The sequence below is a fragment of the Papio anubis genome, chromosome X (assembly GCF_008728515.1).
Source record: "Papio anubis isolate 15944 chromosome X, Panubis1.0, whole genome shotgun sequence".
Lineage (NCBI taxonomy): Eukaryota > Metazoa > Chordata > Mammalia > Primates > Cercopithecidae > Papio > Papio anubis.
In genome coordinates this window covers 107,942,408-108,086,586 of record NC_044996.1, presented here as the reverse complement: position 1 = coordinate 108,086,586, position 144,179 = coordinate 107,942,408, and the positions used below count along the sequence as shown (strand labels likewise).

At 38.9% G+C, this 144,179-nt stretch overlaps 1 protein-coding gene and 1 pseudogene across 1 annotated transcript; both read left to right on the top strand.

Annotated features, from left to right (window-relative positions):
• Window positions 1-29,183: 29,183 nt before the first annotated feature.
• On the top strand, window positions 29,184-136,706 carry PRRG1 (proline rich and Gla domain 1). The gene is made up of 4 exons (XM_003917561.4): window positions 29,184-29,304; window positions 88,692-88,742; window positions 108,607-108,767; window positions 132,572-136,706. Exons 2-4 carry the CDS (start codon window positions 88,733-88,735, stop codon window positions 133,055-133,057), a joined length of 657 nt encoding a protein of 218 aa, XP_003917610.1. The 5' UTR covers window positions 29,184-29,304; window positions 88,692-88,732; the 3' UTR covers window positions 133,058-136,706.
• Window positions 122,063-123,467, top strand: LOC103880700 (annotated as a pseudogene).
• Window positions 136,707-144,179: the final 7,473 nt, after the last annotated feature.

Genomic DNA, 144,179 nt, shown 5'->3' with positions numbered 1-144,179 from the left:
AGTGTTTGTATATGCCAACAATGAACAATCTGAAAAAGAAATAAAAATGTAATCCCATTTACAACAACCACAAATAGAATTAAGCACCTAGGAATTAACCAAAGAAGTGAATTATCTCTATAATGAAACTTATAAAACACTGATTAAAGAAATTGAAGAGGACATACAAAAAATGAAAAGATACCCCACATTCATGGATTGGAAGAATCAATATTGTTAAAATGTCCACACTACCCAAAGCAACCTACAAATTTAATGCAATCCTTAACAAAATACCAATGACATTCTTCACAGAAATAGTAAAAGCAATCTTAAAATTTATCTAAAACCACAGAAGGCCCAGAATAACCAGTTATCCAAGCAAAAAGAACAAAACCGGAGGAATCATACTACCTGATGTCAAATTATTCTACACAGCTATAGTAACCAACACAGCATGGTGCTGGCATAAAAACAGATACATAGATCAATGGAACAGAATAGAGAATACAAAAACGAATTCACACACCTACAATACACTCATTTTAGACAAGGATGCCAAGAACATATATTGGGGAAAAGTTAGTCTCTTCAATAAATGGTGCAGGGAGAACTGTATATATCCATATATAGAAGAATGAAAATAGATTCCTATCTCTCACCATACACAAAAATCAAATCAAAATGGATTAAAAACTTAATTCTGGGAGGCTGAGGCAGGAGAATTGCTTGAACCCGGGAGGCAGAGGTTGCGATGAGCCAAGATTGCGGCAATGCACTCCAGCCTGGGCAACAAGAGCGAAACTGTCTCAAAAATTTTTTAAAAATTAAAAAAAAAAAAAAAAATTAATTCCAAGACCCAAACCATGAACCTACTACAATAAAACATTGGGGAAACTCTCCAGGACACTGGTATGGGCAAAAACTTCTTGAGTAATACCCCACAAGCACAGGCAACCAATGCAAAAAATGGACAAATGGGATCGCATCAAGTTTAAAAACTTCTACACACTAAAGGAAACCATCAACAGAGTAAATAGACAACCAACTGAATGAGATAATACATTTGCAACTATCCATCTGACAAGGGATTAATAACCAGAATATATAAGGAACTCAAACAACTCTGTAGGGGAAAAAAAAACCTAATAATCTGATTTTTTTTAATAGGCAAAAGTTTTGAATAGACATTTCTCAAAAGAAGACATACAAATGGCAAACAGGCATATGAAAAGGTGTTCGCCAGGCACAGTGGCTCATGCCTGTAATCCCAGCACTTTGGGAGGCCGAGTCGGGCGGATCACGAGGTCAGGAGATCGAGACCATCCTGGCTAACACGGTGAAACCCCGTCTTTACTAAAAAATACAAAAATTAGCCGGGCGTGGTGGCGGGCGCCTGTAGTCCCAGCTACAGGGAGGCTGAGGCAGGAGAATGACATGAACCCGGGAGGCGGAGTTTGCAGTGAGGCAAGATGGTGCCACTGCACTCCAGCCTGGGCGACAGAGCAAGACTCCGTCTCAAAAAAAAAAAAAAAGAAAAGAAAAGGTGTTCAACATCACTGATCATCAGAGAAATGCAAATCAAAACTACAATGAGATATCATCTCACCTCTGTTAAAATGGCTTTTATCCAAACGACAGGCAACAGCAAATGCTGGGAAGAATGTGGAGAAAAGGGTACCCTCGTACACTGTTGGTGGGAATGTAAATTAGTGTCACCACTATGGAGAACACTTTAGAACTTCTTCCAAAAACTAAAAGTAGAGCTGCCATATGATACAACAATCCCACTGCTGGGTATATACCCAGAAGAAAGGAAAACAGTATGTAGAAGAGACATCTGCACGTTCATGTTTGTTGCAGCACTATTTGCAATAGCCAAAATTTCGAAGTAACCTAAGTGTCTTCCAACAGTTGAACGGATAAAGAAAATGTGGTACTTACACACAATGGAGTAACACTTTGCCATAAACAATAATGAGAGCCTGTCATTTGCAACAACACAGATGGACCTGGAGGTCATTATGCTAAGTGAAAAAAGCCACGCACAGAAAGGCAAACTCTGCATGTTCTCACTTATTTGTGTCATCTGAAAACCAAAACAATTGAACTCAAGACAGACAATAGAAGGATGTTTATCAGGTTGGGAAGGGTAGTGAGGGGGTGAGGATGAGGTGGGGATGGTTAATCAGTGCAAAGAAATAGAAGAATGAATAAGACCTATTATTTGATAGTGTAACCAGGTGACTATATTCAATAATAATTAAATTGTACATTTAAAATGACTAAAAGAGTATAATTGGATTGTTTTTAACACAAGGAATAAATGCTTGAGGGGTTGGATACTCCATTTTGCATTACGTGATTATTACACATTGCAAGCCTGTATCAAAACATCTCATGTACCCCATAAATATATATATACCTCTATGTACTCGCAAAAATTAAAATTTCAAAAGGCTCAATAATTTAGATCCACTTTTTTTTTTTTTTAGAATGAACCTTTTTAATGTCTTGCTTGATTTTTGCTATCCAACCTTTACTCATGGTAATTTTATGAGAAACCATGGCAGTATTTACTTGAATAACAGTGACCCACATACTCAAAATGAATTACTTTAGAAATTGCTATTTTGAGAACAAAACTCTCTAGCCTTGTCTTCAGAAATCTAGAATTATGCTCACCAGAACATGTCTCTAACTTCATTTTTATCAAAGTCAGTCACTTGTATAACACAACATAAAACTGTCATTTTTGAAGTAAAAATTGCAGACAAAATAATTTTATTTATATATATAAATATATAGATATAGGTATCCATATACAGACAGTGCCTGTTTTCTATGTAATTATAGTATTCTGATCAGAGTTTGTTTTCATGTGAACACAAGTCCTTTCACTGACTCTGGGTCTAAGGATAGATCACATCATTTCCGTGTCTACACTCCTGGAATAGATAGAAGAAGATGTCACAGATTTAATATTTATTTAAAATAACATTTATCTAAAATAATTCTCTCAGGTACTTATCTCCCCTTACCCAGCTGTCTAACTACTTGCAGGTTTGGAGGTAAGTGAAAGGTAGCACAGGAGAAGCATAATTGTGATTTGCTTGAAGGCTTATATAGTGATCTTCTCTTCTTTTGCTGATAAATGCCACATCACAATTTCATCATTTCATTTCGAGTGGTGCTATGCACATGGTTGTATTGTAAAGTTGCTGCTAGTCCTGCTAGATTGTTTTACATTGAAGTGGAGAGGAGGGAAAAGAAGACAAGGAGATGAGGAGTACATTCTGAATCTTTTGTAGGATATTTATACACCTTAAATTCAGAAGGATGGTATTTCATCAAAATTTTCATGGCCCTTTTTCTATGTATAAACATCCCATAACTGGCCGGGCGCGGTGGCTCAAGCCTGTAATCCCAGCACTTTGGGAGGCCAAGATGGGCGGATCACGAGGTCAGGAGATCGAGACCATCCTGGCTAACCACGGTGACGATCCTCAACTAAAAATAAAAACTAGCCAAAGCGAGATGGTGAGCCTGTAGTCCCAGCTACTGGGGAGGCTGAGGCAGAGAATGGCGTAAGCCTGGGAGGTGGAGCTTGCAGTGAGCTGAGATCCGGCCACTGCACTCCAGCCTGGGCGACAGGCGAGACTCTGTCTCAAACAAACCAACAAAAAAAACCATCCCATAATGTTTGCTTACATATTGATTTAGTTAGCGAACTTTGTTTCATGCCATTAAACTGTTGCATGTTGAAATAATCTGGGTAAATAAACTATATCAATGCCATTTTCATTATTTGTCTAACTTGATTTTTTTTTTTTTTTTTTTTTTTTTGAGACGGAGTCTCGCTCTAGCCGGGCTGGAGTGCAGTGGCGGATCTCAGCTCACTGCAAGCTCCGCCTCCCAGGTTCACATCATTCTCCTGCCTCAGCCTCCCGAGTAGCTGGGACTACAGGCACCCGCCACCTGCAGCCCGGCTAGTTTTTGTATTTTTTAGTAGAGGCGGGGTTTCCGCGGTGTTGCATGGGATGGTCTCTCTGACCTTGTGATCCGCCCGTCTCGGCCTCCCAAAAGTGCTGGGATTACAGGCTTGAGCCACCGCGCCCGGCCATAAACCAATTTTTTTTGTAAATGGAATAGTATTTTCATTTACTACATTTGCGTTTTTAAAAATCCAATAAAAATATTTTGCTACGGCCGGGCGCGGTGGCTCAAGCCTGTAATCCCAGCACTTTGGGAGGCCAAGATGGGCGGATCACGAGGTCAGGAAATCGAGACCATCCTGGGTAACATGGTGAAACCCCGTCTCTACTAAAAAATACAAAAAACTAGCCGGGCGAGGTGGCGGGCGCCTGTAGTCCCAGCTACTCGGGAGGCTGAGGCAGGAGAATGGCGCCAACCCGGGAGGCGGAGCTTGCAGTGAGCCGAGATCGCACCACTGCACTCCAGCCTGAGCAACAGAGCGAGACTCCGTCTCAAAAATAATAATAATAATAATAATAATAATAATTTCTAAAATGTACTAAGCAAAGACTACCCTATGTGCTTCATATATTTTTAAAATTTAATCCTTTCAATGTTCAGAAGGAGGAGCTGTTATTTTTCCCCCCATTTTACACATTTGAAGATTGGGGATAGGTTAAAGGACTTACCCAGGGTCACACAGTTAGAAAGTGGCATAGAAAGCACTTAAATTCCCATCTCCCTGGCATCAGAATTGGTATTCATAAATCCCACCCTATTCTCAGGACCAAGTTCCCTTTGTGCGCACCAAGTCTCACAAAATGAAATAGGACAATTTTGATTATCCAGTTGAACTTACTCACCTGGGATTCCTTTTTTTTTTTTTTTTTGAGACAGAATCTCGCTCTGTCTCCCAGGCTGGAGTGCAATGGTGTGATCTCAGCTCACTGTAAGCTGCGCCTTCCGGGTTCACACCATTCTCCTGCCTCAGCCTCCCGAGTAGCTGGGACTATAGGCGCCCACCACCGCATCTGGCTAATTTTTTGGAGTTTTTAGTAGAGACAGGGTTTCACCGTGTTAGCCAGGGTGGTCTCGATCTCCTGACCTCGTGATCCACCTGCCTCGGCCTCCCAAAGTGCTGGGATTACAGGCGTGAGCCACTGCACCCGGCCGGGGATTCTTGCATAAATAAAATTTTTAAAGGAGTTACTTAGGGCCAGACAAAATACATCCAAGAAGTAACAGTAGGTATGACTGAGCCTGATATAAAGATCTGCATTTAAAGTATTTGAGTAGTAAGTAGAAGGCTTTCACAAGTTAAAAGAAAAACAAACAATTGTGGTTAATTGTAAGTAGGTGAATTCTTAATGTTAAAGGAGAAATAACAATTAAAAAATTAAGTTAAACTGATATGTATACTAAAAACTTGTTTACTAAAATTGAGATGAGCAGCAAAGAATGTGGAGTAGCTTCAACTTCCCTATCAAAAAGTGAACTTCACTATGCCATAAAATTTACAGTAGCCAAAGTGTCATAATCGGGTTTTAGTTTTAGTAGGGTCAGAGAGAAATTACATTTTAACTCTGATTAATTCCAACATCTTGTTAATTGCATACTTTGACAATCTAGTTAATGAGACCATTGACAGAAAAATGTAAGATCAATTGTTTTACTGAAGCTTTTCCAATTCTATTCCCTTCACAAAAATAAACTGATAAATTATATGGGAAAAATCTGTATTTGTAACTAGGAAACAAACTGCTAGGCCAATAACTTTGCTGAGGCAGGTAGCCTGCAGTATAAAGGGCATTTATTTTTAGGTAAACTGTAGGTGTTCAAGAATTTCCTATTGGCAAAGGCTACCTTGGTTAGCCACTGTGCAGAAAAGAGTTGAGATACCATGCCTTAGAATTCTATCCTAAGAAACGTCTGCTTGTAACTTTGGCCCTTGGCTGGCATCTGTTAACTTGGATTTCAAGAGAGTTCCTACCATTCCCAGAACTGATAACAGCGGCTCGTTGTGCCAAAACTGTACAACCAATGTGGTTTATGCTGAACCCCCGCTTTCCTTCTGCTTGTCTGGAAATTCGGTACATGATACCTACATGACCAGCCTCCAGTCAAAATCCTGGGTGCTGAGTCCCTAGTGGGCTTCCCTGTGCAGAAACATCACACACATGTTGTTGCATTTTTTTTTTTTTTCTGGGGAAGAGTTTGCTCTGAGTGACCCTCATGAGAGGAAGAGAGCATGAAGAGGCTAGCACATAGATTTGTCCACATTCTGCCTGAATCTTTTCCCTTTATGATCAGGCTGTGTAATTATACTATTTCTCTAGTAAATCTTCTACATATGTACCACTATTTGCTGAGTCCCACGAGTTTTTCTAATGAATCTCCAAATGTGGGTGTGGTCTTACAGACCTTTGACGCAGCCACTTTCCATAGACATCTTATTTCCACAGACTTTAATTTAAAAAGGAGTACAGGGTTAATATGTTCCATCAGAAATCTGTGGAGAGACTTGGCATTTGGCGACTGTGCTGATAATATAAATAAACTCCAAATGTATTTGCAATATGTGATTTCAATACATCACTCTGCAATGGGCATTTTACACAGTGAAACGGAAGGAAATCAGGAAGGCAGTGGATGCACACAGCAGAAACAATAGTGGACTTTTAAAGAAAAATAAGCACAAGTGTCATTGTTCTTTTATCCTTAGGGCACAATTATTCTTTGTTCTGAGAAATGTGAGAAAAAAAATCTAAGAAGCCATGTAAAGATCTCTTGTGGACTTCCAAAAATATCAGCTGAGGGAGAAAGTAGGCAGAGATAGAAAGGAATCATGTTATTAATTAATGCTATCTTTCAAAATTACAGAAACCACGTTTGCTACATTGTCAGTGTGTTCTGTCTGCTCTTTTTTTCAGATATAGGAGAGCTGTTATTCATTTGTGAACAAAGGAAGCAAAAATATTCCTACTCTATGTTTGGAAATTGAATTGAAAACAGAAAAGAAGAAAGCAGAGTGTTCATACAGATGATCACGTCAAAAGAAAATATTCCTGCCGGCCGGGCGCGGTGGCTCAAGCCTGTAATCCCAGCACTTTGGGAGGCCGAGACGGGCGGATCACGAGGTCAGGAGATCAAGACCATCCTGGCTAACACGGTGAAACCCCGTCTCTACTAAAAAAATACAAAAAACTAGCCGGGCGAAGTGGCGGGCGCCTGTGGTCCCAGCTACTCGGGAGGCTGAGGCAGGAGAATGGCGTGAACCCGGGAGGCGGAGCTTGCAGTGAGCTGAGATCCGGCCACCGCACTCCAGCCTGGGGGACAGAGCCAGACTCAGTCTCAACAAAAAAAAAAAAAAAAAAAAAGAAAATATTCCTGCCATCAAATTAAAATAAAATACCGATTCCATAATAAATATGTCACAAAGAGCTACCGTAACACAGTGTAACATGCTGGAGACAATAATTCCATGTACATCTTTTAAGCATCACTGTAATTCTTTTCTCATCCTTTAAACCAATGTGATTTTTTTTTTTTTAGAATGAGTAACGTATAGTGTTATTGTAGCAGGAGGAGCGGCAGACAAAACTCCTCAGACACCGAGTTACAGAAGGAAGGGGTTTATTCGGCCGGGGGCATGGGCAAGACTTCAGTCTCAAGCGCAGAGCTCCCCGAGTAACCAATTCCTGTTCGTTTTAAGGGCTCACAACTCTAAGGGGGTGCATGTGAGAGGGTCGTGATTGATTGAGCAAGCAGGGGGTACATGACTGGGGGCTGTGTGTACCGGTAATTAGAGTGGAACAAAACAAGATAGGGATTTTCACAGTGCATTTCTATACAATGTCTGTAATCTATAAGATAACAGAACCAATTAGGTCAGGGGTCAATCTTTAACTACCAGGCCCAGGGTGCGGTGCCGGGCTGTCTGTCTGCCTGTGGATTTCATTTCTGTCTTTTAGTTTTTACTTCTTTCTTTGGAGGCAGAAATTGGGCATAAGACAATATGAGGGGTGGTCTCCTCTCTTATTATGACAGTGTTGAACACATTTCATGTAGTTTCACAGAGCATTTCCAGAAAATGAGTAGCAATTTAAGACAGATTTAATCTATTGAGAGTATGACTCCAAATTATTTTCCTATTCTTTAAGATTCCTGTGACATTTATGCATCCTTGGCATCTACTCCCTTTGTTTTTCCCCTTTCCATCCACTTACTATGTTATGTCACCTTATTTTTTCCTACAAATTAATGACTTCTTAATAGAGAAGAAGTTATTAACACACTGGCCTTAAGGGGAAATGCAAGAGGATAGAATTCAAAAAAAGGTAATGAGAATGATAAACAGTTCGAGGATTGTAGATTTTTATCATTATGATACAATTACTCTAATTATAATGGCACGCCTATTAAAATGATCGGTCATTAAAATTGCAGTGTTGTGGCAAATAATTTTGTCTATCAGGTAATTTTAATATTGTCCTAAAATGATACTGATACTTTTTTTTTTTTTTTTTTTTTTGGCACGGAGTCTCGCTCTGTAGCCCGGCTGGAGTGCAGTGGCCGGATCTCGGCTCACTGCAAGCTCCGCCTCCCGGGTCTATGCCATTCTCCTGCCTCAGCCTCCCGAGTAGCTGGGACTACAGGCGCCTGCCACCTCACCCGGCTAGTTTTTTGTATTTTTTTAGTAGAGACGGGGTTTCACCGTGTTAGCCAGGATGGTCTCGATCTCCTGACCTCATGATCCGCCCGTCTCGGCCTCCCAAAGTGCTGGGATTACAGGCTTGAGCCACCGCGCCCGGCCAAATGATACTGTTTCAATGCTCTCAGTTCAGTTAGAATATATCAATTATTTATAACAATGATATTTTTGTTTCTGTTACACCCTTCTTAATAAAGTTGTATGGATTTGGCTTCACAAAATTTTGACTTTAAACTCCTTTAAGAAAGGGAAATTAATTCATCACTCTTTGCTGGTACTTTTATCTGAACATTCCCCAACTCTTCCCAATGCTTACTCCATAATAGGAATTTGAAAGGGAAAAATGTAGGGGGTTATAGGAATACTTTACTCCTTTTGGTGCTCTGTTATAAAAATTATTTTTCCTTTTTAATTCATAATTGGCAGGAGAACAGCAACTGTAATGATTTCAATTCTAGAATTTCCATTGAGTTCTTCTTTATAGTTCCATTTCTCTGCTGAGATTTCCTGTCCTTATATTTATTGTGAGAGTATTTTTATTTATTTTCCTGGGCATGGTTGAAATAGTTCCTTTAATATCCTTGCCTAACAGTTTAGATAATTGCATCATGTTAGGGTTCATCTCTGTTGATTGCCTTTTCTCCTAAAAATAAAATGGGCCACTTTTTTTTGTTTGTGTTATTGAGTAATTTTGGATTTTACCCAGGATATTGTGAATGTTATGTTGTGGAGACTCTAGGTTCTGTTATACCCTCCTGAAGAGTTGATTTTGGTTGATGTAGTTCTGTTGGCTTGTTTTTTAATCAGGCACAACATTTGGTTGGTCTCAAAGTGCATGATCCAAATTTTCTGAAGAGGCAACAGTTCAAATTTCAATTTAGATTTAGCTGTGTTAACTTGAGCCTACCTGGCACTATTTGTGGTTCAGTCACAGAAATGAAGAAAGTTTATAGAGAGAACTTGGCACACTCCCCCTGGCACACTCCCCCTCTGTCTCCTTTTCCGTGTCACTCCCTCACTTTCCCTTTCCTGTGGTTTCTCTGAACTCTGTTCTCTGAATCTTCAGGCCAGGAATACTACAGGTTTCCTTTTCCTTTTCCTTTTTTTTTTTTCATTATTATCCTTTAAGTTCTAGGGTACATATGCACAACGTGCAGGTTTGTTACATATGTATACATGTGCCATATTGGTGTGCTGCACCCATTAACTTGTCATTTACATTAGGTATATCTCCTAATGCTATCCCTCCCCCCTCCCCCCACCCCATGACAGGCCCTGGTGTGTGATATTCCCCACCCTGTGTCCAAGTGATCTCATTGTTCAATTCCCACCTATAAGTGAGAACATGTGGTGTTTGGTTTTCTGTCCTTGCAATAGTTTGCTGAGAATGATGGTTTCTAGCTTCATCCATGTCCCTACAAAGGACATGAAGTCATCCTTTTTTATGGCTGCATAGTATTCCATGGTGTATAAGTGCCACATTTTCTTAATTCAATCTGTCATTGATCAACATTTGGGTTGGTTCCAAGTCTTTGCTATGGTGAATAGTGCCGCAATAAATATACATGTGCATGTGTCTTTAAGCAGCATGATTTATAATCCTTTGGGTATATACCCAGTAATGGGATGGCTGGGTCAAATGGTATTTCTAGTTCTAGATCCTTGAGGAATCGCCACACTGTCTTCCACAATGGTTGAACTAGTTTACAGTCCCACCAACAGGCACTTCTCAAAAGAAGACATTTATGCAGCCAAGAGACACAAGAAAAAATGCTCATCATCACTGGCCATCAGAGAAATGCAAATAAAACCACAATGAGATACCATCTCACACCAGTTAGAATGGCGATCATTAAAAAGTCAGGAAACAGAAGGTGCTGGAGAGGATGTGGAGAAACAGGAATACTACAGGTTTTCTATCAGAGTTTTAACCACTCTGTGTAGAGCTACCTTTGTTTTGTCCTAACGCTAAAAGGTAAAAAGCTAACCCTATCCCCTGTTCTTTCTTTCAAGTTTCAAGCTTCCTTTTGGATATTTTCTTCCAGAATTTTGTTTTGTTTTGTTTTCTGTGGCAGGGTTGGATCTGGTAGAGCTACTCAGCTATACTATTCATAATAGCCAAACTCTATAGCTATATGTGATTTCAAACAGTACAACTGTAAAATAAACTTTGTAACTGTAAAAGTTTCTATGCTGTTTTTGCTAGTTGCTAGTCAGATGCTATAATAAAATAATTTAAATCGTTAATACAGCTAATAAAGCTAATAAAATTCAGCCTTTCTATAAGCTATTTAAAATTTTAAAACAGAATTTTTCAGAAGACGATAAAGTAACAATAGGAAGTAAATGGAAAAATAATTACCCGGTAATTCACATTATAAATTAAGAATGTTTGAGAGAAGAATAAGTGGCATTACAGAAGCCATAGGTGAGAAGTAAATAAAAAGACTGTGACCTTGATTCTAAGTCATTGGAGATAAAGACATTGTAACTCAGTGCACATTTTCTCCCTCAAAGTCTAATGTGGGTCGGCAGGGGCTTTCCTACATTTGGTGACTCAGGAATCCAGCTTCCTACCATCTTGTGATGGTGCCATGTAGACATGCTACCTCCTTAACCTTTGCTACAGGGAAAAAGAGTGCCAGAGAGTTGTACACAGTCATTTTACAGCTAGACCTGGAAATGTCATGCCACTTCTGCCTACCTCTCATTGGTTAGAACCCAGTGAAATGGCCCTAATGCAACTGCATCTGCAAAAGAGGCTAAAAATGATGTTCTTTTGTGTGTCTAGGAAAAGAAGGTAGTTTGGTAAACAAATAGCATGTCTATGCCACATTCTCCTTTCAATCAAGTCTAGCAGCAGAAGTAAAAAGACATGATTTTTACTCCACATTTCTCTTCTCAGTAAGGGTAGAGATAGTACTTTCTTTCCACAAAAAGAAACTTGCTACTTTTGGGGGCTACTTTTTGGGCAATATTACCAAGAACATTGAGAGAAACAAGATTCCTTCAGAAAAAAAGTATTTATGGAGTTTATTTAAAGGGAGCAAAGGAATAAAGAGTAATATCTTTATTTATAGACAGACAATATTTTGGAAGTTTCTGGTGTTTTAAATGTCATTGCTGCTCCCTCTTAGTAGCAGTCTTCTTAGCAACCTGCTCTATGTTACAACAGCAATACAGAATCTGTTGTTGTTGTATAATAAGAGACAAAGGGTTTATGATTTCTGCGTTTTTACAAAGGTAATCTATAGCCTATATGGAGGTTACGAGCACTGGAGACCTGTCACTGAGAGTTGGTGCAGCTGGGGCTATATTCATACTGATTGACCTTTATCCCCAAGGAGGCTGGTGGCCTGCTTTGATCTTTCTCTCTCTCTTGGCATGTAAGAGAGACCTACATGTAATCCATTCAGAAACCTCAAAGCGTCCAAAGTTCTCCATTGATTAGACTACCGGATCTCTCCTTAAAAACATTCCTTGCATTAGATTTTGGACTTATTATGCATCCATTGTTTTATTGTTACAGTTGACTTTATTATTATTTTATTTAGAAGATCTTAGCTAACTTCCATAGAGGTTTATCTGGTTGGTTTCTTTGTTTTAACTATCTAAACTCTTTTTTCAATTTTATTTAGTCAATACTTAACATATTTAGCTTTATTTATTTATTTATTGAGACGGAGTCTCCCTCTGTCGCCCAGGCTGGAGTGCAGTGGCCGGATCTCAGCTCACTGCAAGCTCCACCTCCCGGGTTCACGCCATTCTCCCGCCTCAGCCTCCCGAGTAGTTGGGACTACAGGCGCCCGCCACCTCGCCCGGCTAGTTTTTTGTATTTTTTAGTAGAGACGGGGTTTCACCGTGTTAGCCAGGATGTTCTCGATCTCCTGACCTCGTGATCCGCCCGTCTCGGCCTCCCAAAGTGCTGGGATTACAGGCTTGAGCCACCGCGCCCGGCCAGCTTTATTTTTTAAACTCCTTTCATACACACATACAGAGAGGGAGAGAAGTAGAGAGAGAAAGTAAAAGATATACACAATATGGTATTTTTGTAGAGAAAGTATCAAAAATGATTTTTCCAAAAAAAGTCATCGTCTCTTCTACAATAGATAATTTTAGCAAAAAAAAATTATATTATTTTAAGTATAGTCTACAGTATTTTCTACTATAGAATTTATGTAATATAAAGTACTTGAAAAATAATCCCCAAAAGTCAAAAGATAAACAAACATAACTCATAATCCATCATTCGATCACTATTTAATATTTAGAAAACTTTTGCAATGAAAATTTAATGATGTTTATAAATGGATAGACAGAAAATCCAGTATAAAATCAAGAACAGCTGGTTAGCTGAGTAGGTGGTCCATAGAAATCGAGTGGGAGATTTGAGACATTGACATTAGAAGAGCATAAAGCAGGCCGGGAGCGGTGGCTCAAGCCTGTAATCCCAGCACTTTGGGAGGCCGAGACGGGCGGATCACGAGGTCAGGAGATCGAGACCATCCTGGCTAACACAGTGAAACCCCGTCTCTACTAAAATACAAAAAAAATTAGCCGGGCGAGGTGGCGGGCGCCTGTAGTCCCAGCTACTCAGGAGGCTGAGGCAGGAGAATGGCGTGAACCCGGGAGGCGGAGCTTGCAGTGAGCTGAGATCCGGCCACTGCACTCCAGCCTGGGCGACAGCGAGACTCCGTCTCAAAAAAATAAATAAATAAAAAAAAAAAAAAAAGAAGAGCATAAAGCAACTAAATGATTGAAACAGAGTGAAAATGTTATAAAGATATGGGTTTAAAATATTTAAAAGGAAAAGTAAAGGAAGTAGTAAGCCACAAGCAAAATTCCTTAAATCAAGAAAAATCCCTCCTGCTAGTTCCTTGATGGAAAAAGTTAGAGATAACTTATTAGCTTTCAATATAGAAAAAAATGATGTCACCCCTAAACCAAGTAACATTACCCCTAAGAGCCCACTGGGACTTCAGCCTAGCCAAAGTGAGTCAGAGTTTCTTCCCAACTGAAATAAAGAGCATGAGGTAAAACTAATGAATCTGATTTTATGGTCCGAGTTGGAGAAAGAGCAATCTGACAATTCCCTCACTGGATGCAAGAAAAAGAAGTTATTCTGTTTATTTTTATCTTGGTATTTTATATGTATGTCTAGCGTCTTTTTTTCAAACGAGTACTTCCATTTAGGACTGACAACAGAGAAAAATGCACACTCAGGCTAGATTTTACTTATTTTTGAGTTCAAAATTGAATAAGAAATGGCTGTAAAAGCTCAAGAACTTACATAGAGTCATTAAATAATATGCAGGGGAGCATAACTGAGAGAAGGCAAGGAAGAAGATAGGGAAGAAGCTGAAAACAAAGGAGGGAAAGAGGGAAGGCATGTGAGAAGTAGGGAGGATTTGTCTTTACAATTCAAATAGATGTTGTTTTGAAAGGAAATGGGCCATGTATGCTACAAGTTCACAAATTCAATCTGAAAATCTCCATTACCAAAATGTCAGGCCTCTGAGCCCAAGCCAAGTCATCGCATCCCCTGTGACTTGCACGTATATGCCTGTGACTTGCACGTCCGCATCTCCTGTGACTTGCACGTCCGCCCGCCCAGATGGCCTGAAGTAACTGAATAATCACAAAAGAAGTGAAAAGGCCCTGCCCCGCCTTAACTGATGACATTCCACCACAAAAGAAGTGAAAATAGCTGGTCCTTGCCTTAAGCGATGACATTACCTTGTGAAATTCCTTTTCCTGGCTCATCCTGGCTCAAAAAGCTCCCCCACTGAGCACCTTGTGACCCCCACTCCTTCCCGCCAGAGAACAACCCCCCTTTGACTGTAATTTTCCTTTACCTACCCAAATCCTATAAAACGGCCCCACCTTTATCTCCCTTGGCTGACTCTCTTTTCGGACTCAGCCCGCCTGCACCCAGGTGATTAAAAAGCTTTATTGCTCACACAAAGCCTGTTTGGTGGTCTCTTCACAGGGACGCGCATGACACAAAGTTCTTAAATTGCTTTCAAAAGAGATTACTGCTTATTTTCTCACAGTTTAGGCATTCTAGGTATAATCCCTGCTTAAAATATAAATGTGATTAACTTTTTAGTTTACTTTTGGAAATTTGTCTCTAATTAAGCCAAGTGTAGCAGGCCAAATAATGCCCACTAAAGGTATACATGTCCTAGTCTTTGGAACTTGCAAATGTATTATCTAACATGGAAAAAGGAACTTCGCAAATGTGATTAAGTTATGGATTTTGAGATGTTAAGATTATACTGGATTTTTCAAATGGACCTTAAACATAATCAGAAAGATTCTTACAACAAGGAAAAAGAAGAGATTTGGTGACAGAAGAGGAAATGTGACAATGGAAGCAAGAAGTTGGAGTGATGTGAGGAAGAGGATAAAGGGAACCATTAGCCAAGAAATACTGGCAACTTCCAGAATTTGCAAACGGCATAGAAGCAAATCATCTGATGAAGCCTCTAGAAGAAATACATTCTGCCAACATCTTAATTTTAGACTTTTTTGGACTTTAAACAGTTCTGAACTCCAGAACTGTGAGATATTAAATATATGTTGTTTTAAGTCTCTAAGTTTGTGGTTATTTGTTACAGCAACAGTAGGAAACAGCAAGTCAATTTGAATAGATCTGAAAGCTTTAAAAAAGGCTATTACATACATATAATATGTATATTACAAGGCTATATATATGTGGAGATATAGATGGATAGATAGATGGAGGCATATCATTATCTATCTATCTTTAACCATCTGACATGTTGGATTTTTAATATAAAATGGAAAATAAATACAGTGCTGTAGCACATTCCCCTGGAATCATATGACGGTACTGTTACAATATGCAATATTGCTATACCACTTGTGATAGTGGTAAAACGCAAATGAAATATAAATACGGCAAAAACTCTCTTAACTGACCTTCTCTTAAAGTAGTTGTGGATTAACTGATGATCTCCGTTTCAACTGTAACACATAGAAACTTATGTTCACAGCACCTCGAATATTCTTGGACAATAATACTCCTGCTTACTTCTGATTCCTCCACTTAAGTGCTGTGTTCTAAAAACAGTTGTATTTTATCCCTAAACTATTTACTTTAATTGTACACCTGTAATTTGATCATAACTATTGTGATCCTTTATACACAGTTTTAATTACATAATTTGACTGAATGATAGTCAAATTAAGTAATTTGACTAAAATGATAGATATAAATTAAAAAGAAATTTCTTGTTTCCTTAAAAATGCTTTGGAAAGATTTAATGCTAATGAATAGCTAATAAAAATTGTTGCTAAAGTATGTATGGGGGAGACAACTTAAAAGTTTTGAAAGCGATCATAAAAAATCTGGAAGGGTTCCATAGTTAGGTTGCTTCCCAAATGTCTTTAGTTTCTTAAAGTTCCTCCTCTAAAGACATCCAAAAATGGAAGTCAGAGATGCTGTTGTCCTGATTAAGAGTACAACTTAAGAGCCAGACATCCTGTGCTTTAACTTTTTATCTACCATTTACTAATCATAAATTTTAGGCAAGTTTCTTACCCTCATATGTAAAATGAGGATAATAATAGTTGCTACCTCCAAGAGATACTGGGAGGATTAGTAATAGCTAGTGCATAGTAGTGCTCAATTATTAATATTAATATTATTACTGCTACCATTGATGTGGTTAATTCAAGAATGACTACCTGGAACATTTATTGGTGGAGCGATACTCAAAGAAGAGGCTTGGGCTTTATATCAAAAAAAAACACCTGATAAATAAATGCACATGTTATCTTTATGTTAAATTTTTCAATTCTCTTATTTGGCCAACTTTGCCAATTAACAAACCAGTTCCAATCCTAATCACTTCTGATGAAGGGTTTTCTTATAGATTGATTTAAATTTCTGTAAATTATTAGCTTAAAAACACATATATAAGACACAAATTTTATGAAAATTCAAAGCTCCTGTGACATATAAGCATCACTCCATCCAATCTTTTCTTCTCATCCTTGTTTTTTAAGATTAATAGTCTAAAACAATGAAACAATATGCCTGCAGCCCATAACACCCCATCTCACTTTGATTCTTCTCTTCTGTTGTAGCAGGACCAGCGGCAGACAAAACTCCTCAGACACCGAGTTACAGAAGGAAGGGGTTTATTCGGCCGGGGGCATCGGCAAGACTTCAGTCTCAAGAGCCAAGCTCCCCGAGTAAGCAATTCCTGTCCCTTTTAAGGGCTCACAACTCTAAGGGGGTGCACGTGAGAGGGTCGTGATTGATTGAGCAAGCAGGGGGTACGTGACTGGGGACTGTTTGCACCGATAATTAGATCGGAACAAAACAAGATAGGGATTTTCACAGTGCATTTCTATACAATGTCTGTAATCTATAGATAACAGAACCAATTAGGTCAGGGGTCGATCTTTAACTACCAGGCCCAGGGTGTGGCGCTGGGCTGTCTGCCTGTGGATTTCATTTCTGCCTTTTAGTTTTTACTTCTTCTTTCTTTGGAGGCAGAAATTGGGCACAAGACAATATGAGGGGTGGTCTCCTCCCTTACTGTCTCAATGTACCACTCATCTTATACAAGGCTCAAAGCCCTTTCAAGCTGAAATTGCCTTCTGCTGGACCAAAAGGATTCCCTTTGTATCTGCTTTCAAACATTTCAATGTTGTTGAATCTCTGTTGTTATCTTACCTTACAGAACCATACTGAAATAGATGCTTTTAGAGCTATCCTGAGACCTAGCTTGCTGTTTTGCCCGGGATGACTCGGAGAGGCCTATTGAACAGAAACAGGAAACAGGAAAGTTACAAAATAAACAATTTCTTTTTTCTTCTTTGGGATAATAATAACTACTTAGGGTTAGACAATAAAGGGCTGAAGTGAAAAGAGTAGTGGGATCCCAGGTTGCATCTGATAAAATCATCTCAATGTTTTAGCAATTAGGAATTGGGCTTTACTCAAATGTTTTATATTGGAAGTTTGTAATTATTTGGGAACAAATTGTTCCCTACTTTTTGGATTGAATTAGGGCAAAATACCCTAAAGTCTACAGCTGATTATCAAAAGGGAAGGAAGAAAGTATCATCCAAAAATATTTATTAAGGTCAGGCTTTGTTGGGGTTCTTCCCAAGGATTATATGAGACTTGGCTCCTTCTTCCAGCACTAATAGATTTAGGAAAATCAATTCAGATTGTGATGAAATTTAAGATACATTAGAGCTGAAGACGGAATGGCCAACAAACATTCAGACTAAGTAGAAAGAAAAGAGAAAATTACTAAATATTGCCACTTTTTATTTTTGTGTTCTGAAAGCTGGATATTTGTTTGACTAAAGGAATTCAGGATTCAAATGTCTTAGATGAAGAATCACAGCTTTTAGCATTAAAAGTGAAAGTAACGGTTTAGAGGTAATAGCACAAAGTGAGATGTCAGAAGACCTGGATTCTAGTTCCAGCTCCACTATGTATCAAGGTGAAACTTAAGAAATCTCTTACTCTTTCAGAGATGAGTTAACTGGGACCAAACATTTATTGGACTTTAATCTAGAACATTAGATGCAGTGCTTATCCTTTCCTAGTTTTGGATTCATTATTTGTAAAATGGGGATAATAATAGAACCAAACTATTATGGGTAGAAGTGATGATTAGAAGGAATAATGTATGTAAAGAGCATAGCACCGTGTCTGGCATCTAAACAAATATATTAGCTGTAATTTATTTATCCATTTGTTAAAGATGAGGTCAGAGAGACTGACAAAAAAAGAACACATGTCAGAATTGATGGCATTAGGTGATTAAAGGGGAGCAATTGTTAAGTCATTGTGTATAATTTTATCAACCTCTGAAGAAATGTTGGTACTCCAGAGCAAGTCCTCGAGTGACTACACCCTAGTCAATCAATCAAATTTCTGATCACAAATCTTACTTTTTTATGTGAAGATCCAGAGTCTGTGAATAGCTTTTTCATAGTACCCATTCTGTCTAATTTTAAACAATTAACCTTGGGAATACAAGAATGTGCAGAAACACAATTTATATGTGTGATTATTATTTTAGCTTTCATTCCAATATTAACTATACTGTATTAATACTAGTTACTATCCCACAACAATTCAGAACTGTTTACCCACCAAGAAGATGATCCAGATTAAATGAGGATTAGAAGAGGTTTCAGGGAATGCTGGAGAAATAACTTCTGTGAAAGGTAAATGGGTGAAGAAGCAGGATTGGGCAGAGAAAGCCTTAAGCCTGAGATGTTGATTTGATACCTTTGAAAGGCAAGTGGGGAGGAAGCAAGTCAAAGAAAACCTCAGACACAGGTGCAAATTTGATAAAGTCTCAGCCAACCCAAGAGAGAGCTCAGGAGCAAAGACTGATGTTAGAGAAGTGCTGCACTAGGCAGAAATGGCCAGGCATCAGTACCTCATGGTGCTCAGTCAGTTGGTGGAAATTGTCCAAAAAGTGTGCATTGGCTTTCAATGCATACTTTGAAGATGGTATCACTGGAGGCTGCCAGCTAATTCTACTCCTTGTAACTAAACAGCAGTTTTCTTTCTTGACGGAAGAGCTGAGTGGTGTACCTGAATGAGTGCCAAAGAGAGTTTCCTGTAATATATATACCTTCAATATATTTTATTAGAATAAGAGTTTTTTCTATTTTTCATACCTGACATAATTTCAAATTTTATAATTTAAAGCATTTATATATTTTCTTGTATATAGTTTACCAAAATCTTGAGTTGTTAATTTTAAATAACAAATTACAAATTAGAGTAGAGGAGTTTAAAATATGTATTTAAAGTTGATTTACTTTATTTTTAAGGCAACTAGGTAATATATTCTTTCCTGTATTCCCAAATATAACAATGGAGTTGGCATTTAAAATGCTGAGATACCTAACCATAACATTTCATCCATATTTTTCATTAAATTAAAATTCATGATTTTGAAATAATATTTTTGTTATTGCAAGCTCATTTTAGATGCAAAACCAACATGTTCTATTAGTTTTCCAGTTGTTTGAGAAGAGAAGTTGTATCTGTATATTCCAAGTATATTCTAAGAAGTTCTATGCTGCAATTGTAATGAACAAAGAATCACTGCACATTTTCAGAATGTGATAAAAGAGTATTTATAATATACCCTTCACATCTGTGTGTCATATAAATAATTCATTGAAAATGAAATATGTTTCATACATGTCCTTACATTTTACCAAATTCAGAATGATAGGCTATGGTTTTGTATTACTCGACAATATAATGAAAGCTGTAATCAAAATGTGCCAGGGACGTTAGAAATGAAAAGCCATACTCTGATTATTCATTGTAACAGCAAACCAGAGATATTCTCTCACAAATATTTTTACAGAGACATGTGTCAGATAGATTGATGATACAGATATATACTGGAATTTCAAATTCACTTTAAGACATTTTAAGATATGTGAATATTGGTTCCCTGGATATTCTAAAGATTTAAGAAATTTAATCATTATTTAAATGATGATCATCGTTATTATGTAACTAACTTCTGTATTTTGTAGCCAAAAGGAGTTCCCTGTATTCCGATGAGACTTAGTAAATACGGATAGCAAAAACAGTTCATTTATTTAACATTTCCTAAGTACACCACATTTTGCTCAGTATTTTTCCAACGTTTTACTATAAAATTTTTGAAACATACAGAAAAGTGGGAAGAATTGTATAGTGAACACTCACCACCTATATTCTACAAATAGCATTTAACTTCACTTGTTTTATCACATTTTTCCATCCATATGTCCATTTCTCTATTTCTACATCAGTTCAACTTATTTTTAATGCATCTGAAAGTAGGTTGATAAATCAGTATATTTCTCTTAAAATACCTAAGAATTAACTACAGTTTAATACAATCTGCCCTATGTATCCATGGGTTCTACATCTATGAATTCAATCAACCATGGATCAAAAATTCAGTAATTACTAGGCATGGAAAGGACAACCTTTTTGTATCTACAGGTTCCACAGGGTCAACAGAGGATCATATGGGTAGATTTCGATATCTGCAGGGATCCTGGAAACAATTTTTGCTGATACTTAGAGACAAAGGAACAACTATATTTATTTGTGTGTGTATGGTTGTGTGGTGGTGGTTTGTTTGTTTGTTTGGACAAGGTGCCACTTCGTCACCCAGGCTGGATTGCAGTGGTGCTATCTGGCTCACTGTAACCTCTGCCCCACCCCCAGGGTCAAGTGATCCTCCCACTTAGGCCTGGGACTACAGGTGCGCACCACCATGCCTGGCTAATTTTTGTATTGTTTGTAGAGACAGGGTTTCACCATGCTGCCGAGGCTGTTCTCAAACTCCTGGCCTCAAGCGATCTGCCCACCTCTTATTTGTGTGTGCGTGTGTGCGTGTGTGTGTGTGTGTGTTTCATTTGAGATAAAATTTTCACACAAAATAATGCATAATGCCTTGAGTGTATCATTCAATGAATTTCTACAAATGAACAAATCTGTATAACCAAAATATAGAATATTGATAATACCCCAGAAAGTTATCTCAAGCCTTTGTACTACTTCCCAGCCAATCTCCCAACACTCCACAGGAAAATATCCCTCTTTTTTTCCCCCTATAGATGATTTTTGCTTGCTCTAGAAATTCCTATTAATAGAACAACACATATTCTCTCATGTAAGGCTTTATTCACTCAATAGTTATTTTCAGATTCATCCACATTATTACTTATTTCAGCAGTTCATTCCTTTTTATTTCTGAGTAGTATTCCTTTGTGTAAAGATACCTGTTTTTTTAATCCATTGTTCTCCAGATTATGGCCTAATATAAATAAACCTGCCATGAACCTTCTTGTACTAGTAATTTTTTGTATGCATTTTTCTTGAGTAAATACTGATAAGGGGAATTCATGGATTTTAAAGTAAGTATATGTGTTGCTTTAGAAAAAAATTTCAGATCTTTCTTCAAAGTAATTGTATGTTTCACTTCCACCAACAACATATAAATGTTCCAATGACTCCTTATCTTCCCCAACATTTGCTGGTGTTAGTCTTTTCAAGTTTAGCCAAACTAGTGAGTGTGCTATGTTAGTTAATTGTGGTTTTATTTTGGATTTCCCTTATGACTAATGATGTTGGACACATTTTCATATATTCATTGGCTGTATCTTTTCCCTTTTGAATTTTCTATCAATGTTTTTGTTAATTTTTAATTTATTTATGGTTGAGTTGCAAAAATTTTGTATGTATTTTGATACCAGTATTTTATCAGATATATGTTTTGCAAATTTTTCTCCCACCCCGAGGCTTGTTTATTAATTTTCTTAATGGTGTTTTTTGATAAGTAAATATATTAAATTTTTAAGGTTTAATTTTTCATTATTTTTCATTTACAATTATTGCTTTTTTTGTTCCTTTTTTTTTTTTTTTTTTTTTTGAGGGAGCTCGCCGTTTTCCCCCCGGTTGGAGTTCTAGTGTCCGGATCTCAGCTCACTGCAAGCTCCGCCTCCCGGGTTCACGCCATTCTCCGGCCTCAGCCTCCCGAGTAGCTGGGACTACAGGCGCTGCTACCTCGCCGGGCTATTTTTTGTATTTCTTAGTAGAGACGGGGTTTCACCGTGTTAGCCAGGATGGTCTCGATCTCCTGACCTCGTGATCCGCCCATCTCGGCCTCCCAAAGTGCTGGGATTACAGGCTTGAGCCACCGCGCCCGGCCGCTTTCTTTGTTCTAAAAGACCTTTGTCTATCTCCAAATCACAAAGATAGTCTATGTTTTCATATAAAAGATTCATAGTTTCACTTTTTACATTTAAGTCTATTGTTCTATCTCAAATTAATTTTTCTTTATTGCATGAGGCAGGGATTGAGTTTCATTTCCTTGCATACAGATACCCAGTTGTTCCAGCAGTATTTATGGAAAAGGCTTTTCTGTCCCTAATGGATTGCCTTGGCTATTTTATCAAAAAATCAAATGAACATATAAGTGGAGAGACATTTCTAGTTTCTCTATTCAACTCTATTGATATGTTTGTTCATTTTTACACTACACTGTCTTGATTGCCATTACGTTATAGTAGATCCTAAAAGGCAATTATTGTAAATCCTCTAAGTTTGTTCTTTTTCAAAATTACTTTGCATAATCTAGGTTCTTCCTTTGCATGTCTATATGCCTTTATTTTCCTATATGCCTTATATCGTTGGTCTATTTCCTTAAAAGTCCACTTGGATTATAATTGGGAATGTGTTGACACTAAAACTAATGTTGGGATTAATGATATATTAATAATATTGAGGCTTTTCATCCATGAACATGATATATTTTTTTCATTTAGTTAGGTCTTGATAAATTTCTCTCATTAGTGTTTTGTATTTTATAATAAAGAAGTCTTGCATATTTTTATTAAATTGACTTGTAGCCATATTATAGTTTCTGATGTTATTATAAATCAAATTGTTCTGACATTGTTTTGAAATTATTTTCTAATTGTATGCTAGTATATAAAACATGTTTTTTTTTTTTACATTATTTAGTTTCCAAATATAGGAAATTTTTCTAGGTATGATACTGTTACACATTTCTTTTTTTTTTAGGTAGTCTAAGCTGTATGCGCCCAGGCAGGTGCAGTGGCGATCTCGGCTCACTGCAAGCTCCGCCTCCTGGGCTTCATGTTCTCCGCCTCAGCCTCGGTAGCTGGGACCTGGCGCCCGCCACCTCGCCCTGGCTAGTTTTTGTATTTTTTGGCGAGGCGGGGTTTCACATTGCGCCAGGATGGTCGATCTCTGACCTCGTGATCCGCCGTCTCGGCCTCCCAAAGTGCTGGGATTACAGGCTTGAAGGCCACCGTGCCGGCTGTTACACATTTCTAATTTAATTTCATTGTAGTTAGAGTACATGCTTTTTATTTCAATCTTTTTAAATTTATTACCCTGGTTTTATCATATAATATGTCTTACTACATGAATGTTTACTAAGAATTTTTGAGACGATACAAAAGAAATACAAAAATTAGGCCGAGCATGATTGGCTCAAGCCTGTAATCCCAGCACTTTGGGAGGCGAAGACAGGCGGGATCACGAGGTCAGAGATAGAACCATCCTGGCTAACATGGAATGAAACCAGTCTCTACTAAAAATACAAAAACAACGGTGATGGTGGTGAGGAAACCTGTAGTCCAGCTACTCGGAGGCTGAGGCAGGAGAATGGCCTGAACCTGGGGCCGGGCAGTGAGCGAGATCGGCGCCACTACCTCAGCCTGGGTGACACAATGGCAGAATTCGTCTCAAAAAAAAAAATAGGCAAGCAAAAACTAGCCCGGTGGTGAGCCTGTAGTCCCAGCTTCTTGGGAGGCTGGGGGCAGGGAGAATGGCATAAACCCAGGGGCGGGAGCTTGCAGTGAGCTGAGATCCAGGCCACTGCACTCAACCTGGGCTGACAGAGCCAGACTCCAGATCTCAAAAAAAAAAAGAAATACAAAAATTAAACCCTGCTTTCCTGTAGGTAACCAACCACATGGGAGTTAAAAATGTAAAAGTGCCAAAGAATATGACATTCAGGAAGGGCTAAAATTACATCATTAGTATGAATTGAATACATAAGTGATTAAAAGTCTGAAAAGAAAAGATTTATCAAAGTAGGGGATCATTCAGAGTATACACCCCTCCAATATTTTTAGACATGAGTCTTGAAATGGGTGTTTGGCATAAACTATTGAATTGGAAGTTGGTGAAATGATTAGTAACACAAAGGATTTTAAAAAGCATTGGCAAATCATGAGCAGAAGACAACATGGAGTCTTCTTCTTCCTTCCTTTTGTTCTTTTTTCACAAGATTTTTCTTGGTATATGTCATGCTTTGTTTTTTTTTTTGAGGCGAGGTCTCGCTCTGTCACCAGGCTGGAGTGCAGTGGCGGGATCTCAGCTCACTGCAAGCTCCGCCTCCCGGGTTCCATGCATTCTCCTGCCTCAGTCTCCCGAGTAGCTGGGACTACAGAGCCTGCCACCTCGCCGGCTAAGTTTTTGTATTTTTTAGTAGAGGCGGGGTTTCACTGTGTTAGCCAGGATGGTCACCGATCTCCTGACCGTGATCCATGCGTCTCGGCCTCCCCAAAGAGATGCTGGGATTACAGGCTTGAGCCCGCAGCGTCCGGCCATATGTCATGCTTTGTGATTAACGCTAGAGCTACACTGTCTGTCTCTCCACGCAGAGATCTCTCAGTGAAGAGGAAGATGTAGGCATAAATATATTAAGGCATAAGCCTTAAGAAGGGGGATGCAAGTACGGAGATAGCAAGCAGAGTATCAATAGCTGATTTACTTTGCCTTGAATGGCACCAGGAAGAATTTATGTAGTGGCTCTCTTTGAGCTGGATCTGTAAGAACGTGTCCGCCAGAGAGAGAAAACAGGAAAGTCCTCACAGCACGAAAGTATAAGGCAAATATAGCTAGCAGCTTAGGGTGCATATGATGGGTAGGGGAATGAGTTTGCAAAGGTGCAATGCAGCCAGATAACAAGATTTGATTGTGCTGAAAAAGTTTGTATTTTATGGTAAAGTGGACAGGAGTCATGAAATGTCTTTAAGTAGTACAGTGGCTTGATCACATTTGTGTGTATAAAGCTATCTGGCAGAACTGGGAAGGGTGGATTGGATTCGGGAGAAACTAAAGACAGGGAAACCAGCTGGGAGACCATGTGGTAGCTCAGGTGATTGGTGATACATCTGAAGTGAGGCAGGAAAGATGAATTAATATGTGAAACATGTAGGAGGTAGAATGAAGAGAAAACTGAGGATAGAGAAAAACTGGTCATGAGTGATTTACCACTTCTAATGTGTTTGACGGGGTGCATAGTATTTTCATTATGAAGAAAATAAAATGCAAGAAGGAAGGCAGATTTTGGAAGAGAAATTGAGTTTCATTTCTTATACCTTGAGGAGGAATAATCCATTAGCCAGGAAACTAGAGATCTGAAAATCAGGAGAAGGATTAGGGCTAGAGATTTGATTTGCAAGTCATTAATATTGACTTGACATCAGTCAAGAAGAGAACTGGATTTACACCTAACTGGTGTGTCTAAGGGAGACTTGGACTATTGGATGAAGATGAGGCTGAGATAATTTATGAGGCCTCTTCTGGGCTTTTGAGTAACTATAAAGTGAAAGGAGGAGTGGAATAATATGGGGTAACTGGGAGATGGATGCTGGTGAGTAGACAGAAGACCTGGAATACCAACTCTAAAGTCTGGTTCTTAAGCCTGCCTTATTTATTTAACAAAAACATATCAGAAAAAAGTAATTGGAGGAAAGTTAAGCTCTCATCCTATATTAATTAGAATATTTTACAGTGTATGCAAGAGAAACTAACTTGAGCTAGCTTCAGCAAAATAAGATACCTTCTTATGAGGATTCAGTGGTTCCTCACAGAAGCGAATGATAAGAATGCCATTGTAACTATGAGGCAGACAACCATTGAGGATCCAGGCTCAGCTCCACTGTGTCTACCTCTTTCTGTCTCTCTCCTCTTCCATCCAATCCAGATTTGTTTTCCTAAGATTCTCCTTATGTTATAGTTCCTAAATTGACACATTACAGCTTCAGACACCCAGTGTTACCAATTCCCTGCCACTATTCTAAATCCCCAGGGAAGTTCTGTGGCCCAGAATGGGTCAGAGATGCTCCACCCTGATCCAACTAATTCTGTGTGCGTTTAGAGGGGCCAAGGGTCTCCAGATCAATTAAATAATAATATCTGGGGGTAGGATCCAGATATCAGTAGTTTTTTTACAAGTGTTTCAGTTTGAAAACCAGTGGCTTAGGCTTTGTTACTTTTATGAAAAGAAAGACTGTAGTAGGGATATTAATGTGCCCCAAAAGATATCCATGTGCCAATACCCAGAACCTGTGAAAATATGTTACATGGCAAAAGGGAATTAAAGTTACAGATATAATTAAGGCTGCTAATCATTTGACCTTCAGATAGGGAGACTGTTTCGGATTATCTTAATGTGCCCAATATAATCAGAAAGGTGCTTACGTGTGGAAGAGGTAGGCAGAAGTGTCAGTGTGTCAGAGTAATATTATTGTTGGCTTTGAAAATGGAATAGAGCCGGGAATGAAGGAATGTGGGAAGTCTCTAGAATGTGGAAAAGGCAAGAAAAAAGATTCTCCCAAAAAGTTTCCATAAAGGAACTCAACTCTGCTAACACCTTGATTTTAGTCCAGTGTGACTCTTGTCAGACTTCTTCCAGGACCATATGATAAATTTGTGTTGTTTTAAGCCATGAAGTTTGTGGTAATTTTTGTAGAGTAGCCACAGAAAACTAATACATAGGCACCGTTAACCAGCTTTGTTAATACTTGAATATTTGGGGAGGTAGGGAGAGGGAGAGAAAGAGGGGTCAAAGATAATTCCAAGGCTGTATTCCTTAAATACAGATGTTCTATGGTGGACTTTTTTTTTTTGTCTGTCCAATGCCTGTCTCTTCTGAAAATGGCATCTCCCTCTTACTGTTTGTTTTCATTTAGGAATTTTTCTCTTTATTTTTTTTTTCTTTAACCATGTGGTTATACTTGTGTCCCATTCTTGTGTCACATATGCATTTTCTTTTCAGGAGTGGTTATGGTACTCAATCCTACCCAATCAGATGCTTTAACTGTTGCTTTAAAAACTGAAAGTGAGAGAAGAGAAATACTTTCTGTCTGGTAGCAACTTGGTAGGTGTGAGCAACTAGTAAGAGGCTATGCTGCCAAACCAGCAGAACATGACTTTGAGATGTTCTGTTAGAATGACCCTGTCTGGACTGAGAGCCTGAGCTGGAATTTGAAGCATTCCTGTTGCTGGTTCCATTCAATCCTATGGCCAATCATAGAACTACCCTTTCACAACTTGGGTTACACAATAACTTTCTCTTTTTGCCCAATCTACTTCAATCTAGTTCTTGTCATTTCAACCAAAATATCCTGAAAAATTTAGACAAAAAAGAAAAAAATAATAATCAAGTGAAAAGTTTAAAAACAACAATAACACATATACACATCTATTAAGGATGCAAATCTTACTTTTATTAACCCAGCATTTTTTTTTTTAAGAACTTGTATGTGAAATATTTTACTAGTGAAATGAATAGGACAAAGTCCTGCTTCCAAGCACTTACAGATCTATTAATCGTGCAAAATTTGTGTCTACATTACCAATATACCTTTTGGCAATAGATTTCTCTACAACCTCCCTAGGCTTATTTGACAAGTGCAAGATAGAAATGAGTTCTAGAAAATCTGATTTGTAAAATATATCAATGGAAGACAAGAAAGGTTAAATGGAAGAATTTCGGGATATTCAGATCTTTAAGGGCAATTACCAAATTCTCCCATAAAATGTCCCCATCACAGTTAAAATACTTGCTGGGAGAGACTATTGGTGTGGTCCTGTGGCAATTCGTTTATTCTTAATAAGCCAAATGTTTCTTAATTCCATCACAATTAAAGTAAAAAGAAGGGGAAGTTAGTTTGGAATAAATCACTTCAGGCCCACAGCCCAATTCACTTTGGATTCACTCAGGTGTGTGTTTATTTTAATAGCTGATCTGAAGGCATGTGAGATGCCGCAGCTGAGCAGACTGTAAACAGAAAGGCATACAACTTAAAACCAAGCACGCATGCAGCATGGAATAATAATCAAGCTAGGCTCCTTATGATGCAAAATGCCAGAAAACCTCCAAGCATTAGGTCAAAGTTTACACAATAGCAAAAGCCTTTTATTCTGTTTCTTAGAGGGGCCTGTAGAATTCTAAGGTTCAAGTTCTAAGCTAGCTCTAGCTCTACCTAAAAAACGAGATCAAAGATGGGTTTTCTTCTCAAGATATTTGGGTAAGTTTGCACAAGACTTTTTTTTTTTTTTTTTTTTTTTTAAGAAAAAGCAGATACTTGTCACCAAGAGTTGTCCGGAAACAGTGGTAAGGGAATTATTTCTCAAGGAAGGGGCAATTCTCTGAGCTTTAACAGTGGGCAATGGTCGAATAGTCACCAACCACGATCTGGGCTCACACATAGCAAAGAGGTATATTAACTAGAATGCCCTACGCAGGCGGTCTGTGGATGAGAAATCCTTATGCCCCTCACTTCACCAGGGCTGAAGAGTACCCAATGAGGAGAAACGACTAGGAAAAGGAATAATGTGTGGTGAGGTATGTATGCGAAAGAGAAAAAGGCTGGCGGGGACCCGCGGTAGCCAGAAGGAGAGACGTGGCGGCCCGAGGGCTGACTACTTGGGCCCGCGCCGAGCCAGGCTTTCTCCATAGTGCGTGTGGGACTGCACAGACGGGTCTCGACGGCTTTTCTGTATGTGTTATAAATAAACCCCAAGAGTGGAAAGCTCCAGCAGGATGCCCTGAGCGCCGCTTCTTCCCGGCAGAAGCGGTGGAGGATCCGCCCCTCGTTTCCCACCCTCCGCCCCAGCTCGTTCCCGCCCCTTCTCTCCTAACCCCGCCCCAGCCCAGCCCCCGCCTCTTTCCACCTCCCTTCCAGTCCGCTCCCGGTTCCTGGCTCCGGCTAGGCTCGGCAGAAATAGGAGCGCGCAGGCGCGACGTGTGGATCGCAGAACGCCGAGTAGCGGAGCCGGACCCGCTGTGAGTGTGGTGGTCGCGCTGGGTTCCTAGCTGGGGAAACGTGATCGGGGCGAAGCGCCCCAGGAAGGATTGGGGTGTGTGGGGGTGACTTCTGTTCTGCGAGGAGAAACCCGTCAGATGTGCGGTAGCGTTGGTAGCGACGCTGCCTGTGGGCGTCCGGCCAGGGCCGCGTGGGGAGTGGAGTGCATGGTAGCGGGAGTGGGTGAGGGTGGGTATGACGAGAAAAAAATTGAAGGAATAGGGTTCAGAGGCTGGAAGTCCGCACACAGGCTGGGCAGGACCGCGAGGCTTGCCAACGGTGCTGGAGGGTGTCCCAGCTTCAAGTTCAGTCCCCTGCTTGGTGCCTCTGAGGGACGTCCCAGGCTCATCCCCTCCTCCAGCGCTGCTTTCTCTGGTGCCGAGTTGCTAGAAACCTTCCCCGTCGGAGGGGAAAGGATTTGGAGGCGGTGGGCTGTCGGCCCGGGCTAGTCCCAAGGAGGGCGTGGCGTTCGTGTGACTTTCCTTTACCCACCCCCGGGAATGTGTCCCTCTTCTGGTCCATTGTGCCCGTGGACATTTTAACAAAGGCTATGACTGTTTTGTAGGCAGTGGCGGGTGACAGTGGGAGGGGGTGCGTGCGAGGTCGGTGGCGGTGCGGCCCTGGGGGACGGGAGAGCGGGGGGAGGGGGAGGCGGCGTGGGGGAAAGTGGAAGGAAGAGAAGAGTCTTCCTGCTTCAGCTTTTTCCTTCTTCCTGGTCCGCTGAATTTGATCACTGGTAGGAACAGCCCCAAGAGGGATACGACTGGAAATTAGTGTGTGCGCGTTTGGACTCTGGCTCCAGCCACTGGTTTTTGTGATTGTGCTGTGCATGTATTTTCTACGAGTCCCTTTAGGAGAAAAGCGAAGCTAATGGGATTTGAGAGGAAATAATTGAATGAAAGGATGAAGAAGTGGAGTAACAAAACTTAGAGCTTAATTATTTGTCTGTTGATGGTCATACAAAGCCAGACTTTGAAGGATGCGAAGGTGTCCAAGTCAGGGTAAGTGAAAAGTTGGTTAGGCTACTGTTGATTGTTTCAATCAAGAGTGGATTATTGGGCATGTGTGTGGATGTGCTGTCAAGATCTTGGGCCAACTCACTTTAGAACCTTTGAAAATAATATTAAGGATACAAAACACTAGGGCAAATATTGTAATATTGGATAAAGCTCCATATGCTTTCATTTTCAAACTTAGGGACTTTTATGAAAGATAGTATATGTGTTCCCAAGCATAGATGTTGATATTTTTCCTCATTTGTTTTAAGTTAATATAACAAAATAAACTGAACTTCCTCCTCCTCCACCCCTTTCCCTTGATTGTAAATCCTGTTTTATAAACGTTTACTTTCTGAAGTATACTTAAAAACACAATTACCCCCCTAACCCCTACCCCTGCACCAACCCCAGGCATGAGGTGAACAGGATTTCTTCTGGTTTTGTTATGTTATTCTTTCTTTTTCTATTTTCCCAAATTTGGGGCAGGTGGGGGACGGGGAGTGTTAGGGATGCCTTTTCTCTTTTCTAGTGCCTGATGAACTCCTATTCATCCTTCTAGACTTAGCCTAATTCACTTCTCGAAAAATTTTGCCATCTACTCCAGAGTGAATTAATCACACCTTTTTCTGTTAAATTTATATCACTTGCCTTTTTTCTCCATTACTACTAGACCCTCAGTCTTCTATGTTACACTTATACCTAGAGCTGCCTGGCATGTGGTAAGCACCTAATACACTCACTTACAGATATATATTAATAAATGCTGTTAGAAAGGTAGTAATTCATAGGCTGGGCGCAGTGGCTCACTCCTGTAATCCCAGCACTTTGGGAGGCGGAGGCGGGCAGATCACGAGGCCAGGAGATCGAGACCATCCTGGCTAACACGGTGAAACTGCGTCTCTACTAAGAATACAAAAAAATTAGCCGGGCGTGGTGGTGGACGTCTGTAGTCCCAGCTACTCTGAGGCTGAGGCAGGAGAATGGTGTGAACCCGGGAGGTGGAGCTTGCAGTGAGCCGAGATCGCGCCACTGCACTCCAGCTTGGGCAACAGAACGAGACTCCGTCTCAGAAAAACAAAGAAAAGAAAAGAAAGATAGTAATTCATATTGCGTAAAGTTCATGGGATAATACAAGAAATTCAGAATTCTGAAATTATATTTAGTATTTGAGCAGCATTATTTGGAATATGGATAAGCACTGAGTGTGGAAATATGTTCTCATGTATTAGTCATAGTTTATCCTTCTAAAAAGAGGTGCAAAAACTCTACAGATAAAGGGAAAATAGGGATCAGAAAAAGGTGAAGTTTTTAAAAAGGCCAATTTCTGATACTAAAACTAGTGAAGTTAACTATTTGTAGAAAGACACAAATAGGTTGCTGCTGGAATTTAGGAAGTACTGCAAATGAATCAAGTTGCCAGATGGTATTCTCTGAAGGGTGATATAACTAAAACAAGCTGTGACCTAACCAGTTGTATTATACTCCTTTTAAATCTTAAAGTATTTTCAGCCTTTGGCTAATGGGTCTCTTCATGTTACAGTTCCCTGATAGGCTTGGTCTAACCATTTCTGTCAACCTGCGTTTGACATGTCTCATAACTCCGCCAGGATCACTGGCCTTCCGGTTACCTCTGGCTCCTAACAGGAATTATCTTCCCCCGCTCCTCACCTCCAGCCTTCTTCTCCTGAGTGGATTTATGTATTTGAGAAAATACCTTGAGCAGATGATCACTTACTTTATAAAAGAATGGAATTGGTTCTTTAGTTTAAAAATAAGTCAGGATTGGCTACCTGCTTAGTCTAGCCTTCTGTGCATGCAAAGCAGACAGAGAACTATGACCATTAGTAACCCTTATTTTTCTTCATTTTTCCCTTATTCATCTAAATGCAAAAGCACTTTTTAAAAATTTCACTTTTAAAGATAACATTAGTCATTGTTCCCAACACACTTCAAGTTAGTCCCTGTTTTATTTTTTATTTTTTATTTTTTTTGAGACAGAGTCTCTCTCTTTCGCCCAGGCTGGAGTGCAGTGGCGCAATCTCAGCTCACTGCAAGCTCCGCCTCCCGGGTTCACGCCATTCTCCTGCCTCAGCCTCCTGAGTAGCTGGGACTACAGGCGCCCGCCACCACACCCGGCTAATTTTTTGTATTTTTGGTAGAGACGGGGTTTCACCGTGTTAGCTAGCCAGGATGGTCTCGATCTCCTGACCTTGTGATCTGCCCGCCTCAGCCTCCCAAAGTGCTGGGATTACAGGCGTCCCTGTTTTTTTGACTAAAACTCAAAACGCGGGGAGGAAGAGTAGCATCCATAAAACTTTTTTTAAAGTTCTGCATCATCTGTGGACCTACTGAATGAAAAAATATTTGAAACCAACCATTGTGATTGTGCCTTCCTTCTTAAAACGTTCCTCACTTAGACTTCCTCCTCATATTTCTGATTTTTTCCTCTAATTCTTTGACCAGTTAACCTCAGTCACCTCCACAGTCTTCCTAGGGTTCTGTTCAAAACTCTTTTTCTCACTGTATGTACAATAGTCAAGGGCATGGAAATTGGAGGAATCGAAAATTGGAGGCAAGACAAGAATTTACACTCTTCTTTCTGAGCATTAGTTTTCTCACTTGTGAAAATGATAATTATAATACCTGATAATTAATATCAGGTATATAGTGATGTGATGCATAATTACATTTTGGTCAACTATGGACAACATGCATGATGATGGTTTCCATAAGATTATAATGGAGCTGAAAAACCTGGTGACTTTGTAGCCTTTGTAATATCACAGTGCAGTGCATTACAGTATATAGCACTTGATAATAATATTAAATAACTATGCTAATGGTTTATTTACCATACTATACTTTTTATTTATTATTTTAGAGTATACTCCTTCTACTTATATAAAGTTAACTGTAAAACAGCCTCAGATAGGTCCTTCAGGAAGGCAAGAAGAAGGCATTGTTATCATAGGGGATGATGTCTCTACGCATGTTATTGCCCCTGAAAACCTTCCAGTGGAACAAGATGTGAAAGTGGAAGAATGATATTGATGATCCTGACCCTGTGTAGGTCTAGGCTAATGTGTATGTTTGTGTCTTAGTTTTTAATAAAAATGTTTAAAAAGTTAAAAAAATTAAATAGATAAAAACTTATAGAATGAGGATATAAAGAAAGAAAATGTTTTTGTACAACTGTCCAGTGTGTGTTTTAAGTTCAGTATTATTACAAAAGAGTCAAAAAGTTTACAATATTAAAAATTTTATGTAGTAAAAAAGTTATAGTAAGTTAAAGTTCATTTATTATTGAAGAAAGAATTACATTTTTTATATGTTTGGTGTAGCCTATGTGGAGAGTGTTTATAAAGACTACAGTAGTGTACAGTAAACGTCCTAGGCCTTCACATCCACTTACCACTCACGCACTGACTTACCCAGAGCAGCTTTCGGTCCTGCAGGCTCTATTCATGGTAAGTGCCCTATACAGGTGTACCATTTTTTATCGTTTATACCTATTTTTACTATATATTTTCTGTGTTTAGATACACAGACATCATTGTGTTATAATTGCCTATTCAGTACAGTAACATGCTGTACAGGATTGTAGCCTAGGAATAATAGGGTATACCATATTGTCTAGGTATATAGTAAGCTATACCATGCAGATATGTGTGAGTACACTCTGTGATGTTGATACAACGACGAAATCACCTAAAGAGGCATTTTTCAGACCATATCCCAGTTGTTAAGTGATGCATGACTGCTAACAGCGTATAATGTGTAGCACATAGAAGTACTCTTAAAATGTTAGCTGTTGTTATTTATGTCTGCTTGTCTGCTGTTTCTTGTGAGCTCCCATTATTTCAGTAGCAATTAACTTCAGAATGTGGATGTATTGATATTTCCCACCCTGTTTGAGCTCCAGTTCTGTATTTGTAGATAACTCCCATGTATTTCCAACGGGTTGCTTAGCACAGTGGTTCTCAAACTTCAGCATGTACAATAATCACAAGATGCATAGATTTCTGGACCCCGTACCCAAAGTTTGTGATGTCTAGGATAGAATCTAAGAATTTCCATTTCTGATAAGTTCATAAATGATGGCGATTCTACTGTCCCTGGGAAAACATTGAGTGGCATTTATCTATATGGCATTCAGACAAGTTGGTGGAGAGGAAGGGAGAGGAGACCAAAAGACCAAAAATTTATAAAAATTAAGAACAGAGTGCACTTGAAGCTGGTAGTGCTTTTTTGTTTGTTTGTTTGTTTATTTTTTTTTATTTATTTTTTTTTTTTTTTTTGAGACAGAGTCTCACGCTGTCGCCCAGACTGGAGTGCAGTGGCACGATCTCGGCTCACTGCAAGCTCCGCCTCCTGGGTTCACGCCATTCTCCTGCCTCAGCCTCCTGAGCAGCTGGGACTACAGGCGCCCGCCACCGCGCCCGGCTAATTTTTTTTGTATTTTTAGTAGAGACGGGGTTTCACTGTGGTCTCGATCTCCTGACCTTGTGATCCGCCCGCCTCGGCCTCCCAAAGTGCTGGGATTACAGGCGTGAGCCACCGCGCCCGGCACTTGTTTGTTTGTTTAAATTGAGATGGAGTCTCGCTCTGTTGCCCAGGCTAGAGTGCAGTGGCGCTATCTCGGCTCACTGCAAACTCTGCCTCCCGGGTTCACGCCATTCTCCTGCCTCAGCCTCCCGAGTAGCTGGGACTACAGGTGCCCACCACCATGCCCAGCTAATTTTTTTTGTATTTTTAGTAGAGACGGGGTTTCACCATGTTAGCCATGTGGTCTCGATCTCCTGACCTCGTGATCCGCCTGCCTCGGCCTCCCAAAGTGCTGGGATTACAGGCGTGAGCTACTACGCCCGGCCGGTAGTGCTTTTAAGACTGGAGTTTAGAGTGTCCTCTAAAATGTGGAGAGGATAAGACTGACGGAAGATGCTTGGATTTCCTGACCACAAGGTTTTCTTTTGTTTTTGGTGTGTTTCAGGTGCAGATTGTTGGTTTAATTATACTTCTCAGTTAGTATTATATTATCATTGTTATGACCAGGAGAACATATCACAGGTATTTGTTTGTTTGTTTGTTTTTTGAGACAGGGCCTTTCTCATGCCCAGACCGGAGTGTAGTGGCACAAACACGGCTCACTGAAGCCTCAACCTCCTGGGCTCAAGCAATCCTCCCACCTCAGCTTCCTGAGTAGCTGAGACAACAAGTGTGTGCCACTATGCCCAGCTAATTTTTAAATTAAAAATTTTTTTTTGAGATGAGGTCTTACTATATTGCCCAGGCTGGTCTCAAACCTGGGCTCAAGTGATCTTACCACCTCAGCCTCCCAAAGCGGTGCGATTACAGGCGTGAGCCACCATACTCAGACATAGAGGTAATGGTTCTTAATCTGGTGTGTGCATCAGACTGTCGTAGGGAGCTGTCTCAAACAATACACTTAAGTTTAGTGCCCCTCCCCACAGTATTGACTCATAAAATCTGGATTTCAGGGTGTGGGATCTAGGCATGAAAAAATTCCCTGGTTAAGAGTCATGTCTTCAGCAATGGTGGGCAGAATATGGAAGCACTGAAAATAAAAGTTTTATTGGTAAATTGTTGGTGAAAGGAGAATAGAAGAAAAAGACTGGAGTTTGAAGATTTTTAGAGTTCAAGAAAATGGGAGTATGTAAAAGAGAGGTGAAAAGCCTGCTGGAGTCAAGGAGCGATTGAATGTGTAATGTTATGAACATATAATTGATGGAATACGGTACTGGAGCAGGAGAGAATGGAATTAGTGGGTACCATAAAAGAGAGGAGAAAAGAGTGAAAAAAAGCAAATTTAAAGCTGGAAGTGGGAGAAGCTGAAAGAACTCTCTTTAAGGAAGGTTTGTTTGCACACTACTGTTCTTCAGTGGAACTTAAGTAGTCTTGAACTCTTAAGTAAAATGGATTTTTTCAAGTTTAATAATGCCAGCAAATAAATCAATAATTTCAACTGTTCCAGCTACCACTAATGGCTACAAGTGTATTTTTCTTCAACTTAGCTCGAATAATTATTTTTTTGAAATTAAGTCTAGACATGCTGTGTTGTAATGTTATTGCCCTAGCCCTTGCCGTAAGACTGCCATATCATAAGTTTCATATGATTTTCATTCAGTTATTCAACAAGTATTTGTATGATTGTCAATGACCATACATTCTTCTAAACACTGAGGATATAGCAGTATATAAAACAGTTGTATTTTATTAGAAATTTCTGCCTTTGAGGCGCTTGCATCGTATTTGAGGGAGGCAGATAATAAAGTAAATGAGTAAAATATAAGAAATGTGAGATATATATAATTTTGTATACATATACACATAAATATATATATATGTCAAGTGACATGGTGCTGCATTCTTTGGAGAAATACAAAGCAGGGAAGGTGAATGGGGGGACCCATAGGTATTCATCTATAGGTGAATAGAGCATGTTGGAGGGAGGTAATCAGGGAAGACTTCACTGTCAGCAAAGACTTGTAGAAGATAAGAAAACCATTTATTTGGAGGAAGAGCTTCCTAAGCACAGGGAACAACAATTGTAAAAGTCTGGAGGTGGGTTCTTTCTGAGACCTTTTAGCTAAAAATAGCAAAATAGTTTTTGCAGCTGGAGTAGCATGAATGAGAAGGGGTGAATAATAAGGCATAGAGTCAGATAAGCAAGAAGGATTGTGGGAATGGTGGGAAGATTGCAAGAGGAGAAATTTCTGAGTGGGAAGATCAGGAACTACGTACTGGCTGTGTTGAGTTTGAGATGATTATTTGATACTCCAGGTAGAACTCATGGGATAGGTATGGGTAAACAGGAAACTCTAGGAATGAATCACAACATTTTAAGGGAAGAGAAGGGGTCATTCCTTTGCTTTGTTTTTAAATTTAAAAACTTTAGTTTTTAGAGCAGTGTTAGGTTCATGGAAAAATTACAAGGAAAGTACAGAGAGTTCTCACATGCCCCCTCCTCACATACACAACCTCCTGCACTGTCAGGACATCCTGTACCACAGTGGTAACATTTGTTGCAGTTCATGAACCTCCATTGACATACCATAATCACCTAAAGCTAATTGTCTATATTATGGCTCACTCTTGGTATTGTACATTTTATGGATTTGGACGAATGTATAACATATCCACTATTGTATTAATATTATGATATGATATAGTTTCACTACCCCCCAAATTCTCTGTGTTCTGCCTTTTCAACTGCCCTTCCTTCCAGCCCCTGGAAGCCACTGATCCTTCTACTGTCTCCATAGTTTTTCCTTTTTCAAAATGTCATATAGTTGGAATTATAAAATATGCAGCTTTTTCATATTGGTTTCTTTCACCTAGTAACGTTCTTGTAAGCTTCCTGCATGTTTTTTCATGGTTTAATAGCTTATTTCTTTTTAGTGCTTAATGATACTCCATTGGATGTACTACAGTTTATTCATTCACCTACTAAGAAATATCTTGGTTGCTTCCAAGTTGCAGTAATTATAAATAAAGCTATTATAAATATCTGTGTGCAGTGTTTTATGTGGACATAGATTTTCAATTCATTTGAATACAAAGGAGCTCAATTGAATACAAAGGAGCTGGATCATATGGTGAGAATATAGTAGTCCCCCTCCCCATCCATGGTTTCACTTTCTACATTTCCAGTTACCAAAGGTCAACTATGGTCTGAAAATGTTAAATGGAGAATTCCAGAAATAAATGTCATAAGTTTTAAATTTTGTGCCATTTTGACATGATGAAATCTCGCACCAGCCTACCACATTCTGCCTAAGACATGAATCATCCCTTTATCCAGTGTATCCATGCCGTATATGCCTTTCGCCCATTAGTCACTAAGTAGCCATCTAGGTTGTCACATCAAAAAAACATAGCGTATATAGGAGTTGGTACTATCCAAGATTTCAGGCATCCTTTGGGGTCTTGGAATGTATTCCCCATGGTTAAAGGAGGACTACTTTTATGTTTAGTTTTGCAAGAAATTGACAAAGTGTCTTCCAAAGTAACTTACCACTTTTAATCCCATCAGCAATGGATGAGTTTCTGTTGCTCCACATCCTTGCCAGCATTTGGTGTTGTCAGTGTTCTGTATTCTGGCCATTTTAATAGATGTGTAGTGCCAGCTCATTGTTGTTTTAACTTGCAATTCCCTAATGACATACGATGTTGGGCTTTCCATATGTTTATTTGCCATCTGTATCCATCTGTATATCTTCTTTGGTGAGGTGTCCACATATTTAGTCCATTTTCAAATCAGGTTTTTTTTTTTGTTTCTCATTGCTGAGTTTTAAGAATTGTTTGTATATTTTGGATAATAGTACTTTATATGTTATGTCTTCTGCAAATATTTTCTCACAGTCTGTGGCTTGACTTCTCATATTCTTGACAGTGTATTTTGCTGAGTAGAAGTTTATAATATTAAATCAAGCTTACCCATCCTTTCATGAATCATACTTTTGGTGTTATGACTAAAAACTCATTACCATATCAGAGGTCATGTAGATTTTTCCCTATGTTCTGGGAGTTTTATAGTTTTGTATTTTACATTTAGGCCTATGATCCATTTTGAGATTTTTTTATGAATGGTATAAGGCCACATCTAGATTCATTTTTTTTTGTATGTGGATGTCCAGTTGTTCCAGCATCATTTGTTGAAAAGTCTGTCTTCATTGTTTTGCCTTCGCTCCTTTGTCAAAGATCAGTTGACGATGTGGATATATCTCTCTATTCTGTTACATTTATCTGTTTGTCCATTCTTTGGCACTGTCTTTATTACTGTAGTTTAATAGTAATTATTGAAATTAGGTAGTGGCAGTCCACCAACTTTGTTGTTCTGCAATATTGCCTTGGCTATTCTGTATCTGCTGCCTCTCCATATAAACTTTACAATCAGTTGTTTTTTAAAAAAATTCACAAAATCACTTGCTGGGATTTTGATTGGGGTTGCATTGAATTTGTAGATCAAGTTGGAAAGAGCTGATATCTTGAGACTACTGAGTCTTCCTATCCATGAACATGGGATATCTTTCCATTTATTTAGTCTTGATTTTTTTCACCAGAGTTTTGTGGTTTTCCCAGTGGAGATCTTACTCATCACTGATACATAGGAAAAGAATTGACTTTTATTTATTAACCTTGTATCCTGTAACCTTACTATTATCACTTATTAGTTCAGGAGATTTTCTTTTATTTATTTATTTATTTATTTATTATTATTCTTTTAAGTTCTAGGGTACATGTGCACAATGTGCAGGTTTGTTACATATGTATACATGTGCCATGTTGGTGTGTTGCACCCATTAACTCATCATTTACATTAGGTATATCTCCTAATGCTATCCTTCCCTCCTCCCCCCACCCCAAAACAGGCCACGGTGTGTGATGTTCCCCTTCCTGTGTCCAGGTGTTCTCATTGTTCAATTCCCACCTATGAGTGAGAACATGTGGTGTTTGGTTTTCTGTTCTTGCAATAGTTTGCTGAGAATGATGGTTTCCAGCTGTATCCATGTCCCTACAAAGGACATGAACTCATCCTTTTTTATGCCTACATAGTATTCCATGGTGTATACATGCTATATTTTCTTTTTTTTTTTTTTTTTTTTTTGAGACGGAGTCTCGCTCTGTCGCCCAGGCTGGAGTGCAGTGGCCGGATCTCAGCTCACTGCAAGCTCCGCCTCCCGGGTTTACGCCATTCTCCTGCCTCAGCCTCCCAAGTAGCTGGGACTACAGGCGCCCGCCACCTCGCCCGGCTAGTTTTTTGTATTTTTTAGTAGAGACGGGGTTTCACCGGGTTAGCCAGGATGGTCTCGATCTCCTGACCTCGTGATTCGCCCGTCTCGGCCTCCCAAAGTGCTGGGATTACAGGCTTGAGCCACCGCGCCCGGCCCACATGCTATATTTTCTTACTCCAGTCTGTCATTGATGGACATTTGGGTTGGTTGTAAGTCTTTGCTATTGTGAATAGTGCCGCAATAAACATATGCGTGCACGTGTCTTTATAGCAGCATGATTTATAATCCTTCAGGTATATACCTAGTAATGGGATGGCTGGGTCAAATGGTATTTCTAGTTCTAGATCCTTGAGGAATTGCCATGCTGTCTTCCACAACAACTGAACTAGTTTACGGTCCCACCAACAGTGTAAAAGTGTTCCTATTTCTCCACATTCTCTCCAGCACCTGTTGTTTCCTGACTTTTTAATGATCGCCATTCTAACTGCTGTGAGATGGTATCTCATTGTGGTTTTCATTTGCATTTCTCTGATGGCCAGTGATGATGAGCATTTTTTCATGTATCTGTTGACTGCATAAGTGTCTGTTCATATCCTTTGCCCACTTTTTGATGGGGTTGATTTTTTTTCTTGTAAATTTCTTTGAGTTCTTTGTAGGTTCTGGATATTAGCCCTTTGTAGATGAGTAGATTGCAAAAATTTTCTCCCATTCTGTAGGTTGCCTGTTCACTCTGATGGTAGTTTCTTTTGCTGTGCAGAAGCTCTTTAGATTAATTGGATCCCATTTGTCAATTTTGGCTTTTGTTGCCGTTGCTTTTGGTGTTTTAGACATGAAGTCCTTGCCCATGCCTATGTCCTGAATGATATTGCCTAGGTTTTCTTCTAGGGTTTTTATGGTTTTAGGTCTAACATTTAAGTCTCTAATCCATCTTGAATTAATTTTTGTTTAAGGTGTAAGGAAGGGATCCAGTTTCAGCTTTCTACATATGGCTAGCCAGTTTTCCCAGCACCATTTATTAAATAGGAATCCTTCCCCCATTTCTTGTTTTTGTCAGGTTTGTCAAAGATCAGATGGTTGTAGATGTGTGGTATTATTTCTGAGGGCTCTGTTCTGTTCCATTGGTCTATAGCTCTGTTTTGGTACCAGTATCATGCTGTGTTGGTTACTGTAGCCTTGTAGTGTAGTTTGAAGTCAGGTAGCGTGATGCCTCCAGCTTTGTTCTTTTTGCTTAGGATTGTCTTGGCAATGCAGGCTCTTTTTTGGTTCCATATGAACTTTAAAGTAGTTTTTTCCAATTCTGTAAGAAAGTCATTGGTAGCTTAATGAGGATGGCATTGAATCTACAAATTACCTTGGGCAGTATGGCCATTTTCATGATAATGATTCTTCCTATCCATGAGCATGGAATGTTCTTCCATTTGTTTGTGTCCTCTTTTATTTCATTGAGCAGTAGTTTGCAGTTCTCCTTGAAGAGGTCCTTCACATCCCTTGTAAAGTTGGATTCCTAGGTATTTTATTCTATTTGAAGCAATTGTGAATGGGAGTTCATTCATGATTTGGCTCTCTGTTTGTCTGTTATTGGTGTATAAGAATGCTTGTGATTTTTGCACATTGATTTTGTATCCTGAGACTTTGCTGAAGTTGCTTATCAGCTTAAGGAGATTTGGGCTGAGACGATGGGGTTTTCTAAATATACGATCATGTCATCTGCAAACAGGGACAATTTGACTTCCTCTTTTCCTAGTTGAATACCCTTTATTTCTTTCTCCTGCCTGATTGCCCTAGCCAGAACTTCCAACACTATGTTGAATAGGAGTGGTGAGAGAGGGCATCCCTGTCTTGTGCCAGTTTTCAAAGGGAATGCTTCCAGTTTTTGCCCATTCAGTATGATATTGGCTGTGAGTTTGTCATAAATAGCTCTTATTGTTTTGAGATATGTTCCATCAATACCGAATTTATTGAGAGTTTTTAGCATGAAGGGCTGTTGAATTTTTTCAAAGACCTTTGCTGCATCTATTGAGATAATCATGTGGTTTTTGTCTTTGGTTCTGTTTATATGCTGAATTATGTTTATTGATTTGCATATGTTGAACCAGCCTTGCATCCCAGGGATGAAGCCCATTTGATCATGGTGGATAAGCTTTTTGATGTGCTGCTGGATTCAGTTTGCCAGTATTTTATTGAGGATTTTTGCATCGATGTTCATCAGGGATATTGGTCTAAAATTCTGTTTTTTTTGTTGTGTCTCTGTCAGGCTTTGGTATCAGGATGATGTTAGCCTCATAAAATGAGTTAGTGGGGATTCCCTCTTTTTCTATTGATTGGAATAGTTTCAGAAGGAATGGTGCCAGCTTGTCCTTGTACCTCTGGTAGAATTCAGCTGTGAATCCGTCTGGTCCTGGACTTTTTTTGGTTGGTAGACTATTAATTATTGCCTCAATTTCAGAGCCTGTTACTGGTTTATTCAGGGATTCAACTTCTTCCTGGTTTAATCTTGGGAGAGTGTATGTGTCCAGGAATTTATCCATTTCTTCTAGGTTTTCTAGTTTATTTGTGTAGAGGCGTTTATAGTGTTCTCTGATGGTACTTTGTATTTCTCTGTTGTCGGTGGTGGTATCCTCTTCATCATTTTTTATTGCGTCTATTTGATTCTTCTCTCTTTTCTTCTTTATTAGTCTTGCTAGTGGTCTATCAATTTTGTTGATCTTTTCAAAAAACCAGCTCCTGGATTCATTGATTTTTTTTAAAGGGTTTTTTTGTGTTTCTATCTCCTTCAGTTCTGCTCTGATCTTAGTTATTTCTTGCCTTCTGCTAGCTTTTGAATGTGTTTGCTCTTGTTTCTCTAGTTCTTTTAATTGTGATGTTAGGGTGTCAATTTTAGATCTTTCCTGCTTTCTCTTGTGGGCATTTAGTACTATAAATTTCCCTCTATGCACTGCTTTAAATGTGTCCCAGAGATTCTAGTATGTTGTATCTTTGTTCTCATCGGTTTCAAGGAACATCTTTATTTCTGCCTTCATTTCATTATGTACCCAGTAGTCATTCAGGAGCACGTTGTTCAGTTTCCATATAGTTGAGCGATTTTGAGTGAGTTCCTTAATCCTGAGTTCTAATTTGATTGTGCTGTGGTCTGAGAGACAGTTTGTTGTGATTTCTATTCTTTTACATTTGCTGAGGATTGCTTTACTTCCAACTAGGTGGTCAATTTTGGAAAGTGAGATGTGGTGCTGAGAAGAATGTATATTCTGTTGATTTGGGGTGGAGAGTTCTGTAGATGTCTATTAGGTCCGCTTGGGGCAGACCTGAGTTCAATTCCTGGATATCGTTGTTAACTTTCTGTCTCATGGATCTGTCTAATGTTGACAGTGGGGTGTTAAAGTATCTCATTATTACTGTGTGGGCATCTAAGTCTGTTTGTAAGTCTCTAAGCACTTGCTTTATGAATCTGGGTGCTCCTGTATTGGGTGCATATATATTTAGGATAGTTAGCTCTTCTTGTTGAGTTGATCCCTTTACCATTATGTCATGGCCTTCTTTGTCTCTTTTGATCTTTGTAGGTTTAAAGTCTGTTTTTATCAGAAACTAGGATTGTAACCCCTGCCTTTTTTTTGTTTTCCATTTGCTTGGTAGATCTTCCTCCATCCTTTTATTTTGAGCCTGTGTGTGTCTCTGCACGTGAGATGGGTCTTGACTCTTTATCCAGTTCGCCAGTCTAAAACAACCAATTCTTTGGAATTTTTCTACATAGACAATCATGTCATGTGTGAACAAAAACAGTTTTATTTCTTCCTTCCCAATCTGTATACCTTTTGTTTCCTTTCCTTGTCTTATCACATTAGATGGGATTTCCAGTATGATTATGAAAAGGAGTGGCGAGAGGGGGCATCCTTGCCTTTTTTCTGAGCTTAGAAGGGAATGTTTCAAGTCTTACACCATTAAGTATGATGTCAACTGTAGTGTTTTTATAGATGCCCTTTTCCATTTGAGTGAGTTCCCATCTATTCCTAGTTTGCTGAGAGTTTTTTTTTTTTAAATTCATGAATCAGTGTTGGATTTTGTTAAGTGCTTTTTCTGCATATATGGATATTATTGTGTGTATTTTCCCTTTAGGCCTGTTGATGTTCTGGAGTACATTAATTGGTTTTTGAATATTGAACCACCCTTGCATACTTGTCATATATCTCACTTGATAATAGTGTATAGTTTTTTTGTATGTGGTTGGTGGATAAAATTGATAATATTTTGCTGAGGATTTTTCAATCTGTGTTTATGGTAGATATTGGTCTGTAGTTTTCTTTTCTACTAAGTCTTTGGTTTTGGTTTTAGGGTAATTCTGACCTCATGGTATTTGCCTTGGCTTCTAATTTCTGGAGAGATTGTAGAGAACTGATATAGTTTGTTCCTTAAATGTTTGGTAGAATTCAGCGGTAAACCCATCTGGGTGTGGTGCTTTCTGTTTTGAGGGTTATTATTGTTTCAATTTCTTTAATAAATAATAGTCCTTTTCACAATGTCTATTTCTTTCGTGAGTTTTGTCACATTGTATCTTTTTGAGATCTGAGTCTCGCTTCTGTCACCCAGGCTGGGAGTGCAGTGGCCGGATCTCAGCTCACTGCAAGCCCGGCCCCGGGTTCACGCCATTCTTCTGGCCTCAGCCTCCCGAGGCTGGGACTACAGGCCGGCCACCTCACCGGCTAGTTTTTTCTATTTCTTAATAGAGACGGGGTTTCACCGTGTTAGCCAGGATGGTCTCGATCTCCTGACCTCATGATCCGCCCGTCTCGGCCTCCCAAAGTGCTGGGATTACAGGCTTGAGCCACCGCGCCCGGCCATACACATTGTATCTTTCAAGGAATTGGTCCATTTCAAGGAATTGGTCCATTTCATCTAGCTTACCAAATTTGTGGGGATAAAATTGTTAATAATATTCCTTTTTTATCCTTTTAATGTCCATGGGATCTGTAGTAATGTCCTTTCTTTTATTTCTGATAATAATTTGTGTCCCCGCTCTTTTTTTCTTAATTACCCTGGCAAGAAGTTTATTGAATTCATTCATCTTTTCAAAAAACCAGCCTTTGGTTTCATTTATTTTTCCCTATTGATTTTCTGTTTTCAGTTTCACTGATTTCTGCTTTAATTGTATTATTTCTTTTCTCCTATTTACTTCAGGTTTAATTTGCTCTTCTTTTTCTAATTTCCTAGGATGGAAACTTAGATGATTGATTTCGGATCTTTCTTTTTTTCTAATGTGTGCATTCAAGCTATAAATTTCTCTCTAAGCACTACTTTTGCTGCATCCCACAAATTGTGACAAGTTGTATTTTAATTTTCACTTAGTTCAACATATATTTTTAATTCCTCTTGGGATTTCTTCTTCAATAATCCATGTGTTATTTAAAGGTATGTAGTTTAATCTCTACATATGTGGAGGAATTCCAGCTATCCTTCTGTTAATTGTTTTCTAGTTTAATTACACTATAGTCTGAGAGCTGACATTGCATGATTTCTATTCTTTTAAATTTGCTAAGATATGTCTTATGTCCCAGAATGTAATCTGTCTTGGTGAATATTCCATGTGAGCTTGAGAAAAATGTGCAATGTCTATTGTTGGATGAAGTAGTTTATATATATCAGTAATATCCAGTTAATTGATGGTACTATCGAAGCTGTTGAGTTCAGCCATTTCCTTACTGATTGTCTTCAAATAACACTATACCCCTTCATGGGTACAACCTCTTTGTATTGCAACATCTTTCCTACAATGGCAAAGTGATTTGGTTATCCTGAAAACCTGAGGGACCATAGAAATAATGTTATCATTGCAAGTTGCCTTTTGAATCTCCTAGGAAAATAACTGTATGTCAAACCTTAGTTCAGCATTTACTGAACACCTTTGGCATGTAAGGGGTGTGTGTGCTAGCTTTACCTTTTGTAAATTAGCGACATAATTACTTCTCAAGATGTCATTGGGAATAATGAAATGAGAATCAAAGTGCCACAGGGTTGGGGTAATCATAGCTCTTAAAAATGGTCAAAGCCAGGCACGGTGGCTCACGCCTGTAATCCCAACACTTTGGGAGGCCAAGGTAGGTAGATCATGAGGTCAGGAGATCGAGACCATCCTGGCTAACACGGTGAAACCCTGTCTCTACTAAAAATACAAAAAATTAGCTGGGCGTGGTGGTGGACGACTGTAGTCCCAGCTACTGAGGAGGCTGAGGCAGGAGAATGGCGTGAACCCGTGAGATGGAGCTTGCAGTGAGCCGAGATTGCGCCACTGCACTCCAGCCTGGGTGACAGCGAGACTCCGTCTCAAAAAAAAAAAAAAAAAGTTCAATAATTGCTTTGCTTTCTCCATTATTGTGTGGTAATAATTGGTATAGTTATTTTCAACCTCATTCAAATACCGATGATGAATTTTTGATAGCACTTGTTATCTTCTTGACAGGCTTGGCAATTAAATACACTAGAATTAAAATAACAATTTCACAATTTGAACTTTTAGGTACATTTTTTCAGTGCCTCAGAATTCGTAACCTATGATGTCTTTGGGAGAATGTGTTATATTTTAATCTTTGAATTTGAGTAAGTTGTCTGTGGTCTATTTCTTCTCTTCTTTCAAAACTGTGTCTGAGATGTGTGTTGTTTTCTGGAGTCCTAGCTAACCAAACACCTCCTTTTTCAGTGACAAAGCCTTGTTATTGAAAGCACTTTATGTTCAGTGAATCTCATCCAATCTGTCTCCAGTGTGCTTGTTCTTTGTGGTTTGGTTTCTAATATTATGCATTCCAATTTTGTAAAAAAAAATCTATATGAGTAACTTGCCACAGTAATCCTCTCTGACATGTTTGCTTCAGGGAAAAAGCAGGAAAAGTCAGAAGCATAAGCCTAGTTTTAAAATTTGCTGTCACTGCAAAAAAGTGAATAGAATATATTCCAAGTTTCTTTTTCTGTATTAGTATTACCTATGGGACCAGAATAATTATTTTGGCAAGGATATATTTAATTTCCTATGTAATTTTGTCCTGCTTCAGTATCTTAGTCATTTTTCCTTTGATTTGTCAAAAAAATTATAGAAATAAAAAACAAAATTTAATTATTTAGGTTTATAAACTGTCTAAAAATGCAAATATTTTTGTTGCATTATATATGACTATAGTATAAAATAAGTACATGTGTTCTTTGAATTTTAAACTTCCTTTAACTTATAATGCAAATAGTAGATATTAACATGTACTTTTGTATATATTTCATTCTCTAAACTATGAATGTTAACATGGTTTATATACTTGACCTTTGCAAAGTTTTGAATAGTCCACTCCTACTGCTGTTGTCCTAGCATTATTTCCTTCCTAATATGGTAGTCATTTTTTTTTAACTTTTCTCCCCAGTCATTTCTTGCCTGTCCTTAACCCAAGTCTGCCCACCTACAGATATTGAAAGCTTCCAACCTTCAGGAACCACCCTTCACATTACTCCTAGAAAGCCCCATCTAACCCTACAGATCAAACTGTTCACTTTCAAAGTTTGTTTGTACCTAACCTTTCTTCTATTTTTTTCTGTTTGCATTTCTCATTTGCATTTCAGTTCTTCACCTTTTAACTGAGGCTAGTTCTCTGCCAGAATCTCAGCCCCATTTAACCAGGGGTCAGAGCATCCATATTGTCTTTGTCTACTTGGTTTCTGGTTGGTTCCCACTACCAGGAATGAGGATGCTGAATATCCCTAGAATCCTTGCCATTGGAGTGGGTAGACTCTAGTCTACTTAGACTGGGACTGTCAAGAGGAAAAGGATGTTTGAGTCCTCAGCAGACTGGGAGGGGGCCTGGAGCAAATCCTATGTTAAAATGGGATTTTGTTTTTTCCTCTGGGACCCAAACCCACTCTTGACAGTTCTGTTCTTCACAGGAGAGTATAGTGATTGTTCATTATTCAGAAGATTGCCCAGATTATTTTTTCCTCTCATCTGTTGAGCAATTCCTGGCCATATAGATTATCTTCCTTAGTAATAATACGAATGGTAACAATAATAATAACCATTCTGTGGTGCACCAGATATTTTATTTTTATTATTTTTTTACCCTGTAAGATATATGGCTTTTATCTCCACTTTCTAGTAAGTACATTGCAGTTCAAAGAGTTTAAGTGCCCAAGCTCACTTTGGAGGTATATAGTAGAACTGAAATAATCAAATCAGGTTTCTCTGACATTAAAGCATGGAGCTTTTTTTTAGGAGACCCATTTCATGAAGCATAGTTTTGGGCTGTCTCTTCTCATTCTCAGTTTCACACAGTAAGACTTTGTGTTTATGAAGATAAAATATATATTGAGGATTTACTGTGCATGCATTTCATGCATCTAGCATTACGATCTAACATGGATTAGTGCTTAATGAATATTAACTAAAGGAATGAGTGGAGACTCTGTAAATTTGTTAGAAAGGGTAATCTCCTTGTGCTTAACACAGTGGCAGGCATATGGTAGGTGCTAAAAAATATTTGTTGAATTGATGAGATCAGCTACTCAAATATTGTTGAATTAACGATATTATCCACTATACCTTTCCATTAAAAGAGATGGCAGTGAATTTAAGTAGTTGAGCCATTGATCCAGTTGCCTGGTAAAGGAAAAGATCAGTTTAAATGGATGCTTTTTCCTTTGGATGCCTGAAAGTGTACTTGGTATCATACTTCCAAAAGAAGGCTGTCACTTACTTGCTTCATCTTACTTGACCTTTCACTGATTCACCCCCAAAACTTCTTCCTTGACTTTTGCCTCTTCCCTGGATAATGCCATTAATTCCCACAACTTCAACCTCATTCTTCACACTGAAAATTCTCACATCTGTACCCAGTCAAAATTTTTCCCTGAAGATCCAGAGGCATATACTTGACTGCCTACCTTAAACTGTCCAAAAACAGAACTTCTCCCCCTGCCTAACACCCCACCTATATGTCTGCTTTTTCTCCTTTTTTTTCTCATTTTGTTAAATAGGAAGGAGGCCCTGTATTCAGGATAAAGACTTCTGGATCCTGGGTATAAACAGGAATGTGACCACATGGGGTTCCCTTTGCCACTCCTTTGGAGAAATCACAGTCCTGGTGCTAGAGTTAAGGCCCCTATATTAAGGAGCCACGGTAGTTCATATATCACCCCTTCCCAAAAAGTTTCTGCTTTTGAGACTTGAGCCTTGCTCTGTCGCCTGTGGCTGGAGTGCAGGGCCGGATCTCAGCTCACTGCAAGCTCCGGGCCCCGGTTCCCCGCCATTCTCTGCCTCAGCCTCCCCGGTGCTGGGACTTTTCAACCCCGCCACCTCCCCCTGGCGGTTGAGACGAGCCCGCCTGTCACCTGAGGGCTGGAGGCAGGGTCGGATTCAGCTCACTGCAGCCAGCCCCGGATTCACGCCAAGCCACTTCAGCCTCCCGGCTGGGACTACAGCCCGGCCACCTCAAGCAGACATTTTTAGAGACGGGTTTCACTGGTTAGCTGGTAGGATGGTCTCATCTCCTGATCTCTCGCAGCTTCCTCGCCTCGCCTCCTCCCAAAGTGCTGGGATTACAGGCTTGAGTTTCAATCACCGCCAGTTTCTGCTTTATTTTCTGTTAACCATCTACTCCTCCTTGCTGATACAAGCAGGGATGGTAAGAAACTGAGCCCTCTTTCTCATTATCTCCTTTTCTCAAGCATATGTGAGAGAATGCAATCTGATTATCATTTATAGGCTCTCATCCCAAACTTATTTTAAATGCAAATCTTGAGATTAAAACCATTTTGTCTTTTATCTAACATTGGATTGACTGCAATAATCATGTGATTTTGTAGATCACTTTGAGAATTTATACTGCACTGTAGGTTTAGATATCCCGATGTCTATCTGTAGCCCATAATTAGTGAAGACAATAATATTCTCTTGAATTTTTATTGTGGTTTCATGTCCACAGAACTCTCTCAGGGCTTGTGTGGATTTTTTCCCATTCTCCATTTCTTTCTTAGCTGGATAATAGGCCACAAATTGTTTTATGAATTCCTTTTCCTGTTACTTCCATCTTCACAAAGGTAGAGTTGACTCTCACCTCCCTCTCTGGGCCTATCCATGGTTTAATCCTTCTTGTGCTGTAGTTACTGGACTTCAACTGACGGTATTAATGTTTTTTCTTGTTACATTGCTGCAATGGCATGTGGTTTTTGCTTCTCTTTTTTTCCATCATCACACACTTGGCAGGACCAGTTTGTCTAAAACAGTATGTGAATTGTCTCCAAACAGCCTTATTTAAGTCAGATGTTGTCTCTGTAAAACATTGGCAAAGAAATCTTAAGCATTCCCTTCCTACATATAGTCATATTAAATAGAACTTTATGAGGCATTGCATTCTTTTTATTCTAAAAATGTTTAGTATAGCCCCATATGTAGTATTGATGGAAACTATGAATTCTATTAAGATGGCCAAAAGTTAATGAACTTCTGCCATGGACCCTGGTGGACTGAGCAAAGGAGGACGAATGCAGGAATAAAGACAAAGACAAAAGAGTGTGTTTGGAAGAAGGGGTCGGGGGCTCCTTGCTTCTAGTGAATGAGAGCCTTGAGCTTCTAGAGCCCTTCACATTTATTGAGTAAAAGAAATAGGGAGAAGGGGGTGGTTGTCGGTCAGCTGCTTGATTTAGTGCAGGCCTGCATGACTGCTTTCTCTAGATGTTCCAGTAGATAACCTCAAGGAGCATGGCACCAGGAAGTGACTGCCTTCAGCATACCTTCTGGCGGCAGGTGCAGATGTGAGTTTGCCCACATCCTGCATTCATGATAAACAGTTTGCTGTTTGATCATATTGCCTCTAGTGGAATGCTGAGTTGGTCACGACCCTCAGGCTTTTGGTTCCCAACAAATTTCTCACCTCCTTTTTGGTGTAGGTAAATCTTAGTTGCTAATAATAATCTGTTATCTGTCCATATCTGCATTTAAAGAAATGTGATTAAAACTCATTTTGTTGGAGGTTCTCCAGCCAGCCAGGGTTAAAGCAGAGTATCTCAGAGAGCTCTGACTTGATCTTATTTTACAGCTTAGGTTCTAGCACTTTCTTGGGTAGATGTTTCTCATTGTAGTGCCTCTGTTGTTTTAGAACCATTGCCTTTGATTTGACCAGAAACAACAGCATTATTTTCAGGGAGTATTACCAGACCTTAAGGGTATCCTTCTGTGGGACCAAGAATGTGTGGTTAGGTAGTACAAGTGCTTCCTTCACTGTGCGTAGCAATATCCTCCCACAAATAGGTACCCTGCTTCAGGGGTGCCTGTATTTTGAGTGATTAATTGCATTAGCCTTTATGGTAGGTGACAGGATATTCCGTTCAAAACTTTATGCTTATCCTACTCCACTACCACTTTCTTTTAACTAATTCAAGTCTCAGCCGAGACTTCAAAAATTTTGAAATTAAATGTTATTCTAGTACTTCTGGTTCACAGAAAATCAAATAAGTTCAACATATTACAGAACAGCCTTGCTGTGCAACACTCTGACAACTTTGCACAACTTAGTATAGGATATGGGGGCAATGCTTGACTGTAGTCTGACCCAAGTCTTGGTGAAATGCCCTGCAATTCTGGCTAGAGCAAGGAAGATAAGAAGCCTGGTGAGGAGCTGCCATGAGACAGTTTCTCATCCCTATCATGTAGGAAACTGCCAAAATACCATTTCTCACCCATTTTCTAGTTTCAGTTGAATGCAGAACTTTTCACCTTATACCCTGTGTGGGATAAGCCTATGAATTTTCTTGGGTTTAGTTTAGAGATGGCTCTTCAACAGCACCATGATCCATTGCTTGGACCACTTGTCATCTGTATCTTCTAGTTTGGTGTCATGATGTGAGACTAGGGACTTGGGAAACTGATACCATGCTGATTTAGCTTTTGATGTCTATGTAAGTAATCAGTTGTCTGAATTCATCTGGGCCCAATTTCCTTTACCAGCCAAATCAATGGAAGTGTGGCAAGCCAACCTAACAGCTGTATTAGTAATACTTGTGGACCTGTTAGCCACCACATTGCTGCTTTGGTAATGTTTAACTGTGTAACAAAGTGGGACTCTTACTGACCAAACACCCAGCTAGTATATGTACTATGGGATATTCCTTGAGCCTTGTACTTGTCACTGGGCATAATGGAGCCCCCAGTTTGGCAAGTGGACAGAGGCCAGGGCTGTATATCAGAATTACTCTGAATTGCTTTTCTCACATTGTCAGCCCAAGGAAGATACCAAGACCCGCTAGTTGAAAAGTCATATTTACACAACTAGAAGGGCCATACCAATTCTGAAGCTGCCCTCACACACACATCTACCTGAGTGTGGTAAGAAAGGAAGCATGATAACAGTGTTTGGGCCTACTCAGAATGGTGCACTTTCACTATGTGGTTGCCTCCTGCTCATCAATCCTGTGGTCTCCTCAGTCTATGGTGTTTTGTGTTTCAAAGAAACCACATGTTTGACCATATAAGCATCTGTAAAACATTTCTAGTTTGGCATAATATCTGGAAAAAATAGAAGGCAACATGGAGAATAATCTCTAAAGTATACATTTTTGTAAAAAAATATGCAATACTTGTTGATTTTGCATTATATTCTTTTTTAATATAGGCATTTAAGGCATTTTTGCCTTCAAAGCACTATTTTAACTGTGTTTGTAGATTTTGATATGTATTTTTATTACTGTTTAGTTCAATATTTTGTCTATTTTCTCTTGTAATTTATTCTTTAATTCAGTGATTAATTTACAATTGTGTTTTTACTGTCGAAATATATAGGGTTTTCCTGGTTTTCATGTAGGTAAATTTGAGAGGAAAATGTTAACATAGCAGATCTGTGTTAACATTCAGTAGATCTCCTTCGTATCTCCAAGGGAACTTGGAATAATTATTGACTCTTGATCAGCCACTGGGAATGTGGCCCTTTGGATGTCTTTTACATAAATGGTGGATTTTTTTTTTTTCTTTTACACCTGGAGCAATGGACCATGTAGGTACCTGCTTGTCAAAATTGCTTTGTACAAACATCAAGATTGATAAGGTATACCTGGTTTCTAAGTCTTGGTTATTGTGGCTGGTCCTATAGCTGGATATGCCTATATGACCAGCCCTGTATAAAAGCTATGAATGCTGAGACTTAAATGCTCTTGTGCTCTTCTTCAGAGATATTCTGTATATGTTCCTATATTGCACTACTAGAGAGAAAGCACATATAAAAAGCCTGTGTCTGACCTCTCTGGGTTCTACCCAATGCATATATTTTTCCTGCTGCTTTTACTCTGCTCCTTTTGCTGTAATACATATTTTAGCCTTGATTATAACCTAATATCGACTCCTTCTGATGAACCTCGAACTTGAGGGTGGTCCTGGGTTCCCCAAAACTGTATTCTAATTTAATTCTGTTGTGGTCAGAGAATATACTCCATATGATTCCTTTTTTTTTTTAATGTTGAGACTTGTTTCATGACCTAGAATATGATCTTTTCTGGTAAGTACATCACATGCCCTGAAAAGAATGTGTATTTTGGCATTACAGGATGTATTATTCTATAAATGCCAATTATATAAAAGTAGCTAATAGAGTTCAGATCTTCTGTGTCTTGCTGATTTTGTTTTTCTAGTTCAGTTAATTGCTGAGACAAGATTGTTAAAATCTCTAATTAGGATTGTGGAATTACAGATTTCTGCATTCAATTCTGACAGTTCTTGTTTCATGTATTTTAAAATTCTGTTGTGGGATTCATATGCATTTGGTATGATCTTTTCTATTGAATTGACCCTTTTATCATTATGAATTGTTCCTCTTGATCTCTTATAATACATTTGGTTTTTGTATTTGTCTTCTGATAGCCATTCTAGCTTTTTGCTTAACTCTTTGCAAGGTGTATCTTTTCCATCCAAGTACTGTTGACACATCTGCATACTTGCATTTAAAATGAATGTCTTGTAAACGGTATATAGTTGCTTTGGTTTTTTTATTTTTACCTTCTGACAATATCTGCCGTTTTAATTGAAATCTAGTTCAGTAATTTTTAATATAACTGCCAATACAGTTAGGTTTAGACCTAAGATCTGTTTTATTTTTTTATTTTCTACATGCCTCTTCTGTTTTTCTTCCTCTTTTCCAGCTTTTTTTTTTTAATCTGAAAATGGTTTCAAAATTCTATTTTATTTTTCCTATTGATACTCTAGCTATTCTTTTTTTTTTTTTTTTTTTTTTTTGCACTAATTTTTTGATAGTGGCTGCCCTAGGGATTATAAGATACAGCCATAACTTTCATAGTCCACTTACTTAGTTAATAATGTGCTACTTCAAGTAAAATATGGAAATCTTACAAATTTCCAGGCCCACACCCCTATTTTGATTGTAGTTATTACATGTAAAACAAACTCCCCTCTACTCACACAGCCCACAAGGCACTATTATCATTTTACTTTTAAGCAGTTATTGGTTTATACAGAGGAAAAAAAGGATAAAATAGTATTTTACATTTTCTCTACCATTTACCCTTTCTGATTCTCTTCATTCGTTTTTGAGTATCCCAATTCCATCTAGTATAATTTCTCTTCTATCTAAATAACTTCTAGCATTTCTTATAGTGCAGGTTGGCCAATGACAAATGCTTTTAGTTTTATGTGAAAATATCTTTATTTCACTTTCACACTTCAGTGATATTTTTGCTGAATATGAACTTCTGGGTTAACATTTCGTTTTTTTCACGCTTTAAAGATGTTTTAACAGTTTTTCGGTCCTCTTTTTTATTTTTATTTTATTTTATTATTTTATTTTTTTTGAGACGGAGTCTCGCTCTGTCACCCAGGCTGGAGTGCAGTGGCCGGATCTCAGCTCACTGCAAGCTCCGCCTCCCGGGTTTACGCCATTCTCCTGCCTCAGCCTCCCGAGTAGCTGGGACTACAGGCGCCCGCCACCTCGCCCGGCTAAGTTTTTGTATTTTTAGTAGAGACGGGGTTTCACTGTGTTAGCCAGGATGGTCTCGATCTCCTGACCTCGTGATCCGCCCGTCTCGGCCTCCCAAAGTGCTGGGATTACAGGCTTGAGCCACCGCGCCCGGCCGGTCCTCTTTTTTAATTTAAAATTTAATTGATGAAAATTACATAGATTTGTTTAAGATGATGTTTTAAAATATGTATATATTGTAAGATGGCTAAATTGAGCTCATTAACATATGCATTACCTTACATATCATTTTTGTGGTAACATCACTTAAAATCTACTTTTTCAGCAATTTTCAAGTATACAATACATTGTTATTAACTATAGTCACCATGTTGTACAGTATACCTCTTGAATTTATTCCTCCTAACTGAAATTTTGTATCATGTGACCAACATCTCTTTGATCTTCCCCCACCCAGTTCCTGATAGCCACCTGATATGGTTTGGCTGTGTCCCCACCTAAATCTCATCTTGAATTGTAGCTCCCATAATCCCCACGTGTCATGGGAAGGGACCTGGTGGGTGGCAATTGAATCATGAGGGTGGGTCTTTCCCGTGCTGTTCTCCTGATAGTGAATAAGTCTCATGAGATCTGATGGTTTCATGAAGGGCAGTTTCTCTGCACACCCTCTGTTGCCTGCCATCATGTAAGACGTCCCCTTTGCTCCTACTTTGCCTTCTGCCATGATTGTGAGGCCTCCCAACCATGTGGAACTGTGAGTCCATTAAACCTCTTTTTTTTTTTTCCCCAATAAATTACCCAGTCTCAGGTATGTTTTTATTAGCAGCATAAGAACAAACTAATACACCACCACTTACTCTCTGCTTCTATTAGTTCAACTTTTTTAAGTTTCATATAAGTGAGATTATATGATACATAACTTTCTGTGCTTGGCTTATTTCACTTAATGCCCTTCAGGTTTATCCATGTCATTGCAAATGACAGGAAATCCTTTCATTTTAAAGGCTGAACAGTATTCCATTGTGAGCATATACCACATTTTCTTTATCCATGTATCTGTTGAAGGATACTTAGGTTGATTCCGTATCTTGGCTATTGTGAACACTGCTGCAATGAACATGTAAGTTAGGATATCTCTTTGACATACTGATTTATCTTTTTTTGCATATATAACCCATAGTGGAATTGATGGCAGCAGTGGCCCACTTAGAGCAGTCGCTGCCGTGACACTGGCTGCAGTAGGGGAGGTAGGGCCAAGGCTGCTCACTCCATGGAGCCAGCAGGGGCTGGGACTAGGCAGAGGCCCTGCCCTCCTGGGCACAGCTGTAGCCACCCAAGTCATGGCTGTGGACCCTGGCCTTCCTTTGCCCTTGGGGGCTGGGAGCAGGCCGGAGCCCTACGCTCCTGGGTGCAGCTGCAGCTGCCCAAGTTGTGGCTGCAGACCCAGGCCTCCCTGTGCTCCTTGGGGCCAGGAGCAGACCGGAGCCCCATCCTCCCAGGCGCAGCTGTAGCTGCCCAGCCATGGCTGTGGACCCAGTAATCTCTGTACTCTTGGTGGTCTGGGAAGGCCCCCCGTGCCCCTGCAGGCTCAGAAGTACCTGCTCCTGCTGCCTGGCCTTTCCCCACTCCTGGTGCCCGCTCTGATCTCAGAGCAAAGTTGAGGCTGAGCCCAGGCACTGTTGCAACTGACCAGGTGGGTGCCAACAAGCATGGGAGGGAGGTCAAGGTGGAGCTGAGGGCAGTTTGGTGCTGGCGTGCAGGCACCCCTCAGCACAAACAGCCTGGATGCCATGAACAGCAGCGGGAGGCAGACAGGCTCCTGAGTAGAAAGGGATAGGTTACCAGTGAAGCCCCACCTTCAAGCCAGGGAAGTCCTGAAGCCTGGGAGCCAGGCTGCCAGTCACACAGACTGGAGTGGGAACTTATGGTGCTTTTCCCAGCCCACCCATAGCCACTCATGGACCAGTCAGCATGCACTTCATCCCCTCTGAGGCACATAAAAATCCCAGATTCAGCCAGACTCAAGGAAAGGATGAGATGTCCAGCTGCGGAAAGGAGCTACCCACTCCAGGGTGTCCTCTCTGCTGAGAGCTGAACACTCATCAAGACACCCTGCCTGTGGAGAGGAGCTACCCAATGTGGGTCTCCTCTGAGCTGTTCTGTCGCTCAATAAAGCTCCTTTTTGCCTTGCTCACCCTCCACTTGTCTATGTACCTCATTCTTCCTGGATGAAGGACAAGAACTTGGAACCCATCAATGGCAGGGCAAAAAGAGCTGAAACACACCCCTTGCTCACCACATTGTAGGCAACAAGAAGGAAAAAAGAGAGAAGGAGAGAAGAGCTGCTTCCCTTCGGAGAGCCCAGACCTAGGAGTTCCCTGAGCCAGGGCTGTGACACCCTGTTTGGGGTGCTGTGGTTCCTGGCTTTCCAAGCTTCTGGATACCACTGTGTTCCCTGGTGTCAGCCGTGGAAGCTGATTGCAGTACGCCTGGTCCAGCCACAGCCTTGCAGGGAGCCAGCGCCCATGCCAGCATCTGGAGCTTCCTGCCCCGCTGCAGTCAGCATGTCTGGCTGTGCACAGAGGCTGGACCCTATACTTGCTGACACACCCCTCACCACTCTACGCCTGGCTTGCCCTTGGCAGGCATGGGAGCCAGGCTGGTAGTGTGAGCCGAGTGTAGCCTGCCAGGCTGAGTGGGTGGAATGACCTCAGCAGGCCCAAGCAAAACTCAGGCAAAGACTGGCCACAGAGGTTTCTGGCTGGTGAAGCAACACCACAAGAATCCTGTGACAGAACTGCTGGATCATATGGTAGTACTTTTTAAATTTTTTGAGGAACCTCCATTCTGTTTTCCAAAATGGCTATACTAATTTACATTTCCACCAATGGTGTTGAAGGTTTTCCTTTTTCTTCATATCTTTACCAACACTTGTTGTCTTTTACCATTTTGATAAGTGCTGTTCTAATAAGTGTGGGGTATATGTAGTTGTGGTTTCAACTTGCATTTCCCTTAGTGATGCTGAGCATTTTTTTTTTTATATACTTGTAGACCGTTTGTATGTCTTTGAGAAATGTCTATCAGGTACTTTACCCATTTTAAATTTAAGTTATTTATTTTTGAGATGGAGTCTCGTTCTGTTGCCCAGGCTGGAGTGTGGTGGCACAATCTCAGCTCTCTGCAACCTTTGCCTCCCAGGTTCAAGTGATTCTCCTACTTCAGCCTCCCAAGTAGTTGGGATTACAAGGTGCCCACCACCACGCCCAGCTAATTTTTTTGTATTTTTAGTAGAGACAGGGTTTCACCATGTTAACCAGGCTGGTCTTGAACTCCTGACCTCAAGTGATCCACCTGCCTTGGCCTCCCAAAGTGCTGGGATTACAGGCATGAGCCACTGTGCCCGGCTAACGTTACCCATTTTTAAATTGGACTATTTGTTTTCTTGCTATTGAGTTCTTTGAGTTCCTTATATATTCTGGCTATTAACTCCTTATCAGATGTATAGTTTGCAAATATTTTCTCCCATCCCATGGGTTATCTCTTCATTCTGTTTATTGTTCCCTTGGCTGTCCAGAAGCTTTTTAGTTTGATGAAATCTAATTTGTCTATTTTTGTGCCTTTGTTGCCTGTTCTTTTGGTATCATATTCAAAAAACGATTGCCCAGACCAATGTCGTGTACCTTTTCCCTTATGTTTTCTACTAGTAGATTTATAGTTTCAGGTCTTACCTTTAGGTCTTTAATCCATTTTCAGTTGATTATTGTATATAGTGTGAGATAATGGTCCAATTTTACTCTTTTGCATGTGGATATCCAGTTTTCCTACCACCATTTATTGAAGAGACCCTCCTTTTCCCATTATGTGTTCTTGGCCCCTTTTTGAAAAATCAGTTGACCATTAAATGTATGGGTCTGTGTCTAGGCTCTCTGTCCTGTTCTATTTGTCTATGTGTCTGTTTTTATGCCAGTACAATGGAGTTTTGATTACTTTAGCATTGTAGGATATTTTGAAGTCGAATACTGTGATGTGTCAAGCTTTTTTCCCCCTCAAGGCTGCTTTGGCTATTGGGGGTCTTTTGTAGTTCAACATGAATTTTTGAATCGTTTTCTCTATTTCTGTGAAAAATGTCATTGAAATTTTGATAGGGATTCCATTGAATCTGTAGATTGCTTTGGGTGGCAAGGACATTTTAACAATATTAATTCTTCCATTCCATGAAAATAGTGTGTCTTTCCATTTATTCATGACTTTTCCAAATTTTTTCAGTGTTTTATAGTTTGCAGTGTACACATCTTTTACATCCTTGGTTACATTTACTCCTAAATGGGGTTTCTTTTTTAGTAGCAACTGTAAATGGGATTGTTTTCCTGATTTATTTTGTAGGTAGTTCATTATCAGTGTATAGCCACACTACTAACTTTTTATGCTGATTTTGTATCCTGTACCTACTTTAACCAAATCCGTTTATTACTTCTAACAGTTTTTTGGTAGAGTCCTGGTTTTCTCTATATGAGACCATTTTATCTGAAAATAGTTTAACTTTTTATTTTCTGATTTCATACCTTTTTTTTTCTCTTGCCTAATTGCTCTGGCTAGGACTTCCAGTTCTATTTTGAATAGAAGTTTTGAGAATGGACATCTTTGTTCCTGATCTTAGAGGAAAAGCTTTCAACTTTTCATCACTAAGCATGCTATTAGCTGTGGGCTTGTCATATATGGCCTTTATTGTGTTAAGATATGTTCTTCTGTACCTAATTTGTTGAGAGTTTATCAGGAAACAATGTTGAATTTTATCAAATGCTTTTCTGTATATATTGAGATGATCATATGGTTTTTGTCTATCGTTCTGTTAATATAGTGTGTCATATTTATAGCTTTCCATATGTTGAATTATCCTTGTGTTCCAGGAATATATTCCATTTGATCTGGTGAGCGATCTTTTAAATATGCTATTGAATTCAGTTTGCTAGTATTTTGTTGAGTATTTTTGCATTTGTGTTCATCAGGGATATTTGTCTGTAATTTTATTTTCTTTAGTGTCCACGATCCATAGTTTCTGATGAGAAGTTAAGCATTAACTGAATTGTTGTTTTGACTGTGATATATCATTTTTCTCTTGCTGCTTTCAAGGCTCTTTGACTTACAGTGGTTTATTATTTACCTCAGAATGGACTTCTCTATTTATTCTGCTTCGAAATCATTTCGTATCTTGTATATATTAATTGCTGTCTTTCATCAAGTTTGGGAAATTTTCATTTATTATTTCTTCAAATTCAGAAATTATTTTGTATTTTAAAATTTTCTTTTTTATTGCCTTTATTTCTCTGCTGAGGCTTCCTATTTCTTTACTGAGGTTTTCATGAATTGATAAATCCGAGGTCTCTGTCATAATTGAGGTTGGTTCTGATGTTCTGCCTCATCAAACTGTGTCTTTTTACCTTTTAGTATGCTTTGTGTTTTTTTTGTCAAAAGCTGGAGTACTGGGTAAAAGGAACCGAGGTGAATAGACCTTTAATGTAAGGTTTTATATTTATTTGGTTAGGGATTAGGCTGTGTTTAGTGTTTTCTGTAGCTGTAAGTGTCAGGAAATAAAATTTCCTCTGCTGTCTTTGTTTTTTTACTTCCCTGTTATATTTGAGTTCCTCTAGCAACTTTTTCTTAAGATTTGAGATATGCAATTCTTTCTGTTGTATCCCCCTGTTATTATACAGGATCCCTATTGATGTAGTAAGGTGTAGGGAGATAAATGTTCTATGGTCCTATGATTGGGTCTCAATCTTTTAGTGAGCCTGTGCCCTAGACTGTGACCTTCGCAAGTGCTTCTCAGTTTTGCTTTGTTTTTCCCATCTTAGGTGAACTAGGAAGGCTAAACGGGAACAGGAATTGGGCATTTCCTTCTTCCAGGTCAGTTAGGGTCTGCTAAATCCCCACTTGGTTATGTTCTAGTAATACAGATGGCCCTCTGTATCCATGAGTTTCACATGCGTGGATTCAACCAACCATAGATGGAAAATATTTGGGAAAAAAAGCAATAAAGAGTATCAAAATAACAATACAATACAAAATAACACAAATAAGAATTGCAGTATAGCAACTATTTACATAGCGTTTATATTGTATGAGGTATTATAAGCAATATAGAGATGATTTAAAGTATATGGGAGGATGTGCATAGGTTATGTGTAAATACGACACCATTGTGTATAAGGGAGTTGAGTATCTCTGGATTTAGGTATCCGTGGATACTCAGGAACCACTATTGTTTCACTTGAGGGCAGGCCTTGGTAAGAAAGAGAATGTTCTTGAGTGCTTCATAAAATGGCTGTTTTTTCACTCTCCCTGCCTGAAGCCCAAGATAATTTTTCTTTGATCTTTACTGTAAGAACCTGATAGGGCTCCTGGAGCTAAAACTCACAGAAGTGGGTATAGGTCTCAGATTGGGCCGCCCTGGAGTTTCTAATTCTCAAACTACAGTTTATGTTTTCTTAGCCTGATACTGGTTCTGGAGTTTTCTCCTAGGCTTCTGCTTCAGAAAGTTGGATTTTCTATATCTGCCTGTCGGTCTCTATAGTTTTGGGGGCAGTGGTTTGCCCTGCAGTTGCAATCTCTAATGGATCTAGGAAGAGTTGTTGATTTTCACTTTGTTTAGCATTTTTCTTGTGAGGATAAGAGTGATAACTTCCAAGCTCCTTACATTCTGAACCAGAAAATGAAAGTCAGTTTTTCATGAATTAGAAACATGTCTATTTGTATTTCATTGATGATAACCAGTTTAAAATCTTATGTTACTTCCAACATCTGGTTCATCATGGAGTTGGACTCGATTGATTTTTTTTTTTTTCCTGTTTATAATGTGTTCTGTTTTCTTGATTCTTTGTATGCTGGGTTCTTTTGAGTTATATCTTAGATATTATGAATGTTAAATTGAGGAGATTCTGGATTATGTCCTTTTCACCTAAAAAGTATTGGTTCCTTTGTTTTAGCATCTAGTTTTGTTGACTGGGCTTGAACAGCTAACTCTGTTTCTTTTGCAGCTGCTCTTATCTTCATTCAGATCTTTTGTTTTTGGGGCTGCTGAAAGTCTGGACTGTATAAGCATGGTTCAGTGTTTAGTCAGAAATGTGAGTAGACAGAGCTTAAGAATCCACTCTTCATCACTTTGTCATCAGTGCTCATGGTTTTCTGGGATTTTGGTTTTGTTTTTTTAGGCCTGAGTGACTTTTTTTTTTTTTTTTTTTACACTTCTGCTGTGCATACTTTGTATCTAGTCCTAGACTAACACCATCTCCTCTCCTGCAAGTGAGTGCACCACCTCCACCAGTGTGTATCTTTTTCTCTTCACTCACCAGTATCTTCAGGGTGGCAGCTTTAGTCTCAGTTTGGAATTGTTCTTTTGCTTTGTATCTGTTACACAGGAACATGGTTCAAGGTTCAGTGTGCGTGAACAGAGTTTAGGAATTCCCTCCCTGGATCTCTTCCTTCTAGTATTCCCCGTTCTCATCAGCATTTTCCAACTTTTCTGATTTCCTAAGACAAAAACCAAAATGAGAGGATTTTTTTTTTCTATGTGTACCCCCTTCTCCACTAGCTGTTGTTCACCACAAGGGCTGCACTTAGCCCAGATTTAAGTCTCCATTCCTCATAGCAATTGTGGGTTCCTCATCTGAATCTGTGTGTTTCTGTTCACTGTCCTGTAGCTTAAGTTCATTTCTGTTTGTATTATATCCATGTTTTATAGTTATTTGCTCTCTCTCTATATATAGATATATAGAGATATATTCTATTATACATATAGAATATATATAATAGAATATATCTCTATATCTCTATATAGATATATATAGATATATTCTATTATATATATTCTATATGTATAATAGAATATATCTCTATATCTCTATATAGATATATAGATATGTTTTCTATATAGATATATTCTATTATATATAGATGTGTTCTATTTTATATATTTATATATTTTATAGCAGACCACATTACTATCCTTTGTCTTATTCTGATATCTCATATCTCTTTATTATCCTTTGTCTTATTCTCATATCTCTGAGATATATATGTGTGTGTGTGTGTGTGTGTGTGTGTGTGTGTGTATACACATACATACATACTGAGGGGGGAGAGGATCTTATACATTCTGAGCTCATCATACCCAGAAATGGAAAGTTTTCAGGAATATTTCCTTGAGGGCAAAAAATATCCTCTGCTTTACTGAAAAATCTCTTAGAAACCAGGACCATGTGTTCCTTCAGTAACTTTTGGTAAGGTAGAAGCTTGTGATGTCCCAGTCTCTTGATTTCCATATAACAGGGAGTCGGGGAGGGAGACATTGTGGAGATAATCAGAAACCTTTGGAGGCTATGAGCAGCCTATGTCATCCCACCTCTCTCAGTTATACTGAAATTTGACTAGCTTTTCACAGAGTCTGGAAATTTTTTATTAATGTAGTTAGGACTTTTTTGAGCCAAATGCTCATTTCTACTGTTCTTACTACAATGCCCGTCACAAAGTTAGGTATTCAGTAAATACTAGTTGAATCTATTAATTAGGAATTCACCATAAATTACTCACCACTAATAAATTACCTAAGTGTGAACGTTTTGTTTATCTCAGAAATAAGATGATTAAATAAAAATATTTGCATATTTTTCGTCTTGCATTAATGTTGATACACAGCCAATATATTTCAAGTCATTTTAAATAAAAGATTAATCTGTCCATGATATACTTTGTTAGATAAAGCTATTTAAATGAATTGTTTTTGGATAAATCCTGTAATGGTGTTTTCTACTTCTTCCGTTTAACTCATTTGTTGAAAGACGGTAGGGAATAGTGGACCAGGTAATTAAAGAAAGTTCATTTTGTAGTTTCTGCCTCATATGATAGCCAAAGTAAATGAGATTATTAACATGAGCACTTTAAAGATGTATATCAAAATTAGGAGGCTTGTAGAAATTCTCAAGTAATTAAGAGTGTAGCATAGCAAATAATGAGTTTCTCTAATATTGGGGTTAAGATGTTCAGCAGAGTATGAATTATAAAATCCTCAAAATACAACTTGAAAGACTTTTGACTTTTGGCCCATTATCCTCTTGTTAATGCACATGTAAGAGATTATGTGGGGTCTTTATGTCATTAGGGCAAATTATAAGCTGTACTATAGGTGCTATTCAGTATTGAATACAAATGAGTTCAAAGTAGCTTTGTTGATCTTTCTCTAAAACTAGGTATTTGGCATTGACTTATCAGTGTGTTATTGTAAAAGAGATGTAGTGTGGAACTGTTTCCTGAGATTAATCCAAGTGTTCAGTATCATAATTTAGAAACTCCCTTCAGTTATCTGCCCTACGTTTCCATTTACTCAGTAATGTACGCAGACTGGGAAACCTTAAGAAGGCTTGAGACTTCTGGGTTCATTACAGAGCTGTGGGTAGCCATCTTGCTGTTGTTGACTCTAGTGACCTGTAACTACAGATCAAGCTGTATGCAGCCTTTTTCTCCTTCGGGTAAGTTGGGTTGAAATCCAGTGCTCCAAGCTGCTCTGAGGCTTTAATTGCATGAGTGAGCACTGAAAATGTGAAAAACAATTTTAGACCAGAATAGCAAGGTGAGTAAGGCCAAAGAATGTATTTTATGGATATTCATGAATATCACCCACAGAATTCAATATTTTTTCCAGACGATTCTGAAAGATTATAATTTAATGGATGTTTGTTTTATTCTTCTGAGGACCCAGTTGAAATCCTGTTGATTCTGTAGCAGACCACATTACTATCCTTTGTCTTACTCTCATATCTCTGAGGTAGACGAATGCTTCAGAGGTAAGGTGTTATATTTTCAAAGGACTTTTCTTATGTTTTATTGTATCTGTGTGATCAGAAGTACAGGGGGAAAGCCTGTTTTAAAATTAGCAGCATGAGGTATTAGAATCCTATAATGCTTATATGAAGTTTGGTGAAATATGGTTAGCCAAAGAGAATTTTCTCCTCAAACTAGTAACTAAATTGATATGTAGGAGCAGCCTTTCCTGAGTGACTTTCCTTGGTAGCTAAAACTGCAGCAAGACATTTCAGTAATAGTTTCCAAGGAAGTGAATGGATAGTGAGGTAATTTTCTTAAGTACTTGGATTCTGATTGTCTCCAGAGGCTTTGAAGCTGTTAGTTACACAATAGACGGATTTGATCTCCTAGGATCTTTGCCAGGTTTGTAATTGCACTGAGATTTTTAATGATCACAAATGACAACATGATGCCCTTCTCTTTATTCTGGGAGTGAGATAATTTGTACGTAAGAAACAAAATTAGGTTTTAGTTTGAAAGGCTTGGAGAATCAGACTTCTTTTAGGCCAGATACAGTGCTATATCTGAGAGATAGTTATACAGCCATTGAGTTGTAATTGCTTGGTTCATTAAAGTATCCTTGAAAATCATTAGTCTGTCGGCAGCACGAGGGCAGGTTTTATGTCATTTTGGTAATCATTGAGTCCTAGCACAATAGTTGACTGTAGTAAGTCCTTATTAATTTTTGTTGGAAGAATGGGAAGTATATTGAATTACAATGTCTTTTTGCAATTTTTTGTTTTTTGTTTTTTTTTTAGCATGGGATTAGAGGTGGCAGTTTTGGACAGGAGGCAAGGTAGAGTGTTCTTTCCCTTTTGCTCCTGGCAGGCAAGTCTTCTTTTTTTAAAGACTCTCAAGTGTCACCATGTTTGTGAAGACTTCTTATCTTTTCTAGGTGCAATTGACCTGACTAGTCTTCCTAAAATGTGTCCTTTACTTACTGCTTTTATAGCATCTGAGATGTGTTTATTGCATTTTTATTTGCTTCTTTCTACCATAGTAGAAAGTTCAATTATTATTCATCTGTCTATTCCTGATATATATATTAGTAGAAAAGTGTTCCACTGCAAGTAACAGCAATAATTATCGGCCAAGGAAGTTAATCTCAGAAAATAGTAAGAAATGTGTATAACATATAGGTAGGTATATTTTTAGTGCTGTTTATAATGAAGAAGTAGAACCATCCTAAACTAAAACCAGTAGAGGACTGATTAAATAAATGATAAATATTTATATAAGGAACTATGAAGTAACAATTAAAATTTATGCATTTTCCAAATTGCCTGCCTTAAGTATACCTCAGTTTTTGAACAGAAAATATTCTTCACCCATATCATACAATAATCTGTATTCAACCCAATGTTGGTTTTGTGTTATAGATCAAGTAGAAAAGGAGCAGTAAAGAGGAAAATGGGAAATTAAAATACTGTTCAAATCTACAATGCAATAAAGATAGTGAAGTAGGCAACTGGTTTGTTTAGACAGTCCAGGGGATTTGGTATCTTATTCATCAGTTATTGAGTGTATTCTCTGTGCCAGCTAAGTGTTGGATGCTATAACAAATGCAGATAGGCCAAGTCATGGCCACATCCCTCAAAGAGCTTGCAATCTGGGGAGAATAATATACACACAGAAAATGGGTGAGCAAACAAAAGTGAGTACTACAGATTTGAATGCCATAGAAATTCAGAGGACAGAGTGATTACATCCTCCTGGGCTGGTGAAGATACATTTCTAAGGAGGAGAAGAATTATACTGTCATTAACGATGGTTTTAGGATTTAAATAAAAATGGAAGGAATATCATATTTAAACGAAGGAGAATGGGTGAACAAAGGCATGGAAATGAGAAAGTAGACAGCATTTGCAGAGAACTAGCTGGACTCAAATTTTAAGATTCTTCTTGTAGTGGAAAAGCAAGGGCCAGAACTCTAAGAGCCTTTCTTAGAACCTCTGATTCATATTTGCAAGTTGCAAAAATGGGCATTTTAATATTAGAAAATCTACTGTAGGACATATGAAATTAAGCTGAGAGCTGAAAATTTTCCATTCTTGGTTCAATACTTTAGTGAGGACAGCATTAGATTAAGAATCAGACCTGGAATGTGGTACTACAGGTTATAGTAAGTAGTAGCTCTGTAACCACACTAAGCCTTGGTTTCCTCATCTGTAAAACAGGTATGATTATTCACCTCTCTGGACTCACTGGGTTTTTAATGAGCAGATCAAGTAAAATGGTATAAATGTTCTTGATGCAGAGCTGGGGGAGCAAGAGAAAAAAATCTTCAGACAGAACTCCCTCCGTACCTCTGTTCCTGTACCTCAACTCTGATGAAAAGATATGTAACTAGGGGAAAGAAGGGATTTATAGAGAGATTTGAATCCACCTGAAAATGGAGTACTAAAGTGGTAATAGTCCAGAAAATGTTCCCTCCACCCAGTACCAGATCCTTTAGTACATTGTTTCCAGACAGTTAGACTCCAGTATAAGGTTTTGGGGATACATTTTAGCTATAACCATATAATAACAAGCATCCTGTTTTCTTGTGGCTGATTGATCCCAGGGCTGCACTGATTCTGTAAACCAACTTGGCAGGATTTCCACAAACTGCTTCTGGAGAGTAGTAATTCTTAGGGACCCAAGGCTACCCTCAAATGAACTATAATACCTTGCCCTTAATTCTTTAGAATGGAAAAATAATCAGAATTATCTTGGCCCATGGGGTTGCTTATCAGCAGTTCTCTCAGGACTGCTATTCTTTTTTGGAGAAGGGCCAGTAGAGTGAGTCAGATCTTTTATGTTTTGTTTATAGAGTGGCCATCAGACGTTGGTCTGAACCACCCAGGTGCAATGAGTTTCCTTTGGCATGGTCATTCCACTAGGTATGCTTTTGATTGTGTCTAAGTTGTTTTAAGAAGCCATTTGAGTGGGCCAATTTCTAAATATGTTATACAAATATAGAGTACATTGCTTCTATGCTATCTTGCCCTTGGCTGACTTACAAGAAAGAAGTTATAAGAAATTATGACATTAAATGTGTTATTGTATATACTATATGGATGTTGAAGACATGGTTCATTACATTTCTTCTTTTGAGGACACTGGATAATTTTTCTGTCTAATCTCAAAATCATAAGTAATAGAATTTCTGGGCAACTGGTTTATTTTTATCTTAGGGATACCATAGCTCATGTAACATTATTTTTTGCTATTGACTACTAGGAGGTTTACCCCTTCCTTTATCAAAATTACAGAACCTTCTATAACTTTTTTTTTTTTTTGGTATACAGACCTGAATCCTGTCTTTGTCTTATCTCTCTTATTATTGATCTTTCCCTTTGTCATGTTTTTCTCAAATGCTTATTTTTAAACTTTTATTTTATCTTCTTTTATTACATGATTTTATGTAAATCATGTTTAATTCTTTCCAGAACAGGCCTACCTAGTGTGAATAAATAAAGTGAATTTGATACAGAAATATTAAGTTTAATTTATTGAATTGGTGTACGTATTTCCTTTTTTGTTTATCATGATTTGGTGATAATCTAGGACAACAATTAAGTGATATCCAGAAATATATAACAACTGAAATTTTATATAAGATAATTTGTGAGGTAAAACAATTGATCATATGCATATAGTAACCCCTGCAATGAACAAACAAAGTATGCACAGATTATATCTTGACCCTTTCTTTTCAAGCTTCCCTTAGTCTTCATACATTTCACCTGGAAGCCTTTTATAGGAGAGGAAACATCCTCCTAAAAATATCTCACATTTGGTTAAGGAACAAAATGGACTTGTCTGTTGTATATTGCCTGGTCGGAATCAGTTATTCCACACTCACCCTTTGTGATCTAACTCTTTCACTGCCATACCATCTCCACTTCACTATAGGAAAGCTTCAATTTTTGTAGTTTATTTCAGTTAAGTATTAAGAGGCAAGCTGGTTAAATTGATTGACATGTGTGAAGAGCTGATAACCCCCCTGTTTAATTTTCCCAGTAGTATACACATGCTTGCCCCAAAGAATAAGATAGCCCTGTCTCCAGATGTCTTGATACAGGTTTTCTTTTTTTTTTTTTTTGTTTTTGTTTTTTTGAGGCGGAGTCTCGCTCTGTCGCCCAGGCTGGAGTGCAGTGGCCGGATCTCAGCTCACTGCAAGCTCTGCCTCCCGGGTTTACGCCATTCTCCTGCCTCAGCCTCCCGAGTAGCTGGGACTACAGGCGCCCACCACCTCGCCCGGCTAGTTTTTTTGTCTTTTTAGTAGAGACGGGGTTTCACCGTGTTAGCCAGGATGGTCTTGATCTCCTGACCTCGTGATCCGCCCGTCTCGGCCTCCCAAAGTGCTGGGATTACAGGCTTGAGCCACCGCGCCCGGCCGATACAGGTTTTCACACTCTTCTTCCCCAAGGAAATAATGTAGCAGTGTACTAAGATATACACAGCTATGTTATTTGCAATTACAAAAATATAATCAAATCTTAAAGGCTGCATAATTTTCCAGTGTATGGATATAACAAAGTTTATTTCCAAATGGTAAAACATTTAGGGAATGGTTAAATTATGGTACATGAATATAATGCAACTATTAAGAATCATGTTTATAGGAAGATTCTTATAATGTATGAATAAAAACAAAGAATACAAACTGGAATAACATATGAGCTCAATTCATTAAAATATCTTTTTAATTCAATAAATTTTGATGCATATGAGGAAATAGCATCAAATAAGATATACATGATTTCTGACAGCATTAACTAAAATAGGACATCATTACAAAATAAATCTCCCTTTGGGGATTGGTAATTTTTTTTTTTTTTTTTTTAGAGGCGGAGTCTGCAGCTCTGTCGCCCAGGCTGGAGTGCAGTGGCGGATCTCGGCCTCCTGCAAGCTCCGCCTCCAGTTCGCCATTCTCCACCACCTCAGCCTCCCGAGTAGCTGGGACTGCAGAAGCCAGCCACCTAAGCCCGGCTAGTTTTTTGTATTTTTTGGTAGAGGCCGGGGTTTCACCCGTGTTAGCCAGGATAGTCTCGATCACCCTGACTACCGTGATCCGCCCGTCCTACGGCCTCAAATGCTAGGATTACGGCTTGAGCCACGGCGCCGGCGGTAATTTTTAATCAAATGTGATTAGGCTCATTTTCTAGTTCGTGGACTTTCCAGGACCCTCGTTTCATTTCTCTTCTGCTTTCTGTCTGAGAATTCATAGTGCTCCAGTTCAATTAGATTGAGTTGAAGAGTATAAAAGCAAAAGAAATGGATAATTCAAGCCTAGAATTCCACATTATTTTTAGATTTTCTTTACCTACATAGTTAGTGTAACCCAACAGCATCACTTTCTCCCAGGAATCCATCCTTGTAATTTTGTCTGGGCTACTTCTGCAGGAAAAGATACTGGTTTGCAAAGGCAAAAGTGCTTCTGCAGGTGCCTTTTAATTTTATCTTACAAAGAAACCCACACTCATGCTTTTATGGGATGTAATTCTTATTATTATGTAGCTTTATCAATTTAATTTTTTGTTGAGACAAATTTCCTTTGAATAATTTTTAATGATATTTATAGTCATGGATCTTTACTTAGAAAGTCGTTATTGAACAGGTAAATCTTATTTAAGAATTCATCCTGCAAAATATATATTCTTGAGAATTGAGGCTAATATTTTAATTATCTGTGTCAGGTCATTACATTTTGGTTCTCTTGGTAGTTTTCATGTGATATTCTTGAACATTCTCTACAGTGACATGATTTAGTAGCTAGTGATGCAACAGTATTACATGTCACAGAAATAACTGTGTCCTTCTAAGGCCTCAGAGGCATATCAAATTTGTCCCATATGCTATTTGCAATGATTTCTCAATGTCATTTTTTTGGTGACATGCTTGTACAGTATGACAATGTGAGAGTTAAAAATATGATAACCTATTTCTCTCTGGTTGATTTGTCTATATTGACCTCTTGAAGTAATTTAGTATATCTGACCTTATTTATTTAAAAATTAAAATACCTGAACTTCTTATATGATCACTTTTAAAACACCAGATTGTTACATTTGGAGCTAAAATTCTGTGCTGTGTTATGCCTAAGATAATATAACCAAAGCCACATTGTTTATTCTTCTACTTTTTTACTTATACATGGTGTCCATTATGCATTGATCTTGTCCAGCAAAATTAACTATTTTAACTGATTGTTCGGCTATCTGAAGAATCTTATTAAAATTTAATCGGTAAACTAAAAATAAGCACCTAATGCCATAGTGCATTCTGGTAACTCATAAAAGAAAAAAAAAAAAAAAAAAGAAGAAAGTAAAGCCTAATGTAGGCTTGTAAGGTTAAAGGAAGGTTAGTATATACTTATTGGCCATTCAAGGGTATATGTAAATGACCATTTTTCCTCTTTTGAGAAGTGTGATGTAATGCAACCACACTTACAAGTGATATACTTTCCCGTTTGCAGAATATTTACTGTTTTGCCTACTATCACTGAACTGCCCTGAGTTATATACCACTATTAATAGGGTTAAAACTCATCCGTGTCCCTTCCCTTCTATTCCATGGAAAAGACTTTCTGGACGGTGGCTAAGGCTAACATAAGATTCTTGAGCTATCTCCTATGTGTGGCTTACTTCCCACCCACCAAAAAGAAGCAAATTCTGTCCAGATGCATTGTCTTCATAATGGCTTCTCTCTTTTTTTTTTCTCATTTCTACCTTAAGGATTCCTTCTGCCTTATTGTTATTCTTATTTCTCTTATATTTCTAGAAGAGGCACCTAACTATATTCCTACTATTAGTTTTATCTTTCTTTTATTTTGATGACTGTTCTGTTGCTCCAAGACTCTTATTTTCATAATACCATACAAAACTCATAAGTTTAGAAAATTATGGCCTTTAGCTGATCTGAAAAGTGATGTATGTTTAAATGGACAAAAGACTTGAAACAGGCACTTCACAAAAGATATTCAAAGGGCCAGTGTACAAAAAGGTATTCATTTTCATCACTCATCAGGAAAATGCACAATGTGATACCATTACCCCCACAAGAGTAACAAAGGTAAAAAAGACAATACCAAGAGTTTGTAAGAATATAGAGATGTAGAATAATTGGAACTCTGCTGGGAGTGTAAATTGGTGCAACCACATTGGAAAACTGCTTAGTAGTAATGAGTAGAGCTGAATATAGGCAGCATGTGACCCAGTAATTCTACTTGTACACCCAACAGAAATAGAAGTATAGGCATACACCCAAAAGAAAGAGATATATAGTTTCATCAAAAGACATACACAAGAATGTTTACAGCACTACTTGTAGTAAACTTCAACTTGAAATAACTTAAATTTCTATCAGTAGAATGAATAAATGGGATTATATACCTAACATGGAATCAGTAGTGAGAATGAATGAGCTACAACTATATGCAACAATATGAATGAATCTTACAAACATGATGTTGAGCAAAAGAAGCTTGATCCAAATGAGTACATACTGTGATTCCATTTATATGAAATTCAAAAACACACAAAACGTGTAATAAGTCAGGGTAGTAGTTACCCTTATTAGGAAGTAGTAACTGGACAGGAAGCAGAAGTAGGGTTTCTGGAGTGCTAGTACTATTCTGCTAAGTGTCTTGATTTGGGTGCTGGTTACGTGGGTGGCCTCACTTTGTGAAAATTCAACAAGGTGTATACTAATGATTTGTATACTTTTCTGTATGTATGCCATATATATATGTGTGTGTGTGTATATATATATATAAAATTTCACGAAAGAGCAATACTATATGCTATATTATTTATCTACCACTGCATAACAAATTACCCCAAAACTTAGCAGCTTCATGTAACAAACATTGGTTATCTCACACAGTTTCTGAGAGCAATCTAGGAGCAACTCAGCTGGGTGGTTTTGGCGTAGGGTCTCTCACGAGATTGCTATCAAGATGTAGGCTGGGGCTGCAGTCATCCGAAGGCTTGACTGGGCCTGGAGCATCTGCTTCCAAGATGCCGCCTTCTTTTTTTTTTTTTGAGACAGAGTCTTGCTGTGTCGTCCAGGCTGGAGTGCAGTGGCGTGATCTAGACTCACTGCAACCTCTGCCTACTAGGCTCAAGTGATACTCCTGCCTCAGCCTCCCAAGAAGCTGGGATTACAGGTACCTGCCACCATGCCTGGCTAATTTTTGTATTTTTGGTAGAATTGGGGTTTTGCCATGTTCACGAAGCTTATCTTAAACTCCTGACCTCAGGTGATCCACGGGCCTTGGCCTCCCAAGGTGCTGGGATTACAGGCGTGAGCTACTGGCACCCAGCCCAAGTTGGCTTCTTCATGTACCTGTGGAGGGACGCCTCAGTGAAAGCTCTTTGTATTGCCAGAGGCTACAAAATAACCTCACAGATAACATTATATATATATATATATACACACACATACACACACACACACACATATATAAAAATATACTCTTTCATATTTGTTTATACAGATTTAACAAATGATATCATGAATATTTTATAATGTTTACTCAATATATTATGGACATCCTTTTTTATTTTTTGACTGGCTTATCTACAGATCTATTTCATCCTTTTTTCATAGAGCTCTATTGAGGTATGATTGTCATATAATTGGCATACATACACATATTTAAAGTGTATAATTGGAGATTTTTTTAAATGTATGTGTACAGTCATGAATTTATCATCACAATCTAGGTAATGGGCAAGCAGTCACCTGCAAAAGTTTCCTCCTGTCCCTTTGTAATCCTCTTCTCATACTTTTTAATGGCTGAAAAGCTTTATTTGCATATATAAAGTGTCTATAAAATCCATACTTACATTTGCTCACACATAGCTCAATCTAATATTTTGTTTAAATTGTAGAACTCTCACCCCATTTAGAGAAAGAAATGCACTCCCCAACCCCAGTCAAGAACCTGCTATTGTATGTCATCATTGAGCCAAATTACCTAGGTAAGAATCTTAGCCTTGCCACTTTACAGACATTATGATCTTGGGCAAATTGCTTAACCACTCTGTATCAAATTCCTTACCTGTAAAGTGGGGATAATAATAGTTTTATATTTAACTCATAAAATTGCAAAGATTAAAGGAATTAACACAATGATCTGATAACAAAGCACTATGTTATTATCTGCTGCTGTTATTATTCCCATGGTTTGTTATGCTAAAAGCCTCTTTTCAGTTTCTCCTGATGATGTTAAAGCTATGAGTTGCTATTCAAATTGTATTCAAGTTGTATTCAAATAGCCTACCAGAACTTATCTCCTCTTTTTTACTCCTACTTCTATCACCTCCCTCTGAGCATCTTGAGAAAGGTGAGAAGTATGTAGCTAATCATAGGCTGTTTTAGTATTGGAGAGTTTGGCTTTAGGGACATTTCATAAGGTGAGAGATACCCAAAATAGAACACTTAAAACAATTCCAAGACCTTATCAACCAAGATGTCAAAATATGAATTACATTTCTACATTAAAAGCTGTTATTGATCACTTTGATGGTAATGATTACACATGTATAATAACCTTTCCTTGAGCACATACTAAGTGTATATTCTAGGAAAGATCCTAAGAATTAAGGTATTTATTGTCTTTATGAAGCGTACTATATTAGTCTGTTCTCACATTTCGGGTAATTGATAAAGAAAAGAGGTTTAATTGGCTCACGTTTCTACAGGCTGTACAGGAAGCATGATACTGACATCTGCTTAGCTTCTGGGGAGGCCTCAGGGAACTTAGAATCATGACAGAAAGCGAAGAGCCAGCACTTCACACGGCTGGAACAGGAGAAAGAGAGAGAGGGGGGAGGTGCTACATAGTTTTAAACAATCAGATCTCGGGAGAACTTACTCACTATCACAAGAAAAGCACCAAAGGGATGGTGCTAAACCATTCATGAGAAACTGACCGCATGATCCAATTACTTCCCACCAGGACCCACCTCCTTGATTGTGAGATTTGGGTGGGGACACAGATCCAAACCATATCATTCTGGCCCTAGCCCCCCACAAATCACACATCCCTCTCACATTGCAAAATACAATCATGCCTTCCCAATACTCCCCCAAAATCTTAAGTCATTTCAGCATTAACTCAAAAGTCCAAAGTTCAAAGTCTTACCTGAAACAAGGCTAGCCCCTCCCACCAGTGAGCCTATAAAATAAAAAACAACTTACTTCCAAAATACAATGGGGGTATAGGCATTGGGTAATAAATTCTCTTCCAAAAGGGAGAAATCAGTCAAAAGAAAGGGGCTAGGCTCCATGCGAGTCTGAAATCCAGGAAGGTAGTCATTAAGTCTTAAACCTCCAAAATAATCTCCTTTGGCTCCATATCCCAAATCCATGACCCACTGATACAAGGCGTGGGTTCCCAAGGCCTTGGGCAGTTCCACCCCTGTGGATTTGCAGAGTTGAGCACCCATGGCTGCTTTCAAAGGCTGATGTTGAGCACCTTCTGCTTTTCCAGGCTGAGGGTACAAGCTGCCAGTGGATCTACCATTCTGGGGTCTGGAGGATGGTGACCCTCTTCTCATAGGTCTACTAGACAATGCCCCAGTGGTAACTCTGTGTGGGGGCTTTAACCCCAAGTTTCTCCTCCTTACTGCCCTAGTACAGGTTCCCCATGTGGGCTCTGCCCCTGGAGCAGGCTTCTGTCTGGGCATCCAAGCTTTTCCATACATCCTCAGAAATCTAGACAGAGGCTCTCAAGCCTCAACTCTTGCTCTCTGTGCACCCACAGGCATAACACCATGTGGAAGCTGCCAAGGCTTATGGCTTACATCTTCTGAAGCAGTGGCCTGAACTGAATCTGGGCCCCTTTGGGCCATGGCTGAAGCTGGAGCAACTGTGATGTGGGGAGCAGTGTCCCCAGGCTGCACAGCAGGGCAACAGGGCCCTGGGCCTGGCCCATGAAACAATTCTTCCCTCCTAGGCCTCCAGGCCTTGATGGGAGGGGCTGCCATGAAGATCTCTGAAATGCCTTTGAGGAGTTTTTCCCTATCATCTTGGCTATTAGCATTTGGTTTCTTTTTACTTATGCAAATTTCTGCAGCTTTCTTGAATTCTTCTCCTGAAAATGGACTTTTTCCTACCACATGGCCAGGCTGCAAATTTTCCAAGCTTTTATGCTCTGCTTCCTTTTTAAATGTGTTCCAGTTTTATGTTATTTCTTTGCCTACACATATTAGAATAGGTGGTTAAAAGCAACCAGGCCACATCTTAAATGCTCTGCTGCTGAGACATTTCTTCTGCCAGATATCCTAAATCATCATTGTCAAATTCAAAGTTCCACAGATCCCTAGGGTGGGGGTACAGTTCAGTCAAATTCTTTGCAAGGGCATAACAATAGTGGCCTTTGCTCCAGTTCCCAGTTAGTTCCTCATGTCTATCTGTGACCTCTTCAGCCTGGCCTTCACTGTCCACATCACTATAACCATTCAACCAGTCTCTGGGAAGTTCCAAACTTTCCTGCATTTTCCTATCTCTTTCTGATCCCTCCACACTCTTCCAACTCTGCCCCTTACCTAGTTCCAAAGTTGCTTCCACATTTTTAGGTATCTTTATAGCAATGCTGCAATCCTTGGTACCGATTTTCTTTATTCATTCTTGCAGAGCTATGAAGAAATACCTGAGACTGGGTAATTTATAAAGAAACAAGGTTTAATTGGGTCATGGTTCCACAGGCTGCATAGGAAGCATAATGCTGGCATCTGCTTGGCTTCTGTGAAGACCTCAGGAAACTTACAATCATGGTGGAAGGTGAAGGGCAGCCAGCACTTCACGTGGCTGGAACAGGAGGAATAGGTAGAGGGGAGAGGTGCTACACACTTTTAAACAACCAGATCTTGCAATAACTCACTCATTCACTCTCACAAGAACAGTACCAAGGGGATAGTACTAAACCATTCATGAGAAACTGCTCCCATGATCCAGTCACCTCCCACCAGACCCCACCTTCTACATTGGGAATTATAGTTGAACATGAGATTTGGGTAGGGACGGATCCAAACCATATCACATACTATTAATTTAAAGAGATGTGGCTAGGATTTGTAGGGGTGAGAATAGACTGAGATCTGGTGTTACAGCAAAGGAAGTGAGTAGGTCCTACTGATTGGTAATGTTAGATTGAGCCAGGGATATTGCCACTGTTTTAAACCTGTGTAATGGGAGTTTGTTTTACTACTTTCCCTAAACTGAAAACAACCTGTCTTAGTTGATTCAGGCTGCTATAACAAAATACTTTAGGTAATTTTTGAAAAACAAAAATTTATTGCTCAGTTCTGGAAGCTGGAAGTCACAAATTAAGACGACGGCAGATTTAGCGTCTAGTGAGAGCTTACTCTCTGCTTCAAAGATAGTAAGCTGTGTCCTCATATGGCAAAAGGGGATGGGAAGCTCCCTCAAGCCTCTTTTATAGAGATAGTAATCCCATTCATGAGAATGCAGCCTCATGACTTAATCCCTTCCCAAAGGCTCCACCCGTTAACACTCATAATTAGGTATTAACTTTCAACATAGGAATTTTGGAGGACACCAACATTCAGACCATAGCACAATCCAAGTGTCTGTCACTGGTAGAATAAAAAATGAACAGGGGTGTGTGTGTATGTATGTGCCTGTGTGTGTGCGTATAATGTACAGAGCCAGTGGTAAGAATGAATCTACTACAATTACCTGCAACAGTATGGATGAATCTCACAAACAAGATGCTAAGCAGAAGCCAAAAAGATCTAAAAGTATACACTAATGATTTCGTTTATATGAAGATCAAAAATGTAAAACTCATTTATGGTATAAGAAATCAGGCTAGTGATTCCTAGTGCCTACCACTCCTTTCCTCACTCCTTTCAAATACAGAGCTTGTTCTCATCACTGTAACCACCACCAGTACTCTTACTGTCACAGAGTGTCACAGAGTGTCCAGGGTCGTCTTCTTCAGGGCTTATAAGGTCCAGGGAAGTTACAAGGATGGCTGTCTACAAGGAAACATTGAATGGGAACTGGCTAAAGCCTCAGGCATGGATAAAAATTGAATGGGAACTGGCTAAAGCTTCACACATGGATAAAAATTGGATGGCAACTGGCTAAAGCCTCAGGCATGGATAGGCATCCTTACAGTAGGGAGGTCATCAGCAAGGGAGTGGCTACTGCCCAAGGGAAGCCCTCAGCATATAGCCCCAGGAAAGATTCTGACCATGTGCTTGCTCTTATGGTTTGTAGATGCTGAACCCACCCGCAAGGGGCTCCTGAGCATTCAAGAAATGCCCCTCACTAAAAATGCTTCTTCATTTTTAATCTGTTTGATTCCTTTCTGATCTGACTCTTCCAACCTAGGCCCCACTGATTTCTCTCTTTCCTTCAATCCAGAGGAGCCTTTCTAGCCTGGAAGGTGGGTTTGGTTGGGTAGGATTGGAGGAGGAGCTTCTGCTGTCATTATTTTATTTAATCATTTCATCTGCTAGAAGACTTCTTGGTTTTCCCAAGTACCTTAAAAGACAGAAAAACTTATTTTTTCTCTTTTTCTGACCCATAATTGTCTTTCATTTGAAGCAATGAACACAAAATGGCTTAGGTACTTGTCGGGCAGATGGTAAATACACAATAAAGAAAGAAGCAAAAAAAAAAAAAAAAAATCAACTATTGGGAGAAACATAACTTTAGTAAACATCTTAAAATGTCATTCCATAAGACTTGGGTTGAATTAGGTAATAAAAGTATTATTAATATTATGAAAGTTTGAGGAGAAACGAGTTTATATGTGTGGTGGAGAAAATATTTGTTTTAGATTCATGGTATTTCAGGTGGTGGCAAGATATCCAGGTGTAGATTTCTCTGAGGCATTTAGAATTGTGCAACTGAAGGGATGGGTCAAGGCTGAATGTATAGATTTATTGGGATGGAAGGTAAAATTCAAACATCATTGTGGATGAAATAAACTATTTCTGTTAGAGAATACAGTTGACTTTATGAAGTGATTTATAGGGCATCTAGATTGTTTGATGTGATGTGCAATGACTTTTTTATTCACTGAGGTGTTTCTATAGTTTAAGCATAATTTATTTAGATGGTTGTACCATTATCTTTAATATTTTATTGTGCACTAGAAATATAAGTTCCACTGTCATATAAAATTAATATCTCTCACTTGAAAGTTAGAGAATTCTCTTCCTGTTGTTATTGATGGTGCTGGATCTCTGTGTTTCAATGATACTTACACTGGGCTTCCTTGTTATTTCTTTGACTTGTTGACGTATGAAAATTCAGTAAGCCATTTCATTGTATACACCAGGGATTGTTAAATAGTGGCTGGCTGCCAGTTTTTGTGTGGCCATGAATTGAGAATGGTTTTACATTTTTAAATGCTTTAAAAAAATCAAAGAAGGGTATTTTATGATACATGAAAACTATATAAAATTCACATTTCAGTGTCCATAAATAAAGTTTTTATTAAAATATAGCCACACACAAATTTGTTTCTGTGGCTGCTTTCATGCTGTAACAGTAGAGTTGGGTAGTTGCAACAGAGACCATATGACCCTCACAGCCTAAAATATTTATTCTCTAGCTTTTTACCGAAAAAGCCAATTGACCCCTGATATACACCAACTGTTGTATCATTAGAAAACTAGTGCCAGGTGTGGTGGCTCACACCTGTAATCCCAGCACTTTGGGAGGCTCAAGCTTGCCTAGCTTTGCTCAGGTGGGTGGATCACTTGAGCCCAGGAGTTTGAGGCCAGCCTGGGCAACATGGTGAAACCCTGTCTGTACAAAAAAAATACAAAAATTACCAGGAGACTTAGGTGGGAGGATCACTTGAACCTGGGAGGCAGTGTCCCCCAAAAATACATAAACCCACAGAAGTATTTCTCTTACACAGGCAATAGTTATTTAAATAACATCTTTTCCTGCCTTATTTTTCTCCTTGATAGGTACCACTATTTATCACTGTTTTACATACTATACTTTTGCTTGTTTAAATAAACAGACACAGGTTAACTATTTCTTCCCTCTAGATTGTAACTTTAGTGAGGGCAGGGGTTTGTGTCTGTATTGCTTACTGTTGGATTCTCTAGCACCTAGGCATGTAGTAGACACACAATGTATATTTTATTTGAGTATTTACATAATATATATCTGTTGAATTGAGAAACGAACTGCTGAATTTGCTACATATTACTGTATCCAACTCTGAGGATGACTGGACGACAGAAACAAAGTATCCTTTGTTCATTTGCATAGCTTGCCTAGCTTTGCTCTAGAGATTGTAGGAGGTATCTCTGAATTTCAGCAATATCTAACAGCATTTTGATGCTGTTCCCTAGTGTATATAGCACTGAAGAACAGCATGTATAAATATACATGTTAGATACGTTCATTTAAAAAAGTATTTAATAATATACTTTTATAATGTATTTTATATAATTATGTTAATATATCATATATTATTTTATATTAATAATGTTAATTATACATAATGTTAATATAAATATACATATATCTATACCTCAAGCTTTTATATCAATTATTGTTTTTATACATTTGAAACAGTAGGCTTTGTGAAGTGAATGGCACATAGTAAATACCTAAAGGTTAAAATAATTGAAGAATTAAGCAAGCTCTTAGGTAATAGGTTATTTTATGAAGACAAAGGTATTGCTTAGTGGTTTCCCACTGCTTTTACAATGAAATCCAAATGGTTTTCCAGCCAGTAAAGCCTTGTGTGATTTGACTATTTGCCTTTGTCTCCCACCTTCTCCCTTGCTTGTTATGCTGAAATCAAACTGAACTTTTTTCTTTTTTTTTTTTTTTTTGAGACAGAGTCTCGCTCCGTCTCCAAGGCTGGAGTGCACTGCAGTGGTGTGATCTTGGCTCACTGCAACCTTCACCTCCTAGGTTCAAGCAATTCTCCTGCCTCAGCCTCCTGAGTAGCTAGGATTACAGTCGCACACCACCACGCCCGGCTAATTTTTGTATTTTCAGTAGAGACGGGGTTTCGCCACGTTGGCCAGGCTGGTCTTGAACTCCTGACCTGAGGTGATCCTCCTGCCTTGGCCTCCCAAAGTGCTGGGATTACAGGCATGAGCCAACTTGCCCGGCCCAAACTGAACTACTTTAAGTTACTCTATTACCTTAAGGTCCTTTATTTATAGTTAAACAAAATATAATGACTCCCCCATAGACCCTAAGCTCTATTAGGGCAGGGATCACAGATGCCTTATTCACCATTAACAACCCAATGTTTAGCAAAATAACTAAAATGTAATAAGCAGTAAGTAAATATTTTTTGAATGACTACATATGTGATTAAAAGAACACTGGAGTTGATGTCAGAAACCCTAGGTTAAAATCTTGGGAATGCATTCTGAATGTTGACCTAGGTACCAATTACACAACTGTGTTTGTCAAAAGTCATCGAGTTTTAATGTTGGCATTTTTTATGTAAATGTGTTGATAAGTTTTAAAAAACCCAATCCTAAGATCCTCCTATTTACTATGCGAACATGAGTAAGTCCATTTCTCTGAAATTTAGTTTTATCATTTATCAAGAAGTCTTTTTCTACCTATCTCAGAGTTGTTGCAAGCACTGATAAGATGACATAAAGTGAAATTGCCTTATCATAATAGACATACAACAAATACCAGTTGAATTTCTATTCTGTGAAGGATGTAGAAGCAGAAAGATGCAGAGGTGAAACTCCCAGAGGCCAAATAGGATGAAACTTTCACTTACAGAAGAGCTCTTAGATAGCCAAAGAGAGTTGTGACTTTAAGAGACACCACAAGGAGGGAATTAACTCCAGGGAGCACCTGATCTCTAGAGTATGCCACAGGGCCCTTAGATCCTTTTACCCTTAAAAATTAGAAGGGCCTTGGGGTCTGGGGAAGAGCAAGAGCCTGGGACTGGTAAAGCCTTAAGGAGAGTAACCAGAGATTATAGTCATGGTGTATCCAAGCACCGTGGTAGACAGTGAAGTGATTGACCTGCCTAATCAACCATGAGAAAGCCATGTGGCTAAAAAGTAAAGTCAACATAGAAGTCCTCTACAAATTAAAATGTAGCCTGCAGTGTTTCAAAACTAATAAAGAGTTAGATAATATTGAATCTCAGAGGATTACTGGAAGAAGAATAACTACCAAGAATGGGAGTTTCCAGTCTATTGTCATGAGAAGGCTAAGAAAAGAGGGGCAAGTGCATTTAAGGAACATCAAAAATGGCAAAGGAACTCTTAGAGAACCTCCAGTTCTCTAAGAGTTCCAAATTTAAATCATTCCAAATTTAAAACATCAAAGCAACTGAAGCCAAATCATATTTTAATTTAAAACATTCAGCTCACAAAATATACCTTATGTCACTCTCTTCTCTGTCTGAAGTAGTAATAGTTACACTTAATGTATTGAACCATATTGACCAAACTAGAAAATAAACCTCAAGAACCAGATTGTACCAAAACATTTTGAGGGGAAAAATACCAAATCTTTGTTAGTATCCTCATAGGTCCTGCTTACTGTTATTAATAACTATTAAAATTGTTGTTTAATCCTCCTTCAAAGCCTGTGAAATTAGAGCTACTATTAATAACCCCATTATGGTTGAACAAACTAAGTCTTAAAGAGGCTAAATAACTTTCCCAAGATCAGATAGATGGTAATTGGCAGACCAGACCTCAAGCCCACATACGTATGATAGCAAAGCCCATGCTCTTACCTGTTGTTGGAACTCTTTGTTGGGATGTATATAACGTGTCATTATTTAAAAGGTCATGCTTGTACGTGTCTATTAAGATAAGTATATCAGGGCTGGGCACAGTGGCTGACTCCTGTAATCCCAGCACTTTGGGAGGCCAAGGCGGGCGAATCACGAGGTCAGGAGGTCGAGACCAGCCTGTCCAACATGGTGAAAACCCCGTCTCTACTAAAAATGCAAAAAAATAGCTGGGTGTAGAGATGGGTGCATATAATCCCAGCTACTCAGGAGGCTGAGGCAGGAGAATCGCTTGAACCCGGGAGGCGGAGGTTGTAGTGAGTTGAGATTGCCCAGGTCACACAGTGAGACTCCATCTCAAAAAAAAAAAAAAAAAAAAAAAAAAAGATAAGGATATGAAAACATCAAGTTATGCACCTTAAATATATACAATTAAGGAAGACTATAGTAAAAAAAATTCAGATTGAAAAATCAACAGGAGACAAACCTGATATGGTTCTCAAAAAAGATATACTTTCCAAAAGGTAGATAAAATATGATACAGATTCTATTATTGTCCCAAATTAAGGAAATTTTAGTGTCTAATAAGATAAGTAATATATAAAAGAACCTAACATTTTCCCTAGTATATTATAACATAGTAATTATTCAATCAACATTCAAACAACTGTATATTATACAGTGGTATTTTGTTTGGTGTTTTCTGAACTGAAATGATAGCAGCTCCCAGGACATTGATATAAAGTCAGTCTGGATCTCCATCTAAAACATAGTGTCCACTTTGCAATCTTCAGCCTGTATTTGGGGATGCATACTTCTGTATGTAGTTCTTTGACAGTTTTAGTGATGCTGGGGTCCTAATAATGTGGATATTAGCTTGCTCTACCTAAGTACTGTACTGAACACTGCATTTCTGCATTGTTAAGTTGTCATTTCTAAACTGTATGAACAGTATAAAGATCAATAAAGTTGGCCGGGCGCGGTGGCTCAAGCCTGTAATCCCAGCACTTTGGGAGGCCGAGACGGGCGGATCACGAGGTCAGGAGATCGAGACCATCCTGGCTAACACAGTGAAACCCCGTCTCTACTAAAAATACAAAAACTTAGCCGGGCGAGGTGGCGGGCGCCTGTAGTCCCAGCTACTCGGGAGGCTGAGGCAGGAGAATGGCGTAAACCCGGGAGGCGGAGCTTGCAGTGAGCGGAGATCCGGCCACTGCACTCCAGCCTGGGTGACAGAGCGAGACTCCGTCTCAAAAAAAAAAAAAAAAAAAAAAAGATCAATCAAGTCTTCACTTACAATTTTTAAAGCTGTGGTACTGGAAATCTGTTCAGTGCCAATATGACTTCCATGTACAAGAAATGCACACAGAGAAGAAATCCTGAAAACTGTAGATTGTTGACTCTTACTTGAATATATACTTGATATGGTTTGGCTGTGTCCCCACCCAAATCTCATCTTGAATTCCCATGTGTCATGGGAGGGACACAGTGGGAGGTAATTGAATCATGGAGGGCAGGTCTTTCTCGTGCTGTTCTTGTGATAGAGAGTAAGTCTCATGAGATCTGATGGTTTTATAACGGGGAGTTTCCCTACACAAGCTTTCTCTTTTTGCCTGCTGCCATCCATGTAAGACGTGACTTGCTCCTCCTTGCCTTCTGCCACGATTGTGAGGCTTCCCCAGTCACATGCAACCATAAGTCCGTTAAACCTCTTTTGTAAATTTCCCAGTCTCAGGTATGTCTTTATCAGCAATATGAGAAGAGACTAATACAATACTGAAAGAGAGTATCATGTATAACATTGTTACTGAATTGTAAACTCAAAAAAAAAAAAAAAAAAAGAGAATTTGTCTCTCTTGTTTGCCAATTTTTTCTCTAAGGCAGGGTTTTTTAACTTTGACACTATTGACATTTTGGACTGGTTAATTCTTTTTTGTAGGGGACTGTTCCATGCATTTGTAGGATGTTTAGCAGTTCCTGGCCCCAACCTACTAGATGTCAGCAGCACCCGTCTCCAGTTGTGACAAACAAAAATACCTCTAGACATTGATAAATGCCCCCTCGGGGGAAAATTGCCTCCATTTGAGAACCACTACTCTGAAGAATAAAATAGCATATGGCAAATAAAAGACACTCACCAAATATTTTTGGATTGACTGAAGACAGGAAAGAACAGTCTTCCACAAAATGTACCACTTGTGATATGCTTTGAATATCTAGGTATGACCTGGAAACGTTTCTATAACCTTAAGAGTTATGTATTTTATATACATTAGAAAATATAGAACACGACAAACCCATGTTTTTGTGTAGTATTTTATAGGACAGCGCTAAAGTGGATACTGAAGTTAAAAAGTAACTTAATGGAAGGAAACATTAAGTAACTGTACACAACAGATACATTAAGCACAACTCATCAAATTGATTAAGGTGGTATGTGAATTACTGGAGTTTGAAGCACTCATTTATACTAGGGAAACTTAAGCACAAATGAACTTCCCCTAAGTCTGGTTTGTGTGCACCACTAGAATCCTCTTTGGGAATGATCTAGTGCCTTGCACAGGCTAGATACAGGTGTTGATGACAAATTGCTTACCCTTTGAGAATTAGTCTGATAGACACTATAAGATATTAACATCTGGATGAGGTAGCATTATGAGAGTTCAAAGGAAAAAGAAATTACTTTCTACTCAGGTAATGAGGGAAAGTATCACTATTGATATTGAAGGATGAATGGAATTTTTGTAGTAGATAATACGGAGGAAAAGAGTAGAGGCAAAGAGTTGGACCAGTTCAAAACATATTTAAGGGATGACTAGAGGCTGGTTTGGCTGGACTGTAGTATAGCTATTAAGGAAAGTGGAATCTGGTTGTAGAGGGCGTGTAATGCCAGGGTGGGTTAATCCATGGAACAAAGATTATTTGATTTTCTAATGTCTGGCTAAAAACTACTTTGTTGTTATTGTTTTTAAGTGTATTGCCGTTATTTTAGAAGTAACGTTTAGTTTGGGATGGGGACCTGACTGAGAATCAAGATAAATAAATACTGCTGCTTAGAGAAGTATTAAAAACTAACACACACACACACACACAGACACACACACACAGACACACACACACACACACAGACACACACACACACACACACACACTAGCTGAAAGAAGAGACCAGAGACTAGAACAGCAGAGGATCAGAATGGAAAGATCATGACATCAGAAGAAGCAAGGAGGTAACCTGGGCCTGGGGGAGTTTGCGGTTTGAGGTGATATGGGTAGTAGGCCTTGAGCCTTTTATCTCTGTAAGAAAATTGTCTTATTTAAAATAAGATGCTGATCTTTGGAGGTTTATTACTGAAACGCTAGATGAGGTGGCTGACATGTAGTATTGATTTTTGCCTCCTTGGTTTTATCTTCCCCTGGAAGATAGCTGCCTCCAATGATGCTTGTTGTTTCCACCATGCTGACCTCTGGAGCGGCAATTCCTCTTTGAAAATCCTGGCCCAGGCCTGACAGCCCTTTCCTTTGTGGTTTCTCCTAACACAACTGAAATAGGCTTGATTCTTTTCTAAAAGACTTTATTAAATATTAAAGAATAAACAAGAAATAAAATACAAGAAGTCCTGCCAGATTTACCTAGCATCTCTGATATCACTGTCCCTGGTCAAGCCACTCTCATACCTCAAATCTCCTTTCCCTACTGCTGCCAGAAGTGTCTTCTTAAAATCCCAATTTAGCTATATCACTGCCCTGCTTAACTCTTTCATGGCTTCTCATTTGTACATGGATTACATTTTAGTATATTAACTTTCTTTTGGTATTTCCTGGTGTAAGGATGGTTTTATAGTTATGTTGACATAATGATTATTTCATTTATGTGATTTGAATGGGTTACGGTTACAGTTGAGATGATACTTGGGAAGGGTGAGAACCTTCCTGTGAAAAGGTATGAGTTCTAACACTTCCCTAAAGGTTTCCCAGACTAGCTTTATCTGAAGGGTCAGGAGTCACTGGATTTCAAATTGTGCTTCCTATAGTGCTAGGTTTCTGATGAGGTATGTCCAGGTCACCTCCAGAAAAAAATCTCAATGGGTGAGACTACAACCCACCACACCAATTCTGCCTGAAGAGTTCCACCCTAACCCATAAAATTTTTTGAGGGCTGTCTGCTGCTTTCAAAAAAGATGCGTTGATGAGAAGTCATTAGATGATTTCTAAAGTTCCTTTCAACTCCAAAATTATCGGAGAATCCAGCCCCCTTGACGTCTTTCTTGATTCACTTTATGCTAATTTTGTTCCATATGATTAATGCGTTGTTAGAAAATAACAGAATTTCAGAGCTGCAAGAAACTTTAGCAGTTATCTTGTCCAGTTTTCCAAAATGAGCGCCAAAGAACAAGACTCCTGAGAAATGCCCGTTGCTTACAGAAAGGACTATATAGCTAAATACTTTGAGACTGTACTTCTGTCCCATTGCTCAGTAGCATTTTAAAGGCTCTGAAAAGTCTTATAATAAAGAAACCTGATTAAATTAAGTCAGTATTTCCTACATTGGAAGCATGGGCTCTATTTCAACTTACTATGACCTTCTTTATCTGGGACTAGTTTCTGCCCTATTACCAGATCAGAGAGCCCTGTTTTTGAATAACACACTTTTTAACATACCGTGTGTCATGCGCGTCCATGTGAAGAGACCACCAAACAGGCTTTGTGTGAGCAATAAAGCTTTTTAATCACCTGGGTGCAGGTGGGCTGAGTCCGAAAAGAGTCAGGGAAGGGAGATAAGGGTGGGGCCGTTTTATAGGATTTGGGTAGGTAAAGGAAAATTACAGTCAAAGGGGGGTTCTCTGGCGGGCAGGAGTGGGGGTCACAAGGTGCTCAGTGGGGGAGCTTTTTGAGCCAGGATGAGCCAGGAAAAGGACTTTCACAAGGTAATGTCATCACTTAAGGGCAGGAACAGGCCATTTTCACTTCTTTTGTGGTGGAATGTCATCAGTTAAGGCGGGGCAGGGCCTTTTCACTTCTTTTGTGATTCTTCAGTTACTTCAGGCCATCTGGGTATATATGTGCAAGTCACAGGGGATGCGATGGCTTGGCTTGGGCTCAGAGGCCTGACACTGTGGAGAATAATTTGGGAAAACTCATATAGTTGAGCCTCCTCCTTTTGCAAAGAATTTATGATAGAAAATGATTGATCAGGTGTCACACAGTTGGTTATCAGGTCTCAGTCTAATATTTATTCCTCAATGGTCTCTGTTTAACTTCAAGTAGGTTATAGATTCCTTAATGGACTGATAGTTTATCTCTTATAGCTTTACCTTTCAGGTGCTTAGTTTCATATTGGGAACATGATAAGTGAATAATAAATGCATGATAGCTCTATGATTGAACCCTGTGAGAATATGAAGCATTATGATATGAATTGGTTTCTGTGTATGTATGAGGGGTTTTTTTTCCATCTTTTGGAAACAATTTCTGTTCCCCTGTGTATACCCTTTCTCTGTAATTGCAGTGTATGTTTTTTGTTTCTCCAAAGTTTCTGTTGTCAGTAGTTTATGGTCATTGATTCATACTGTTTATTGGAAATAACTCTGTGGGCTGCTTTGCCTCAGGGCTAATTTGATTAGGGATGCTGTTGTTTTACACCATTTGGGAAAATGTTACGCTATAAAGGCTATTGAATTTGTCACAGAATGATATTGAAGGGAAGCCAGAGACAGGAGAGCTAGTAACTTGCTGGCCTGGTTATTAACTTTGGGCCTTTTGGGATTTTTGTCTGCCATTTGTGTTGATATTGCTGTTTTCTGAAGAGATAAGTGTGTGACCAATTTGGGGATTGTTACTTGGCACGGACAGAAACTAGTACCAGATAAAGAAGGTCATAGTTAGTTGATATAGAGCCCCTGCTTCCAGAATATTGTGCTTCTGTCCTCTGAGGTTAGATTATCTGTTTGTGAGGGAGAAAACATTTATGTAAGGGAGAAAGATTGGAATGTACTGAAATGAAATGCTCACATTGACCACATCAGCTGTACTGGAGCTTATCTGATGTAACCACTCAGCCTCTGTCAATCTGACTGTGTGTATGTGCTCTGTTTTGTACAGGGAATCGTCATCCAGGGACCTGCCAGAAACCACAAGAAAACATGGGGAGGGGTAAGTTTCTCTTCCCTTTTAAGTAATTTAGACTGTCTCTGTAGCTATTATAGTCAGGAAATTAAATTTCTAACTCATAGTATATTTGTGGACACCTAAATTGTATTTCTTGTTAGTGTTAAAAAGTTTTTGTCTGAAGCAGGGCTTTGCAGAGAAAGACCATCAACCACATATATATTATATATACACACTAATATATAGTGTGTATATATGTATTAGTGTATATATATAGATATATATACTATAATATATAGTGTGTATATAGATATACTCGATATATAGATCTTCCCCAAACCCAGCTTCTTTACAACTTTTTTCTGTTTTCATGCTAGTAACATAAAATAAAGAGTCTACTATGCAGCCAATGAAAGTAGTAAAAATAATCATCTGTGAGGCTGATCTGTAATTTTTTTTTTTTTTTTTTTTTTAAAGCCCAGCATTACGAACCATTAGATGAATTCCTTTTGTTTATTTTTGCCTTCTCATAAGGCTGCTTATGGGCAGTGGACAACAGATAAATTTAAGTTCATTTCCTTGTTAATATTAAGCAGCCACAAGAGGGACTTCATAAATAATTCTAATTAATGTATATCATGGCAACCTAAAATAATCAAAAGGGTCAGAATCTAGTTTAAAGAGTTTATTCGAGTGCAAAGGTTGAGGATGGACTCATCTGGAAAGCACTGATTCCAAAGAATGGAAATCACTGTTTCCAATTGTAGAAGTTTGGGGATCACTTGAATAGACAAAGTTTAGGATATTTTAACAGAATTTTAACATCTTTCTATGTAAGGCTTACTGCATAGTTACAATGACCTGATTGATCCAGGTGGTCCTTTTCTTTCAGGAAAGGTATATTTAACATTCCACAATGAAGATGTGATTGTCATGGGGTCTCTGTTTGGGGCACCATCTGGTCTGAGTTAGGTACAGGATAATAAAGGAAGAGTAGCAAAGATCAGTGACTGAAAGGGGGAGGTCTGGCCTCTGGTCTTTGCTATTCATTTACAAAACAACAGCAATGAGGAAGAGTGTTAAACTATAACCTGAGAAGCAGAATTGCAAAATATGTTATGTGACTGAAACCACAGTCACATCTCTCCCAAGGCTTAAAGTGTTTTGGGGGGCTCCAACAGCTTTTAAATTTTATTAATTTTCACAATCATAAAATTAGAATGCTATGAAGGACCTCAGAGGAAGATTTGGTGTGTATAGTGAGAAGAATACTGGATACAAAAGACCTGAATTCAAGCTCTACCTCTACTACCTTGATCAAATCCTAGAAACTCCCTAAACTTGTTTGTTCATCCCTGACGTGGGATTAATACATTCTGCACTTCTAGCCTCAGAAAGTTGTGGTTGGCATAATGTGATAATACATGTAAAAGTGTTTTGAGAGTTCTAAAGTGTAATGGAATACAGCAGTGGTATCTGCCCATTACTGTCCTTACTGACTAACTATATCTTCATTGTTTTTTTAATGGGTAAAAATGAAGTTATTTGACCAGATGCTTCTGTAGGCAGCATGACTGGGACTTGAGTCATATAAGCAACTGAGAGTTCCTCCTTCTGTTGCATTTTGCTTGCCCCACCCTTGTATGGGCCCTGGTAGGAAGCTCCAAGGATTATGGATCAATCACGGAAAATATCTTCTTGAATCTTGCTGAATCAGCTTTTGTTCCTGTTTTCTCCAGAGCTTCCCTTGGAAATTGATTAGGCCTAGCTATTCTGGTTCTTTCCAAATCTTCACAAAAGATGGCAATCTCTGATGGTTTGGAATTTTTAAAACTAAATAAAATTTTTAAACACTATTCAGAATTCTGGGACTAATCTGTGCCACGGCCTGCCCGCAAATCAGCTGTCAGTGGAAGCTTCCAGAGTAGTGATACAGCTCCAATGGCTGGGGGAACTCCAGGGTCCTTAGTCTCACGCCGAGTTAGATAAAACGACACAGACACACGTGGAGTGGTTTTAAGTAGTGGAGAGTTTAATAGGCAACAAAGAAGGAAGAAGCTCCCGCCTACAGAGACAGAGGGAGAGGGGCTCCCAGCTGAGAGAGGAAACCTGGAGTGTGGTGGAAAACAGCCAGTTATATGAGGAGACTGGAGGAGGCAGTGTCTGATTTGCATAGGGCTCAGGGGATTGGTTTGACCAGGTATGTCATTCACATAGCCTGTGAGAAAACTGGCCCTCCCACCCTAGCTTTTTAATGTGCAAATGTAGGGCGCTGTGATGTTCTACACACGTGGGGATATGTGGGGACGGCCATGTTGCCAGGAACATGTTGGGGCAAGGGGAAGAAGATGGTGGGAATGGCCATGTTTGTGTGGACCCAGTTTCCAATGGCCTGCATTTGCATATCAAAGCTTGCTGGCCCAACTCTTAAGAGCCTGGGCTTTCCTGCTAGACAAGAAACATTTCTGGAGCTGCTTTAAAAGAAAGAAAAACTTCCCAAGGACCCCTTTTCCTATCTATCTGCCTAAAATAATTTCTTAGTAACTCCTATAACATTAGCACATCATGTTTGGTCCTCACCCAATCCCAAAAGCTTCAAGTGGATTTGGAGAATGCTGTGGTTGTTGGATACTGCCATAGCCATATAGAGGGGAGAGCTGCACTGAGACAAGGAAACCCATTCTTTCTTATTTCCTCTATTCATTTTTAGACTGCTCATCAGGTCACTAGCAAAGGGACTATTAGGTTCTTAGTTTAGAAGGTGTCTCAGCAACTTTTTGTTCAAATGGTCAGGCAATTAGTATATAGTTGACCTTTGAACAATGTGGGGGCTAGGGATGCTGACTCTGTTGCGTAATCAAAAATTCATGTATAATTTTTGATGCCTCCAAAACTTAACTACTACTAGCCTACTGTTGACTGAAAGCCTTACCAATAACATAAACAATTAACACATACTTTATATGCTGTGTGTATCACATACAGTATTCTTATAATAAAATACACTAGAGAATAGAAAATATTAAGAAAATCATAAGGAAGAGAAAATGTATTTACTATTAAGTGGAAGTAGATCATCATAAAGGTCTTCATTTTTGTCATCTTCACATGGAATCAGTGGAGGAAGAAGAGGAATTGGTCTTAATGTCTTAGGAGTGGCAGAGACTGCAGAAAATTTGCGTATAAATTAACCTGTGCAGTTCAAATATGTGTTGTTCAAGAGTCAACTGTAGTTCTTGCTAAAGAACAGGGCATGGTAATGTAATCTGCAAAGATAGGCATGTTTCCAAGCTGGTGATGAGATAAGGGAAGTGCTTCAAAGAATGCTGCTTTTACAAATACAGAAGCTTGTGATAGCATTTTCACTGTGTTGACCACTTTGAAAGCATTTGTAATATCCTGAATCTCAAAGAGACTCTATCCTTTACTCTCTAAGCTTTGCTTAGTTTGCCTGATTACATTTGTTAATTGCTGACACTGTTATTGGGGAGAAAAAGATGCTACTGTATGCTCATTTTTCTCTTTTCTGGCACTGTACAATGAAATTTTCCCTGCATTTGGCAAAGATTCTCACAAACGTAGCCCAATGTATCATGCAGAGGGACACAGAGGAAAAATATTGCAAAGATATGGCACTAGCCTCGTTACATAAATTAAGGATGCATGAAAACAAAAAACACGGTTGGATAACTGTACAGTTTAGGTGAGAAATTAAAACTGAGGTGAATTTCTTTTAGCATTCTTTGATACTAGATGAAGAAGTTATTTGTACATATGTGTTAGAAGAATCATTCGTTTATGTGACATGAAGGATTATAAACAAAATTTAAATCTTCAGGTGGGGAAGATGAGAACAGCCTTGTATATTTAATTTTTTATTAGCCTACTACTACCAGTGTCCATTGTGTGTGACACTGAAATCCCATTTACTATGTATGAATTCTTAAACAGGGCTTAGTCTTTGGGACTCTTAAGAATCTGTAATTATTCTGATATTAACACATTTCTGTAGAGCACTTTATAACTCACAGATACTCCCTCTACATTATCTTGAGTTGCAAGACAACCCTATGATGTAAATAGGAATTATTATCCTCATTTTATGTGTTATAAAACTGAGGCTCATGAGAAAAAGTCTTATCTATAATCCACAGACTACTAATGGAGAGCCAAAATGCGAATCTAGGTCTTCTTATGTCACATCCAGTTTTTTTCTTCCAATAAACCATATTCTGAATATCTTAATCATCAATAGTGTGTAAGTCAATTAAAAACTTAAGAGCTGTCTGTTGCTGTGAGAGGTATAGAAGAAATTATTTTTTAATATCTGCAGTGTTCACATATCATGAGGGACTGGACAGAAAGGCAAAGGGAAATGGCTCATTGTTCATCAACATTTAGGGTAACAGCTAAAATACATGTGTATCAGATGGTGGAATGCCTCAAAGATGAAAATCCTCTGAGCAGCAGTGGTCCATGTCTGCGGTAATTCAAAAGGCAGCCATACTGATTGGCAGTGACCATAGTAGGTAACAAAACAATTCAGTTCAGAAGCTTATGCTACACAGTCCACAAGGGAAGGTGCCTAAAGTAAAGGGTCTTTTGCTGCTTACCTGGCCTATGTGAAACTCACCCGTTTGACTGATGAGTTTTTATCTTTGTGGTTTTTGTTGACACAAGGAATATAATGCATCATGGAACACCAGAATAGCATGAGATGACAAGATGAGATACTGGTTCAAAAATGAACAGCATATATAAATAAAACTATATGTAAAATTCTAGTAGAGAACATTTTTACAAAGAGAATGTGAGGATTTTACAAATGTGTATATATAGGCTCACAAAATATTATAATATAATCAGGCCTCCATATCTGTGGGTTCCACATTTATAGATTCAACCAACCGTGGATTGAAGTTATTTGAGAAAAAAACAAAAAAATAAGAATACAACAATAAAATGCAAATAAAACAATACAGTATAACAACTATTTTCATAACATTTACATTGTATTAGGTTTTATAAGTAATCTAGAGATGATTTACAGTGTACAGAAGGATATGCATAGGTTATATGCAACTACTGTGCCATTTTATATAAGGGACTTGAGCATTTTGGTATCCGTGGAAATCTTGGAACCAATCCCCAATGGATACCAGATTACTGTTCTAGGGTATTTATCTTTAATCATCTTCAGATGGTAATTGAAACTATATTTTACCTTTTCATTTCTCCTCTGACCAACTGGTATATTCATGATAAAACGGTAAAAGGCCCAGTACTCCCAGTAAGTCTTCTCTTTATCTACAATGAATATTTTTCAGTTTTCTTGCTTTAAAAATTTTGTGATTATTGTTTTTTTACAGTGTTTTGGTAGAATTTGTGTTTTAAAGATATAGCTACTTTCCATCTGAATTTTTTTCTATCTTAGCACACATTTCTATTACTGAATCTTCTAAGTGCTGTGGAAGCAATTTGTGGTATCTGCTAGCCTCATATGAAGTTATTAATGGCTATTTTCACTATCTACCTTAAAAACAGAGCTTCTGGGAGAAGTTCGTCATGTTGTCTTGATAATAGCAAACCATGAGCTAGCTGCTTGTACACATCTTCCACAAAATAGGAATAATACTTAGCCATGAATTTTCAAAATAATTTTGCTTTGTTATATACAAAACAATATCTGGAATAGCTTAATGATTGCAATCAGGCAGGTCTTATTTGTGGAGGATAATCCGAAATAAAATATGAAGATAACTTAGCATTTTTTTTTTCTGTTTTTCCTCTTCCAGTATTTAGTCTTTGGAAATAGGTCTTACCTACCTAGCTTAGAAGAAAATTGTAGGTCTATAAAATCTTTATATGAAAAATCAGTTTCCATTTTCATTTTCTGTACTTAATAGTAACATGACCTTAATGTCTTAGCATAAATGAATTTTTATGGTTGTGCTATAGCAAAACAGTGGTAGTATTGCCAGTTAGTCTTTGTTTCTTATTACAACATAGCTGCATAATTCCTCTGGGTCATTGCATGTGCTGGACTCCTTTATCCCAAGGAACTCAAACATATCCCCCTAGTTGTCAAGACTTAGTGGAAGGGAAAATGGTTTACAGCCACCACAGTAAATACGTAAGTTATTTGATTCACTGCTGAACTATTGTTAAGTTGAAGCCAATTCTAAACTTTAACTGAGTGTACAGCTCTATGTTGTCGAATAGGGAATGAACCTTCAAACTGACAAGCCTTGTAAAGTAACTGTCTTATAATGAAGTGCCTAATTTTATTTGGGACCTCCCCTGGTTTATGGTTCAAGTGAAGGTATCCACTTAAAGTCAATTAATTATTTCATTTTTCTGCCTGTATTAGATTTGAGAGTCTCTTAATTATGGTGACATATTCAGGCCTCTTTAGTTTAGATGATGTCAATAATTTATTATAAATCCTTATCTTCAGAATTTTATAACAGTAACATGGATCTGCTTGTGGCTGACAACTGCCATAATTTTTTCTTGGCAAGTTTTTCTCACTAGAAAAGAACTGAGAGTCAGGCTACTTTTTAAAAACTCATTATAGTGCTTGATGCTTTTTGTGTTTGATGCAATCCTCTCTGCCATTTACTTATTAAAGAAGAAAATAACCTTTGGCACATAAGTTTAGAAAGGTTTCTCAACTTTAGCACTATTGATTTTCTTTAAATGGTGGCAAAATTTATATAACATAGACTTGACTATTTTAAAGTGTATAATTCAGTGGCATTTAGTACATTTTGTAACCAGAAGGTTGCTGTGCTGTAAGGAAAATAGTTACAAAATGTACTAAAGGTTGCTGTGCAACCTTCTAGTTACAAAACATTTTCGTCACTTCCAAAAGAGATCCTATTCCCATGAAGCAGTCACTTAATCCCTTCCCATTATCAACTTCCCTTACCAGAGAGGTACATTTGTTACAATCAATGAAACTACATTGACATGTCATTATCACCCAAAGTCCATAATTTACATTAGGGTTCACTCTTGGTGTTGTATATTCTATGAGTTCGGGTAAATGCGTAAAGAATGACATGTACCCACCATTATAGTATTATACACAGTAGTTTCACTGCCCTAAAAACAAATCCTCTGTGCGCCACCTATTCATGCCTCCTGCCCACTCCCCCTCCATGCCTGGCCATCACTGATCTTTTTATTATCTCTGTAATTTTGCCTTCTCAGATTGAAGAGAAAGAAACCTTCTCAGATTGGCTTCTTTCACTTGGTATTATGCATTTAGGATTCCTTCATGTCTTTCCATGATTTGATGCTTGTAAATTCTCAACTGTTTGGGGGTAAATATCAAGGAGTACAATTGCTGTATCATATGGTAAGAGTATGTTTAGTTTTGTAAGAAACCATGAAACCATCTTCTAAAGTGACTGTACTATTTTACATTCCCACCAGCAATGAAAGAGAGTTCCTATTGCTCCATGTCCTTGACAGCATTTGATGTTGTCAGTGTTCTAGATTTTGGCCAGTTAAATAGGTGTGTAGTGGTGTCTTCTTGTTTTAACTTGCAATTCCCTGATGATATATAGCCATGAACTGCATAATGATGTTTTCTTCAATGACAGACTACATATATGAAGGTGGTCCCATAAGATTATATACCATATTTTTACTGTACCTTTCCTATGTTTAGATATGTTTAGATACACAAATACTTACATTATGTTACTTACAGTATTCAGTAAGTTGCTTATAGTATTCAGTATAGTCACATGCCATACAGTTTTGTAGCCTAGGAGCAATGAGACTATACCATATAGCCTAGGTGTTTAGGTGTATAGTAGGTTATGCCATCTAGGCTTGTGTAAGTACACTCCATGATGTTTGCACAACAACAAAATCACCTAACGATGCATTTCTCATAATGTTTCCTGCCATTAAGCAACACATGACCATATGCTGTGGAGCATATTTTCATTTGTTTATTTGCCATTCACGTATCTTCTTTGGTGAGGTGTTTGTTAAGATCTTTGGCCCATTTTTATATGCTTGTCTTCTTACTGTTTTAAGAGTTCTTTATACATTTTGGATAGCAATCTTTTATCAGATGTACCTTTTTCAAATGTTTTCTCCCACTGGGTGGTTTGTCTTTTCATTCTCTCGATATAATGGTGTTTTTTATAGAAGTAAGTTGAGTCTAAAGGAGAGCAGAGTATGATTCTGGAGACCAAGGTGTAGTCCTAGTCCTATCATCAAGTAGCTGTGGCTTTGGGTAAGTCACTTAACCTATAGATTTCAGTGTAGTGTTCTGGTCAGTAAAATGAAGGGATTAAGATGGATCAGTGGTTTCCAATGTGTTTGGTGAAGCCACAGGTCTTCTAAAGGGGCCCCCGAGGGGCCACCATGAGGGAAGGGAGGAAAAGGAAGTGCCCCTGGTATATAACACCTCTCCTTCAGACAGAACAACTCTACTACGTTGTATTTTATCTGTTTTTATTTCATGATAGGTTGATTTGCAGAGGATCCTATGACTAATAAAATTTGGAAAGCTACCAGATCTCTTTCAGTTCTGAAAATCTGCGACTCATGACCATTAATTACCATCCACATTTTGAGGCTGTATTAATGTGTGAACAGATAGGAAAGAAAGTGATAGAAGAACTAGTGGAATAGCTACTATTATGTGCTTCTCTGATGGTGACAAATCATTCACTCTCTATTTCATGGTTTTGAAGTATATAATTCTTCCAGTGTTTCCAATGTGGCCTATGTTTTAGGTTGAACCATATGAACCTACACTCAACGTATTAGGTTGAACCATGTGAAATGGCTGGAAGTCATGATTTTGGCCTTCAAAAACTGTAATTTCATGTACTTCAACCAATATCAATGCAGTATGCATTGAGTTCAGAGGCTTCTTAAAGCATCTAGCTCGTATATATATAAATGAATTAATTAAAAATGTGTCACAGCCAGATGTGGTGGCTCACACCTGTAATCCCAGCACTTTGGGAAGCCGAGGCGAGTGGATCACTTGAGGCCAGGAGTTCGAGACCAGCCTGGCCAACATGGCGAATCCCTGCCTCTACTGAAAATACAAAAATTACCCGGGCACGGTGGTGCACCCTGTAGTAGTCCCAGCTGCTGGGGAGGCTGAAGCAGGAGAATGGCTTGAACCCAGGAGGCAGAGGTTGCAGTGAGCCGAGATCACACCCCTGCACTCCAGCCTAGGTGACAGAGTGAGACTCTGTCTCAAAAAAATAAACTAAATAAAAATGTGCTGATTTCATGGGTGGTTAACAGTCCAGTTTGGAAACAAATGAGATTCCAGAATTCTACACATCAGCCCACCACCTCTTTTGGGATTGATGTACATGTAGAATCAATAGCAAGAGTTTATTGAATATAATCAAAATCAATTTGGCTTTTACAATTACTACATTATTTTTGGCAAATATCAGTAGCTGCCAATAGTTAAAGGCATGTGAGGTCTAGGCTTCCCACAATTTGACTACCAGGTTACAACTAAGTCTTAGACCGAATTTTGCTATACACAGACATTTATCAACGAGATGATACAGTTCTGCCATATAACTTATTATATAAACTCTATGAAATCCTATTTCTTTCCTCATTTAGGATCTCCCACAATATCTTTGATAAAAAGTTCATCTAAGGCATATGTGACAGCATTCTAGCAGTGGTATTCAGCTAACCCATCTAGTTAGATTAAAGCAATCAAGAATCCTTCACATCATCAGCTAAACATGAGGACTTTTAGGAATCAAGTCTTGGCCACCATTCCTAAGAGTACAAACTTCAGAGGCTTTAGATTTTTATACTGTGTTCAGGCAAACCCTTGACTGCTGCTGTCATTTCTGGAGCAAATTCACATAAAAACAACATTTCTTTCACCAGTGAAAAGTCATTTGTGAAATTCATGTTAGTGCTTACTAACAGTAGCACTAAACTCATCAATGAAACTCCATTTCTTAAACCCATTATGCTCTATTGTGGGCTGGAGAGAAATATAGCCAAATGCTTTTGTAGTAGCTACCTTTGAAATGTGGCTTTTTGGTTAAATGTAATATGTGTCCTACTAGGACAGTTATCCACTCCTAGAGTCTAGATTACAACTATCACATATAATACCTATCCTACAGTCTATACTGATGAGTTGTAAAGCAATCATTACAACATAAAATTATGCACTACAAACTATAGTTCATCTTATGAGTTTTATCTACCTGTCTTTATTTTCTATTAAATGGTGATTATTAGTCACAGCTATTGCCATAGTCTTTTATATGAGATAGAATGTAATCGGTATAGATAGGGTCCATAAACTAGAAAGGAAATCTTATGGTTGTAACAACCGCAAACATCAAGACTACTGATATTGCTGCTGGTACAATTGAGGCACCAGTAAGAGTAGAACTAGCTGTCTTTGGAATTCTCTTGTTTTGGTGATTCCACCTGATTGTGTGCTTAATCATGCCAAATTAGACTAATAATTCCATATTTGTTTGTTTCTTGTGGGCAAAGCATTGCTCTTGGTTCAGAAATATATATTAGAATACCATGCCTTTAAATCAATTTGCATAATTGCTATTAATTTGATTGCTGTAATCTGCCATTTCATGAAGAATTCTTTTTGATAAGAAGTAGTTATAAATTTTAAAACCCCTTCAAAGAAAACTTTGCCTTTTGCCTTCCTCTGTGGGAGAATATATTGTGCCATTTCTCTCTATGTCCTTTTTCCTTACAAAGCATGAAATCATTAGGTGAGAGACATCTGAATGTATGCCCTAAAATTTGGCTTTTACGAATACCATACTGAGATAGATAGTGTCACTCTGGTGTGAACCATGTTTGTTTTATTTTTAAAGAATACTGACTTTATAGACACACATTACCTCTTTTGTCATCTCTCATATAGAAATCCATTTCTGGCATATTATCCACACTTTTTCCAGGAAACCTACCTGTTATCTGGTATTTCATTGTATGCCTCTGGTACTACAGATTTGTTTAAGTTTTAGGTAATGATCATAACTACTATATGGTCCTTAGGGGGTAGATTTTAGGTATTAAATATATTAATAATCATTTTTTTTCCTCTCAGTCTCCCCACTCCCACTAGCTCAATCCTGCAACTTCGAATTATTTTTTAAATATATGAGCTTTTGAATGGGTTTCAGTTCCCTCATTCCTGTGTAAACATATACTATATGCTATACTAAACTATAAGTTTGCAAAACTGGTTGGGCACATGGACATCACCATACAATAAATTCTGAATTATTATAAACATATCAGCTATGAAAAGTTAACTTTTAATTTCCAGAAATAGTTTAACAATGGTGAAATAAATGGGGACATTGTATGTATTGCCACCTTCCTAAGTAAAAATAGGAGGATGATTTAAATAGTGTCTTTTTAGTTTGCCTAATTTTGTTTTTTAGTAAGTGAAATGTCACTTCAGAGTGTGAGACTTTGATTTCCTAGGGAAAGTTGTTTCCATCAGTCTGTGATAAGAAGTACCTATTTAACACTTATTTTAGCAGGGAAAAAAAAAAGCTTGAAGGCATTATATGCAGGCACAACTGAATAATAGTATCAAAATGACTTAGAAGCAAGAAAACAAAGAATTATGAGTTTGACACTTCATAAGATTTTTAAAAAATAAAGCTAAGCACAGGATTGGGTGGGGTGGGTGCTTTTTTGATTTTCTCTGTTTGTTTGTCTATTGTTGGTTTGGGGTATGGTGATTGCTTGGCTGGATAATTGTGTATTAATATCCCAAAGGGATTTGGATCCGATACACTACTCCCACTTTCTGAAATTCTTTCCAATTATAGAACTCTTTTTTTTTTTTTTTTGAGACGGAGTCTCGCTCTGTCGCCAAGGCTGGAGTGCAGTGGCTGGATCTCGGCTCACTGCAAGCTCCGCCTCCCGGGTTTACGCCATTCTCCTGCCTCAGCCTCCCGAGTAGCTGGGACTACAGGCGCCCGCCACCTCGCCCGGCTAGGTTTTTTTTTTTTTTTTTTTTTTTTTTTAATTTTTTAGTAGAGACAGGGTTTCATCGTGTTAGCCAGAACGGTCTTGATCTCCTGACCTTGTGATCTGCCCGTCTCGGCCTCCCAAAGTGCTGGGAATACAGGCTTGAGCCACCGCGCCCGCCCTAGAACGCTTTATGGTTACAACTGAAAGTACTTAAGAAATCATATCCAACACCTTTGCTTCATCAATTAGGAAACACGTTCAGATAAATTAAGCAACAAATGTAGTATCAGAGAGCCAGTTTACTGCCAGAGCTGCAACAGGAATCCATATATCCTGACTACAAATTCAGGGTCTTTTTACCATACCATACTTTTTCCTTATCCTATACTTTCACTTGCCTCAATACAGGGTTGGTGAAAATGGTTAATAGATATTGGCTCTCTTAGACTTCAGCAACATATCTCAAAAGGCAGCTTTCATGTGATAAACAGGCGGCTTGAATAAGCAGAGAGCTTTGCATGTTCTACAGTCTTGTATGAGAAATTTACAGTTAAGCCAGATTACTAGAGATTTATTCAGAAAAGGAATCAGCTTCCTGGTTAGTTTGTGGACTCTGTAGATTTAGTCTCTAGTACACCAACATTTATACAACACTGGGAAGAAATTTTCTATTTGAGCAAATATATTTTGCAGATTGCGGATGCTTACCTTTTTAAACATGATTTAAAATATTTTTAAAAACCATATTTTTATAGAAATAGTTCTAAATTAGATTATATAATTTACTGCCTCCTTGAACATTATCCTGAACATCATATAGCCCTTTATTGGTGACTCACATTCACCATGATAAACATAATCATTGATGTCTATAGCCTTGAGAGCTGTCAGTGTGCTGGGGTTTAGATCCTACTCTAACCCCCAAAGAACCTTCTGACTCTCTTCTCCCTTGCCTTCAGATTAATTAGCTTTCACTTCTGTTTGCTTTCAGTATGTTGATCTAGTTCAGCTCACCCTGTCCCTTCTGCTTTCCAGTTTTCATGTGCAATGAGGCTTTGAAGTCTCAGGAGCCAGGCTCCTGCACATGCATAGAGGAAACTGACCTTTGGTTAGTGTAAGAAGTTGAGGTTTCCCTGTAGATAAAGCATCAGGTGAGTTGTAATGCATGACCTTGGTTGTCTCTTGTTTCTAAGTTCATGAGAATGGGTTTATTTGAGCAACTTTTGCATTTCTGCATAAATGAGGTATTACTGTCATTCATATCTGTAGTGATTATGTAAAACCTTGAATAGCCACCCAAACTGTCAACCTAAAATTCAATAAAGCATATTTTGTTATAGTTACTTATGATTATCTAAACATACATACCTGTCATGTATGTAATTTTTCTTCCATAATCTATCCTTTCTAAGAGCTTCTTTGTGGTCTGTTGTTAAACTTTCAGTGATGATAAGCTATCAACATATATTTGACCAAAGTTGAAGTTAATAAAAGCAAGCATATACATTATGGCAAAGGCTGTTTCCTCACAAGTTTGTTACAAGTATCAAATTCTTATAATAAGGACCACTTCTCGACCATTTATTGAGAAGAAGTTCTGAAATTTTAAAATCTCATGATATACCCAAAATATTTATGAATCATAAAAGTATATTGTAGCAACTATACAGCATTGGTTAACTGAAAGGACTTATAAGATTCTACGGGGTATATTCTCGTAAGGCTTTAATAATGACTCAAGGTATGGTACAGCAGGAGAGAGATCACTCACAAGGCCATTTTTAGTTGCACAGGACACATTTGTCTTCTAATTGTGAACCACCAAGATATGTGCAAGATAACCTTGGTATTGGGAGCTAAGGCACACATTTACAGAAGATGTTTGATATCCCACTGGTCATGTAGCTGAAACTAGACTATGTAATCAATTAGTCAGGTGCAGTCAGCCTATATGTTTTCCAAAAATAGTTCAGACAAGCTACTACAGTGTGCCTCCAAGCGAATTTGAGACATTAAATAGCACTTTGTAAAGCTACTACATTTCATACCAGACTTGACCAAGGAGACCAAACTCCCAGGCATTCCTGAAGTTAAGGAGACAGACTCACGGCAAGTTAATCCTATTTATTCTATATTTTCTAAGTGTATTTTTATTATCAACTTGATAAATATCATTTTTTTTCTTTCACGGAATAACTGCCACAATGGTAGCAACAGTGAGTCACACTACTACTTATTGTAAATTTGTTCTTTTTCAAGCCCTGAGCAAAGCACTTATTTATAACTTATAACTTGAGATTGGTGCTATTTTTTCAGTTTTACAGATGAATAAGTGACACTTAGGTTTTTGTTTTCTTCACATAACTATTTGTTCTGACAACCCTTTTTCTAACTAGTGCACACTACTTAACAAGCTTGGGATATCAGTAAGATTAAATACATTACTCAAAACAACCACAAGGCTCCCCCAATCAATGCCATAATGTCTTTATTCCTTTTCTGACTAACCTTGTTCCCATGAGAAATTCAATAACTCCAGGGTTGCACAATAGGTCAGTAGGCCCTGACTTTTGCATTGAAGAAGAGATATGGAATGCTAGGTTCATTTGTAGAAAGTCCTCATTCTCTGTTCTTGATGTTCTTGCTACTGTTGCTGGTGTATAGTTTTATATCAAAAATAGGGCACCTATGGCCAGTTGCTGTGGCTCATGCCTGTAATCCCAGCACTTTGGGAGGCCAAGGTGGGAAGATGGCTTGAGCCCAGAGTTTGAGACCAGCCTGGGCAACATGGAAGAACCCCGTCTATGCCAAAAAAAGAAAAGAAAAGTCGAGTGTGGTGGCACACACCTGTAGTCCCAGCTACTCAGGAGACTGAGGTGGAAGGGTCTCTTGAGCCCAGGAGGCAGAGGTTGCAGTGAGCCAAGATCGCATCACTGTACTCTAGCCTGGGCTACAGAGCGAAACTCTGTCTCAAAAATAAATAAATAAATAAGTTAAGTAAGTAAATAAATAAATAAATAAATTAGGGCATCCAAACCACAAACTCACACACCCACCAGAAATATGCCTGCCTTTTGACCTTGAACATCCATCATGTTCAGTCTTACAATAGAACTCTTTGTGTATCTCTTTTATTATATCTCTGTTACCTCTTGCACTGAAGAACCTTGAGGGCAGAGGTCACCTGCTACTCATCTTTGTGACTTGTTGCATCTACTTATGTCATTTATTTTTATTATTTTCTTTTGAAGAGAAAGCATGGGTGAGAGCTTATTTATTTTGAAATTATGAAAAAGTGGTTACATTTTTTGAATAAATATACTTATTTTGTGTGTATGTATGTGTAAATATGCCTTGGATTTGAAATATTTAATAAGAGTGTTTCCTAACTGAATCTGCAGAAAAAAAGTTTAGGTTTTTCTTTATTTCCTTTAATGGGAAACCTTCGTGTGTTAAATAACACCCCAGTATTGTGTTCTCAAGGCACATTTACATTCTGTATACTTGTCACATCATGTAATCCTTCATTAAGGCATGCACATGATTCCTGATAGCTGTAATTTAACTCACACAATTTAAGGAGAAAGAGGCAATTAAGGAAGTGATCACTCAATTTAAGGAAGTGATCAACTTTAGTTTCAAACATCATGGCTTTAGTTAAATGTCCTAACGCAAGACCTTGCATCCTGGAAATTGCCCCATGTTTTTAGAGGAGGTAGTCTGATTTCATCCTAGAGATCAAAGCTGCCACCTTCTCCTTTATTTTGTTTTCACATTTTAAAAAATTCTAATTTTAGGGGCACATGTTCTCAGGATCTCCTGAGGGCTGTGTCATGGGCAAAAAAGAAAATAATTTAGTTCTGGTATCATCATTTAGGGTCCATTAGGCTTCCAAATACTTTGATGAGCACTGGCAAATTCTCTGCCACTACTTCCTGTTCCCTAATATGTGGCAGACATAACTAATCTATAATAGTATCTTTCCTACAGGTCAGATTCTTACTTTAAGTGATATCTTCTAATGGACTGGATTTGGCAAGTGAGATAAAATCTACTTGCCAACTGAATCCATGTAGAGTTCTCAGTATTATATTACCTTGCCGCCCAGTACAAGAAATACATAGAAGATGATTATGGAATGCTTGGTAATTTGATTAGACTTGGATTAGAAGCTTTGTGTCCTGCTATATTACCTTCCAATTGCTTATTCTTCTAAATTAGACTGCTTTCCGGTTACTGGAGTTAGTGGCTTGCTTTGACTCACCTTTTTGAGTTGGATAGCATATAAGAAAATAATTGTCTCTTAGAAGCATTTAGCTTTCTTCTCTTAAAAGTTCAAAATACATTAATGTTGATTGTTTGATTTATCCTCAGAAAAACTGATTCAAAACCCACGGATATCTTAGACCACATTAACATATGTATTGTCTTTAAAACAAGGAAGCCGATAATCCTGATCAGTTTTGCACTTGTCAGACCAAACACAAAGTATTGCACTCAGCATAGGTCACTGTATTTTCAGAGGAAGATGATGCAGACTCAAATCCATTTTCTATGGCAAACAGATGAAGAAACAAGACATGTTTATTCTGGAAAAGAGAAGTCCCACGGGAAACCATTTACTGTCTTTCTTCCTGTATTAGTTGGCCTGTTATATGGAGGAGACTTACGTGTTAATTCAGAGGGTATAAATAAGACCAATGACTAGGAAGTTGTTAAATCAGTAAAATATCTCTTGAAAAAGGGTACTGTAGTCAAATATCACAAATGCATGTATCATGTTCCGTTTCAGGAGACTTACAAATACATGCATGCATAATGATGTTTCAGTCAACAATAGACCGTGTATAGAATGATGGTCCCATAAGATTAGGAGCTGAAAAGTTTCTATTGCCTATTGACATCATAGCATCACAGTATAACACATTACTCACGTGTATGTGGCAATACTGGAGTAAACAAACCTACTGCACTGCTAGTCATATAAAAGTATAGTACATACAATTATATATTGTACATAATACTTGAAAATGATAACAAATGACTATGCTGCTGGCTAATAATGTATTTACTATTTATTGTCATTCTGGAGTAAACTCCTTCTACTTATGAAAAAAATTAACTATAAAGTAGCTTCAAGCGAGTTCTTCTGGAGGTAGTACAGAAGAAAGCATTGTTATAATAGCAGGTGACAGCTCCATGCATGTTATTGTCCCTGAAGACCTTCAAGTGGGATAAGATGTGGATGTGGAAGACAGTGATACTGATGATCCTGACCCTGTGGAGGCCTAGGCTAATGTGTGTGCTTGTGTCTTAATTTTTTACAAAAAAGTTCAAAAAGTAAAAAAATACAATAAAATTTTTAAATAGGAAAAAGCCTTATAGAATAAGGATATATGTAAAGAAATAAAATATTTTTGTACAGCTGTACAATGTGTGTTTTAAGTTGTGTTACCACTAAAGAGTTAAAAAGTTAAAAATTTAAAAAGAGTATAAAGTAAAAACGTTATAGGAAGCTAAGGTTAATTTATTACTGAAGAAGGAAAAACATTTTCCTTCTTTTTATTTTCATTTCATTTTATTTTTTATTTTTTAATTTAATTTTAATTTTTTTGAGATGAGGTCTCACTGTGTTGCCCAGGCTGGTCTCGAACTCCTGGGCTCAAGCAATCCTCCCACTGTGCTGGGATGACAGGCATGAGCCACCACTCCCAACCAAAATATTTTTTTTAAGAAATATATTTTTATATATTTAATGTAGCCTAAGTGGACAGTGTTGATAAAGTCTACAGTAGTGTACAGTAATGTCCTAGGCCTTCACATTCGCTCACCACTCACTCAGGCCAACTTTCAATCCTGTTAGCTCCATTTATGATAAGTGCCCTGCAAACTCCTTTTATGGTAAGTGCCCTGTACAGTACCATTTTTTATCTTTTATATCATATTTTTCCTGTACATTTTCAATGTTTAGATATACAAATACTTACCATTGTTATAATTGCCTATAGTATTCAGTATAGTAACAAGCTGAATAGATTTATAGCCTAGGACCAACAGGCTATATCATATAGCCTAGGTTACTAGTAGGCTGTGCCATCTAGGTTTGCGACAATACACTCCGTCCTGTTTGCACAATGATGAAACAGCCTAACATATTTCTCAGAATGGATCCACATTGTTAAGTGATGCATGACTGTTTATACTAAATATATATTAAGGACCCTAAAAAGTCATTCAGTGAAAGATCTCTTTAAATTTGTTAACCCTAGCATTCCGTAAATACTTCCTCAGAATGTTTCCAAGGAACTCTCATTAGGATAGTGATTCTCAAACTGTGGTAATGGGAGCAGCAGCAGCAGCAGCATTTCCTGGGAACTGAGTAGAAATGTAATTTTATAGCCCTACCTCAGATCTATGGCATCAGAAGCTCTGGAGTGGGACCCAGCAGTCTGTGTGATAGTCCTTCAGGGATTCTGATGCGGCTAAAAGGCAAGAAGCATTGTTAGAAAATTTTACTATTATTCTCCAACTTAACAGTAACCTTTTGCTTTCCTTCATTACACTTACCACAATTTGTATTTTCTAAAGTTTGTTCTAATGATATTCTATGAATCTGTGAATTCATATTCCATAATCATAATCTATTCTCTGAATTTCCTTCCTTCTGTACCTCATAAAGGGTCATAAAGGCAACCCTTTCTGAGGTACAGAAGGAAATACTCATTGAAGGCCTATCATGGTTTTCACCCTGGTATAAGTGCCATCTAGCTGGTATCAATTTGGATACTTTAAAGAATCCTAAATAATAAGTCCATATATTCTATAAAGTAAAATACTCATTTCTATAACAAAGCAAAACTTTACTCCATTGCTGACTGTCATTGTCATTTTTAAAAGAGCACATAACTCTTTTAAAGTTTTTCATTTCCTTCAAAATGTTTTTCAGAAAATGTAGACTTTTTTAGCATCTTGAAAGATCCGTAATATGCCTTTTCTCATGTCAGAATTCTATAAATTAGGAAATGTTCTAATCTCTTGCATTAACAGAGATGAAATTCTGGTGGCATTATATTTGTCTCTCCAAACAAGCAACACTCTTTTAGAAAAATGTAATTGAAATTGAACTTAAAATCTATTTGTATTTAAAAATAAAAAATCTTATTTTTTATTTTTATATTTTATTATTAAAATAAAATAATCTTATTATTTTACATGGTTTCATAAATGTATTTTGAATGTTTATATTGAAATGCCTCTGTAAATCATGCAGAAGAATTTTCTTTTTCTAAAGGACAGTGAAATGAGGTTGAATGTGTTAAAAAGCATCACACTGTATTTAACTCAAGTACATTTAGAACAAAATTATTATTAGGATTTTCATAGAATGAATCATGGCCAAATTTAACTTCTCAATTTTTTTTTTTAAAACCTATTCTTTTCATACAAGTAAGAGCTCTCTGGGTTTATATTACTAGGTCAACTGAAGTGTTATTTATTTTTAGGTAGACGGACAAAGACTGATAATCTAGAGACTGGATTTGATTTGGCTGCTGCTGTTGTCAGCAGAATGCCTTGGGGTATCTACTTACAGTAATGAGAATAAGTAGTGCTATCATTATTACTATATTTAAATACCCATGGTTTGCAGGAATGTGCTAAAGTCTGAATATCACATAGTTAGTTATGTCACTGTCCCTGCCCAGGGCAACTGCTATTGAAAGGACATACTCACATGATGAAGAAGATAGCAGATACAGTGGTTTGGAGCTGAGTGTTACTTCATTGCTGACTCACCGAAAGAGGCTTAGGATGTTGGCTATGTTTTCTAAAGAGCATCTTGCAGTTTTCATCTGGTATATCAACTTCTCACATAGGTTTTTTATTACATTTTTATGCTTCTTATTATATTTCTTTTTAGTTTTCCTCACGGGAGAAAAAGCCAATTCCGTATTAAAACGCTACCCAAGAGCTAATGGGTTTTTTGAAGAAATAAGACAGGGCAACATTGAGCGTGAGTGCAAAGAAGAATTCTGTACATTTGAAGAAGCAAGAGAAGCTTTTGAAAATAATGAAAAAACTGTAAGTATGTTGGCAATTTAAAAAAATTTGCCTTAATTTGCCTACCTTTTTGATGTATATTTGAAATCTGCATCCCTGAATTATGTACATTGCTAGCAATTAAAAATTCTTTTGTTAGGAGCTCAGGAAGTGGCATCTAATTAGTAATATTCTGTGGGTTGGAGAGCTAGGTTCACCTCCCCTTGTGCTGGACTGTCTTTGAAAGCCCCGTTTCTATAGGACTCTGCTGAGCTAGGATTTATCATCTTGACAAGTAGGAAGGATTTGATTTGCACCAAGCTTTGTTCTAGAAGGTTATAGATAACATCACTTTGCCTAATTACAGAGAAAGTGTGGAGGAAGCTAATGGATGGTGATAGTGTTTTAAAAGGTTTTACAAAAGAAAAGACATCCAGACATACCTTCCCACTCCACGAGAATACTCCTGTTTACTTCTCTTTACTCTAGACTATATGCTATTCAAGGAGAGCAGGAATGGGACAGCACAAGGCAGGGGTGAAAATTCTATAGAACTGCTCCACAGCTGGAAATTGTTACCAGAGGTAGCCATTGTGTAAAGATTCAGTCCTGGGCAGCAGGAAAATAACCCTAGATGCCAAACAAGTGGTGTAACTTAATGCTAAAAAGATACTAAATATACCTTAAGAGCAGCAGATGCAAAAGTTTTAAAGAAAGGGGTAAGAGGAAGAAGTCACATCTTAGTCAAATCACAGGGTTAGAAATAGGGAAAGAAATATATCATCCATGATACCATCATGCAATCACAAAGCACTGTTGGCCTTTATTTCCCTTCCAGCTTTTTTCCTTTGCGTCCGCTTAGTCATTGTTGGTTTTATTTTATTCATTTTACTTTTTAAAAATAGTATATGTTCATTGTAGAGAAATTTAAAAATGTAGTAACATAAAATCACTTGAACCATGGGCCAAGCTGTACCTTAGCCCCTTTTAGCAATGGCTGGAGTGACTGGGATTCAGGGCACCATGTCCCTAGGCTGCACTCGGCCCAGCCCACAAAACCATTTTTTCCTTCTGGGCTTCCAGGTCTGTGATAGGGGTGGGTAGGGGCTGCCATGAAAACCCATGACATGCCCAGGAGACATTTTCCTCATTGTCTTGGGGATTAACATTTGGCTCCTTGTTACTTATGCAGATTTCTGAAGCCAGCTTGAATTTTTCCTCAGAAAATGGGTTTTTCTTTTTTACTACATCATTAGGCTGCAAAATTTCTAAACTTTTATGCTCTGTTTTCCTTTTAAAATAGAATACTTTTAACAGAACCCAAGTCACCTCTTGGATGCTTTGCTGCCTAGAAATTTCTTCCGCCAGATACTCTAAATCATCTTTCTCAAGTTCAAAGTTCCACAAATCTCTAGGGCAGGGGCAAAATGCTGCCAGTTTCTTTGCTAAGACATAGCAAGAGTCACCTTTGCTGCAGTTCCCAACAAGTTCCTCCTCTCCATCTGAGACCACCTCAGTCTGGACCTTATTGTTCATATCACTATGAGCTTTTTTTGTCAAAGCCATTCAACAAATCTCTAGGAAGTTCCAAACTTTCCCACATTTTTCTGTCTTCTTCTGAGCCCTCCAAACTGTCCCAACCTCTGCCTGGTACCCAGTTCCAAAGTCACTTCCACATTTTCGGGTATCTTTTCAGCAGTGCCCCACTCTACTGGTACCAATTTACTGTATTAGTCGTTTTCACGCTGCTGAACCTGAGACTGGGAAGAAAAAGAGGTTTAATTGGACTTACAGTTCCACATGGCTGGCAAGGCCTTAGAATCAGGCGGGAGGTGAAAGGCACTTCTTACATGGTGGCAGCAAGAGAAAATGAGGAAGAAGCAAAACGGAAACCCCTGATAAACCCATCAGATCTCGTGAGATTTATTCACTGTCGTAAGAATAGCACAGGAAAGACTGGCCCCCATGATTCAATTACCTGCCCCGGGCCCCTCCCACTACATGTGGGAATTCTGGGAGATACAATTCAAGATTCGGGTGGGGAAACAGCTAAACTATATTGTGTGTATATACCACATTTTCTTTATACAGTGATCTGTCAGTGGGCATTTGGTTACTTTTAGTTAGGAGTAATATTTAGAAACTGAGATCTGGGAGCTAGAATATGCTCATTGCTACCAGAATGTCATTACTTCTGGATCTTTCAGCAATAGAGCTAGGAAAAAAAAAATCACATATATGTATACATGCATACAAATTCTATATATGTCTATATGTAGACATGTAAACATATGTATAAATGTAGACATATATGCGAAATAACTAATTCATTATGCTGATCTCCAATTCCAATCCAACCCCTCAGCACTCCTCCAGCCATTCTATATTTGTAGATACGTAAAAATTCCTTATAGATGTTCTTCTACAATGAGAATTCCAGCACCCAATAACATCAATATATTAATAACTCATTTGCTTAGTTGTATAATACACACACAATGGATTTGGAATTTTAATATCTGTAATGTAATGGGGAGAGGGAAAACTTTTATATTCATTCATGCATGCATGCATGCATTTTTTTAGCATCTTATTTGGAAATAATTATAGATTCACAAAAAATTGCAAAGATAATACAGTGAGGTCCCATGTAGCCTTTACTCAGTTTCCCCCAGTGGTTACATCTTAAATAACTGTGAGATCAAAACTAGGAAACTGACCTTGGTACAGTCTGTATGTATAGTTCTATGTCATTTTATCACTTGTACAGATTTGTGTAACCATCACTGCAATCAAGTAGCAGACATGTTACATTACCACAAAGTTTTCCCTCATACTACCCCTTAATAGTCACACCTACCATCTTCCACAACTATCCCTAACCCTTAGCAATCACTAATCTGTTTCCATCTCTATAATTCTGCCATTGCAAGAATGTTATATAAATGGAATAATATAATATGGAACCTTCAAAGAGTCATCATAATGCTCTTGAGATTAATCCAAGTTATGTATATCAATGGTTCATTCATTTTTGTTTCTGAGTAGCATTTTGCTGAGCCATTTGCTTATTGAGAGACATGTGTGTTGTTTCTAGTTCTTGGCTTTTACAAATAAAGCTGTTATGAACATTTAATAGGTTTTTGTATTGACATACATTTTCATTTCTGTGGGGTAAGTCCCTGGGAGTACAATTCTTGGGTTGTATGGTATATGTGTAGTTTTTTTAACACACTGACAAACTAATTTGTCATTGTATAAATTGCCATCTTACATTCTCACCAACAGTGTTTGAGAGATCCAGTTTCTTTACATACTCATGAGCACTTGGTGTTTTTACTATGTTTTATTTTAGCCATTCTGCTAGGTGTGTAGCGATAACGTCTTGTGATTTTAATTTGCATTTCCTTAATGGCTCATGATATTGAACATCTTTTTATGTGCCTATTTTCTATTTATGTATGTTCTTTGGTGAAATCTCTCTTCATGTCATTGGCTTACTTTCTGATGGGATGTTTTATTTTATTTTACTATTGAGCTTTGAGAGTTCTTTATTATCCTAGGTTTGGATCTGTTTTCAGATATATAGTTTCAAGGCTATTTGAGTTTTATATATTCATTGTATATTCTACTACTCTCGTATTGCTTAAGTTTTATCATTGATTCTCAGGGTGAACAATGTTTTTTTGTTGTTGTTTTTGGAGACAGATTCTCGCTCTGTCGCCCAGGCTGGAGTGAAGTGGCGCAATCTCGGCTCATGGCAACCTTTGCCTCCCAGGTTGAAGTGATTCTTGTGCCTCAGCCTCCTAAGTAGCTGGAACTACAGGTGCTTGCCACCATATCCAGCATACACACACACACACACACACACACACACACACACACACACACATATATTTAGTAGAGATGGAATCTCACCATGTTGCCCAGGCTGGTCTCGGAATCCTGAGCTCAGGCAGTCCGCCCACCTCAGCCTCCCAAAGTGCTAGGATTATAGACGTGAGCCACCATACCTGGCCATCATGGTGAACAATGTTTTTAATGCCTACCTCTCTGGCCTTTTATCCATCTCAGTGCTTCTATATATCATTTCCCACCCACAGACAGGACGCTGCATGTCAGCAATCTTTGAAGCAAGTAGAAGAAATTCCTTCAACTGTGAGAGAATTGCTTGAGAAATTTTCTGTACTTCCAGCATCACCTTTTCCTTCCTATGGAATCATTCTCATCTCATTAGCCTACATGCCCTTAGAAAGGAAAAAAAAAAAAAACCCTCTCTTAAGACATCCCCATCCAACAACCACTTCATTTCTTGAAACTCTGCTCTGCCTACAATTGCTCCCCTAGTGAACTTTCCTCTTCTCATACTTCAAATGCTGGTAACTTCCAAATTTATATTTGTAGTTCCTGGAGGGCTACACTGAACTACAGACTTGTATGGCTAACTGCCTACTCAACATGTTATCTTAGAATCAAATATGGTTCTCAAACTAAACAGACATATTTGCACCCCTTCCCCCAAATATCGACACTTACTACAGCCTCTCTGATCTCAATAAGTAGTAAGTCCATCCACCATGTTTGCTGATCTCCAAAGCTTTTTGCCGTCTCTGACTCCTCTTTTTTTCATATCTCACACCCCATCTGCAATAGTTGGTTCTGATATGAAAATATACTCAGAATCTAGCCACCTTTCTACTTGTTACCACTTTACATCCAAGCCACCACCACCCTGTCATCTGTATGATTTTTTGGCCCCTGCCCCATAGTTGATTCTCAAAACAGCAGGTTAGAGTGATCCTTTAAAGTCTCTTACTTGCAAGGGCTTCCCATCTCCCTCAGTAAAGGCCAAAGTGCTCAGAATCACCCACCAGGTACTACACAATCAGTCCTCATCTATCTTCATCCCACACCTTCACTCCATAATTAGTTATTTCTTTACCACATCTCCTATGACACTCCACCCCTTTGCTGTGGCTTTCTTGTGCCTCCTCACATACACAGACAGCACATGTCCTGCCTCATGACTTTGGCACTTGCTCTCTTCTATGCTAGATGGATATGTCTGAGTTCCTTCACCACTCTCAAGTCTTCACTCAAGTTCACTTTCTCAGTGAGAAAGTATCCTACCTTAAATTGCAACCTCTTGTCCCTTCTGTGACTTTTTTCTTTCAAGCACTGACATCATTTGACATCTATTTATTTATTTATTTTTTTAATTGTTACTCCTCCCTCCCTGCCAGGACCGTTAGCTCCATGAGAGCAACATTTCTCATCTGTTTTGTTCATAGCTATGGTCCCTACCATATAAAGCAGTGCTGGTACATAATAGAGGCCAAATAAATATTTGATGGATGAATGAAGGAATGGATTGGCAAATTACAAAGTAAATTTAATTTATGGGAAGAACCGATTTAAAACTTGTTCCCAAGTTGGCTGATAGATAATAGACTTTAAAATGGTTTTTATTATGTTGTTGTTATATTTCCTTCTTTGTGCTTTAAAGTTTGTCATCTGAGTTTGTTCATGCCATTAAAACAATCCCATTTAGGATAAGGTGTGCTAGCCTTTGATCTAGCAAATGTAATTGAAGTGGCATTCTCATTTTTGGATCTGTTTCAGAACAACTATTTCAGAATAATGTTTGTTATCTGCTAATCAGGATCTAGCCTTGCCAGCACAGTTTCATCTTAATTTTGGCAGTGAAGAAAATGATTGGATTTGAGATTTGCTTTATACTTTTAGACTATCTTTACTATCTTTTTGTTTACTAAAATTTATCTCTCAGAACACTTTTACTCATACATGTTTTCATCATTTCCAAGCATGAAGTATGTGAATTTAGAAGTCCGCTTTCAATAGAATGTTTATTGTTGGAGTTATTTACCTAATTTGGAATACAAGTCTAATTATACAATGGGAGAAAACATATTGTATTTCATGGTCCTCATTTTCATCATGTAGGAAGTGGGTCAGATTTATTCAGACATTATCTGCTGAATGCCTGCTATGTAACAGACACAGTATATATGACAATGTATAGGCTGTTCCTCCCTCATGGCATTTGCGCTCTGGTAGAAACAGCAGACATATGCACAAAGGCTTATATGAGCATGCTGTAAACCTTAAATATACACAATTTTTATTTGTCAGTTATACCTCAATAAAGCTGAATTGTCATGCCAAAATCCTCTGCTTTGAGAATCAGATGGACCTTGATTTGGTGTCTGAGCTCTGTCACCTACTGACTGTATTGCGTTTTGCAAACATTTCATCTTTTAGGCCTTAATTTTTGTGTCTTTTTAAAGGAGGATATTATACCTACAGCATTAGGTTTGAGACTGTGCACTTAGTATAGTGCTTGGAACAGAGAAAACTTTCAATACATATAATTTATTCTAGTTTTTAGGTGCTGAATTCTTGCCACTTTATTTAGGAATCATTATTTCACCACGGTCACTTTTTCTCTCTTCTCTCTATGAGACTGTGAGGGTTCTCTACATTTTGGAACTGTTAATCTTGCACTAACATTGAGAAAATAGTGGTAATTCTTTAAAACAATGATTACAGAACTTTTAATCATATATAATTTCTAGTTTATTTTGCTTGACTTTCCACAGTGGTTGGCTTCAAACTTTAGCGTGCATAGGAACAGTCTGGGTGCTTAGCAAACCTGCATAGTCCCACCTAGTGCCCAGATCTGGGTTTCTAATTCCATTCTACAGTGAAATAAAACAGGACGTTTTAGGGACATGGCTAATTATTGGGCTGGAGCGTGGAGAATACAAGATGAACTGGAGAACATTGTGGTACGAGAAAGTAAGGAAGTGCTATAATCCGAAGAATGGGAACATGTTAAAGGGACACAGGAGGTAACCTAAAGAAGCTCTCAGTGGCCAAAGCTGAACAATTTTTTTTTTTTTTTTTTTTTTTTGAGACGGAGTCTCGCTCTGTCACCCAGGCTGGAGTACAGTGGCCGGATCTCAGCTCACTGCAAGCTCCGCCTCCCGGGTTCACGCCATTCTCCTGCCTCAGCCTCCCGAGTAGCTGGGACTACAGGCGTCCGCCACATCGCCCGGCTAGTTTTTTGTATTTTTTAGTAGAGATGGGGTTTCACCGTGTTAGCCAGGATGGTCTCGATCTCCTGACCTCGTGATCCACCCGTCTCGGCCTCCCAAAGTGCTGGGATTACAGGCTTGAGCCACCGCGCCCGGCCAAAGCTGAACAATTTTAGCCACAAAATAAATAATGTAGTATTGGATTATAGCCCAAAACACAAAATAAATACACACAATTGTATAATGATATAAATGCATGAATGAATGAAAAGGTGAAAAGAGAAAAATCCACACTATAGAATTCCAAATTATGTATGTAAATACTCCACCCCAGAAGGTAGAGCTTAATTTCCTTCTTCCCTTGAGTGTGACTTGAACTTAAAGACTAGCTTTCAAAGAACAAAGTATGGGAAGGATCAGCGGGTAGGGGGAGGTGGGGTAACTTTACAATGGAGAAACCTGTCAAACTACTTTGACCTGGTGATCAAAGTTACTAAGTCACACATATGGTATACTGAGAAGACACTTCATTTATTTCCATCCCTGCAAACTCATAACCCCAGTCTAATCATGAGAAACTTACAGAGAAATCTAAACCGAAAGACATTCTCCAAAATGTCTGACTACTATCAAAAGAGTCAGGGTCATGAAAAAAAAATTAGAAAACACTAGGAAACTGGCACAGACCAGAGGAAACTAAAGCGACATGATTAAATGAAATGTCAATTAGATTCTGGAAAAAAAGGGCATTAATGGGAAAACTAATATAATCTAAATAAAGTGTTATGTTTAGTTAATAGTAATGGACTAGGATTAATTAGCCAATTAATTATAACAAATTTACCATTCTAATGTCAGAAGCTCACATTAAGGGAAACTGGGTGAGGAGTACAGGAGAATGTTATGTATTATCTTTGCAATTTTTCTGTAAATTTAAAATTATTTCAAAATAAGAAAGTTCATTTTTAAAATGCACAGTCCAGGGGTGACAAGTCTCCTTGGGGCCAGGGAACTTACCTTATTTCGTAACACTTTGTTAGATTCTAAAGAAAGCAGTTTCGCTAAAACCACTTAGAATACTCAGAGCTCTGTAGTGGGTGGTATTTCTAGGGATATGGATGACTGTTGTGTCTGGGTGCATCATCCCAAGTCTTTATCCCATTCTTGTGCACTCCATGTGCCATTCTACCCCCAAGTTGCAGCTATATTTTAGAAACTTAGTTATTAATATCCAAGGATCTCAGATCTGAGTTCAGCAATTCCTTTTTAGATAATATCTCTCATTCCAAAGTGTCACCATTTAAATTTGTTTATGTATAAATTACTGGGGAAGAAGGAGACATGCAGTCCCCTTTCATACTAGGATATGTTACAAAAACTACATTGGAGATTGTTGAATTCAGAGCCTATGGCAGGAGGTGGCATGTAGACACCTGTGAGTTGGGATTAGTGATGACAAGAAATACTGTGTCTGAGGTATCTAAAAATTGATCACTAGGTCCTGGAGATTACTCATGGCACTTGCAGGCAGAAAGTCCGATTCTTTGGCACTGTTGGGGAAACTCTCATTTCACTTAGCGTCTCATGATCTGCTGATGGCACTAGAGCCAGATTCAGAATATAGTCCCCACTCCTAGTGTCTAAAGAGTTGTGAGGGATGAGGGAATTCAGGAAAGAAGGGAGGTGGAAGTCCAGTCTGGGCACAGAAATACAGGAGGCAAACATGGGGCGTTGCTGTGGCCTTCTTCTAGCCATACCTTATTCATTTCCATTGAGACCTTCTCCTGCCTTCCCTAGACGCATCCCAGACCCTCCTTGGGGAACCAAATATGAAGTTTCCCTTTAGGCACATGGGGTGGTTTCCTGGGGCTCCCAAAGGCTTCCTCACTACTTCTTTTGGAACCACTTGAAAATAAGTTAAATAGGGCCAAAATATGTCATTTTGTGCAACTGGTATTCTGAGCTACCTTCTGTAAAGATGAGGAAGGTCTGGCTGTTGCAGGTCCATAACATGTTGTCCCTTATATGATTCATTTAAAGTAAGTTTTTATTGGTTATATTGCTTATATTGTTTTTAAGTTAGTAGTGAACTTCAGTCTCTAGCAGTTGGGCCCATTTGTAGATTATAAATTATGTGTAGTGTCAGTTATTCATGTCAGGTTATGGTAGTAACTGAATTAGGAGAGTTTCAGCCTGTATGATATTAATAAAGTAGTCGACTTCTTCAATTGGGGCGAGGGGTGCTCTCCTCCCCATGCCAGCAGTATGTTAACCTTGACCTAAAGTTACCTCAGCAAGTTTCCTCTCCCAGTACCAGTGCCAACCTTTTTCAAAACTATCCTCAGAGATTGGGTACCAGTGAGGCTGACAGATCTATTTGTTGTCACTTGTAGAATCGTTTGCACCATGGATTTAATTTAACTTGTGGCCCTGTCACCTATCATGCTGCTGCTTTGGGATCCTTCACTGCTTAATAAGCAATACTGTCATGGTTAGGAAATGGCTCATGTATCCGTTACAGAGCTGCAACCAGTCAGTGGAATTGATGACAATAAAACACTCACATTCAAATCGGGATTTGAGTAGAACCCTAGGGCAGCAACTTTGCTTGGTAAATGTCTAGGGCATCCATTTTTCCATCTGAAAGATGATGTCACATGTCTCCCATAGCATGCTGGGAAGAAGTTAGCTATGAATTCAGAGAATAAGGGGCCAGCTGTTACCTAAGGAATTATATTCTTTAGCCTAATACAGTAAACCTCTCCCTCCAAAAAAGGACAAGAAGAAGCAAAAACTACTCAATCAATGATGAGACAGAGGTGTTGTGAAATGATATGATAGCCAGCAGAAAATACCAGATTTTTTTTTTTTTTTTTTTTTTGAGACAGAGTCTTGCTCTGTCACCCAGGCTGGGGTGCAGTGGCCGGATCTCAGCTCACTGCAAGCTCCGCCTCCCGGGTTTACGCCGTTCTGCTGCCTCAGCCTCCGGAGTAGCTGGGACTACAGGCGCCTGCCACCTCGCCCGGCTAGTTTTTTGTATTTTTAGTAGAGATGGGGTTTCACCGTGTTAGCCAGGATGGTCTCGATCTCCTGACCTTGTGATCCGCCCGTCTCGGCCTCCCAAAGTGCTGGGATTACAGGCTTGAGCCACCGCGCCCAGCCAATACTTTTTTTTTTTTTTTCTTTTTTGTTGGTTTCTATGGGAGGCCGAGGTGGGCAGATCACATGAGGTCAGGAGTTTGAGACCAGCCTGGCCATCATAGTAAAACCCCATCTCTACTAAAAATGCAAAAACAAATTAGCCAGGCATGGTGGCGTGTGCATGTAGTCCCAGCTACTCAAGAGGGGGAAGCAGGAGAATCACTTGAACCCAGGAAGTGGAGGCTGCAGTGAGCTGAGATCATACCACTGTACTCCAGCCTGGGTGACAGAGCAAGACTCCATCTCAAAAAAAAATAATAATAAATTACTAAAAAGTATAAATAATTATGGATAGTGAAAAAATATAGCTACTTTGATAAATGTATCCAGGCAAGTAGATGACCAAACCAATTAAACATCGTATTTCATTGATTCTTCAATAATTTATTCACATTTTAACTTCTCTGAAATTGAGGTGCAGTTTACATACTATGACATGGTATGGATTCATTGAAAGCAGTATTTTTTCCTTTTTTTTTTTTTTTCCCTTTTTTTCTTTTTGAGATGGGGTTTCGCTCTTATTGCCCAAGCTGGAGTGCAATGGCATGATCTCGGCTCACTGCAACCTCTGCCTCCCAGGTTCAAGTGATTGTCCTGCCTCAGCCTCCCGAGTAGCTGGGATTGAAAGTGCCCGCCACTATGACCAGCTAATTTTTGTATTTTTAGTAGAGACGAGGTTTCACCATGTTGGCCAGGCTGCTCTTGAACTCCTGACCTCAGGTGATCCACCCACCTCGGCCTCCCAAAGTGCTGGGATTACAGGCGTGAGCCACCATGCCCAGCCCTTTTCTCTTTTTTAATACATAAAAATGGTATACTCTTTAATTTGTGCTGTGTTATATTTGATAAAGTACAGCAACCAGTCATCACTGCTACTCACTTCTCAGAGGTTTTGATCTGGATGGGGTGACTACTGTAATTCAATTATTGTTATAGTGGGTATGTGCTCATTTCCTTAATAACGGGGATTCACTAGTTCTTTCTTCCAATGTTAGGGTACAGTTCCCCCTAGGGCAGAATATTTGATCATGACTCTCATGGTTGGTCTATCAGTAACTATAGAAATAAGATTCAGTTTAGCCATTTCCAAAGTACAATAAAAGGAATTGCAAAATAATTTGTAACTTTGTCATAGCCCTATGTTGTTAGCCCAAGTCTTGGGTACTGTCAAACTGAAACAGGAAATCTATCTCCTAGTGAACTACAACAACCAGTAGTTCCAAAGAAGGCTCTGGTTTTCCTTGAACTGTATATTTTAGAGGGTCACACTAATGCTATAACTTAAAATGGCATTATTTAAATATTAAGATAGTATCCAATTCCAAAAGCTAATATTTGATACCAATCACTGATCATCACGAATAGGCTAAAAGCTGCCTTTTCATTCCATCCCATTGTTGAAGAATGACTTATGGAATTGGTTCTAATTATCTTTTCATGGGGTCCACAAAAACCCAATAGGTCAAACTCTTCATTTCACAAATGAGGAAATAGCCCCAGAAATGTTGATTTGCCCATTTTCTCATTACAAGATACTGATAAAGCCCAAGATAGGAGCCAGGTCCTAGGCCTTCTGTTTCTATCTTCCTCATTCCCTCCCCCTGCCCGCCCGCAATTGAACACAGTGCCCTCTCAATTTAATTAATGATAGTTATGACAGGGGCTTTACAATGAAACAATTTACCTTCAGGCTTCTTGTGCCCGTCCTTACTGGGCCAGTAGTAAAGACACATGACATGGTACTTATTCAAGCTTAGATATGATAGAAACAGAAAAAGTGGTATCTGGTACCTATTCTTAGCCTTAGCCTTTGTTTTAATTTCTACTACTTTAAAAATTCTTTTTCTTTTTTCTTTTTTTTTTTTTTTTGAGAGGGAGTCTCACTCACTCTGTCGCCCAGGCTGGAGTGCAATGATGCAATGTTGGCTTATTGCAGCCTTCGCCTCCTGGATTTACATGATTCTCCTGCCTCAGCCTCCTGAGTAGCTGGGACTACAGGTGCCTGCCACCATGCCCAGCTAATTTTTGTATTCTTGGTAGAATCGGGGTTTCACCATGTTGGCCAGGCTGGTCTCGAACTCCTGACCTCAAGTGATCCGCCTGCCTCCACCTCCCAAAGTGCTGGGGTTACAGGCAGGAGCCACCGTGCCTGACCTCTACTAATTAAAAATTCTTCAGAACAATGTCCTTTGGGATGGACAAAGCAGGTGATATTCTTTCCATCTTTAGACCAATATTTTAAGTGTCCAAAAGACCAGTGATACTTCTAGCTTCTGAATGGAATTGGAACTTGGGCTTTTGATTCTTAAGCCAATATTCATCAGCATCATACCATGTAGCTGACACACTTGCAGCCTAAGACAGAATATCTTGAAGAGAAGAAAACCTAATGGAACCTACAATATAATTAGGCCAATTTGGGAGGAGTATAAGAGGAGGCTGATTTCCTGTTATCTGGGAAGTGGCAATCTGAACTTTTAAACAGACAATTTTGAACTTTTTTGGTTTGATACTGAGATTAAGTTCAAGGCAGCTACCTTTATGTTAAAGAAACTGATGAGGTTTCATTATAAGTCTAGAGTAATGTTTGACAAGGTAGAGGAGATGATAAAGAAGTAGTTCTATCTAAAGTTACTGAAAATTTTCAATGCTACAGAGATTCATTTTTATTACTTTGAAAGACAGATTATAAAGATACAGGAGGGTATTAAATAAAATGGGATAAATTAATAAAAATTATAATTCCCTATTAACCTAGGTTTTATATTGGTTTTTCGTTAAAACTGTTGCATTCCACTTGCTGTTTTCTATTTTATTGTTATTATTGTTTTAAAATTGAGACAGGGTCTTGTTCTGTTGCCAAGGCTGGAGTGCAGCTGTGAAAATGGCTCATTGCAGCCTCAACTTTCTGTGCTCAAGTGATCCTCCCATCTCAGCCTCCCAAGTAGCTGGGGACCACAGGTGCATGCCACCATGCCTGGCTAATTTAAAAAAAAAAAAAATCTGTATGCAGACAAGGTCCCATCATGTTGCCTAGGCTGGTCTCGAACTCCTGGACTCAAGTGATCCTCCTACCTTGGCCTCCCAAAGTGCTGGAATTTATAGGTGTGAGATACCATGCCTGGCCATCTATTTTAAAATATTTAAACTCAAGGCAAACTCTAGACAAAACAGAACTAAATCTGGAAGGAGCTATAATACGGGAAACAGAAGAGAATGTTACCAAAAATATTAAATTGATATTCTCAGAATTTAAGAAAACAATAGGTTTATAAAATGAGAAGAAGCTCTTACAGAGGGGACCAATTAAGGGATAACAGAAAGTCCTTGGACATTAGAAATGTTACTGCAAAGCTAAAAATTGGACACAGGTTAGACAGTGCAGAGTTCACTGGGTTGCACACGGAACGTAGTGCTCATTCTCCTTCCTGCCCACTTCCACTGAAAAGGAATGCACCCCTCCCCCAATAATGGACCCAAATACCCACTTCTGGCCCTTTCCGCCATTAGCCATCGGCCTTCAGCCAACCACTACCACCACAGCTCGCGCCTGCCTGCTCACCGCGCCCCAAGGTGCCTGCCATGGCCACCACCCCAATGTTGCAGGTGCATCAGAACTACCACCCCAACTGCGAGGCCGCTGTCAACAACCACATCAACCTGGGATTCCATGCCTCCAACGTGTACCTGTCCGTGGCCTTCTTCTACTTCGACCGGGATGACGCGGCCCTGGAGCACTTTGGCCGCTACTTCCTGCGCCAGTTGCACAAGAAGAGGGAGCACGCCCAGGAGCTGATGAGGCTGCAGAAACAGCGCGCTGGCTGCATCTGCTTTCACTACATCAGGAAGTCAGAGCGTCAAGATGGAGAGCAGGCTCGAGGCCATGGAGTGCGCCTTCCACCTGGAGAAGAGTGTCAACCAGAGCCTCCTGGAGCTGCACCAGCTGACCATGGGGAAAGGTGACCCCCAGCTGTGTGACTTCCTGGAGAGCCACTTCCTGAACCAGCAGGTCAAGGCCATCAGAGAGCTGGGTGATTACCTGAGCAACCTGTGCAAGACGTGGGCCCCAGAAGCAGGCCTGGCAGAGTACCTGTTTCACAAGCTCACTCTGGGCGGCAGCGAGGAAGACACCTGAGCCAAGATGGGCCCCACAGCCACAGTGTGCTTTCCCTGGGTCAGGCCACCAGGCGGGGTGTGCATGTTGCCCTTTCAGAACGTTCTCTTCAGTTTTTCTCCTTTCAGTGTTATCATTATTGGCAATAAAATTATCTGTTCTCAAAGCAATAAAGGTGTCCAGCTGATGCGTGCCTGCAACACTCTCACCTTTTAGGAATCGACACATCCCCATGCAGGTTTAAAGTGGGTATCCAGCAGTCTCTCCACCCAGCCCTGTCCCATCTGCATGCAGCTCAGGATCTGCGGGGGTGGAGGGGAAAGTATTCTATGGGCCTCTGGAAAACACATCAGTCTTCCCCTTATAAACTCTGAGGGCATGTGGGATGGGGTGGGGTGAGGTGAGATGGATGGGGTGGGCGGGGTCAGGTGGGGTGGGCAGTCTTGGGCCATGGTATCTGTGGGTACATGTGCATGGTACAGTGTAAAACATGGTATGGAATTCATCCTAGTGGCTGCCTCTGGGGAAGAAGTGAAGGGAGTGGGATTGGGCAGGGATTAAAATAAAGGGGGTCTTCAACTTTTCATGAACATCATGAGCACTTTTTAAAAAAATAAGCAAATGATAAATTTTCTTGTTTCTAGACAGCGAGATGGGGGCTCTGGGTGACAGCAAGGCAGAGTACCTCTTTGGCAAGCTCACCCAGAGTGACAGTGATAATGGGACTGAGCCTTAGGTTGACTTCCCCACAGATATGGGGGTGATTTCCTGCATATTGCCCTTACAAATCCTCTACTCCTGTTTTTATTCTTTCAATTGTGTCATTTCTTCCAATAAACTAATACGGAAAAAATATACCTCAGTAGAAGGACTGAAAAATATAAGGTCAAAGTTGGAGGTCAAATTTGTGATATGAATAGAAAGTAGATTAGATACCCCCAACTGTTAAGCCAGTGACTGGCTGCTTTGAAGAATGTAGAGGGGTTGGGGAGAGTTGAAGGTGCAGAACAGGTAGAGCCATTGTAGCTGATCCAGGTGAGAGCCTAGTGTGGCTTGAACTGTGATAGAGGCTGAGGAAATGAAGAGAGATTCACTAGTTCCAGATGGATTTTGGACAAGGTGACAAGTTTTGCTCATGGACAGAAGGTGAGGACTGGGAGATGAGAACAATAAATTCTAGTGTTTGATCTTGAGCACCTGGGTTGATGGTGCTATTATTAACCTCAGGACATTTGCAGTGGGGACACCTAGGGTAGAGGGTTGGGGAATACATGTCATGTGAAATCTTAGCTCCTTATTATATATCCAAATGGAAACGTCAATCAAGTAGATGGAAAAATGAATGTCAGCTTTGGAAATATACATAAGGGAGACATTATAGATGGTATTGAAGTCATGTGATTAGATGAGCTCACCAGAAAAAGAGTGTAAGAAAGAGTGTGACAAATCCATCCCCAAGCTCAGGGCAGCTAACATTTAGGGGATAGTTGAGATGTTTGAACACCCAGAGAGTTTCTGGTCCCACCTGACCATTACCTTATTGCAGACCATGGCCCCCAGTGTCCACTCCCAGTGTATTTTCAAATCAGCTTGTCCTGATGTCAGTGTGACCTCTGGTTTCTCCTTTCTAGATGTGGAGAAGAGTTCTGTTATCTTGTCTTATGGCTATGGATAGAATGAAATTATCTCCCAGTAAGAAAAAGATTCCTTAGAGAAATGTTAGTGATGTAAGCCTACGTTTTTTTTCTCTCTCTTCTTTCATAACTCTGCCATATCTTTTGGCCTATTCTCTACCTAAACAGATGAAATTAGTATGTAAACCTTAGATTATGCATGTTTCTGAAAAACTACTCGAAACATTTTGTTCCTTCAGTGCTACATGTAGATTATTATATAAAAGATAAAAATTACAGGTTTTGTATGCAGTATTCAAAGTTACATGTGTAGCTCGAGTCTTTTTAAAGCTAACTGGTTTGAAGAGTAGTAAAATATGAACAAGTTTAGCGATGCAATAATTACCTTATTTCATAACTGTACTTTAACACTTTCTTAAAAAGGAGGATTATGGTCATTGAAGTTTCCAGAAGGTATTTTTGCCCCTTTACTATTCTAAGTCTAACTTGGTCCTCTCACTGTATTTCTTTGTCTGCCTGATTTGAGGATCTTTCCCCTCCCTGACTTTGTCTCAGATCATATATATATTTTCTCTCCTAGATATGAGGAAGAACAAAGTGAGCATCTCTTTATGACTGTTTACATTTTTAAAAGAATTCCTCTTACTTTCATACTTTGGAGAGACAGTTTGCTATAGTGGTTTCTTAACTTCAGATTGCCTGGGTTCAAATCCCAGCTTAGCCATTCATCTTGACTTGCTCAAGTCATTAAATTTTTTTGTGCCTCAGTTTCTTCATATATAAAATAGAGATAACAAAAGCATCAACCTCATTGGGTTGCTGAGATTAAATAAGTTAATGTATGTAAATCACTTACAGCAGTGCCTGGCATGGTATAAATACATTATGTGGTAGCTGTGAGTTACCACCATAATCACCATCATCACCCTCCACTCACTTCTAAGATCCTTTGTATTATTTATGCTTTGGGGGAAAGACTTCACTGTATACATTAGCGCTGCATTTCTACCCATCATGTCACCCTGCATACAGAGGTGGGAAAACCCTTAGAACCTGGTTTGGTTGTCAGGTGCCACCAGAACTCAGGAGGGTACATGGCTGATTTTGCTGTCCCACACACAGGCTGAAGACTGGAGACAGGTTTTGTTGTGATAGCTTTCTGTGGTAATCCCCACCAATTCTATCTCAACCAGCATAAAAATGCTGATAAACTTAAGGTCTCATAATCATTCTTCAAAGTATATGAAGAACTAAGCTGCAATAATTCATTCTCTTCTTCAGGTACCAAGTTTAGCTCAATTATTGATTCAGGGTTTCAAAAAGCAAATGCATCTTTTACCCAACTGTTTTCCCTTAATGTTTCAAATTTTTCTTCTGGAAAGAAATGGCTACAAGTTTGAGATAGAGAAGTGAGATGCAACAATATCTCTAATTTTATTTCTTTCAAAATGTTTTCATTAGTAATATTCTCTTCAATATGTTGCAAAAATCTTGGAAACATGTAGTAGCTAGGACGATTACTTTTAAGTCTGGCTTGCCATAACAATAATGTCTTTCGAAATCCCTGGATACGTTCAACACCAACATGAGTTTTAGCAAGAAGAAACCACATCCAAACCATAGCACTTACAAACTTTTGTTCTATGGAGAAGTACCCATGCATGTATATATACCAAATAGTAACATAATTCACAGGATCCTGCACCTTAGTCTCTCTCCTTAACGATATAAAAGAATGAGTTTTCAGCAGTCAATTTACATACTGGTCACTAGTGATATTCTGGGACTTGGGATTCCTCCTTTTGCTTATTACACCAGGACAGGTACCAATCCCCCCACTTCTTTGGTTCCGTTACCATTGTAGGGTCTTGACGTGTCATCCAGGTTCTTGATGTGTTGAGCAGAGGATTGGACAAAACACACAAACAAAGCAACAAAAGAATGAAGCAACAAAAGCATAGATGTATCGAAGCAAAAGTACGCTCCACAGAGCTGAAGAAACAGGTGGCTAAAGAGCACCGGTTGCAAAATCTTCTGGGTTTTAAGTACCCTTTAGAGGTTTCCTATTGGTTACACCCTGTGTAAATGAACACCTGACCTGTGACCAGTCAGAGACTGAAGTGAAGTTATACCCTGTGCAAATGAAGACTTGTCCTGCAACCAATTGAAGGCTGAAGTGGAGTTACACCCTATGCAAATGAAGACTTGGCCCGTGACCAGTCACAGGCTCAAGTGAAAGTTCCTTATCTCCAGACCCTATTCTCCTGCTTCAGTTCCATTCAAGTGTCCTGAATCCAAACCATAACCATTTCCAAATAATTCCATCTAAATTATGAGAATTTTCTTTATGTAACCTGTGTGCCACCTTGCAAAATATAGTGCCCATAATTAATTGAAACAGCATGCCACCAACCTTTGGTCTTCTCCATCCCCCAGCCATATCATCTTCAACTGGTAGTCAATTGAGTTGATGCTTATCATGTCCAGCATAATATTGTTTCCCAGTAACTTGTCCATCTTCTACTGACAGTTTTCAAGATAATACCTTACTTTTTGACAAAAGAATACAAAACATATCTTTTAAGATACTTTTTAAAGAGCTGGAATCTCCCTATGTTTCCCAGGTTTGTCTCTAACTCCTGGGTTCAAGGGACCCTCACACCTCAGCCTCTGAAGTAGCTGAGGGTACAGGTTTGTGCTACCACACCTCCGCATTATGTATCAATTTAAAAATTGCCTTTTCTACTTTTTCATAGCTTAGATATACATGTAACTACCTTAGAGACCAAGAAATTGACCCAAAGATGTTAAGTGACTTGTAAGTCCGGCCATTTTCCCTAGAGTATCACTTTTGGTAAGGAATCTTAAAACGTTGGACTACACTTGCTTGGATTTTCCAAGTTGGGTGTATTTCTGCCTTCTACTCTCAACAAGGCAGCTTTTGGAGTTGGGATTGGTTTTTAGTCCCTCGTCTCCTAAGGTCCTTCCTCCCCTTTAATGGCATTCTCTTTCAAGGATAGGGAGAAGCTGTAGGAGAGCTGTATATAAATGCTGCTAGGCCCTCCTCATCAATACAAACTCACTGGGAAAATCATCCACTTCCCAACTTTTTTATGTAGGTTCTGAGCTGATTGATCAGATTGCAAAACATGCCCCACTCTACTATCTTTCCAATTATGAAAGCCTTGAGGTCAGGCCTTGAGTCACTCAAATTCTGTTCGTAAATGGCAATGAGAACATTCAAAACAAAAAAGCACACATTTTATAAAAGGAAAACAAATATTCTTGGTAAGAATCTTCCACCTGCTGCATTTTGTTCTAGCACTCAGCTTACAGGATGAAACGTCTACCTCTTGCTACTCTTCCCTCTGAAACGGTTGTCGGACCTCTCTGGCAGCTCCAGATTGTGTTTATCACTTGTTTAATTTTTTCCTGAGCTGAAACTATAGAGTCCCTATAATGACTCTTTTCTTCATTCACTCTTTTACATCATGCTTAAGATTGCTATAAAAGTATGATTCAATTATGATAGTAATTCTTGTTTAGGCACACACGTTTGTGCCACATTATTGCCTGCCACTAATGTTAAATCCTTCTAAAGCACTGCTCTACCAAGTCTTGAAATCATTTGCTTATTCTAAATCTACTGCTGATTTGAAAAGAAAAAGAACTGTATAAATAGCTTACAGAAACATACTTTGAAATTATTTGTTTGAATGATAATTATTACAGCTGCTTTCACATGAATTTTCTTCTGACCCTCTGGCCTCAAGGACATATCAGTCTCTTTTCCAAATAAATCTGTCATTGTGTTTTTATTTAGATCATTGTTAACTTAGTTGAAAGCATTTAATCTGTAAAATGAGGCAGCTTGCTTTTGACTACACATTGAAAATGATGGAAGACTGAATTTTAGGAAAGTAGCCAAACTGATTCCAAATTACTTATACATCAAGGCAGATTGCTTATTGGTTTGCTCTGGTGGCAGACCTCTTAGGTTGAAATCCCAGCTCCAATGTTTAGATGTTAAATGACCTTGACTTTATCATTATGTAACCTCTCTGAGCCTCCATTTCCTCATCTGCAAAGTGAGGATGATAACAGAGCCTACAGTATTTTATGTGCTAAGGATTAAGTAAGTTTAAAATTAAAATCTGGTTTACTCATTCAGTTTTTGCCTAAGCTTTGTTTTTATCCATTGAAAATAAATGCCCGATTATTTTTCTGTAAGTTTTTTCCAAAGTGGAAAGAATTAGACTAAAATTTTTTTATTTCCCAGAATGCCAAAAAACAGAGAAATTGAATTATGCAAGCAAGCGTGCAAAAAAGATTCATGTAGATTAATCCTTGGGTATTCCAAAGTAATGTGGACAATATAAAAGAGCCATATTTTATTATATTTTTCTAAGATTAGCATCATATAATTATTTAAATCACATATATTTATTGGTATTTTTGGATAAATTGAAATAGAGTAAAAGGAAGTGGTGACCTGAGAGACTAGGAAGAGAGAGGTTAAAGTCTTACCTGCAGATAAAGGAAAATTTACTATGGATCAGATACTTGATAAGTTTATTTTATTTTATTTGGTGCAGTTTGATTCCAAATTTGTAAAAGAGTCTGTTGTTTTTTAGGAGTGCAACTGTGATTGGCAAGTGTACAGGAGAAAGAGATGTAAAGCAATTTTTTAAATGATGTAAACCTAAATGTTAATACTGCTTACATCTTTATGATGGAACTACAAGTGATTTGTTTTCATTTTTGCTGTTTTTGTTTTGTTGAGACAGAGTTTCGCTCTTGTTGCCCAGGCTGAAATGCAATGACGCAATCTCAGCTCACCCGCAACCTCTGCCTCCCAGTTTCAAGCAGTTCTCCTGCCTCAGCCTCCCGAGTAGCTGCAACTACAGGCATGCGCCACCGTGCCTGGCTAATTTTGTATTTTTAGTAGAGACCAGGTTTCTCCTTGTTGGTCAGGCTGGTCTTGAACTCTTGACCTCAGTTGATCCGCCTGCCTCAGCCTCCCAAAGTGCTGAGATTACAAGCATGAGCCACCACACCCGGCCCCATTTTTGCTGTTTTTACATGAGTGAAGTTTTATACAATTAACTTTTTTCTTTTTTTTTTTTTTCTTTTTTTTTTTTTTTTTTTTTTTTTGAGAGACGGGTCTGGCTCTGTAGCAGGCTGGAGTGCAGTGGCGGATCTCAGCTCACTGCAAGCTCCGCCTCCGGGTTCAAAGCCATTCTCCGGCCTCAGCCTCCCAGTAGCTGGGACTACGAAGCCACTTTCGCCCGGCTAGTTTTTGTATTTTTTGAGAGGCGGGGTTTCACCGTGTTAGCCAGGATGGTCACCGATCTCCTGACCTCGTGATCGCGCCTCGGCCTCCCAAAGTGCTGGGATTACAGGCTTGAGCCACCGAGCCCGGCCCAATTAACTTTTTTCAATCCTAAAAGTGACAGTTATATAAAAAGTTAATGATGTGCAATTTTAGGAGCAAATTTATTGTGTAAAAGGTCTTCATATATCTATATTTAATAGTTTTTACCTGTGAATATATTTCCATATTAGTGAAACAAATGAGTCCTTTGACAATTTCAGCTATTACATATTACCCTGAGATGATTTAACATCTAGACTCTACTTTCTTTTTTTTTTTTTTTTTTTTTTTTTTTTTTTTGAGCCAGTCTGCGGCTCCGTCGCCCAAGCTGGAGTGCAGTGGCGCGATCCTGGCTCACTGCAAGCTCCGCCTCCTGGGTTCACGCCATTCTCCTGCCTCAGCCTCCCGAGTAGCTGGAACTACAGGCGCCCGCCACTGCGCCCGGCTTATTTTTTGTATTTTTAGTAGAGACGGAGTTTCACCATGGTCTCGATCTCCTGACCTTGTGATCCGCCCGCCTCGGCCTCCCAAAGTGCTGGGATTACAGGCGTGAGCCACCGCGCCCGGCCCTAGACTCTACTTTTTCTTCTTTGGGCTTTTTAAAGTATTGGATCTTGCATATTTTCATCTGGATTTTTAGGTGAAATTCATTGCGAACCTGTACAGCCTTTAGTAAATCATACAATATTTCTTACAACATGTCCAGTTCCTCTTAGAATTATAGAATGTTGGAGTAATAATGTACCTTAGAGATCTCATTCAGGAGTAATTATTATGACCACAGGGTTCTTTAAAAGGTTATATGACTAAGTGAAGTAAAATATATGACTATAAAACAAGCAGCTTTAGTGCCCATAGTATTAGTTTGGACCAGATTTGGTGTTTTATCTAAATTCCATGCCCCCATGGGACATCTGAGTTCAGAATTCCAGGTGTAATCCAACTCCATTTGTCCATTCGTGTAGTGAGCTAACTCCTCTCCTCAGCTCTTCTTTTTCCAATTTGCATTCCAAGGGCTCCCTCCCTTGATGCCAGATAATTAAATAATATGAAATGGAAGACATTTCAAATATTATTATTATTATTATTATTATTATTATTTTTGAGACGGAGTCTCGCTCTGTCGCCCAGGCTGAAGTGCAGTGGCCGGATCTCAGCTCACTGCAAGCTCCGCCTCCCGGGTTTACGCCATTCTCCCGCCTCAGCCTCCCGAGTAACTGGGACTACAGGCGCCCGCCACTTCACCTGGCTAGTTTTTTGTATTTTTTAGTAGAGACGGGGTTTCACCATGTTAGCCAGGATGGTCTCGATCTCCTGACCTCGTGATCCGCCCATCTCGGCCTCCCAAAGTGCTGGGATTACAGGCTTGAGCCACCGTGCCCGGCCTCAAATATTATTAGTGACCCGTAATACCTGCGAATAAATATGACTGTGAGAAAAGCACTTTGATAAATGGAGTCAATAGCATTGCAATTGTGGGTGATCTTTGTATCAAAGTAAGGGATAGGTAATCAGTCATTTTGAAGCAGAGATTCGATTATAATATATAAAATTAATTATAATCACTAATATGTATTGAGTATTTATATGCCAGGGACTTAATTAGATGTGTTATAAATGTTATCTCACTTAATGCACAGGCAACCTATCGGGTAGGTTTGTATTATACCATTTTACAAGTGAGGAAACTGAGGCTGAAAGGAGTAACTTGCCCAGGTTTCATAACTAGTAATTGGGTCAAGTTTCTTTTTTATCTTTTAAATACTTCCCCCTACATACGGTAAAGTCTTGAACTACTGGATTACTTTTCATTTGGGATTAAGGTCCAGGTTTAGAAGTAACCTAATGCAGTTTCTTCACTAGCCTGAGGTCTCTCCTAGGAACAATATGTAATTTTGACCTTCAGTCACCATCTGTGTACTAAACTCTGGGGGTGGAGAGGGAGCTGAGGAGGAATGTCTGGTAGCAAGAAACCCCAAACAGAACCATTAGAAAACAAGGTGTTTCTGGAGTGTTTGAGCACTGAAAGATTACAACAGCCTAAACGTGTACATACTGTTAATGATTATAGGGATCATGAGATGAGAATCTTGTAATTGGATATGGAGAGCGATGATATTTAACGTATTTTAACAGTAAATTATTTGGTATAATTAGTAAAGGGGAAAACGCTCATTACTTATTTTTCCCTCTTAAGTGTCATAGCTGAAAATATAAATAACTCCAAGTCTTAAAAAACACTCTTGGATTCTGATTGACCATTTTAGGGAGGATCCAGAATGAGTACAATAATGTATTTGTAATTTCTTGTCACATGGAAAATATAGACTGTAGGTCCTTTGATTCAGCAAATTTGGTTTTGGGTTTTTGTTCATTATGTTCATTGAACCCAGACATTTATTCATCTGGTATTTTCCATCTTTTATTCATACTGATTTTCTATTTATTTTGTATTGTATTTTCAGAAGGAGTTTTGGAGCACCTACACAAAAGCGCAACAAGGGGAGAGTAACCGAGGAAGTGACTGGTTTCAATTTTACCTTACCTTTCCATTAATCTTTGGCCTCTTCATTATCCTCCTTGTCATTTTCCTAATCTGGAGATGCTTCCTAAGAAACAAAACTCGTAGACAGACAGTGACTGAAGGCCACATTCCTTTCCCTCAGCACCTTAATATTATCACCCCACCCCCCCCACCAGATGAAGTGTTTGACAGCAGTGGATTGTCTCCAGGCTTTCTGGGATACGTAGTTGGGCGCTCAGATTCCGTCTCTACTCGCCTGTCCAATTGTGATCCCCCACCAACCTATGAGGAAGCCACTGGCCAGGTGAACCTGCAGAGGAGTGAAACAGAACCTCATTTAGACCCACCCCCGGAGTATGAGGACATAGTCAACTCCAACTCAGCCAGTGCCATTCCTATGGTGCCTGTGGTCACCACCATCAAATGAAGCTGCAAACTTCTTTTTACTCTAATCATTTTTAAAATACTAATGAAAGAACTTTCTAGCACTTTACCACTACATAAATGTTCATTGACTTATTTTATTGGACTCTTACAGCATACCACTTCATACTTTCTGGTTTTGTTTTCTTTAGTTTTGTTTCTTGTTATAGAATCATTATCCATGCTCATTTTTGCTAGGGGAAATATATGAAGAGGGAAAACATACTAATGGGGTCTTTCTGTGATGTGATGAGACATACATGTAAGTGTATATATGTGTGTATAGGCATATATACATATGTATGTATCAACACAGTATATGTAAAACTGTCTTAAAAATCCATTAAATCCATTAACTACCTAAATCACCTGGAAAGAGAGCATTACTCACCAAAATTGCAAAACAAGGGTACCAAGAATTTGTGTAATAGCCAGTGACATGCTGTAGATTTTTGCAAACTGGATATACTTACCATGTTTTCTAATTCTGACTGGCTTTTGTTAACTTGATAATTCTTCATCTACCTTAAAAAGAAAAAAATTACACATACTCATTCTTGATGTTAGAAAGAGAAAGAGTGTGTGTGAGCAATAATGCGTAAGCTACTGACAACTTGCTTACAGCAGATAGCAATAAGGTCTTTGGTAGCATTCCGCTTGTTTTGTAATAGGGATTTTCTTTTTGGTTGACCACTCCCCCCCGACTTCCAAAATTAAACAGTGTTTTCTTAGCATCTTGAATATCTCCTGTGGTGTATATTAACATCTTGATGAGACAGATTTCCAGGCAATGAAGTAATTTCTAAAATGGATATATGTGTGGATTAATGATAGGCAGTAGATACCCATTACTCCTTTACTCATGAATGGTAAAATTATTCTCACTGTTTTATTGCCTTTTACTGTATGTTCTACACTCTCTCCTACTGCCACAGAATTTTCAAGCCCTTAAGAGTTTAGTTAAAATAAAATTTTTGAAATTATTTTCTTAATATTTTTATATAGGCTGATGTCTTTGCCTCAAGATTGTTAAGAGGTAATTTTCCATTAAATTATGAACTGTGATTTTTATATTGCTCTCCAATTGGTATAAGAAGATTGCAAAGTCCGTGTTATGCTAGGTTCACAATAAATCTAGTAATAGCCCCACACAGATCTCATCATTGTTGCGACTTCCTTTTGTATTTTCATCAGGTATTTTTTTAACTGTAGGGTTTTTACTTTTTTCTTGGAGCAGAGAGAACAGGCTGTCAATGGGTTGCCAACATAAGCTGGCTGAGAAATAAAAGAAAACAAGACAGTTGTATCATAAAGTTTCATTTTGTATGCACTGATGGCAAATTCATTAGGTCAGTTAAGGGAAATGTTTGTACCACTTCCAAACCTTTTCAGCGTTGGATGAAATGATTGATGAGGCAGGCAGAAGGAATATAGGCTTCAGGTGTGTCATTTCCTGCTGCTTCCAGCTCCATCCCTACGGACGCCTCCCCCAGTCCTGCCCTGGAACCAAAGGAAGGAGTAACACTGAGGGGAATCCTGAAGTAGGAGTCAGATGACCTGAACTCAGATCTCCTCCATCACATACTTGTCACCACTGTACCTTGAGCAAGAACCACATCTGACCCTCAACCTCCTCAACTCTAAAATGGGGATAATATCATCTTTACAAGGATCAAATGAGATGGTGTATATGTAAGAAATTTGTAAAATGTGAAGAGCTATCTATACTAAGTTCGTAATGTTATTATTATTGTGCTTCAAGGATAATTTTCCCGTTTTCCTAAATTGTATGAGATCTTTCACACAGTGAGAAATAGAGCAGGCTGCCCCATAAATGGGTAACATATTCCTAATCTGAGTGTGTGGGCTGTTAGAGAATCCCTGTCATGCTCTGGTCTATTCTGAAAATGTGCCAACTGAAAGATGATAGCCCACACAGCACAAACAGGTTTAAGCAAATGTTGGAAAGGGAACTAAGGCATGTGTGCTTAGTTAATAGGTTTAGCAGCTTTCATGGACTAAAAATGATTGATTATATCTTGACCCTGGTCTCAGAAATGGCATTTTTAGTTTTGCCATGAGCACACATCAATCTTTGGCTTCTATTTAAAGCTAAAGGTAGAAGTGTTTGACCCAGTGAACTGTGTATGTATGTGTGGGGTGTTTTTTTGTTTATTTTTAAATGAAAATTAAGACACCTTTTGTGTGGACATTTTTTTTTCTTTAATGTCAGGCTTTAGATTAGATCAGCAGTTGTCAAAGCATCGCCCGTGGACCCCTGGGTTCCTTGAGAGCCTTTCAGGGGGGACTATGAGATCAAAATATTTTTATTATAATGTGAAGACATTAGCTTTTCACTCTATCTCAAAAAAAGTGTTGCAAATGTAAAACATTGCCATCTTCTCACAAATCTCTTTTTCTGTTTTTGAAAATATGGCTATTTTTCATAAAATGTTATTTGTGTTAGCATGTAATGGGTTTATTATGTTTAAATAAATTAATACTTTAAAATTTTTCAGTTTTTTTTAGTATGGTAAATATTGATAGATATAAACCTCATGAACAAAAGCACTTTGGCATCCAGATCCTCAATAAATGTTAAGGGAATAAAGGGGTCCAGAGACCGAAAGTTTTAGAGCTACAGGATTAGACATAGGAGCAGGATATTCTGTTACTAAGTGTGATTTCTTGCAACTTTATTTTACATTTTAAACTCCTGATATTGGATATAATGCTGCCTTTTAGAGACACCTGAATTGCAGTATCAGAATGAATGTTGATGTTTGAAGCCAAAAAGCCAAACGCTTAAACTGATCAATGACTATAGCTTTTTAGACTGTTGGTCAAATAACATACTACTTCACAGTAACAGCTTTATCAGCCATAGATCTCATGGTGGCTGCTGCATGATAATGATAGGATAAACAAAATACCACTGTCTTCAAGAAACATTATCTTAGGTTTGTTTGTTTGGTTTGAGTTTGATTTGGCTTTTATATTTTTTAAAATCCCTTTTGCTACCCCATCTGGTTTTATAAACTGAGTTTCTTAGCATTTGTTAAAATTAAGGGGTTTGTTTGGAATAATATATATTTTTTATGCTTTTGCTTTTCTTACCTGATTGATATTACATTCACCTTTGATTGTTTTTTAAAAGTTTATTTTTACAGAATATATTTAGTACCTTTCTTAAGGAGTAACTGAATTGAATCAACCAGTTTGCATTTAAATAAAAGAATAGGCTCAGTGGTCTTCCTGTGGAATGGTTTACACGTCTGCATGTGCAGTAGTTGTGTCTGGAATCCTAGAATTGACACTTTCTGCCTCCCTGCTCTAAATGTCACAACAAATTATACTTCCTTAAAGTAAATATAATGATTTCTTCTTTTCCTATTGACCAGTACAGATAGAGATGTTGTGTTTGTTTCATTTTTAATGATGACTTCAAGATTGATGATCTGATCCAGTAACTGTGGAGGTAGCTTTAACTTGGTTCTGTGTAAATAGTATGTATTTTATTATAATATTTCACATTTTAAGATGCTTGGTTTACATTAAATTATGGTATTTAACTTTTTATGTTTATACTAGGTAGGGTCTTTCTTATATTTCTGTGTTTTTGGTATGCTAAATAAAGCTATTTTTAAACCCAAGAGTTTTTTTCTGCCATGTGTTAATCATATTTTGGTTAGGTGGTAAATATGCTGCATATGTTCTTATTAATTATGTTCTTTTTAATAAGGTAAAATGGTTATGTTTCTTTTTTCTTACACATTTAGGGAATATAGCTCAGTAAAAACAACAGAAATCATCTGATCAAAACCTCAGAGTGTTCTCAGCACGAGATAGAACTTTCTATACTACTTTTGAATGATTTTGGCATGATACAAAATGGAAACAATTGCTCTAAAGGAATAGACTGAGCTCCCTGCATAGTGTAGTTTGTCAAGTCCTGAGAATAGTGTTGTCTATAGATGCCAAGGAGCCAGTTGTTTCCTGCTTAGCAGAACAGCTTGTGTTTGAAAAGAAAGCACAAGATGAAAACATTGTGACCAAAGGGCATCTTCCCATGTGTAGAGCTACCTCAAAGATTAAAAGCTGGTTTGTCACATCACTAACCAAACATATGTGAATATGAGTTGATACAATAAAAAGAATTAAAATTATTTACTCCATATTCAAGGATGAATTTTAAATATAAATTATAAACCTAAGTATCCATTTAATAAGCAGAAGTCCTCAAAGAGTTGTCCAAATAGTCTTTAAAAGGTACTTTAAAAAATCTATAGCAATTTCTAAAAGTTATGTAACGTACACATTGATGACTACAATCATAAAACCCAAAACCTAGATCAAGAAATTTCTAGCACTCCAAAAGGCTTCCTCATTCCCCTTTCTTAAAGATACCATGATTCTAACATCTGTCATAATAGATAACTTTTTAAAAGTTCATACTTGGCTGTGGCCATATGGACTTGCCCTTTTTTTTTTTTTTTTTTTTTTTTTTTAAAATAATGCTTTTAACATATTTCAGAAAAGTTCAAGCAAAGATCCAGAGCTGCTCTTCCACCTCTTGGCCCTCCTTAAATTCAACTACTTGTTTTCTCTGAGACTTTTCAACATTCCTAAAGCTCTTTGAGGGCAAGAATTGTGTTTAATCCTTTTAACTCCCCTAAATACATCAAAAAGTGAGGGCTGGTTTTTTTTTTTGCCTACAAATCGACCAAAACACCATTAGCTTTCTGGCTGGCCTCAATGCTTGTATTTCTGCTGTGATTCTTATCCCCTGCCACTTCTTCAAACTTTGTGTCATCACATTCTGTTCTCAGTAATTTTATTTACTTTATCTACCTCTATGTTAACTTGTAACTGTCACATGCGTCCATGTGAAGAGACCACCAAACAGGCTTTGTGTGAGCAATAAAGCTTTCTAGTCACCTGGGTGCAGGCGGGCTGAGTCCGAAAAGAGAGTCAGCAAAGGAAGATAGGGGTGGGGCTGTTTTACAGGATTTGGGTGAGTAGTGGAAAATTACAGTCAAAGGGGGTTGTTCTCTGGTGGGCAGGGGTGGGGGTCCCAAGGTGCTCAGTGGGGGAGCTTCTAAGCCAGGAAAGAAATTTCACAAGGTTAATCGCTCAGTCAAAGTGGGGCAGGAACAAATCACAGTGGTGAAATGTCATCAGTTAAGGCAGGAACTGGCCATTTTCACTTCTTCTGTGATTCTTCACTTGCTTCAGGCCATCTGGATGTATATGTGCAGGCCACAGGGGATATGATGGCTTAGCCTGGGCTCAGAGGCCTGACATTCCTATCTTCTTATATTAATAAGAAAAATAACATAAAATAGTGTTGAAGTGTTGGGGCAGCGAAAATTTTGGGGGGGTAGTATGGAGAGATAATGGGTGATGTTTCTTAGGGCTGCTTCGAGCGGGATTAGGGGCAGTGTGGGAACCTAGAATGGGAGAAATTAAGCTGAAGGAAGATTTTGTGTTAAGGGGTGATATTGTGGGGTTATTAGAAGAAACATTTGTCATAGAATGATTGGTGATGGCCTGGATACGGTTTTACATGAATTGAGAAACTAAACAGAAGACACAAGGTCCGAATAAGAGAAGGAGAAAAACAGGTATTAAAGGACTAAGAATTGGGAGGACCCAGGACATCCAATTAGAGAGTGCCCAAGGGGGTGCAGCATAATTACTTGCTTGGTTGGTGAGTTTTTTTGGGCTCTATCCTTGAGTGTTTCTATGTTGTCATACACCAGGCCAGATTGATTTAGGTAAAAACAACACTTCATTTAAAAATATACAGAGTCCCTATTAGCAGTGAGTAGGTCAAGGCCTTGGCGATTTTGGAGAAAAGAGAAATGCAAAGCCAGCAATTGTTTGTTAAAGAAGGATTAGAAACAGCTAGGAGAGAGTGAGTGAGGTTGATAGTGTGGTGGAGTTAGCTGGGGAGAGGTAGAGGGTGGTATAAGAACGGGAACAAGAATAAGAGTGAGTATAAAAGTAAAGAATAGGACTTCATCAGGGTGAAAGTATTGGAGTGTACCCTGTCAGTAAAGATCATTTATCCACTTTAAGAGAGACTTAAGCGTGGCGCTTTGAGGTAAAACCAAGAGATACCAGTTATGATGGTTTGAAGGAAAAGTGTAAACTGACAGTGTAAACAAGGGCAGGGCATTTGCAAGTAGTTGAGAATGGTGAATAGGAGTATGACTAGACAGAAGATAGTAGGGATGACAAGTCTTTGGGGTGTAGTTCAAGTTGGGCTGGTGTCTGGAATGAAACTGGGGCCTAATAAAAAGGAGCATCCATACAGGAGCTCAAATGAGCTGTATCCTGTAGCATCCCGAGGACAGGCCCAAATTCTGAGAAGGGCAAGTGGTAAAAGTATTGTCCAGTCTTTTTTAAGTTGGAGGCTGAGCTTGGTGAGGTGTGTTTTTAAAAGACCATTAGTCCGTTTTACCTTTCCTGAAGATTGAGGATGGCAAGGGGTATGAAGATTCCACTGAAGACCAAGAGCCTGAGAAACTGCTTGGGTGATTTGTCTAATAATGGCTGGTCCATTATCGAACTGTATAGAGGTGGGAAGGCCAAACCGAGGAATTATGTCTGACAGAAGGGAAGAAATGACCGCGGAGGCCTTCTCAGACCTTGTGGGAAAGGCCTCTACCCATTCAGTGAAAATGTCTACCCAGACCAAGAGGTATTTTAGTTTCTTGACTCAGGGCATGTGAGTAAATAAATTTGCCAGTCCTGGGCAGGGGCAAAACCCCGAGCTTGATGTGTAGGGAAGGGAGGAGGCCTGAATAATCCCTGAGGGGTATTAGAATAGCAGATGGAACACTGAGAAGTGATTTCCTTGAGGACAGATTTCCACAATGGAAATGAAATGAAAGGTTCTAAGAGGTGGGCTAGCAGCTTGTAACCTATGTGGAAGAGGTTATGAAATGACAACAGAATAGAATGGGCCTGTGAGGGTGGAAGGAGATATTTTCCTTGGTCTAGGAACCCTTTGCCTTGTGTGGGAAGAGATTGATAGGTGGAAGTTTCAGTGGGAGAGTAGGTGGGAGTGACCAATGAGAAGGAGAAAAACTGGACATGAGGGAAAGAAGTTGGAATGCTAGCTGCTTCTTTAGTTACCTTATCAGCATAAGTATTGCCCTGAGCCAAGGGATCTGATGCCTTTTGATGGCCCTTGCAGTGAATGACTCCAGCTTCCTTTGGAAGTAAAGTGGCCTTGAGAAGAGTTTTTATTAAAGAGGCATTAATGATGGAGGATCCTTGCATAGTGAGGAAACCTCTTTCAGCCCATGTAACAGCATGGTGGTGCAGGATATGGAAGGCATATTTAGAGTCAGTATAAATACTGACGTGTAGTCCCTTTGCAAGAGTGAGGGCTCAAGGCAATGAGTTCAGCTTGCTGAGAGGTAGAGGAGGAGAGCAGAGTGGTAGCCTCAATGATAGATGTGGAAGATATTATAGCATAGCATGCCTTTGCTGGTGAGTGGCGATTAGGCGTGGTGGAACTGCCATTGATAAACCAAGTGTGATCAGGGTGGGGAACAGGAAAGAAGGAAATATGAGGAAATGGAGTGAATGTCAGGTGGATCAGAGAGATACAGTCATGGGGGTCAGGTGTGGTATCCGGAATAATGTGGGAGGCCAGATTGAAGTCCAGGCCAGGAACAATGGTAATTGTGGGAGACTCAACAAAGAGTGAGTATAGCTGAAGGAGCCAGGGAGCAGAAAGTATATGCATCAGGTGTGAGGAAGGAAATAGATTTTGGAAGTTTAAGAACTGTAGAGAGTGAGTTGAGCATAGTTTGTGATTTTGAGTGCCTCAAAAAGTATTAGGGCCGTGGTGCCCGCTGCACAGAGACATGATGGCCAGCCTAAAACAGTAAGGTCAAGTTGTTTGGACAAAAAGGCTACAGGGCGCAATCCCAGTCCTTGTGTAAGAATTCTGACTGCACAGCCCTGCACTTTGGCTGTGTGTAATGATAAGGGTTGGGATGAGTCAGGGAGAGCTAGTGTGGGAGCAGTCTCTAAAGCTGTTTTCAAGGAATGGAAAGAGGAGTGGGGAAAGGATTTAGAATCTATGGGGATAGCTAGGTTTCCTTTTGTGAGTTTATATAATGGTTTTGTTAGGATGGTAAAACTAGGTATCCAAAGGTGGAAGTACCTAACCATGCCTAGGAAGGAAAGGAGTTGTTGTTTTGTAGAAAGGGTTGGGGTTTGGGAAATTAGCTGGACACCATCAGCAGTGAGAGCATGTGTGTTTTTATGAAGAATTATGCCAAGATAGGTAATGGATGAGGAAGAAATTTGAGCTTGACTCAAGTAATGGGGGCTTTCCATGAAGCCTTGCAGCAGTACAGCCTAGGTAATTTGCTGAGCCTGATGGGTGTCAGGATCAGTCCAAGTGAAAGCAAAGAAAGGCTGGGATGAAGGGTGCAAAGGAATAGTAAAGAAAGCATGTTTGAGATCCAGAACAGAATAATGGGTTGTGGAGGGAGGTATTGAGGATAGGAGAGTATATGAGTTTGGCACCACGGGATGCATAGGCAAAACAATTTGGTTGATAAGGTGCAGATCCTGAACTAACCTGCAAGACTTGTCCGATTTTTGAACAGGTAAAATGGAATTGTAAGGAGAGTGTATAGGTCTTAGAAGCCCATGCTGTAGCGGGCAAGTGATAACAGGATTTAATCCCCTTAAAGCCTGTTGTGGGATGAGATACTGGCATTGAGTGAGGTAAGGGTGATTAGGTTTTAATGGGATAGTAATGGGTATGTGATCGGTTGCCAAGGAGGGAGTAGAGGTGTCCCATACTTGTGGGTTAAGGGCAGGGGGGTACGAGAGGAAGATGTGAAGGAGGTTTTGGGTTTAGAAGAAGGATGGCAATGAGATGTGGCTGTAGTCCAGGAATAGTCAGGGAAGCAGATAATTTGGTTAAAATGTCTCGGCCTAATAAGGGAACTGGGCAGATGGGGATAACTGAAAAAGAGTGCATAAAAGGATGTTGTCCAAGTTGGCACCAGAGTGGGGGAGTTTTAAGGGGTTTTGAAGCTTGGCCGTCAATACAACAGTTTCGGGGGCAAGGGAAACAGGCCCTTGAAAAGAAGGTAATGTGGAGTGGGTAGCCCCCATATTGATTAAACAGGGGATGGACTTACCCTCTACTGTGAGAGTTACCCAAAGCTCAGCGTCCGTGATGGTCCAAGGGGCTTCCAAGGCAATCGGGCAGCATCAGTCTTCAGCTGTTAAGCCAAGAAATCTGGGAAGGAGTCAGTCAGAGAGCCTTGGCCCAGAGTTCCAGGGACTCTGGGAGTGGCTGCCGGGCAAATTGGACAGTCCAATTTCCAGTGGGATCCCACACATATGGGACATGGCTTAGGAGGAATCCCAGGCTCTGGGCATTCCTTGGCCCAGTGGCCAGACTTCTGACACTTGAAGCAAGATCCTGATTAAGGAGGTCCTGTAGGAATGCTTGACTGCTGCGGCTTAGGCATGTGTGGCTTAGGCATTTTGAAGTTCTTGTGTGCTGGAGGTGCGGCTGGGTTTTGTCTCACAGCAGAGGCAAGTAATAGTCACTCAGAAATGCATTGCTGTCTGGCTGCCTCCTCCCTATTATTGTACACCTTGAAGGCAAGGTTGATTAATTCCTGTTGTGGGGTTTGAGGGCCGGATTCTAATTTTTGAAGCTTTTTTCTAATGTCAGGAGCCGACTTTGTGATAAAATGTGTATTTAGAATGAGATGGCCTCCTGACCCTTCACAGTCTAGGATTGTAAAGCATCTCAGGGTTGCTGCCAAATGAGCCATGAACTGGGCTGGGTTTTTACATTTGATGAAAAAGAGCCTACATGCTAATTAATTTTGGAGAGGTTGGATAAAGAAAAAGGAGCATTAACCTTGACTGTGCCTTTAGCTCCAGCCACCTCTTTAAGAGGAAATTGTTGGGCAGGTTGGGGAGGGCTAGTGGTGGAACCAAACTGTAAGCCAGACCGGGTGTGAGGAGGGGAGGTGATAGAAGGATTATAGGGTGGGGGCAGTGGAGGCTGAGGAAGAATTGGAGCCTGATTCAACCTGGCAGGGAGTGACCAGTGACCTGAGGAGGAGCAGACTGGGAAGGAGGGGAGAGGTCAGATGGGTCTATAGAAAAGGAAGGTTGAAAAGACTCAGCGATGCTTGGGGTTGGGACTGAGGGGACAGGCAGGAGGGAAAGAAGGAAGACTTGGGACAAGTTGCATTGGGAATAGAGACTAGGGAGGGGCCGATGTGTAAAAGAAAGCCTGGACGTCAGGCACCTTAGACCATTTGCCCATTTTATGACAAGAATTATCTAGATTTTGTCGGATGGAGAAATTGAAAGTGCCATTTTCTGGCCATTTAGAGCCATTATCAAGTTTGTATTGGGGCCAAGCGGTGTTGCAGAAGAAAATAAGGCATTTAGGTTTTAGGTCAGGTGTGAGTTGAAGAGGTTTTAAGTTTTTGAGAACACAGACTAAGGGAGAAGAGGGAGGAATGGAGAGTAGAAGGTTGCCTATAGTGAAGGAGGCAAGCCCAGAGAAAAGAGAGGGTAGAGACACAGAAGGGGTAAAGGGTGCTTGCCCCCCAGGAAAGTGGTGCTTGCCACTAAGGGTGAAGGATTAAGGCAGGTGTCCCCACGGTGATCAGACACCTCTGAAACCTGGGTGAATAATCAATCAGGCATCCTCGCAGTGATTAAACACGAAGGGAAGACTGTCTTCCCGAGTCCGTGACCAGTGCTGGAGTTTTGCGTTCACAGATAAAACATGTCTCCTGTGTCTACCAGAAAAGGAAAGGAATTGAAATTAACAGAAGGGAGAGATTAAAGTGTGGCACCAAGATTGAAAGGAGAAAGAGGTTGAGGGATAGTGAGAGAGGTTTGAGAAGAGAGTAAAAAGAGGCCGCTTACCTGATTTAAAATTGGTGACATGTTCCTTGGGCTGGTTGGTCTGAGGACCCAAGGTCATAGGTGGATGTTTCTCATGGAGCAAAGAGCAGGAGGATGGGATTGGTCTCCCAAGGTTGGTCCCCCGATCTGAGTCATGGCACCAAATGTCACACATATTCATGTGAAGAGACCACCAAACAGGC

Coding starts and splice junctions, on each gene's coding strand:
- PRRG1 (XM_003917561.4), top strand. Junction 108,768..132,571: donor TTGAAAATAATGAAAAAACT/GTAAGTATGTTG, acceptor TTGTATTTTCAG/AAGGAGTTTTGGAGCACCTA.